The sequence below is a fragment of the Cheilinus undulatus genome, linkage group 7 (assembly GCF_018320785.1).
Source record: "Cheilinus undulatus linkage group 7, ASM1832078v1, whole genome shotgun sequence".
NCBI classification, from domain to species: Eukaryota; Metazoa; Chordata; class Actinopteri; order Labriformes; family Labridae; genus Cheilinus; species Cheilinus undulatus.
Genome location: NC_054871.1, coordinates 36,049,910 through 36,169,275, shown reverse-complemented (window position 1 = coordinate 36,169,275; position 119,366 = coordinate 36,049,910). Strand labels below are relative to the sequence as shown.

Below are 119,366 nucleotides of genomic sequence, written 5' to 3'. Positions count from 1 at the left end.
CAGTAGCAGCTCAATCATTTAAGGTGCGTGTTGAATCAAGTTAATCTGCTGGTTGTGACAGGGTTGTCCTGAAATACTGAAGAATCTGAGAACAGTCATGCAAAAACACAGAATAAAAATAAAAAGCACCATGCAAAATAGTGTGATTATCACGCATTTGCATTTCCCTATTTTTGAAAACAATGTACTAAAGCCATGTTCACCCTCTGCTGAAATTCTTCTGCTATTTCTCACTGTCTTCAATTTAACATTCCAAGTCTATGACTACTACACTGACTACGGTTTTGGTCCCACTTACTTTTCAGCCATTTGAAGCAATGCAAATACAGCGACACAATCTCTCCCTCAGGCCTAGCCTGAATCTACATGAATTGGTAGTACTGTACCCTTTGCAGATGTCATTCTTGCACCTGCAGGCATAAACACCACTCTTTTTAGTCATTCACAGAATGGTTGCATGTACTTGTGGTTTATTACAGCATTTTTAGGATAAACAGCTGATTGGGGCATGTGTAAATCTGTACTCTCAATGAACAAATCCACGCTTATAACATTATCTGTACCCACAGACTCATAATCCGTGTGACAGACAGTTGCAGGATAAAACCAGCAACTGGCACGCCTGGCACTCACTTGAATTACAAAGCTTCATGTCTGTCTGTTGGATCAAATAGGGCTGATGTTGTCCAAGCTTATGAAATTTGAAATTCACCAACATTAAGCCTCACTTTTGCAAACCAAGTCAACCTAAGTGTGTTGCATTTACAAGTTTGGCTTTAGCTGTACACGGGACATTGCACTACTTACATATAACAGTAATATACATGCAAACTCATTGATGTAACTTTATTTTTGTACTGAAAAATATCAAGAATGAAGTCATTTAGATTTGAAGTCCATCTCATGTGTTGGTCTCACAAGTCTGGCTGCACAGGTATGCTTAGGACAGCTATACTTGGACATAGTGTGCTCTGACCTTAATCCTGAAGTCAGCATGATAACAAGGACAAAGATAATTTAGCTATTTTTAAACATTCAGCATTTATTAACAAGCACTGATTCCACCTGAGTCAACCTGAGCATGATGGCATTGACCTTGTATTGTACTTGGCCATAAACCAAGATGTTAAACAAGTGTATTATTTTCCTGATGATTTTTGAAAAGTTACAATGTATCGTAAGGGCAACATGTAGATTAAGACATCTGAACCAAATCTACATCAACCCACTGGCAGTGTCTGATAAACTCATCACAATCCATCCTAAACGCCATCCTCAAAAATCTCTGATTCTGTACATGTAAGCTGCAGGTAGCAACAATGCTGATGCAGCCTACCCCACCACATGGTCCCTTATAGCTCAACTACAAATGTAGACTGTCCCAAACGTGTCCCTCAGCACCTCCAGGATATGGCTTACTCGCCATATCCATCCCTGAAGGCTGGCTCAGACTACATGAATTCAGATGGATTTTGCATGTCCAGCCTTATTATGTGTGTCAGGAATCATAAATGCTCTTGCAGTGGGACATAATTCACAACACGTCCAAGTCGCCCCATGACCACAATTCAAAAACAGTAGCATGTCAGAATTTTTCCTCCTTCGTCATCTAGTTTGACACCTTGACCTGACGTCAGTGATGTAAATCCTGGCACCTACCAATAGGAGAGTATTTACTCTTCTTTGTGTTATCACTTACTGGAGAGACATAAAGCAAGTCTCTACTTTTTCTTCCTCTGGGGATTTATGTGCACATACAGAACATAAATCCTCCTTTTGGTGCATTGAGAAGAGTCTGTAATTGTTTTTTTTTTCTTGTCAGAGTTAAAGACCACTAGCATCACATACAGTAATTCCGTTGTAACTACTATTCACTCTCTTTGACCCCCGCCCCCATGACCTGTGATACTGCACACAGTTTTGGAGACAGTGGTGTCGTCGGCATACGATGAGTGGTCAGGATCACACTTGTAGTGTGACCAGACCGTTGGTCAAGATGAGACAAGAGTCTCATAGCCTAGTTTGACATGGTACCATCCTGAACGACCAAAAAAAAAAAATCATGTGGTCTGCGGTAGCCTTTACTGTGCTCTAGGCATGTTGACTTTACTTTTTTAGCTGATTATTTCCCATACCCCTGATGATATGCAAGGACATCCCAAGCAATACCGGGGGTTGTGTCAGTCCTCCTTCCTGCCAAATGATGCCCCCTGGCGGGCTTACTCGCCACATCTACGCCTTATTTCAGCCTCGATTTTTGGTCCAAACATGCCTGCACAGTACTGAATATTCTCATTCTTATTTGTTGTTGCACCTAGGAAGTATTAAATCTTCAAATAATTGCATACACAAACCTGATCAGCTTCTGCATGGCTTTTCTTTACAGGCACACACATTGGATTGAAGGCTCTAACCAGGCCAAAGTGTGTTTGTGCATGCATGAGAAAACAGATTGAAATGAAGAGCATACTAGCAGTCAGGGCAATAAAAAAGCCCTTTTAAGTATCTTTATTTGATCTCTCTGTTAGCACCACACAAAAAGAACTGCATTGCAGCTGGCTATATTTGATAGGATTTCACCTGTAACCTCTGCAAGGCCTCTTCTCTTGAATAGTTGAGAACAAAGGCTAGTTTCCATATTAAAGGGATTTTATTTGAAACTAAGGAACAGATAAAGGGCCGAGTTAAGGGCAGAGCAATGTAGTAAGCAGTAATCTTCAAAGGGAAAGTTTCCAAGTTGTCAAGACAATCTCAAGACCACTATTACTCTCCAGCTTTGGAAAAATTTGTACCAAACAAGAAAGTAAGTAGTTGAAGGTGAAATATCTGACCACTGATGTCAGTGTTAAATCACTTAGCAGATCACTAAAGTCTGAATTAATGATTGTACAGAAATAAGAAAGAGTGAGCATTAAAACTAACACTTGGCCTTACACCTAAGAGGTCCACAGTAGACCACATCCCAGTACTTCAGGACCTCACTGAGCACTTCCAGTAATGGGTTGCTTGCTGCTTGTGTTGACTTCCAGAAGGCTTTTGACTCGGTGAGCAGAGATGCCCTCTGGAGGATTCTGGAGGTCCCCAGGATCCCACATTTGCTCATCCAGCTGATTGCTGCTACAGAGTGCTCAGAAGTGTGGTGGCACCACCTCTGACTTCTTCCAAGTTGATTCTAGATTGAGGCAGAGGTGCGTCTCAGCCCCTGCGCTCTTCAGTAGTTGTATGGACTCGATAATGAGACGGGTAACAGAACCATGAACCAGTGAACTGTGGAGTATCATTTGGAGATGTCCAGATTGCTGATCTGGACTTTGCTGATGATGCTGTGATCTTTGCAGAGACGGTAGATGTCCTTGTGGCAAAGATCTGTGCATTTGGGAATGCGGCCATCAACTCTGTGTCTGTGAATGGTGAGAGCATGGAAGCTGTAGAGTAGTTCACTTACCTCAGCAGCTTAATCCATTGATCTGCTGACTGTGAGGCTGGGATCAACCGCAGACTTAGACTCGCGCACAAGGTGATTGGTTCGCTGAGCAAGACAGAGTGGCGTTCCAGGTATCTGAGCATGCTGACAAAAGTCAGTCTTTTAGTCCTTGGTCCTACCAGTCTTACTACACTCTTGTGAGGCCTGGATGTTGACTGATGGCCAGAGGCACCAACTGGACCCTTTTGGGACAACCTTTTTTCGGCGCATCTTTGGCAAAACAGTGTCTAATGCTTCTCCAGAGACTGAGGATGGGAAGGGTCAGCTGTCTGATATGGGAACGGCAGATGCACTTTTAGGGGAACCTGGCGCACCTTCCCAGGCCTGATCCAGCTCACCACATACTGGGTGCTTGGGACCTGATGAACTGGTCCAGACACCAGGATTGACCACATGCATTGTGGAGAGGGCAGCTGGGAGAATACCTGGAGAGATGGGGCATGGGCCTGGTGCAGGCCTGGAGGTTGTCTATCGTGAGGCCAGATCAGTTCAGGACCAAGGTTGACGCAGCGAAGTGCCGAATCAACATATGCTCGCATACTTGACCTGACCAGAATATTGTAGACACAGAGCGCTGTGATGAAACAATATATAGTGGCAAGTGTTTTTGCTTAGCTTGGATGCCTGTTCTAAGAAGTCATCTCTCTTTGTGGAACAACTTTTAAACAGATGAGTCTGACTCACAACACAATGACTCACCGCGACCCTCATGATAACCCAATATCTGGCGATTGTTCGCAACTAAACCTTAGATGAGCAGTGACAGGACCTCTGTCCTGCAAACTATTCATCACATTAACTTAAGTCTCTTGTTCCTGTGTGGAAAAAAAAGTGTCAGAGATTTCCTAGAATCACTGGTCTAATCACTAGAGCCTATGTCACAGCCTGACTGTTCAGTCCCTGACCTGAGCAAAATGAGAAAATCAATCTTTTCCAGTACCCTGAAATAAGACATGTGAAGACAAATACATTTTTATTCTGATTAAAAGATTCATAAAATAAAGAAAAAAGTGTTAAGAATACTTTAGCATGCCAGTGGGTTAATCTTACATACTCTTTTAATAATTTCTGTCACGTTGCAACTTTTGAGAAATAACAGACAAGATAAAAATGCAGCATTCTTAAGTATTTATTTATCAATGAGTTTCTGTGCAAGGCCAACAATAAATATATGAATACTTTGGCATGAGTATCTGACCAGTAACACCTGCAGTGTGATGAGCAAACTATGCAGGCCATAGTATATAAAGCAACACAAACACTCACAGACTTCACAGCACAGATGTCTTTAAATAATGTGAAATTTATAAAGCTATAAAGACGTCATGTGTATGATAGTAATACTGAAACATGTCAAGGGGCCTGAGATAGCAGCCTTTAACAGGGCTGAATGAAGTGATTGAGGGGATTGCTTTGGTGTTTGACTCAGACAAACTATCATGAACAAGGCTTCAAATAAAAATAAATAAGGACCAGTGACAAGCTTAAAAAAGAGTTAAAGAGAACTGGGGGAAGGAGGTGGGGTCTTTGTAGCACATAAAAGCACAACCTCGCCAGCACTTTCCATTTACATATGTATAACATAAAACAATCATTCAATAAACCAAAAATACATGTCAGGCATCAAATATGTTAATAGGACTGAACTTTGATTTTCAAGTGTGGCTTAACCTATCTAGGCTTCCTAATGTTAGTAAGTTTAAAGGTGCCAAACAAAGTTTTAAACAGATAAACACAAGTTATGTTCAAATCCACTGGTGCAGAGCGTAACAAAATATTCATCCTTCTTTTAAAATAAACATATCTAACACATTTTCTTGCTCACTAAACATTTGTAAAGCCATTTTAAGTATTGTTGTCACACTGTTTTCATCAGAATTTCTATTTCTGCAAGCTTTCTCACTGTCCTTGATCACTATGTGAAATACAAAAGGATCTCTGTCCCTGTGTTAAGATGTGGGCCATGCAGAAGTAGGGCTGGTAACATTACATAAGCTCAAACTAGAAGTTTATTTGCCTTTTGCAGATTTTTGTTTTTGTCTTCTTGATGTCGGGGAGACTGTCAGACTAATCTGCTGTTTACTTGAAAACAAAATTAACTGTAGCAAAGAGCTGATGAAAGCTGAACAATGCTAGTTGGATGTGGTTTATATGCTCAGCCATCCATACATGAGGAATTGAATACACTGCTGTCTAGTATGATGAAGACAGCAGTCATGCACAGCTGATTTCATGTCACACAGAAACATAGCTACAGATATGATTAACAGGTGTTAGAAGCTCTCCGTACAGTATATGCTCTCATAGCTCAACTTTCTTCCTTATAAAGTAAGAAAACAATGAGGTGCTGCTCTTTGAGTGAAATGAGGATATTATGCAAAAGTTCAATGGACTGAAACACTCACTAATTTTTGACTTTACATCTGTTTTAAGACAGCAGATCTTCCAGTCAGATTTCACTGTCAAATGCAGATTTTTACATCACATTACAGTGAAAAAAAAAAGACTGTAGTATTTTATTTAAACATGTTTTCGTCTACAAACCATGTGTTCTACACAATAGGGAAAGTCAGTATGACCCAACCTGTAGGTCATAATATTAAGACTCAATAAAGTAATCCCAATTGTCACCTGGATGCAGCTGAGCTGCATTCTGACTCCACTTGGTATGTCTTCAAATGAATTTAGATATTCATTAAATTGACTGCTGTAACTTTACCGGTTAAAGTCCCTGTAAAGTGATTAAAAAAATCAGTATTTTAGGTTTGCTGTATGACAGGTCACTGTGTTATGACAAACCAGGCCAAATTTCAGTGATGAAAAATATTCTTAAGTTATAAAATTAAGCTTCAAAGTCATGAAAAATGAGGCAGTAAAATCTGCTCTAGGATGGTGTGGGCGTGTCGGTTGAATGAGTTAAAGCCACGCCCACCCACAAGAAATAGAGTGGTGCAGGAATGAGTCCTAAAATGCAAAAGTGAGCTAGCATTTTACCAATTCTGGTTCCCTCGCCAGGACGTCTTTGAGATATTTGAGTTTTTGGTTAAATGCCTGAAATAAGGTCTGTGGTGAACACAAGCTCAAAAGATTTTAACATTTTTTTGTTGTTTTTTTCTGATGTCTGATGAAGAGCAGCAGTGCTCAAAACGTTACAACTTGGGTGCAATAAGTAAATATATTTTTGGAGCCCTGCAGTGTGCAAGACATTTTTCTGTTAATTCTTTGTCTCATTTATGGCTCAGCACCTGCCCACCTTGGTTGGATGTGCATCTAAAACTTTTTCTATCAACATTTTTTTCTCTATATAAAATACATCTGAAGTGAGTAACCCACTGTTGAATTTTATATCTTCTCACATCTTAATAAAGGCGGTTGCTAGACGGCAGCTAACTAGGACTACAGCATTTGCCGTGACCATTATACTTCATATGTCAAGCGTTGCAACTGAGCCGACTCGTATCCTCACATGATGGCAGATGTTTAATTCAGTCAATGGTGTTGTAGTTCAGTATAGCATGACATTAGCTTTCTATTTTAATCAAATCATATTTCTGCAATGTTCCACAAACCCATTGAAATATCCCATAGGCTCACTGCCACGAGGGAACCCACATGACACTAACTTCCAGGTTTTGTCTACAAAATGACATCAACACTGCACCACTCTTTACGATCCTCTTAAATTTTAAAAAATACTCCTCATCAGAGACAGAAGTTGGGGGTTATATTTACTGTTTTCTGGTACAAATCTCTCTGATATGATAGTTTTAATGACCTGCAGGCCACCACGGCTCATAGATTTAGGAAAAATTACCTCACAATGAACAAAAAACAGCATGTAACTGGCTGTTAAGTTTCAATGAAGGCAGTGACATCAGCTTACAACAGAGTGTATTAAGATGAATTGCTTGGTGATTTTATGTCATTGTAGCATTAGGGGGGCGGGGCTATTCCCCTTCAAGACTGGTGATGTCATGGGCTCCTATTTTTGCCATGCTCAAATAAAACCAAGCCAAGAATTGGTGAACAACTTTCTTGTAGCCTAAATCCAAAATTCAGTCACACAGATCTCAGTGTTTTAACATGTTTACAGCAACCTTATTCCAACATATCTGGTGTGTTAAGACACAAAGTTTGGATTTCACTTTACAGGGACTCAAATTAACTGCACCTGCGCAGCATGCAGACTTAGTTTCACTTTTCATGTTTTCTAGAGAGGAATTTGAAGAAAAAGAAGTTTTCAGAAACATAAAAGAGGCAGCATCAAATGATCCATGCTCTCAACATTTAACAAAGTCAGTAAATAAAGGATCATAGTATCTCTGCTGTACAAGAACCAACATGACAGGACTTCTTAGAATCCATCAAATCAGTGCGGTGAGCTTTATTGTGTATCTAAGTGTGAAATTAAAGGTTATGTTCATGCTTCTGTAGCTCTTTTCTTATATTAATCAAACTTATAGCTTCATATTGACTCTGACACACTCAGCTACACAAGCTGTGATGACTGCCATGTTGCTCTGATAGAAAGATGTAAGAGACTGGTCGGACGGCTGATTTATGTGTGGCCAAAGTTTTCACCCTGTTTAAGACAGACATTTAAAGATATGTCTCCAACAACTTTGAGTATGATGTAGAATACATTCAAATGTGGGAACAGAAGGACACTTATAGAGGTATTCTTGGCACAGGCTCAAAAGTTCGTCCAACATCTACATCAGCTCCTTCTCTCTGCAGTCTACAGCAAGCTGAGTTTTAGGGCAGCCTGCTTTGGGTGCTGGTTTGATCTTCAAAACTGAGTTCACCTAAAAGAAGAAAATATACACGTGACTAGGACAAGCTTAATACTGCAATAGAATGCAGAGGCCATTTGCTTGCAGCATGATAATATGCAACACTAAGGCAGGGTGTCCTTGTCAATAAGCCTCATATGCGCCCAGTCTTAACCCTGACCAACATGTAGCAGCTGCTTCTGTTTGCTGGGACCACGGCCAGCAGAGCCTTCAGTTCCCTCTTCAGATGTTGGAACAGGTAGAGGTAAGCACAAAGCTGCATCCAAGAGCCTTAAAGCTGATTTCAGGCCATCAGCATCCTGCACCACAGATCCCATTGGTCCAGTCCTGGATAACTCCAGCTTTCACCAGCTTCATCAGGAACTCTTTTTCTTTAGATATGTTGTGAGTCCAGGACTAAAGAGAGACAAAGAACACATGATAAGATGATGGAGGTTTAGGTTGGACACAACATGCTACCACTAGACTTTTACATTTTTCACTTTAACTTTAACTAATCCTAACCCTCAACATCATGAAAAAAGGCACAGTATTTGGGAAATGACAAACATTAGTTTTGGTTGGTTAGTGTGTCAGCCTAAATCAGCCAGTTGCAGTGTTGTTTAGACTTTGAGGTGTTGGTTCAGCTTTGTTAACATTCACTACAAACTATATTTAGTGTTATTCTTGTAACAAGGTTTACTTAAGTAAACACAACATTGCAATGTTTCAGCAACTTGCAAGAGTCAATTAATGGATTAAGTAGGTCAGTTAATGTTTATTTGGGCTTTGGGACTAATACCAAAACTTCAGCTGGTTTTCACATTTGCTGTGTTACTGCATACTTTACTAGGATCTGATCACAGGCATTTGCAGCTGGTACAAGTACTATACGACGCTTTTTTCTTGCATTGTAATCTTACTGCAATATTCATGGATTTCCATGACAGCAAGGCACAACTGAAAGCACTCATTATCTATTTGTCTAAAATCTTACTTACCAGGTTAATGATACTTGTTCTTTAGGCAGTGCAATTAAACAAAATTCCAATTGCAGATAAGATTAAAAAAATACATGAATTAAATTGCATGATGTAACTAAAGTATACCAAGATTAAAAAGTAAATAACAAGGGGATGGTCTCATTTTTGAATGTCATCTCTTAGCAAAAAAGTACCTATAAAATAATAGAAAACTTCAAAAATAAGCAATTGCATAGATTGTCTCAACTGTACATGGCAGGAGACAGAGCCAAGAAGCTCTGAGTGTCTCTGAACTGAAATGCAAGTCTATTGCAGTTGGTTAAAAAAGGATGAAGGGGATTGCATGTCTGTCTTGATAACCTGGGCTAAGAGTGATTTATCAGCTGGCTGAAGACTGTGAAGTGGAAGGAACAGCAACTTAAACAGCGCATGGAGTGTGCTGTGACAGTGCTGTTCTCAGAAACATTAGTCCAGGAACATTCCCACACTTAAGATCTCATACACAACCCAGCAGTCAGGTTAAATCCCCCATTGACTCATATGTGGCATTAATCATAGAAAGGTCACAGTAAACTGTTACAGTGAAACATAAACCTGGAAAACTACATAAAAAAGGATGTTAGTTAACAGGTTGGTCAAAATGCTAACAAATACTGGTGTTGTGTGGGGGAATTGTCCATTAAGAGTTTTGTGAAGGAAAAATAATCAGGAAATATTTGGGTCACACACCTGTGATCGGGGATGAATCATGAGCTGGATGACCCAATGAAGGCTACAAGCCAAATTGCATTGGTCCAATAAAGTTGTTATCTAAATTACAAGTGTTGCTGGAGCTTTCTGTTTCCTCCAATGAATCATGAGTTTAAACAGAACTTAAAGTGACCACAGCACAGGCACTTAGTACCAAGGACTTAGGTCACACATGTAGCAGGGCATTCACTTTGAAAATCAGACTTTCAAAAGGCCTGAGGGCCAAAATTGTTCATACAGTGTAATCACCTTATAATTAGGTTCAATGAAAAGTTGTCATCACAATATCTGGAGTTTATATTATGGGAAACTAACATGATTTGACTGTCTGATGGGCAAACCAACATCATTTAATTTTACACTTTAACCTAACCTCCAGTGTTTACTCATTTTAAACCTTTAAGATGGCATTTCCTTGGTGCATACTGGGTACATACATTTTCCTGTTCTACTAGTGTCTTTTATTTATGCATTTTGCCAATACTGTGTATAAATTGCGGGGTGGTTGGGTTAGGGGGTTGAGTGGTTTGGGTCAAATTCCTTTTATCTTCTTTTAATTTTATCCGTCTGTTTGTAAAGCACTTTGTGCTACATTTTCTTGTATTTAAAGTGCTATATAAATAAAGTTTGATTGATTGATTGATCATTAACCTCTTCCAATGCTTAATAACATATCCCAATGTAAGTACTGTTACATTCTCAAGGACGGTGGTCGTCTTTTTCTATGTGCGCATGAATTCTCCTTCACATCTTTCCTTCACCACATGAAGCTGCAACCACAGAACAAACCAGTGAAGATACACAATTGATATGAAATCCTGGCCTCTTTGGGCTGACCTCTTGACCTTTGTCAACCACTGATCATGTGTATAAACACTGCCAGTTTTAGGGCACATATTTAGCCCACACTGACACCGTGATACATCTTAAAAAAAACTTTTTTCTTTTTTTTTCACAGAGAAGACCAGTTGTAATGCAGGTCAAAGGGGGTTACAGCACCACTTCGTACAAGTCTTATACCATAAATCTGTAATTGTTTGGATCAGTTTTGGAACTCTTTCTGGCTTTAGGTCTCTAGTTACCTCTTTAATAGCAGACATCCTGATCTTCTCATAGTAGTGGAGAGGAGCATGGGGAGTGCTCATGTTGTAGCCAAATCCAGCCACAGCTACTTCATCGCAGTTATGAAGAGCCATGGTTATGGCAACTGTCCCCAGGGTTGGAATATTCTGAAAAACAGGAAGAGATATAGAGTTGAAAACAGGTAAAGTAATTATCTGTCTGAAACTGTCATGAGTACAAAAAACAGAGTTTCTTAATTAACACTGAATGATTATATGTGGCTATCTTTAAAGATGTGAAAACCTGAGCATGGTTCTTTTCATGATAGCCTAGTGGTAACACTGTTTGTTTTCAGATTGTTTTTGAGCTCTGTATTGGTGCTTAGCCCCCTGTAGCATCTGCTGTGTGTTCAAAGAGGCCTTCATTATGCAAACAGACAGACAGCCGAGTCAGCTGCCAGAGCTCCTGACCATTAACTCACGGCTGTGTGTGAAACAACTTACTGTTCCTGCATCTTCTCTACTTAGAACAGACACAGACTGCCAGGAAAATAACAGGTCTCTCACCCCTCTGCCCATCTGTCCATTGTTGTGCGGAAGCCCAATCAGCTTGAAAGAGGCCTCCTGGATGAAGTAGGGGTTTAGGATACGCATGTCGCTGGGCTCCCTTGGAACGTACTTGGCCACCGACTTCCAGAATCCATCAGTACCGCGCTGAGAGATTAAGGGTAAGAAAATGAAACTGTGTGGTTAGAGTGGTCTCCATATTAAAATTCATGCACAAATAAACACAAATACTCAGTAAGAATTCCATATCAAGTAGCAGTTTTCTCTGAAAAAATTCTTTGGCACTCTCTAGACAGCACCAGGCTAATATGACTGGCAATCAGCAACCTGTGAGTCAGTTATAATCTGAGGACATGGTGGAGACCAAAACAGAGATAAACGGGAGAAGATACTGACAATCATACTCAGGTAGACACAAGCAAGGCTCCAGTTAGACAATGATGTTGCTATGTGTACAACTCTGGTTCCAAAAAAATTGGGGCACTGTATAAAATTCAAATAAAACAGAATGCACTGATTTGCAAATCTCATAAACCCATTTGTCATTCGCAGTCAAACATAAACCACATATCAGATGTTTGAACTGAGACATTTTTATCATTTACTGAATAACACTAATTCATTATGAGCATAATGGCACCAACATATCTCAAAAAAGCAAAGATGGGGCAACAAAGGCTGGAAATCAAGTGGTACCAATGAAAAACAACTGGAGGACCATTTTACAACTACAAAGTTAATTTGACAGAGACAGACCAAACTGCAAAAACCTCTAAACTCTAAAAAGTCTTAAAAATGGTGTAACAATATCAGAATCAAAATGTTACTCAACTTAAAATTGTAAAGACCTTGAATAGCCTACAATCTACAATAGATAATATCTAAAGGCCAAAAGATGATATTTGATGCTCATGATCTTTTGGCCCTCAGACGGCTATGCATCAACAACAGGCATGATTCTATACTTGAAATCACTACGTGAGCTCAGGAACACTTCCAGAAATCATTTTCTGTCAAAACAGTTTGCAGTGCTATCCACAAATGCAAGTTAAAGCTGTATCATGCTAAAAAGAATCCATATGTGAATATGATCCAGAAAGGTCACTGTCTCCTCTGGACTAAAGCTCATCTAAAATGTGCTAAGGTAAAATGGAAAACTTTTGTGGTCAGCTGAATCAAAATTTGAAGTTCTCTTTGGAAACCCCGGATGCCATGTCCTACGGACCAAAGAGAAGAGGGGCCATCCAGCATGTTATCTTTCCTCAGTTTAAAGGCCTGCATCTCTATTGGTATGGGGTTGCATTAGTGCCTATGGTGTGGGCAGCTTACACATCTGGAAAGGCACTATCAATGCTCCTATCCAGATGTCTCTTTCAGGGAAGGCCTTGCATATTTAAGAAAATAATGCTAAGCCACATCCTGCATCTGGATGCCAAACTGCCCTACCTGCAGTCCAGACCTTTTATAAATAGCAAATATTTTGTGCATCATGAAACCAAAAATCGGCAAAGAAAACCCAAGAGCAGCTAGATTCTTACATCAGACAAGAATGCTACACAATGAAAAACATTGACCTTTGTCAATTTGTCCCATTGCTGTCATCAGATTCAAAATCAGCCAATATTTTAATGAAGTGGTTGAGTGTCTCAGTTTCAACATCTGATAAGTTTTTATGTTCTATTGTACATGAAATATGGGTTTATGAAATCTGCAAACTATTGCTTTCTGTTTTTATTTACACTTTACACAGCACACCAACTTTTTAGGAATTAGGGCTGTAATTTGTTTTTCTGACTAACCCATTACCCATATAATCACAATTTTATTGCAGTATCAGTTATCAGCTAACATCTATGGCTACACATTTTAGTCTGCGATAAGCTTATATTAGCCAATTTGTTGACCTGGACGATTTATTGATCATGCTTCAGTTTTGATATAACAGCACAAAATATTAAGTTGTGTTCCTAATATTATCCATGTATTTCACTTATTTTTACAGATCTCTTTGGGCTGCACTTTTTTCAGGGTTCATGGCATTAAGATTTTAAATACTTATACATTTGCTTTATTTCGCTTTAGTTTCTGATTTGCTCTGCTTCTTCAGGACATGAATACCCTTCATCATACTGGTTATCTGAAAAACTAACACCATTAGTAATCAGTTCTTACAACACTTAGGTGGTGGGATGGGATGCAGAGTAAGCAGGAGTGGAAAATATGATGGTGTTAAAGCAGCCCAGTGAAAGCAATACCCTGAACGGAGACTTGGGGGGAGAGGTCAACACCATTAAAACACTGATGAAAAACAAGTCGAGCAAACAAAGCCAGCCAGAGAAGGAAGCCCCTGTATCAGTGTACCTGGAGCCATTACACTAATTATGAGCTGCCTGCCCAGCAGACCTTACGGCCCTTTATGAACAGTTACTGGGATACCTGCCTTTAAGTTTGCTCAGGTATGTTGGAGTGAGGAGCAGAGAGAAACCCAACAGCAATGAAATGAGCTATTAGTGTACATGCATAGCACTGTTACTGTGTTAGAAAGGATTACCACCTAAACTGTAATGAGGAGCTTATGGTTTAACTAAGACCATTTTGCTCTTCTTTCAGAGCTGGAAACCCAACACCTCCACTCTGCTGGCTGTGGTGAGAGGACACAACAGCTCCTGGGGAATCCATGTGCACAAAACAGATAGGCTCAAATGACGAGCAACAGTCACATTCCTTCAAAAACAGTATCAGTGAATATGTTTATTTACAGATAAATCTACATTCTACATTCTAGCAGCCTTAGAATAAAATTAACCAGCCCAGATCCAGTTTCATTTATTTATAGAACCCTTTTCACATCCAAAACAAACAAAATGCAACCAGGAGCATCCCAGGACCAGAACCAAATAAAGCTTCATTGTATTACTACATTGAGTTCTTTTATGTTTTTGCAGCATGTTTTGCACACTGACACTGCCAGTAACAAGACTGAAATTTACAAGTGTAGGTTGTACACAGGCAGAAGTGATGCCAGGGTCAACTTTGAGACAGTTCATCCAACATATTTTATTTATTTACTTTAAAAACAAAAATCTAAACCTGACAAACTCTACTGATGTATGTAACTGAATGACAATGTCAAACTTCTAAACCTTCCTTCATAGTTTGATTCACTAATTCATGTATCCATCATGTTGAAACTTATTTTGGAGTTTGATCAAACTTTCATCTGCTCACCTGCAGGTCTATTATCCACACAAACATCTCAGCTGGTACTGCCTCTCTCTACTCCAACAAGTGTGATCTTTAACCTTTTCACAGCAAAAGCATGTTTTTTTTATAAATATCTTCATTACAACTCATGAAATGTCTGTCCTGGGCTGTTGTTATCCGTTCGATGCCGAGCTTTGTTCATGTCATACAGCGTATGAAAACCATCTAAACATTGCAGGATGCAGAGCGCATCGGATGATATAACATGTAAAAAGTGCCAAGAAAAGGGAGATTATGGGTGAGTTTATCAATCGCACAACGTGTTTAAGTCAGCAATTGCACCTGGATGGGCCACATAGCGTGGCTTGAGAAATATGACACTGTCAGTCATCCGTTTGATAGCGTTTGAAAATCTAATCTGTCAGTCAAAATACAAGTGGAAGGTGTAGGGAAGTGTGTACACAGGAGAGCTGTGAGTATGCAACAGGGAACAGAGCAGGAGGAGGTTGAAAGAGAAAAAGTGAGCAACAGAGAAAGCTTCAGCTGATGTGATAACAAACATTGACAAGTTAATGGCAATAATAATAAATACCAGTTTTATCAAATAGTCTAACTGTTACTGGTTAAAACTGGATTGGTTTTCATGATTTTGGCTTTAACTAGGCCAAAACGATAGAGGGAAAAATAACTTGTATTCCTAAAAGACTATGTTTCCTTTACATAAAGAGAAGAGGAATTAGATCATATGTGGTTGCTCCAGATGTATGTGGAGACACATTCAAACCAGTGGTGTGAATTATTGATCCTAAAGCTTGGATCATCAAATATGTATATTATTGCCTGCTGTAACAGGCTCTCGTGCCATAAATTGTCAGTAAAATATGAACCTCTTCCCCACAAAATTTAAGGATGCAAAAATACAGCCAATGCAGCATACTGACTGTCTGTGCCTCCACCTGTTAGTAGAGGTGAAATGTGATCCAGGAAAAGGACCACCCTGGTGATAGCTACATGAAGGTCTTGTTTGCTTGGCTGCTTTCTAATGTGCATCAGAGCTGAAGCCTCACACTCTCCAGTCAGCCCCCTCCATGCAGGAATTGCAAAGACATCAGTTAGGCTGCAACCACACTGCAGGTAAACGTGACCTGAATCAGATTTCTGCTGATTTAGGCCACTTTCATGTGTAGATCAACATCAGATACTGGTTACATCTTTTGCAGTGTGACCTTAGTTCCAACAGCCGAGTCTGCAAATAGCAGATCGTCATATTTAATAAACTCAGAGCAAACTATGATAACAGAAAAATATGAAAAAGTTGATTCAAAATGCTTTACTAAAATCAACATGACTACAATGACAAATGCAGGAGGAAGTGACAGAAGACAAACTCAGACCATGAACCAACAAATTAAGGTTCATAATGTAGTCTTTAGTGTACAGTGAATCTGAATTTCATAAATAATAAAACATTATATTAATTCAGCATTTTATCTCAGCATGTCTTACAGTTTAAGATTTTAAGCTGCAGTCGTGTTGGTATATGCAGCAGTATGAGGTTTATAAAAATGAATATGACAACAGAATTGAAGTCAGGTAGAACACTTGAATTCTTTTTCAAAGCATTAAGTACACAGTTTAGTGCATTAGTTTGTCTCAGGTGCAGAATCATTACTTTATGGTTATTATGTCCTTTCTTTTATTTTCAATTTTCAGGCATATTGACACCTAAATGGGTGGTTTCTTTTTGAAGATTTATTGAAGATTTTGACAAAATAAATTTCTCACCAATTATAAAATGCACACACTCTCAAAATTGTGGCAAATCTACTCTGTTTCCTCCATCTGCCCCTTTGTGTTTTGGCTAGAGTACATCCTGTATCGTATTTTACAAGGTAAAATCTATCTTTATCTATCCATCAATCTAGTCATATTTTATTCATCTATCTAATCATATATCTATCTGATCTTGGTCTCTTCCACTGCCCTTTATTCTGGATAGCTTGAGTGTGTTGTTTGCACTCTGCACATGCTCCAGAGAAGATAGGAGGTTTTCAAACCCTGTGGATTTGGAGAATGGGTAGGCTGTGTTTGTTCGTAAATCACTACAGAGTCATACAAAAGCACTCCCTTATATACTGCACTTATTCCCCCCAAAATCTGATCAGGACTCTGCCTTTTACCCTGAGCAGTGCCCTACTCACAGCACTTCACAGTCTCAAACTAGTACCAAACTCACCCAAATATAGCTCTGAGATTTTCTCTTTGGGGTGTACACTATCAATGTACGTTTACAACAATACACAAAGCAGCTTTTCTCTAAAGCAAAGAAGGAGGGAAAGGTGAGACACACCACTGTGTGTATAATGAAAAGAGGGTAAAAGAGGTTTGTGTGGGCCTGAGAATCAACAGACAGAATATTTCAAATAAATCTAAAAAATTAAATATAAGTCATACATACAAGTCATTACAATTAAATTACAGCTTAGTGTTTCATGACTATCAGTCTATCAAAATGTGAGATAAAATGCTCAAGAATCCAGAGAAATAGTCTACACTACCAAAGTAAGTTGTTTTTGATCAAGGTTTCTCATAGTTATGAATATTTACTTTCACTCAGATTTTTGTGGATACTTGATGTTACATCATTTTTTTTTCAAACCAAGATTACAGAAGCATTAAACATAGCTATCTTATAGTAAGACTGTCTACAAGTGTAGTGCCTGAGCTGAAAGTGTCTTATCTTGTTCTATCTCGTAGTCCAGGACAAAAATAAGTCATGTGCACTCTCATAAAAGCTATAATATTTAGAGAAACCCTATGACCATGATAGTGGTATTTTTTGCACAGACAAAAACACATCATTCAAAATACTGTATTATAAAATGAGACTGCTGTCGACTGTCAACAGCAGGCACCTTGCCAGTGTTTCTTTTGGTTGGGTGTTATGTTACTTACAACCTCCAAGAGTGCAGTCATGTCCTTGAGTTAAAGATACTAGTTGTAATAGTACCTGCAGTATGCCACGCAAAGCTTCAAGAATAGATCTGTCACTCACACACATTCACAAATTAACACATCAATAAAGCAGACATTAGGTTCCTGATCCACATATAGCCAGGAAGCAGCTTGTTAAAAGTGCCCTTTGAGGATATTTTTAAATCAATTTACATATTCTGGGTTGTAAATAACTTGAAGGTGGAACTGAAACTGGCCATGTAGATCCCCTCAGCTCTTGGGGAGAGACTTGTCTGTCTATGATTTTTAGAATGCAGTCCTTGCAAGAAATGTTGCTGTACCTGAGAACATGCCGTAGCAGTGCTTGTATTTGTAGTGAACTGGTTCAGTTTATCATTCTTAATGTTTGACAAAACAACCCAACAATTTTTTTTCTGGCTCTGAGTCTGTGTCTTCAACCATCATCATCCTGCAACTACTAACCTGTTCTGATGTTGATGTATGTTTGTCCCATAAAGCCACATACATACAGTACCTGCACACTATGACAGTCTGGACAGACAAATAGTCAGCATTCACCTTGTTAAGCTGAGTGAATAACCAAGTTACTGCTGTCACCAAGTCCCAAGAATTTGCAGATCAAAAACAACATTTTTAGCTGCCTTACCAGTCTCTGGTTGAAGACCATGTATCTGAGCCATTTGAAGTCTAGAGCTTTAAAGGCGGACAGGACAAACAGGGACTCAGCCTCATAGCGTTCTGTCTTCTGGATGGCCCCCTCTGGATAGGTGATCCTCATAGTGGTCTTAGAGCCAACGTCTTTTTCAAAGCCTTTCACTGGGGCCTCGTTTAACCTGCAGCACACAGTGAAACGATCAACTGTCAGAAATGCACGGCCCAACCTTCTATTTAAGTATATGATAGTTATTCTATCTGACTCACTTTTTCTTAGTGTAAGACATTTTCTATCATGTCTGACATGAAAACAGATCGAAATTGGTCTTACTGATCACTTCTTCTCTCCTGTAAACTACTCTTTTTTTAAGCAGGAGCTAGATATACTAGATGCTAGCATTAAATTGATTGGACACAGCAGATTAACATTGGCGATTGATATCTGGTCATGCCACACCATATGGCCAATGGCAGATGTTTGTAAACGGGGCTAATATCAGCCGACACAATGTTAAACTGATGCATTGGTGCATCCCTAGTATGACGATAATGATGATTTTGAAGACCACAGGAAAAATTTACACGGAAGAAGCAAATAATGGTGAAATTTCTTCAATTGATATCGTGCAGCAATTACATTTTTTCTTATTCTTAATCACCAATGAAAGATAGCAGTAAGTGTAACAGAGTGATTCGTGTCACACAGCATCTAAGACCAAGTCCCCTGGACTTCCGCATGTTTTGCTCTGACACTTCAAGAGCAGAGAAAGGCACAACTACATATTCATTCACCAAATGGCGCCGCCTCCTCCTCATGTCAGCGTGGACATCAGCAATAACAGTCTACCGTGAATAGCTGAACAGCAAGCAGGTACACGTGTTCTCTCCTCAAAGTTTGACTTGATCAAATAGCACAATTAAGTGATGTGTGCTCTCTTGTCTGAGGTTTTAACACACGCTGGAGTGTATTTGCACAACAGTTTTACCTGCTTAAAGGTGTGACGACCTGCTTTAATCAGGTTAAATATCATAAAATATGATAAACATATTTCATTTCTGACAAACTCTACACAGTAAAAATCCCTGATTAACACATTTTTGACATGCTTCTATTATGAAGCAGACATATCCGGAAATGTGGTGATTTCAGTAGCAGATTAACACAGTCCTGCAGAGGAGAAACTAAAGTATCAAACCAGACAGTCAGTCAGAAGCAACAACATAACTGAGTCCACAGTGTCTCATAAAACCATCTTTTGCAGGCATTTGAACAGAAGTTCGAGTATCATAGTGCCTGAAGTTGTATTCATGTGTACAATCAATTTTAATTTTGAAATACCGTGATAAAATACAGTTACTGCAAAACAAGCCTAAAACAGACAGTGATAAAATTTTCAGCTTATTTTACTCAGTTTCTCTGAGTAACAGGGGCAGTCAAGAGTGGGGTGTTTGTAGTGCTTTGAGTCCACCATACCTGACCACCACATCAAACTCATCAATTCTCTGTCCCAGGGATTTGTTGGCAAGGATTCCTCCATTCCCTACGATGATGCACGTCTTACAGCTCATACTGTAACACAGAGGAGATACAGTATTGATAGGTACTCCTGCTTTACAGTAGTCCATACATCCTATTTTGTTGTTTAAGAGAAGGAGAGCTTATTGTTATTTTCCTTAAAAACTCTGCATGAAAAAAGCTAAATTGTGTTAACAGTTATGATCATAGCTTCTACCAGATGAGGTATGACCGAAACTGGAAAAAAAACCAATAAATATTGAGAAAATAATCAGAAATTGTGTCAATGAAGTTAACAAACAGACAATATTTTGTTATTTTGAAATTTTCATCTCTGCCTAAGAGACTGATTCATATTTAGTTACATCCCCAATCCTAACATACTGTTTGTTGAACTCCTTCACCGTTTCCTGAAGACATTTTACAGTTTTAGGCTAAAATTAAATTTTTTTGTAATGTTATGTCTATAATATTGTTCTTCTGGAATTATAAACCATTTTGTGCAACTTCTACAGAAAGAACTGTGTGCCTTACTGTTCTATCTGTACAGTCATCTTAAGTCTGTTTTTGTACTTTTGGAATGAGTAATGAGTCATTACATCTATTACATCTACATTCATTCATTTGGTTTGTGAGTCCTGAAAACTTCTAATGCTACATTAGACTGAATTGGGAAAGTTAACACACAACCATGTTTCTTTAACAGTGTTTCTACACGGTTGTATTGTTGGCTCAGTACAACACGTGTCCTGTGCTGAGTGTGCTCTGTTTAACTTGGGGTGGAAAAAAAAAGAAACACTTTCCTAATTGTCTTAGTCTTCTGATGAAAACAGGGTCAGAACTCAGTATCTGTGAAACTGATGAGGTCCATATAAAGACAAAAACTTTCACACTGAGAGGAAACAAACAACACACTAACTTCAATCGTTCTTAAACACCAGAAATCCAGAACAACAGATTTGGTGGGCCAAATTCAAGTTTATAAAAATGCATTAGACCTCAGTTAAACCCCTGTGTGGCCCTAGCATCAGTGGGATTATTTTCAATATACCTTAAGGATGACTGTGCAAACTACGGTTACTGTGGGGTAGCTCATTTTGAAACAAAACCATCTAAAAAGTTACCAGCAAAATCTGCTGGCATGACTGCACAACGTGGTTAAAACGAACTATCACAAATAAATCACAGATACACATATGCCCCCATGATAACATTTAGGGAATGTGTCAGGTCCTACTCTGATGGTGGATGGTGATATAATAGTGACTAAAAACCGAAACATAAAAAAGCTAAGGTGTTGTTTATGGGAAACACTGGTAAACAGGATGTATACATTCAGGCATTGTTACCTGCAAAAGTTGGGGAGCACTACACTGCCTTTTTATGTAGAATCTAAAAAAACAAGAAGCATGTGGAGCTTTATTTGTTGTTGCTGTCAAGCAGCACCTACACATTTTTAATCAGAGATGTCAACAAATTTGAGTAAACTAACCACATTGCTTATACAGTGCAAATGCATTAAAATAGACAATGATCAGAGTAATGGTAAGTGGACTTGAGCTTGTATAACACGAATCTAGTCATCTGATTACTCAAAGTGCTTTTACACTGCAGGTTACACCCATTCACTCCACATTCATGCACTGATGGCAGAGATTGCTAGGGTTGGGTATCACTGAGGTTTCTTCCAATACCGGTGCTAAATTGATACATTTAAAACAGTAATGGTACTTAGACAGTGCCCGAATTGATACTATTAGGTGGGGAAAAAAAACACAAAACAAAAAAACAAAACAGTCAATTGCATTAAAAATACTTTCATAAGTGCAAAGGCATTTGTAATTACAAGATCCACTTTGAAACAATTAATAAAACCCTTACCCAACTCTGATACAGACGACTTTTTACTAGCAAGTAAAGCTCTCAATGCTAATACATCCATATTTTTGATGTGTTGAGACGAAGATTAAAAGAAGCACAAGAGCAGACAAAGACAGATCAAAGATAGTTTTGTTTTTTTTAGTGGACACTATAAGATGAAGAGCATTTCATGAAGAATAAGTTGTGAATGCATTATTCAGGATTATCGTCACAGTTTCTTCATTATTTGCGGTGGCACAGAAGTCAGTAGAATACTTTGAGAAAGAAAGCAAAATTACACTTGAAAATGATGATGGAGGCAAGCCAAAAACCGGTTTGAATAAAATTTGATGTACTCAGTGAGGGATCTAAAGAGCGTTTCATTTTAATTGACACTATGTCACACTGACCTACTGAAGTAGGATCGCATGATTTTGGCCAAAATGACAATCATCATTATTTTGTTTAATATTGAGATCATGATATTAATCACAATTATTTTCTAATTTAAAGGGAATTTATTGTACTGAAAAGCACACAAAGTAGGAATGAATGTCAAAGAATTAGACCTAGTGTTGAGTGTTAAACCTCATCTAAGAATGAATTTTATCAAATGATTAATAGTTTGGCTTATAGGACTGCTTTGGGAAGTAATTTAGCTCATGCTGGTTAAACTTTTTTTTTCTCCAAAACTGTTCTTTCCTGTACTTCTATTTGACATTCATATATAACACATGCCTTTTTAACTGCACTTTACTTCTTGTTTGGAACATGATTTTATTTTGAAAGATTAAAAAAAATCCAGTTTACTGCCAGCTTAGCTGTAACTTTACTACAGCAAAAGAAAGGAAAAAAGTTAAATGTTCAGTCTCATTTGGATCAAATGTTTCTGTGGGATCATGAGTGAAGCTTTTAAACATCAGTTTTGTTTTTTCAGTGTCTATACTGATGAACTGAAACATAACAGTTAACACTTTAGAGTGAAGGAGAGGCAAAGAAGAGACAGATGTATGAGATGCATACACTGTGTGCATCTACGTATGTTACGTATATAAGAGAAGGCATGATCAAAGACAGATTAAAGTCATATAAAATAAACTCCAATACAAAAACTTGGTATATGACCAGCCAAGACTGAAACGGGATAATATATCAAAAAATATATGTTCATAATATACAACCGTGTGGAGTTTTTCATGGGAGGAACATGCATTTACAACACAAGTAATTGCCAACAACTGCGTTTCTTTGATCATGTGTAGGTCAAAATCATGATCATGATTAAAATTCAGTAAATTGTGCAGCTCTAATTTGAATTTAGAAAAAGGATCAAGTGATAACTAATACCATTTATAAGGGGATACTGTGATGATTACTGCACATTTACTTACCTGTCAAGTTCTTCCCCGAGGCCGTAGCTCTTAGTAGCTGATAGAAGAATATCGATGATCTTCTCTGCATATGTAAGAAAGGAAACAAGGCAAAAAAGAGAAAAGATATATATATATAAATATATATATAGATAGATAAATAAAGCTTTCCTCCAAAATGGGACCCAGCCACTGGGTGGGCCAAGGACTCTTCTGGAACAGTTTCATAAGTTATTAAAAATTACCCTGTGAATATCGACACTGTACAGTATAAGAAACTCTACAGGTGGAAAGGGTGCATACAGAAATTGCCAGCTGAGGGAAGAGCATTTTTAAACTTGATGTTCCTTTTCTGACAAGAGTCGACTGTGAACAAGAGGCTATACCAGAGTTATGTCTTTGTTCTGGACGAGGACATGTTATCAGCTCTGACTGATCCGGCTTTGGCTTTTGACAAGTCAGTACAGGGCTTTAAAATACCAAAAAAGACTGCCAACTAGAACGACTACAATGATTTTTTTGGTTACTCCTCAACTTGTTTACAACATGTAAAATGCTACATGATGTAATTTGTGTTTTGGAATCTGTCTGCAGCCCCTCGTACGCCATCATGTTTCCATGCTATACAGGACAGACAACAAGCAAGAACAGACAGATTCTACAAAAAACTAGTACACTTGGATCAAGTCTTTAAGGTTTTATTAACATAAATTGCCAAAATCTTCCAACTTCCCACCAGAACCATCAACCCTTGGTGGCAAATTTAATCAGGTGTAGCTCGTTAATGCTGCAACCTGCTTGGGTTATGAAAAGAAATGCTGCTAACAAAAATCACATAACTTTCTTCACTGTTTTATCTTGAATCCCCAACTTCTGCTTTTGGAAAATGTGTTATCATACCTTGTGATTTTACACCAAATGGAGGTGGATAATCACCGATCTTGTCATACCGCTTGTAATTTGGATCAAGGAACATGGGCTCCAGTTTGGTAAACCTGTTGATATAAAATAAAGCAAGTTTCAACAAGAGAGAATGAAGACCTGGTTTATTATCAATGTGTTATCTGTCCTGGACCCATATGGCCCTGATCTAGATGCACTGATTAATGGGGGAAGACTTAAGAGGATTTAGAGCATCATGTTTCCAGCTAATCCAGTCTGTCTGAACATACCTCCACCAAAACCCAAAACAAACTCAGAGACCAGTAGGATCAACAGGACTGTTCAGACAGTCCTGATATACTAGCCCCTGAAAAACCTCAGGAGAACAGAATTTTGCATGCCTTGTTTAAGGCCACTCAAGGTGGTAGTTGGGATAATATAAATTGACTTAAATTTCTTGAGTAAATTAAGAAAGCCAAGGGGACTCAGCTCAAATGAGGGGTCTCCTAGAAAGAAAGGCTGGGAACCACTGCTTTATAATAAAGATGGGATCAGGTGTACAGTGCCGTGAAAAAGTATTTGCCCCCTTTCTGATTCCTGATGTTTTTGCATATCTATCACACTTAAATGTTTCGGGTCATCAAACCAATTTTTATATTTCACAAAGACAACTCAAGTAAATAAAAAACACAGTGTCTGAATGATTTTTTATTTTTTTTTAAGGGGGAAAAAAATCCAAACCTATCTGGCCCTGTTAAAAAAGTAATTGCCCCCTTGTTAAATCATGAGTTAACTGTGATTAACCACAGTTTTTGGAAAGCTGTGTTCAATTTCACTGGCTACACCCAGGCCTGATTACTGCCAGATTTGTTGAATAAAGAAATCACTTAAATAGAAACTGTTAGACAAAGTGAAGTAGGCTACACAATCTCAAAAATGAAATACATCATGCCATGATCCAAAGAAATTCAAGAACTAACGAGAAACAAAGTGATTGAAAACTATCAGTCTGGAAAAGGTTACAAAGACATTTCCAAGGCTTTGGGACTCCAGTGAACCACGGTCAGAGCCATTATCCACAAATGGAAAAAACTGGGAATAGTGGTGAACCTTCCCAGGAGTGGTCTGCCGACCAAATTTACTCCAAGAGTGCAACGATGACTTACCCAGGAGGCAACAAAAGAACCCAGAACCACTGGCCTCAGTTAAGCTCAGTGTTCATGACTCAACCCTAAGAAAGACACTGGGCAAAAATGGCACCCATGGGAGAGTTCCAAGGCCAAAACCACTGCTGACAAAAAGAACACAAAGGCTCGTCTCACATTTGCCAAGAAACATCTTGATGATCCCCAAGACTTGAAGAAATGTTCTGTGGACTGACAAGACAAAAGTTGAACTTTTTGGAAGGTGTGCGGCAGTTACATCTGGCATAAAAATAACACAGCATTTGATAAAAAGAACATCATGTCAACAGTCAAACATGGTGGTGGCAGTGTGATGGGCTGGGGCTGCTTTGCTGCTTCAGGACCTGGACGACTTGCTGTGATTGATGGAACAATGAATTCTGCTGTCTACCAGAAAATCCTGAAGGCAAACATGAGTTAAAACAATTCTGCGAAGAAGAGTGGGCCAAAATTCCTCCAGAGCAATGCAAAGGACTCATCACCAGTTATCATAAACACTTGATTTCAGTTATTGCTGCCAAGGGAGGCAAAACCAGTAATTAGGTTCAGGGTGGGCAATTACTTTTTCACACAGGGCCAGATAGGTTTGGATTTTTTTTCCCCCTTTAAAAAAAATAAAAAATCATTCAGGCACTGTGTTTTTTATTTACTTGAGTTGTCTTTGTGAAATATAAAAATTGGTTTGATGATCCGAAACATTTAGGTGTGATAGATGTGCAAAAACATCAGGAATCAGAAAGGGGGCAAATACTTTTTCACAGCAGTGTATGTACTTTGACAAACAATTTTATATGATAATGATTTACTTAAAACAAACATTGTCTAAAGGCTGGTTGCCATATGAAGTGCATTTATGGTGAAGACATGCTCAAGATTGCATGCAAACAAAATTACACTTAAGTGCATGCTGCTAAATCAATTTCTTCAGAGCATTAAAGGAGTTATGCTCTATTTAGTTTTAACATCTGTCAGCACTTTGGGGAGTAAAGCCTAATGAATGGTAACACAATTAATCCCAACTGGACATGGATTAATGTATTTGCAAATGCAATTTCCCAAGATCCTGTTAAGTGATGACAAATAAAATTTATTCATAACTTGAAATAAAAATTAAAAGGTGACGTAGCCGGTGACCCAAGATGGTTAACTGACCACCGAGATATCCCATATGACACTCTTGTTGACATAAAATCAGAAAATGGTCATCAACTCATAAAAAAATAAAAAATATATCCTTGGATATTAAAAAAATTGCATTTCAGTGAGCAACCACATTCACAAATACTGAAAAAACTCAATGAAATAAATAAGGAAAATGAATTATGTCATGTCAACAACAGTTAACAGTTTCTCCTTTAAAGGTTGTATCAAAAATAACTTGTGCGGTCTGATATCAGTTAGGAAAAGTTAAACCTTCAAAAGTTAACACTCACATAAATAAAGATTTCCTGTAGAACTGAATCTTTGAAGAAAAAAAAAAATGTTTCCTTAACCGAGTCAGCCCTGCAGCTTCAGCACGGTTCTTTCATGTGTAGTATCACATAATGAACCACAAATTAGCTGGGATTTGGTTAAACAAAACAGCTGCTAATTAGCACATGCTGGAAGGTGTACAAAAAAACTGAAAGAAAAATGTTCCGGAAAACACTAAAACACACTCAAGAAATCAGCTACTAATGATGCATCCTGCCTTTTTACCTCAATTTCGTACAGTAAGTGTCTTCTTGTGTGTTAAGGTAATTATCCAGCTTGAATACAAATGACACAGAGGAAGTACACCTTACTGGCAGGATGGTCCTGTGATTAAAATTTGCTTGAGGAGCAAAATGCAAGTCTGACGGAACAGACTAATGGAAATGCGAAGTGCATATCCTCATTTCAAGCTGATTCAAATGTAGATGGGAGTAAAAGTAGCAGAGTAAAAAACATGTTTTTAAAGAAAAATTTGCTATTATATGCAGGCTTGCCTCACACTTTGTTGTTGGTAACCCTTGCAGTCAGTGTTACAGGAATGATTTCATGTGGATGGGCCAGATGATATCCCTACAGTGTCAGGCAATCATGCCTGTAACATGAGGCAATCACTAATATACACTGCCACCTAATAGTATAATATCCATACTAATACTGTTTATTGATCCCGATCCTTCTTAACAACTATACTAATTGCCCACTCTATAGTTTAGTTAAATAAAGAAAAAGATTTTATCATTTAGTAGGATGTGTGGCTGCTACCTGGTTGACCTTCTCTGCTGATAAGATCAGATGTGTCCCGTGTTACTAAATTAATACATATTAATGAACTATTTTGTTACCTTTGGCAGTGTACACAGAGCATTGCCTGGGTAACTTCTGAGTTTTGATGAGGCTGGGTGAATGAAATCCCCCAATCACAGTCAGTTTTGAAGTACACGGTCATTAGCTTTGTGGCACCTGCTGTAAGCTGCAGCAGAGAAACCAACTGAGTAAAGACAGCGGAGTAAATGGGTCAAGCATGCCCGGGGCATTTCACCACTCTTTCCCTCAGAGGAAACCCTCCTGTGTTATTCTAACAGGTTACAATCTGGACCCTGAGAGCGCACTTCATTAATGATGCTGTCTCAAGGCCCTGGTGGGTTCCAGGGTTGCGTGTCTGTGGCGATGAGTAAGTGGGTAAGTGAATTGGCCTGAGGTTTTCTCACGCACTGGGACAACAGCAGAGCAGAGGAGGACATAAATAGATTTTCACAACACATGGGCCCATTCAGACCATTGCATCCTCTGACTCATTTTATACATCTTTCTAAAAACATAACTAGTGGAGAGCTCTCTCAGTGTGGGAACTACTTTCCTTTTAAATAATGCAGAAACAGAAATGGGATCTTCCCTCTACATGCCACTCCGAGCTCAAAGCGATTTCTATAAAACATGGCTGCTCTACTGAGAATACTTGATTTGTCAAGATTGGAGACAAAGACTGTCAAGATCGATGGTCAAGACTGTCAGCATGTAGTTTGTGCACATCAGCCCCTTACAGTGTTGGTGAAGACATTACAAAATATTTCAACTTACATACAGTGTGATAAAAAACGTGTTGTGCTTCAAAATTACTTTTATGTTAATGAGTGGGGACAGATATGCAACAAATATCCTCGGCATGAAATCAAATAAGTGCGGTTGTCACTGCAGCCTTTCTTTGGTACATCTGAAGATAAGCACAGGACTGCCATAACCTAAATATAAAGTGTAACCCTGGTAAAGGAATATTTTGAATCATGGCCACTTTGTTCAATGAAGTTATACATTTAAGGACAAGTAGCATATGTAAGGCTGTGCCTGCTAGTGATTAAACTAATTTAACAGAATTTTGCAGCTCCCAAATATACTACCGTACATGTAAATGTTAAAACAGACTTTCATAGCTTATGCTTGCCAGTAGGATTATCACATTTTGGACCAATTGCCTGATTAAAGCCCTTCTATGACTTTTAACTTGCCAACCAAAGCTTCAGTGGGATTAACAAGTTGGATTGAAATTGCAGTGTTGCTCCTTTAACTGTACAGGGTTGCTACACCAACAGTGCGGCAGTACAGAGAGGAGAAGCGAGGCATCAGACAGTGAGGGAGAACAAGCTGTACGGAGGCCCAAAGAGGAAAAGGCACTTCAATCACACAGACCCTTACCTCCTACCCATCCTTCACGGTGCTTTAGAGTGACTTCAGTAACTGCCCTGAATCCTAAGTTTTACGACAGGTTTGCTTCATACTTTTAAACATCAAATTTAAGACTTTTTAAGACCTGGACTGGACTTCTTACAATTTTTTCTTGCTGAAAAATGAAAGGCCTGTGAGATTTCTTAAACCAGTATACCAGACCAAGACTGAATAATCTGATTTAATTTTCTGTTTATGAAATGTTAAACAGTATAAGACAAAGAAGTTTTTTTGGTCATAAACACCCAAGTTTGATCAATTACGGCGTATTAGTTTAGTTTAGTTTATTAGGATCCTCATTAGCTGCTGCTTTGCTGTAGCTATTCCTGCCTCTGTTCTATCAATAAACTGTAAACTGGTATCAATCATTAAGTATTTTTAGCAGGTGTGCTGAGGTGATTCTAATTATAATTCCTTACTTTACAGCTGTCACATTGCTGCTACTGTTTTTCCACTGATTTGTGGGGCAGTCTTTAAACAATGAGTTTGTCTGTGTGGGTGAAGACACTTCTTCTTTCTAAAAATTATTTCACTAATATCTCTCTAACACTGAAGACTTCTCTCTGACCCCACCCAAACTGAGGGGGCAGGGCTAAGGCAGACACAGGCTATGTTTAGATGTGCTGGATAAAGACATGTTTTGTTTAAAATTTAAGACCTCTCACTGGTAAAATTAAGACTTTTTGCAGCCTTAAATTTCAGGAGTCCAATATAAGACTTTTTAAGACATTTTGAGAATCCGTAGAAACCTTGTAAAGACATTTTACTGAAATTTAAATTCTGAGACTTTTATCCTAGTTTTAGTAATACAAAAATACCTATTGAAAAAAACAAACTGTTCTTGTTTTTTAGCAAAAATACTTTTTAAGCTGGTAAAATTTAAACCTTGCTCCACCGTGTGTCAAGTGTATTGTTCAACATGTTAAAAATGTTCATGACAGATTTCTTGAGTAGACTCAAACACGTATATATATATATATATATAAATCAACTTCTGCATTGTAAATGCTGCTTTGAACAATCAGACAAAAATAATGTTGGCATTCAGTAATTACACCACACCACAGACTAAATCTGTAACCTTTTCTTACATTGCTAGAGCCACAGATTTGCTGGTACATCTAGTAAACTGACTCAGTGATAAAACCAAAATATGACCACACTCCAGAAGAGAACAAATCACAAAGATAGCATGTATGGACTTAGGATTGAAACAGTTTGCAGTCATTGTTTCATCAGGGCCACAATGACGAAAAACATCTAACAGACATGACTGTCTTATTAAGCTACAAGCTCATTTTACATGTATAGATGCAGAAAATATAAGTATTCTTACTTTGGATAAATGGCAGACATCTTTGCAGCGGCAAAACCAGGCTTGCAGGCTCCTTCACTGAGATTGCCGTATTTGTATACCAGCTCCAAGGGCCTATATACAATGGGAAAATGAAGCATTTTTAAGGATTTACAAACACAAAAGCAATATATATAGCAAAATGGGGAGGGGGATCACCATTGTTGTCACATAAACCTATTATTGTTTCACTGAGATAATAAACTCCAAGTCAACCAAAAAAGTAGCTTCTAAACTCTTAGAATAATGTGAACAATAAAACATACTCACAGACTTCCATCCAGCTTCACAAGGAACCCTTGTTTGTCATACACTAGAGTAAGAAAGAAAAGATGAATGACGAGCCTCAATAACAAATGTTTATGAACTGCAGAATTGTCTAGTACAACACCATTTGGCAAGGGGCCTGACCTTGAAAGCCTAACAACATTTTAATCAGAGAGTGGAAGAAAAGCAACATTTTATGTCCTCAATGGGAGAAAGATGTCAAAGAATTTTGAGTAGATTTTAACCCAGTTATTAATTCATTTGATGTCACCATGATTGGCAGTGTATTTTAGATCACTGAATTGATAAATGGTGTTATCTGATAAGTTCTCTGCGAAGAAACAGAATATTTTTGTTGTAAATCATCTGACTTCTAAGTGATTAAGTATTCTTTCATTTTTTGAAGGGGTAGGATATGGAAATCTGATTTTTTTCTCACTGTTCCATCTGTTTGGTCAACTGATTTATGAGTGTATGTAATGAAAGATATTCGTTTGCATTTCAAACTTTTTACTTTGCTGTAACAACATTTGATAGCAGTGGGAGAGTGAGAAAAGTCATACAGTTTGATATCTATTCAACTGGTCTCAGAGATCAAAAACCTCAAGTCAATATCCTAAACAAAAAGCACTTGGTGAGATGTATTATGTAAAGTAAAACCCATTCTTTCCACACACAGCATCATTTAGCATCACTGCCCCTGCACTGCTTTAACAGTTCACGGTGCATGGGGGACTCATCCACATGTCATGGCACCGGTTTTGGCCTAGGGCCACCTTTTAAACTCTTCCTTATTTTCAAGTCTGCTATAATAAAAAAAAACTGATAAAGATGTTATACCTAGAACATAATGGGTCTTCTACCATATTTATCATTAGACACTGACAGCAAAATAGAAACCACATGTAAAGAGAGCTTAGTTTTACAGAAGATTGTACCCAGATGATGAATTTATTCACACAATCTTTCTCTTTATTTACAGAATTGAAAAATGTTCTGGATAGCAACTGATACTTAGTGTAGAGACTGAACACCTTTAAACCTTCCTGAGCCAGCAATCTGGTAAAGAAAACATAGCTTCTTGCAGTAAATTCCATTTAATCATTTGAAAAATATGAATATTTGACAGTTGTTTATTTTTGTAATCTAACAATGAAAACATTAGTTAATGACTCAGTTTGAAGTACATTAAGACATATCCATGACCATAATGGCACCACTGACTGATAAACAATAAGCCATGCAGCTAACACAGTCAGTACAAGCTGTTACAAGGTTGGTTTGAACAGATAAATCTACTACTAAATGTTTTGGCACATTTTGGTGTCTGACCGCCAGAAGTTTATAGAGTCAGGAAAAGCTCAAGTGTATCAAATAAGCATTTGCTTGGCTTTACTTAACACATCATTTTCTAATCAGGTCCAGACTCAGGTTAGCGGAGACTGAGCAGTCTGCCAGCCCTAATTCTACCAACACTCCTATGAACCTCCAGTGAAGCCTTCATCTTTAAAAGCAAACCAGACATCCAATCCAACCATCACCTAAATTGCTAACAAATGGTGATGTGCCTGAGGCAAAAAGGTAATTTTCTCTGTCTAAACAAGTTTTTCCCTAAAAAAAGAAAAACAAAGAAAATTGATATTTATTTAGAATTATTTTAAAAAGGAGTTTTCTTGCTTGAATATTATTAGATAATAGATCAGGTATGTAGGTGAGGGTGGGTTAAAAAATGAACATAATGTACATATAAGGCCTTGATTTCAATTTCTTGTTATATACTGTATATTGTTTCAAGTATTTATGATGTGTTATTCATTTGACTAACTCTTTAAATGATCATAATCCTGACATCATGATTGCTTGAACTTCTCACTTTCCATTATTCGAAACATAAAGGAATGACTACACTGGTCATGCTGCTTGGCATCAGCAATAAGCCAGTACAAGTATCCAATGATTTTCAATTTTGAAAGCACAAAAGAAGACACCTGGATGTACCTATGAAACGCTCTGGATTCACAATGGACTGGCTCCCCCATCTGGTAAAAAGTTACATGGAGCAGCTTTATTCTGCTGATGAAGACTTTTTTTTCTTTGAGAGTTTTCCCTCTTTAGTCTTTAATGAAAATATAAGAAAACAAAAAGATGTGGATATTAAGATAGCCTATGCAGATTAAATTTCATATCAGCAGAAAGAACTACAGTAGGCATGACAAAACACTATACTACAAGAGCTATGCATAAATGAAAACCTTCAACTAAAGTTAGTACATTTAAATACTTGCTCATATTTTTTTCCCAGTCCTATAAAATTCATTTATTTTCACATATTTAAACACTGATGAGGGAAGATAATATCCTTAAGTTTTTGTTCAGTTTTGAAGTTTGAGTTACAAAAATCAGCTAAGTGTCTTCTTAAGTTCACCATATCAGAGTGCTTTATTTTGAAACATCTACAGCAAGTCTTAAACTTGTAATAAGAGTACAATGCAGTAATTAAGTAGCAGATCAAACAAGAGAAGCACTCGGAGAGTGCAGACCTCTGCCATTAGCCCCATCGGCCAATAGTAAAGAATCCTTTAAAAAATTCCTGGATCCAGACAGTGATCCGGATCACTCCCAAAATCTTATCAGTTCTTCCTTATGCCATTTCTGACATTTCCTCAAGATTTCATCAAAATTCGTCCTTAATTTTGAGTTATGTTGCTAACAAACAAACTAACAAACCCTGCTGATCACATAACCTCCTTGGCGGAGGTAATTAAGTCTTTTTAGTTAAATATGATACAGTTTACAGAAACAGTGGAAATAAGAAGTCCCATTTCTAATTCCCATAGGTGCAGATCATTAGTTACTGAGTTTTAAGAAAAGCTAACTGTGGTAATGATTTAAAGTGATATTGCTCAGCTCCAGAACTTATACTTTTCATGTGGCATCACACACTTATTGGACTGCCCAATTTGGCAAACAAAAAAGGCTTTCTACTGCTGTACACTACAGAGAACTCATTGTTCTGGCTGCCACCCACACCTTTTCATAAGTTTTATTATTCAAATGGAAGAGAGGTGTTTTTTGACAGGATGCATAAACCAGTGAGAAGACAAGCCTGGGTTCTATCTCTATATGTTGTTTGGTTGATACTGAATGCCCTTGGGGGTCAGAGAGTGGAGGACAGGCATTAGGAAAGAATGGGAACAAAAGAAAGTGTGTACTTAAACAGCACTAAATGGACCTCTACGCTGCAATTATCATTAGAAAAATTCTACATACAATAAATACGATCCCTGTACTTACCAAAACAGTGATTTTTACCAGATTTAACAGATTAACCAGGCTTTAGACGGAGGCTTTTTTGATTCCTGCCTGCTGCCATTTCTCCGTGACTTTTTTGAAACTTTTTTTGCCTGAATATTCCTACTTCAAGGACACAAAAGTAGCTTAAAAGTCAAGAATATACATATTTTTACACTATGAAAGCTTAGCATAATCATAAACAGCTGAAAACATAGCCTTTTGGTAGCATTTCTCTATGCAGAATTCACTTCTTGCCCCCCCCCCCCAAGAGGTGTACTGATGTGTGATGTCATCTGCTAAGAAGCTATTAGACCCAATCAGAGAAAGGAAGCCCTGACAGGAGCGAAAGTAATGGCAAAAGAATTCATACTATTAGATGCTCTGCTGTCCCTTTTAGGAGGCAAAATACAGCAGAATCAAACAGACTTCTCCTAATCTGTCCTAAAATATTATGTGAATTTGAGCAAAATATGTCTACCTTTGCAAACATTACTGCCTGAAAGTGACAACAGACAGTTATCCGGATATTATCATTGGGTAATTTTAATAAGCTGAAGTTAGCCGATAAGCACCAATTTTTGCTTTCTGTGATGAAGAATGAAGAATTTCTTGCCCTTCACATCCCAAAAAACAGCATTATTGAGCTGGCCGCATCAAAACTACCTAAAGATGTATTGTTGTAGACTGTCCTGGTGGTGGTGTAAAGGGGAGGGTTCTCCACTAAAATATGTTAACATCGAATGAGTAATGTTCTTTCACAAACTGTAATGTTTTTAGTACCCAAAACTGTACTGTATAAGCTGTATAAAGCTCACAGTGCCTAAACTTTATAGTTAAAATTTGTACTTTGTGAGTTGAAGTTATGAATACATAATCCATTTTTACTTGGATGTTCCTGTTATCTCTGTGATAGACAGCTCATAAATTCTGCTCTGTTGAAACCATCCCATCTGAATTTACTTCTTGTGTTAGAGAGGTGGCCTGTGTCAGTGGCATGTGTTACAGAGGTAATATAATCTTTAACTGTTGACGTAGCTGACACTGGTCAAGTTAGTCCACAAAAACGATTCTTTACATTATTATATAAATTACTGCCCACTTATCAGAGGCATACGCACATGATTTGTGATTCCAGCCTCGTAAACTGATCCTCCCTGAAGAGTAGTAGAGGAAACCCAAGGCCAGCATGGAGCACAAGCCCAGGAGGAAACTGCGACTGGGTTTCATTCTCATCTCCAGCTAGAATACATGGCATTTCCCAGACAAGAGCCTACAGAAGTAAAACAAAATGGGCTGATTAGTACTTCAACATTATTTTAAAAAAAATCAACACAAGGACTAAATAAGGCAAATCAAATATAATGGCGACCAATCCCAAAACAAGACTGTTAATGAAATTGTCAGGGTGAACAGTAGTCATGTGTCAAGTCCATGTTAAATGCTTGAACTAGAGCTTGAATGAGGGCAACATTAATCTCAAGTCCAACACAGAAATAAAACTTTAAATCCTGGTAATAATGCTGCTTATGTTTGTTCTTCTCTCCATTTGGGTTTGATAAAATTTTCCTCCAAGATTTTTTTTGGAAATCATATTTGTTCTTGTCAGGTCTCAGAAGCTTTCTTTATGCCCAATTTTGAAATAATCTAACAAGGTGGCACTACACCAGCATGAAGCATAAACTTCCAACTTAGGTCTTCATAAGATATGGTAAGTTTTAGATACATGAGAGTCCCATTCAACTTTTGTGAAGTAAATGCTCACTCAGTTACAGTCATGGACGAAAGTATTGGCACCCCTGAAATTTTTCCAGAAAATAGACCACTTATCCCAGAAACTGTTGCAGTTACAAATGTTTTTGATATACACATGTTCATTTCCTTTATGTGTGTTGGAACAACACAAAAAATCTGAAGAGAAAAGACAAAACTGGCATAATTTGACACAAAACTCAAAAAATGGGCTGGACAAAATTATTGGCACCCCCAACTTAATCTTTGGTTGCACACCCTGGAAAAAAACAACTGAAACCAATCGCTTCCTATAACCATCTACAAGCTTCTTACACCTCTCAACTGGAATTTTGGACCACTCTTCTTTTGCAAACTGCTCCAGATTTGTCAGATTTGAAGGGTGCTTCTTGCAACAGCAATTTTAAGATCTCTTCATAGGTGTTCAATGGGATTTAGATCTGGACTCATTGCTGGCCACTTCAGAACTCTCCAGCGCTTTGTCTCCAACCATTTCTTGGTGCTTTTTCAGGTACGTTTGGGGTCATTGTCCTGCTGGAACACCCATGACCTCTGATGCAGGCCCAGCTTTCTGACACTAGGCCCTACATTGCAGCCCAAAATCTTTTGATAGTCTCCAGATTTCATGATTCCTTGCACACAGTCAAGGCACCCGGTGCCAGAGGCAGCAAAACAAGACCAAAACATCCTCCACCATGTTTGACTGTAGGCACTGTGTTCTTTTCTTTGTAGGCCTCATTCTGTTTTATGTAAACAGCAGAATGACGTGCTTTTCAGCTCTACAGCTCTACCTTAGTCTCATCTGTCCACAAAATGTTCTTCCAGAAGGATTGAGGCTTACTCAGGTACATTTTTGCAAACTCCAGTCTGGCTTTTTTATGTCTCTTTGTCAGCAGTGGGGTTCTGCTCGGTCTCCTGCCATAGCGCTTCATCTCATTTAAATTACGACGTATGGTCCGAGCTGACACTTTTGCTCCCTGAGTCTGCAGGACAGCCTGAATTTGTGTGGAAGTTGACTGAGGATGTTTATCCACCATTCCAATTATTCTGCATTGCATTCTTTTGTCCATTTTTCTCTTCCGTCCATGTCCAGGGAGATTAGCCACAGTTCTATGGTTGTAAACTTCTTGATTATATTACGCACAGTGGACAAAGGAATTTCAGGATCTTTGGAAATGGCCTTGAAACCTTGAGACTGTTCATACTTTTCCACAATTGTGCTTCCTAAGTCCTCAGACAATTCTCGGCTCTTCTTTCTCTTCTCCATGCTTGGTGTGACACACACAGGCACACAACACAAAGGTTGAGTCAACTTTTATACATTCTAACTGGCTTCAGGTGTGATTTCTAGATTGCCAGCACCTGTTACTACCACAGGTGAGTTTAAATGAGCATCACATGCTTGAAATAAAATGATTTACCCACAGTTTTAAAAGGGTGCCAATAATTTTGTCCGGCCCATTTTTTTGAGTTTTGTGTAAAATTATGTCAATTTTGTCTTTTTTCTTTGATTTTTTTTTGTTGTTCCAATGCACATAAAGGCAATAAACACATGTATACCAAAAACATTTGTAATTGCAACAATTTCTGGGATAAATGGTGTATTTTCTGGAAAGATTCCAGGGGTGCCAATACTTTCATCCATGACCGTATCAGTGATTTGAAACACTGGTTAGCTGTAGTACAAGGGCTCAACCATGACTAATGGTAATGTCCTTCGATTCTAAGGTTGTCCATGTGGTAGTTCAATAATAATGTTGCTTGTATGAGTACAAACTACTGTTTGTAATACTATGTTGTTACTCTCACCTCTTTTGCAGCAATTTTCATAGTCTCTCAAAGCTGGAAAAGTCCATAATTATTAATCTTAAATCAAATTACACTGATCTGATCAGTGGATGTGAGGGTGGCTGATAAATTTCCTAGGTAATCATACCTGTTTAGCAATTGATTCAAGTAAAGTTGCATCTATTTTCAAAGTTTCCTACTCAGAATTCTGTTTTTCAAAGACATAAAAATCAGTGCAATACAAAATTCCACTCCATGTTATTAATTCTGGACATGAAAATTGGAAGCTCTATATGCAAGTGTAAGGAAATTAGGGCTGAACAATTTGGGAAAATAAAATGATTGAGATTTTTTCCCCCCAAATATTGCACAACGATTTAATAAATGATTTTTTTTCAAAGTTCCTCATCTGACATATTTCTCAAAAAAAAAAAAAAAAAAAAAAGCAATTAATCATTCTATAATACAACTCAATAATTGATGGATTAAAGGAAAGCTGAACAATTTGAAAATACCCTTGACCCTTGCAAATGCAATAGGAATTGCTGTATTGAAGGGAATATTATGCCTTTATCAGTTCTGAAAAGGAGCTACTACCTTTGCAAATAATCCTTGAAAAAAAATACATTTGAATGTTTGCATGAAGTGTAGAGCATCATATAAACATGATCTCTGCCTTAAAAAAAACATATTAAATTTGTGTTTTCAGATGCATTTCAGGTTGAAGAAATACTGCACCTTCTGTTATTTGAAAATTGCAGGGACATATTGTGATTTAAGCTAAATTTTGATTAACTGCCCAGCCCTAATGGGTATACCTTAAAAGATATATGTTTTTGCCTGAGATTCAATGTAGTGGATCTTGAAAATCCCACCATGACTGTGCCACACTGCAGGCCTTAAAACTCAAGTTTCCTTTTCTTCCTCCTCAGGTGTGATTAATCTTCTTTTATTTGGCTGATGACATTACTTTTTAAATGTGACTTGTATCAGACTCTGGTTTAAACTGGGCAGATGCTTGAAATGTGTAAAAGAACACCTTCAAAGGTGTCTTTGCTATTACAAGCATGATTCATGGTTCATGGTGTGATGAGAGATTACTTTACAGTTGACAGAGCAAATGATCAAACAACTCTGCAAAAGAACAAAGAACCATTGTTTATAGTTATCAAGATAGCTTCAAGGTTATTTCATTCTCTTTCATCAGTATGAATTCACTTTATATTTGGGGGTTGATTGCAGTGGTAATTTATGCTGAATGTTCAACCTGCTGAACAGTGGATTATGTTCAGGGTTTACATTCAAAACAAAAGAAATAAACCTGTATGAAACTCCATTTACTGACCAAGCAGGTCTCTTGATCACAGAGCTATGTGAGCTGATCATGAGAGGGGAGGAAGGAGAGGGAACAAAAAGCACTGCGTTTCTCATCATTATTATTCACACAACATACGACTGTGAATTACATTAGCAATGCATCTTACAAGAACAGTCAATGTGACTCAAATCTGATTTGAAAAGATCACATTAAATGTAACGCATGCTGTTAAAAGCATTATGAAAATTCTAACCTGAGTGACATAGGAGCAAAAACATTCCCATGCTATCACTTGTCTATGACTCTGCTGCAAAGCATCATTCTCTACAAAGAGTTGTTGGCCAAAAATGGTAAAGAAATACAGTTTGAGAGCTTTAAAGCACATCCCAGTCTTCCTCAGTGAATAGAGATTTAGAAGCATCTTCATGTTGACCAGTGAGCAAACCAATTCAGCTCAAATTCTCTGCAAACTGAAACCCTAACATAATTATACTGTCAAAATAGATTTACTTTCATAGCATCATCTTAATGCCATAGTCTTAATCCAAGAAAACCCGGACCTGGTCACGCCCTCATGATTTCATTCATGTAAGCAGGGTTATGTGTATACCTATGTTCATGGCACCATAGGGTGTATTTGTTATGATCATTTTTCATGATGACTACCAGCCAACTTTCAGAGACAGGAATGTAGACTGAGTGGAGGAATGGGCGTCACGTTAAGGTGCTTAATTTCATTTACTCTGAACTTAAGGTGAGCATTGTTAAGTGACGGGGTTTATGTACTAACTTGTGAATGTGTCAATAGAAACACAGTGGAAATAAAGGACAGTTGTTTGATTGCAGCTAGCAGCTAGCTCATTCACCATGTTTGGCTGTCGCGGCAGTAATGGTAGCGTATTAGCAATAGCATGTATCTTAAGAAACTCCGCTATTTGATAAGGTGGTTTGGACAAAGCGGTCCATAAGCGCACAGAATGGTCATGACAGCACTACTTTTTGCGAAAAATGGCTAACTGTGACTAAAAAAGGAAGCGAAAAAGCACAGCTAGCTTACTGCACTAGCCCGCAAGCCGTTCACAGACTCTTACCAGACGGGGACCGTTAACGTTAATATTCAAGTTGACCTCAAATCCGTTGGTGCTTCCTGCCACCGCGTTGACCACCAAGCACCAGATATGCATTGGTCAACATTACCATTCTGTGTAAACATCCCAAAAGTCACAGGTAGCGCTGGATTTTATCGACCCACTTGAGGGGCAGACTTGGTGTTCCCCCTCCCCTTCATACAGGCTCCAGGCAGGCTACCAAGTTGCTCCTGTCCACCGACAATTGCATGCATCTCGCGGGAACGCGCATGGCTGAAGCGGACACTGCTAGAGCTTAGAACGATTTCTATAAGGAAAGCTACTGTGTTTTCATCAGAGAGTTTATTAAACCTCAGTATTTCATCCCTCTAAGATTAAGAATGTATAAGACTCAAAATTTCTAATATTATAGGTCTGAAATGAAGAATGCCAATCAAATCAGCCCGTTACCTTAATCCAAGAGACGAACTATGATTTTTTATATTTTTTCAATTTAGCAAAATTATAGACTCAGTTTTACAAAATTTGACTCCTGTCTTCTTCTTTATTGACCTGATTATGACACCGTCACAGCAAATATACTCAAAAACTGCTTGATTTATATTACAACGGTTTTTAATTCAACAGATTAAAAACTCTGTGTGTTATATAGGCCTATCTATGGCAATAAGGATGCAACTTCTTAAAGAAGTAACTCAAGATTCTCCATGAGTAGGTTTGCAAGGTGATAAATAATGTCACACTTTGAGCTAAAGGTTAAATGAAGTCAGGACTCAGTTAGGCCTTGCTTGGTTGCATGGGGACTTTCCTAGTGGTCACCTGACCTTCACACAAGAACACGCCTTCATAATCTCCAGCAGAAACATTCAAAGACATGGCTTTTACTTCAAGTGACGCAAAGGAAATGCTGATATCTGGTGGACAAATGACACCATTACAGTTTTTAGGTGCCTATTTTTTTTTTTTTTTTTAGCTCTAGTAGCCTACACTGGTGTCAAATGTGGCTCTCTAAATTCTTCCACCCACACTTGTGACCTGTAATTATAGGTGGAGCCAGGCCTGCCCAAAGAGTTGGCTGGGCCCCCTGAAAAACCTAGAGAATGGGCCCCTCTATACTTGTGATTCTTTGATGACATCAATGCACCACAATTTCTATTGCTACTTTTTTTTTGCCACATTTAACCAGTTTTTGCCCTAAATGCCCATTTATGCTGTTTTTCATCCATCTTTGACACTTTTAACCCACTTTTTCAACTTTTTGTCAATTTTTGCCGCTTTTGACTCTTTTGTTGCTGGTTTTTGCCCAATTTTGCCACTTTTCACCCATGTTTCCCACTTCATTTTGCCAATTGTAACTAATTTTTGCCATTTTCCCTTAATTCTTTCACCATTTTCCTCAGTTATGTAACTATTCTCCATCAAAGTTGTCACAGTTTTTTTTGTGCTTTATTTTCTGGCATCTTGATGTTTGTGATTACGCATCTTGTCTGGTCTGGGAACGCCTCCACAACCCTCAGCAGAGGTTGGAAAGTGTCGCTGGATAAAGGGACACCTGAGTGGGCTTGCTTGGCTTGTTACCCCCACGATCCAGCTCCAGATAAGTGGATAAGGATGGATAGATGGATGGATGGATGGATGGATGGATGAATGGATGGAGACAAGGGTTTACATTTTGAAAAAGGCTTTATTTATAATATAGCATAAATAGATCAAATTCATTGTTTGTTGTTTTGAAAAGAGTGGTTATCACTCAGTTTAAAAATATGGTTTCCACAGCTTAACTTAACAGTGGACCAGAATTTTGCTGACCTCCAGGGGTCCCCAAATTGGCTTGGTCCCAGAGGGCTCTTCCCTTTATCCTCTGTTATGGATGGCCTTGGGCAGAACCAGGGGGTAGTTAATAGGGGGCTTATGCCCAGAATTTTTTAGCTAGGTAAAAAACTAGTTTTTCTGCTGACAGTCATGATAGTTTAATGCAAAATAAATAAAACAAACAAAACAATATGAAAAAGTACCTTTTTAAAGATTATTTTTTGGGCATTTTTGCCTTCATTTGGTTAGGTTGTAGGAAATATGGGGGCAGAGACAAGTGGAAAACCGGGAATTGATCCAGCGACCAGTGCCTTGAGGACTATAGCGTTTGTTTATGGCTGCCTGCTCGAGCAGCTGAGCTACATTTGCACCTGCAAATTACATTCTTGCAACTAAACAAACCAAACCATTATTTTTAACTTAACATTGTAACATAATTAAAAGTTAAAAGGGAAAATTCTTGGTTTTCGGCATGTTGGTTTCATAATGATAAAGGACAAATGGATATCAAAAATGATCTTGGCTGAGGATGTTTTTAGGTGGAACTTGGTGATTTTTTCCAGATTATTGGTTTGATTTATTGGCATTTAAAATCCACATCTGTATTTAAGATGGTGTGAAAACAGTCCATATAACTGCCAGATAAGCAAATCATTTCCAGGGCTGCATGTGTCTGGACCATTCTAAGTTTAGGGTAAGGCCCAGAAGCTCCATAATTTGGTTTTGTTCATGCCTTTAGTTATGTAACAAATTGACTAACAAATCAAAAGCAGTGCTAGTGAGACACACATACGCTCATCTGTGATATAATGTTTGTACATGTCTTTCTTCATCTGTATAGCTATGGAGAAATGTTACTTGAACTGTCGGCAGCATTTTCCACAAGCTCAGCATCTGCTGATCCTCTTCTTGAAATACAGTCTTACTGTCTAACAGATGATGACAAACGTTGCAGATCCTGGTCAAACATAATGAAATAACTTTGGACGATACATTTTACCAAGTCCATAATACATAAGTTAATTTTCATAAAGGAGGAATAGTAAGGTCTACGTGTGATTAAAGGAATATCCACGGAAATTTTATAAAGATTGTGCCATCAATAACAAGGATCAAAAGAATGTTGTATATACAGAAGAATTACACAAAGGAATGTACATCAAAATAACTTTCATGCAAACAAACTGATTCCTACTACATAATGTAGTCATAATACTGCAAAAGGTTGGATTTTGAAAGATAGCTACACTTATTTCATAAATTATTTTTGATAGATGTCTGTATCACTTTGGTTCGATGTAACATGTCTCAGGGAGTTGTTCAGTTCATCGCACCTTTGCATAAACCTTGAAAGGGTGTGGCATGCGTGTAGTTCCAGTTATTCCTTCAGTATTAAGTTGAACTCCATCAGGGACAGAAAAAGAAAACCTTTGCAGTAATCCAACCAAAAACAGGAAAAGCTCCATTTTGGCAAGACTTTCTCCAAGACACACATGTTTCCCTGATATGATCAAAAACAATAACATGTTTGCAGTATTAGCTCAGGAAGACACTATATTTCTGCATCAGGCTAAGCTTAAGGTTTAAAGTATGTGGTGTACCTGCAGAGAAGGGAATGAGAGCTTCTGTCTTCTTAAACTTTCCCTCAGAATCAAGGAAGTGTCCCGGGTTGAAGGTGTCTGGGGTCTCCCACTCACTCTTGTCAAACAGAACAGAGGTCAGGATGGGCATAAGAGTCGTACCCTTAAAAACAAACAATGCATGTATATAGGTCAACATCAGCATTGGCATTTCTGAGATGATCTGTAAAGATAAATGACTTTGACTGTAATGCACCTTTGGGATGAAATAACCACCCAGAGTTGTGTCCTTGGTGGCTCTTTTGAAGCCATTAAGAGGAACAATATTTCCATATCTCTGAATTCCATGAATGACAGCATCAGTGTAAGACAGGTTGGATCTATCAGCCATGGTGGGAAGACGATTTTGTCCAATCACACTGTCTATCTCTGCCTGGACTTTCTCTGAAATACGTTAAAATTGGAGGAACTGACATGTGGCAACAAAGGAAGTCAACAAACCCTGATCTTATTTGTTTTTATGGTTAAATTTGTGAGAAGGTTTTGGTGTTTCAGAAGAACAGAAGTAACACTGCTATTGAATCAGCAAATGACTGAAATGCTTTTTGAAACAAGAGTATCGGCTCAGATTTCAACAATCAGTGTATCATTAAGAAGCATGCTAGCATCCAGTCAGCTAATTGCTTGGCTACACAGTTGCATGGAGTTACTCTTGGTTCTTGGCTGTTTGAGAGTTCAGTGACGGTATTCATTTTCACCTACCCTGGATTTCTGGATTATTGATGAGGAAAACCAAAGCCCACAGCAAAGTGGTGGAGGTTGTATCTGTTCCAGCCAGAAACAGATCCAGAGAGCACATTGCCAGATTTGTCTCGGTAAAACCCCCATTGCTCTCTCTGTGCTTTACTCAGGAATGCAGAAAGGGTACAAGAAAAGAAGATTTAGTTGCATCAGGATAACAGCTCCAGTAAAGTTCACACTGCAGAGCCATTATGATTTTCTTCACTTACTTTTTCCATTTCAATGATGAATGTGTCAATGTAGTCCCGGGGATTGTTGTGGTCCAGGTCTTTCTTGTGCCTTTGTATCTCCTGACTGATGAATTCTTCGAGGATTTTGAAGCTATTGAACATTTTGTTGTGAGGACCTGGCAAGTGCTTCATCATTACAGGGAATGAATCATACAACTACATGGAAGAAATGACATTAAATGAATGATAGCATCTTTTAATGTTTGTGATTCTTCTCAGATTAAAAGATTAACCCACCCAACCCCATATCGAGCCCTGTAGGCGAAAAACCTCTGACAGACATTTCATCATGTTTTGGAGGTTGTGGTTGCTGTAGTCGAACCGTTTCCCCATCAACAGCTGGCAAATGATGTTAGACGTGGCTTTATTGAATGGTTTGCTGGGTTGAAAGGTTCACCTGGAAGAATTTTATACACTTCAATTCACTGCCATACTTCTGAACAGCCAGTACTGTCGATCATGAGCTGGTAGTAGATTTCATTATGAATCACCTCTCTCCTTCTCTGTCTCATCCTTTAGGTGTTGGATCTCCTCACAGATGCTCTGCTCCATGATGTTTTTACCGAAGTCAAAGGTACGTAATGTTGACAAGGCAAAGCAGCGCTGTGTCTTCCATGCTTCACCGTTACTCATGAACAAACCACCTACATGCACACAGAAATATGCAGATGAAACAGGAGTAGGGGCACAGGCAGACGTTTTTGTGATCAGCATAAAATGCTAACAAGAGAGATGTGTAAACCTGAAGTTCCTTTGTAATATCTGTCCTGGACTGCACTGCAAGGTCGATCCGCAAAGTTCTCAGCTTGTCCCAGAATTGCCTCCTTCACTGCCTTGTAGCCAGTCACACACACCATCTTCTCCCTGCCAAGGTGGACACTGAACACATTTCCATAGATGCCAGCCAGCTGTGGATGAACACATTTATGAATTAACACTTACATACTTCTTCATATGTTGATCTCTGCTTCGAGGCCAGGATTAACAGTTACAGGACATGTGAAATAGGACCACCAGAATTCAGTATATGTTTAGTTTTCCACACAGTATGAAAAGCTGAAACTTCAATTAACATTTCCTGAAGCATGTGGAGGAGAAATACATACCACTCACACTACTGCTTACATACTACTGCATTTAACAGCTTGTTCATAGAAAGATAACTAACATACAATGAGAAAGAAATTGTTTCTTTGGTTAGCAGTATGCTTGGAGACAGGCTTGACCACAGAATCAGCATGGTCCCTGAAAAACCTTGTAAATGGGTCCTACCCAGTTGTGATTTATTGGTGAAATCAGTGTTTGTAGCATTGGTGCTAGTGTCTTGGTTAACAGTTACCTGAAAAATGTGTCAAGCTATTATTGGGTACTGGTGTTCAGCTTGTTTGTGCCACTTTTTACCCATTTTTTTTTTATAACTGTTATCACCCATTTTTGCCACATTTAAACCAAAGTTACCCCTTAAAATAATTTTCACCACTTGTTTCCTATTTGTTGCCTGGTTACGACAATTGCTATTGCAGCTGAAAGGGATCAGTATCCCTTGCCTCTGGAGCCTTGGGGCATTGGGTTTGCACCCCAATGCCCCGAGACTAGATCGCACACCTATGAATGAAAGATCCGCACAGGGGTAGCACGCCTGACACTGCTGCCATTAGACAAACTTTACATGAAGGTGGTGAGGCAAAGCCCTTGGCACCCTCGATGTCAGATGAGGAGGAAATTGTTGATCAGGTATGGCTAACGTTGCAGGTGGTGCTGAGGTGTCATCAACCGGTTCTCAAATGTTTCCGCACAATTTGAGGCAGTCCTATGGGGTTGGCACCTGGAAAGTGAATTTTCTTCAGGAGCACTCTCTTGCATACCTGTGATGTCAAGGGAACTGGCTAGGCTCAGGATTGCCCTTGCTGCCATGTCTAAGGTGAGGTGCCCTGGCAAGACTAGTGTTGGTGGATACACGTACTACACTGAATTTTTTTTTTTTTTTTTTTTTGTTGATCCTACTTAATTTTAGCAATTTTAGCAATTGTATGCAATATGTTTATCTAGATCTAAATATAATTTTTTTTGTTGACTAAACTTAATGTTTATAAGTAATCTCAGATGAATAATACAGGTAAGTTTAACTTAATAATTTTGTGTAGCAGGTGTTAAAATCTTTTAAGAAAAGTCAACTAAACCTAGGTTAGAAAGACTCAAATGAATGGAGTTGAATTAACTCAATTTTATCAATTTTAGCAGTTACACAAAAGGAATTTGCCTAGATTCCGCATATGTTTTTTAAGTTGACTCAATTTATTATTTTGAAGTAACTCCAAATTAGAGGTATATTTGCTCAAATAATCCACACTGACAGGGCAGTATGTGGTCCTCATTTGAACACAATTTTTTTATGTTCCTGGCACACACTTAAAATCAACTAGCCTGAACACATTTTTATGATTACTTTTACATAATTAAAATCACTTTAGTTTAACACAACTTTTGGCTACTACCAGTGAATGCATCCCAAAGTTACCAAGATGGAGGGGGGCCTCATCTCTGACGAAACCGTTGATATCATTGAGGCGAGTCACAGGGCAAGACTTGGCAAAACTGAACTGGACAGGGGGCTGAGACGTGAGGCCGCAAGGGTGCTGTGGTCAGATGTCAGGCCGGGGTTTGTAGCCTGTGTGAAATAGTAGAGGGTCACCTGGGCACAAGTAATGTCTGTCTGGTATACAGGGCCATACAGAGCCATACAGAGCATAAAATCAGCTGCTTCCTCGCTGCATTGCTCTGCAGTAAAGGCATCTTCTGGCATAATCATGACAGAGGAGTCACATATCAAGGACCAATGGTCTGGCTACTTTGAGGAGTTGTATCAGGCACATATTCCTAGTCATGTGCAGACACAGTGAGTGCGGACCCATGTGTAAGCTGTGACCCATCAGCTGTCAAGGAGACTAAACAGGCTAAAGGCTAGGAAAGGAAAGGACCAAGTCAATGCAGGATCCAGGCTGAGATCTTCAAGGCAGACCATCTGCTCTGTATGGAGAGTAAGCATCATCCCTGCTGACTGTTTTCCCAGTCTGGAGGGGAAAGGGTGATGTTCGACAGTGAAACAACTACAGGGGAATTACACTTCTCTCAGTGCCAACCAAGGTTCTTCCACTGATACTGCTGAACAGGATTCATGATCTGCTGCTCCAAAACCAGCAGCCTGAACATAAGGGGTTTTACACCTAGGAGGTCTACATTAGATCACATCCTGGCACTTGGGATCTTCATTTAGTGCTTCTGGGAATTCAATAGTGGGTTGCTTGCAACCTATGTAGACCTCCAGAATGTTTTTAACTCAGTGACTAGAGATTCTCTCTTAAGGATTCTGAAGCACCACGTTTGCTCATCCAGCTGATCTCTGCCTAATATTCTGGTACAGAGACTGCTGAGAAGTGTGGTGGCTCTACCTCTGACATCTTCCTAGTTGATTCTGGGGTGAGGCAGGGGTGCATCTTGGCCCCTACGCTCCTCAGTACCTGTATGGGCTGGATAATGGGGTGGGTAACAGGGGCAGTGAACTGTGGAGTATCATTTGGCGATGTACAGATCACTGATCTGGATTTTGCTGATGCTGTGATCCTTGCAGAGACTGCAGACATCCTTGCAGGGGCTCTTGACTTGCTGAGTGAAGAAGCTGAAACGTTGGTAATGCACATCTCTTGGGCCAACACAAAGATCCAGGTATTTGGGGATGCCTTGGATGCTGCCATTGAATCTGTATCTGTGAATGGTGAGAGCATGGAAATTGTAAGGTAGTTCATCTACCTTGGCAGTGTAATCCATTAATCCACTGGCTGCAAGGCTGAGCTCAACTGCAAACTTGGACTCACGCACAGGACTGGACTCCTTTGTGACAGCTTCTCTTCTGTGCTTCCTTGAGTATCATTAGCAAACCCATGTCAAATGCTGATGGGCTCAGGAGAGCAGAGGTGGGAAGAGTCAGCTGCCTGATACGGGAGCAGCAGCTGCACTTCTATGGGCACCTGGCGTGCTTTCCTGGGCCTGACCCTCTTTACTACAACCTGGGTGCCAAGGACCTGGTGGGCTAGTCCAGAATGCCGTGGGCTGCCATATGCCTCATGGAGGGGCAGCAGGGAGGACACCTGGAGAGATGGTGCACGGGCCTGGCACAGGAGGATGGCCATCAGAGCAGAACGAGACAAATATTGATGCGATGGCGTGGCGAAACAGCATATGCTCCCATACCTGACCTAACCTGCTGCCCATTTTTGCCTCTTTTAAGCTATTTTTGCCACTTTAACCCCTTTAAAGCACTTTAGCTGTCAATTTTTGCTACTTTTTTGCCAGTTTTTATCAATTTTTGCCACTTTTTGCTTCATTTCAACACCTTCAACCCATTTTTGTCAGTTTTATAGTGATTTTCACCATTTTGCCACCTAATTTTGACCTTTTTTCCTTTCTTAAGCCATTTTTGCCACTTTTATTCACTCTTTGCTTCCTTGAATCCATTTCAGCACTTGTTACCCATTTATACTATTCTATAACCACTTCTTACCACTTATTTCTGCTGATCTTTTTCCCTCTTGACCAATGTGACTTTTTTTACTTCTTTTATTGAATTATTTTTCCCTTACAGTTGTTTCAGCTCCTTCTACTTTATCCTCTGGCATGATATTTGTGCACATCATGACTTAGCTGTAAAGTCTGACGTTACTTTCTTATGGTTCAGCCCATCCACATTGTAAACATTACAGAAAAAGATGAAATTATGTTTTGAGAAAAGGAGTTTCTAGTTTGAAAAAGGCTATATTTTTCTACAGCATAAATTAAAAAAAAACATGTTTTTGTTTCTTTGATAAGAGTTGTGTTTATTTAGATGAATATAAAATATGCTGATTACCACCTCTATGGGGCCCCCCATTTGGCTTTGCCCCAGAAAGCTCTCCCCTTTATCCCCCCTTTTTTGCAGCCTTGCTTGGAAAGGATTTAGGCTCAAACCTGCCCAGGCACAGAATGTATGGCCTTGTGTGAGTGCGCCCTTACATTTCAGTATACCTAAAACATGGCCATCAGGTATCAGTATGTGCACTCAGTTTTTAATAAAGTATGAAACAAAAACTTAAGTTAACATTTCCTGAAGCGTTTGGAGAAAGAAACATTTTCTTCGATCCTGACTCTATCTTCTAGGTTATTATAGTTATAGAAACCATTAATTCAGCTCACTTTGTTATGGTTAACTGAAACTAAAATTTTTATTGCTTTGCAAAATGGGCAAAATAGGCAATAGGCTACATCAGAGGGAACAATCTTGACCTGTCCTCTTTTTAAAGGTTCCTTAGATCACTTTGATAATGAATTGGCCTGATACAAACAAAGACTGATGACTAATGGTTTAAAAGGACAGCAACTAAGTAATGCTGTGCTTTGTGATTACAAAACTAAATTAGATAAAACTAGACACACAATATCCTTAGTTTCAGTCTTTGACAAAAGCATAGGGACTGACACTATGCTTATAATAGTCTCAGGCACAGTCATTTACATATTGCATGAATGTGTTATGCAGAAGTTTTTAATTTTTATAAAGTAAAAAAATTAGAAACTGTTACAACCTCATCCTAAAAGCAACTGCTCAAAAATGCTTTTCTGAACTGATTATAAATGTCATTAATTCACTCAATGAATGAAACACACCTGACAAATCTTATATTTACTGTCATGATCCACAAAAATATAAACTAAACCTTGACATGTAACCTCAGATCCATAAAATGTGTACAAAAAACTGTTAAATGAAAACTTTGTATTAAACTTTACCTTGGTCAAATACATGTACGGATGTTTGCTGTTCAAACTGAAGAAATTCCCCACAATTGGAAGAGCAAATGGTCCTGGAGGAAAATTTGAAGGACTCCGGTTTTTAAGGAAGTCTGCTAGTATGATGAAAATAATCCAAAAAAATTAAAACCCCCATGAGGTCTACACCCAGTAAAAGATCATAGAGCCACATTGTTGAGCAGCAGGAAGGAAGATTTCCCTCTATCCAACTTGAATCTCCAGTAATGCTGTCTATTAAACCTTAATGTAACACTTAGATGTTCTACTAAGTTAATGACTCAGCGCTACTAGCATTGCAGGGCATGAAACTAACTAACTCACAGAAGACACACCTACTTTCCCAAAGCAAACACGATCTCTGTCATGATACTCATGCCAACACGTTGATACTAAAAAAGTACAAATTTCCAAATGCTCTAATACTGCATGTACTCAGAAGAAACAGCAGTGTGATAATCCATGCTGACAGTCAAGATTTAACAGCATTAAATGACAATACACTTTGATCATGTAAAAAGAATTGATTTTACCAGAATAAAGCAAACAGAATTAGACCAGCAATGCAAAGTGCAGTGTGAATTAAAAAAATGTCAGTCAGAACTTAGAAAATTAAGCCTGGGTATGTTTGGCAACACTAATCAAACATTTAGCCTCATAGGTCATTGGCATAATGCATGCATCTGTACCACTGTGTGAATGGAAATGTTGAAATTCTCTTTGAATACAGTCATGTTATTCAAAGGTGTTATGCAGAACTATTTAAAAAAGTTGCAAAAACACTACAAAATCAATTTCAAATATTAAACTGATGTTACTGTTGTAGCTGATTGAAACTTTGGCACTGGCATGCATTGGGAATTAATCATTAGGAGAGGCAAAGAGGAAGTGAGGCTTTGTACCTGCAACAAACCGGTTACAGACAAGTGACCAAACTTTATTCTTTGCCTGAACCTGGACCAACTGTTTCCTCTCATCTTTATTCGTCATGAGTACAGATTTTAGCCATATTTTTCATGTCATATTTTGTTCATTTACATCACCGTCTCAATGTAGTAATAAAAAGAAAAGAAGGAATAATTAAAAACATTTTATTAACAATGTTGACACTAACTTTTATCTAAAGAAGTTGGTCAGAGCTCTTGGTTTATGTGTCTTTTTGTTATTGGTGGATTTTCCAACCTTCCTGCCAATTTTGGAGATTTTTTATTTTATTATTCATTTATTTATTTATTTATTTTTACTTCTGATCAAACCAAAAGGGAAAAAATTTGAATTCTTCTCAGCAGTCAACATTGTTTCTTCCCACGTCATTGGCGACCGACTGTTTGTTAGATCTTTTATCTTTTCAGTTCTTTTCTTAATCCATCTCCGGCCTGCTCCTGCATGTCTGACGATTACCACCCGCCCCTGCAGCCCCTGCCATCCACTCCTACCTGCACCAGCAACACATGTGACAAATCCCACCTGCATCCCACATGGATTCTGACTTTCCATGTTAAATATTCAGAACAACAGACAGTGTGTTGAATTAAAGGCAATACTGTGTTCACTTCAGCACCACCCTGATCAAGTTTCCTCTCTGAATGAAGAAAACCAACACAAACTTGTCATGTGCAGTGGTGTCACACATGGATAAAAAGTCTCAGACTGATTTGACTCTTGATTATAGCTAAGTAATAACAATGAAGAACCAACCTTATTAATATATCATTAGTTTCAAATCATCCAGAGATAAAATTGGTTCACAACCTCTGGAAAGTTTGTGCGTCATAAAAACTGCAGTGCTTATGCCGTGCTGTTGCCATCCTCATCAATAGTTGCTTAATGCATGAAGTCCAAATTACATGAAAGGAGTGTTTTGAGCTCAGCATCTCTGTGCACTGGTGTGTATTTGCAGTGACAGGACAACAACACCATAGGTAGAGCATTAAACCAGTGCCTTTTGACTTATTTACAAAGTTTTACCACACACACTTTTTATTGGAGCTTTAATAAAGCATCAGACCTCCCACCTGCAGCAGATGTGCAATTTTTAGAACATGTGTGTATGAACAGTTCTTTTACATTTCGTCATAGATAACAAGGGCCAATAGAATGTCTTAGAAGAATTACAAGGAATTTTTGTCAAAATAACTTTCACAGATACTTTAATGAAAACAAACAGATGCCTTGTACATATGCAGTCATAATACTGTCAAAGGTTGAATTTTTAAAGATAGCTCTTAGCTACACTTTAAATTCATAAAGTATTTAGGTGGAACTTGTCTCTGACACTTTGGCTTGACTTAACATGTCTCAGGGAGTTGTTGTTCAGTTCATCGCACCTTTGCATAAACCTTGAATGGGTGCGGCACACGTGTGATTCCAGTTATTCCCTCAGTACTAAGTTTAACTCCATCAGGGACAGAAAAAGAAAACTTCTGTAGTAATCCAACCAAAAACAGGAACAACTCCATCTTGGCGAGACTTTCTCCAAGGCACACACGTTTCCCTGAAATGACCAAAAACAGCGCAACACAAAATGAAGTAAGACCTCAGGGTGAAACTTCATGTCTTCATTGGGATGAGCTGGTGATTCAAGGTAATTGGTGTACCTGCAGAGAAGGGAATGAGAGCTTCTCTCTTCCTAAACTTTCCCTCAGAGTCGAGGAAGTGTCCTGGGTTGAAGGTGTCTGGAGTCTCCCACTCACTCTTGTCAAACAGAACAGAGGTCAGGATGGGCATAAGAGTCGTACCCTAAGAAACAAACAAAAATAGATACAGTGCAGTCAGAAGGTATTCAGACCTCATTCATTATTACCTCCACCAAGGAGGTTATGTGATCGGCAGGGTTTGTTAGTTTGTTAGTTTGTTTGTTAGCAACATAACTCAAAAAGTTATGGGCGGATTTTGATGAAGTTTTCAAGAAATGTCACAAATGGCACAAGGAAGAACTGGTTAGATTTTGGGAGTGATCGGGATCACTGTCTTGATCCAGGAATTTTAAAGGATTCTGTACTATTGGGAGATAGGGCTAATGGCGGGGTCTGCACTCTCTGAGTGGTTTTCTAGTTTTCAATTTTGTTATGTTGCTGCCTGATACTACATTTGTTCAAATGCACCTCCTTCCTTGGTAATCTACACTCAGCACACCATAATGATAAAAGTGGAAACAGAATTTGGGAAATTTTTGCAAATTTATTAAAAATAAAAAACTTGAATATCACATTGACATAAATTAAATTAAATTAATTTGATTTAACACAATTTGGAAAGGTACACACCTTTCTATAGAAGGCCACACTGCTCACAATGCATATCAGAGCAAAAACCAAGCCATGAGGTCAAAGGAACCTCCTGCAGACCATGGTGGTGGCAGCATCATGCTGTTGGGGTGTTTTTCAACAGCATAGACTGGGAGATCAGTCAGGGTTGGGGGAAAAGTTGAATGGATCAAACTACAGAAATATCCTCAATGAAAACTTGTTCTGCAGCACTCAGGACATCAGAGTGGTCTGAATGTTCACTTTACAACAGTGTACAGCCAAGACAACACAGGAGTGGCTTAGAGACAACTCTGTGAATGTCCTAGTGTGGCCCAGCCAGAGCCCTGACTTTAACCCATCAAACATCACTAGAGACGCCTGAAAATGGCTGAAATGTCCACCAACAGTCCCCATCCAACCGTGCTGAGCTTGAGAGGATTTGCAAAGAAGAGTGGTGTGATAATATTAATAGTAATAATCCCCTAATCCAGGTGTGCAAAGATTGTTGCACCATACTCAAAAGACTGAAGGTTGCAATTACTGCCAAAAGGAGTAAAGGAAAGCTCTGTATGGATAAACATCGAGTGAATCTGAAAAAATATTCAAGTGAAAATCAAGTGTAAATGTCTTTGTATGAAATGCACCTTGGGGATGAAGTAACCACCTAGTGTGGTGTCCTTGGTGGCTCTTCTGAATGCATTGAGAGGAACAATATTTCCACATCTCTGGATCTCATGGATGACAGCGTCAGTGTAGGGGAGCTTGGGTCTGTCAGCCATGGTGGGCAGACGGGTTCGTCCAACTACGTCATCTATCTCTCCCTGGACTTTCTCTGAAATACAGTAAAATTGGAGAAACTAACCTTGAGGCCATTTCAATTAGCAAATGGATAGAATGTCTGTTTTTGAAATGATAGTACCGGTCTGATTTTCACAAGCAGGGCATCCCTGGTTAGCATGCTAACATTACCTGATTTTATATCTAGCTGCTTGGATGTACTCTTGGTTCTTGGCTGTTTGAGAGTTCAGTGACGGTATTCATTTTCACCTACCCTGGATTTCTGGATTATTGATGAGGAAAACCAAAGCCCACAGCAAAGTGGTGGAGGTTGTATCTGTTCCAGCCAGAAACAGATCCAAAGAGCACACAGCCAGATTAGTCTCATTAAAGCCCACATTGCTCTCTTTGTGCTATACTCAGGAATGCAAAAAGGGTACAAGAAAAGCAGAATTAGTTGCATCAGGATAACAGCTCCAGTAAAGTCCGCACTGCAAAGCCATTATGAATTTCTACACTTACTTTTTCCATTTCAATGATGAATGTGTCAATGTAGTCCCGGGGATTGTTGTGGTCCAGGTCTTTCTTGTGCCTTTGTATCTCCTGACTGATGAATTCTTTGAGGATTTTGAAGCTATTGAACATTTTGTTGTGAGGACCTGGCAAGTGCTTCATCATTATAGGGAATGACTCATACAACTACATGGAAGAAATGACATTAAATGAATGCTAGCATCTTTTAATGTTTGTGATACTTCTCAGAGTATCAGCTGTGATAATACCACCAACATGCAATGAGATTAGATTAACCCACCCAACCCCATATCGAGCCCTCCAGGTAAAAAACCTCTGACAGACATTTCAGAATGTGCTGGAAGTTGTGGTCACTGTAGTCGAACCGTTTTCTCATCACCAGCTGGCAAATTATGTTAGACACACCTTTGTTAAAGTGGTTTGCTGGGTTGAAAGGTTCACCTGGAAGAATGTCAAACACTTTAATTCACTGCCGTACTGCTGAAGAGCCAATACTGTCGATCATGAGCTGGTAGTAGAATTCATTATGAGTCACCTCTCTCCTTCTCTATCTCATCCTGTAGGTGTCGGATCTCCTCACAGATGCTCTGCTCCATGATGTTTTTGCCAAAGCCAAAGGTACGTAACGTTGACAAGGCAAAGCGGCGCTGTGTCTTCCATGCTTCACCGTTACTCATGAACAAACCACCTACATGCAAACAAACGGGGGCAATGGCTCAGACGGACTATTTTGTGAACAGCATAACATGCTAACAATAGAGATGTTTGAACCTGAAGATCCAGAGTAAAATCTGTCCTCTACTGCACTGTATGGTCGATCCACAAAGTTCTCAGCTTGACCCACAATAGCGTCCTTCACCGCCTTGTAGCCAGTCACACACACCATCTTTTCCCTGCCGAGGCGGACACTGAACACATTTCCATAGATGTCAGCCAGCTGTGGAGGAACACATTCATGAATCGACACTAACATACCACTCACACTACTGTTATAACTTTGATCGGTACCACACTTGGTCAAAAATGCTATTATGACTTGATTATAAATGCAACTAATGCCACACATATCAAATATGATCACTTCTGTCATGATCCACAAAATATAAACATAATCATGACATGTAACCACAGATCCACAAAATGTGTACAAAAAAACTGTTAAGTGAAAACTTTATAAAACTTTATGGAAACCTTACCTTGGTCAAATAAATGTGCGGATGTTTGCTGTCCAAACTGAGGATATTCCCCACAATCGGAAGAGCAAATGGTCCAGGAGGAAAATTTGAAGGACTCCAGTTTTTAAGGAAGTCTGCTAGTATGATGAAAATAATCCAAAAAATTAAGACCCCCATGAGGTCTAGACCCAGTAAAAGATCATAGAGCCACATTGTTGAGCAGCAGGAAGAAAGATATTGCTCTATCCAACTCAAAGCCCGAGTAACGCTGTCTATGAGCCTTAATGTGACACCTAGATGGTCTACTTAGTTCATGATTCAGTGCCATTAGCATTGCAGGGCATGAAACTAAACAGTAATGAAAATGGTAACAAAGTTCATGTGAAGTTTTAGTTACATAACTCACAGAAGACACACCTACTTTCTGAAAGCAAACACGATCTCTGTCATGATACTCATGCCAACACGTTTATATTAAAAAGTACAAATTTCTAAACGCTCTAATACTGCATACACTCAGAAGAAACAGCAGTGTAATAATCCACGCTAACAGTCAAGATTTAACAGCATTAAATGACCATAGACACTGATCATGCCAACAGAATTGACATCAACAGAATCAAGCCAACAGAATTTGACCGGCAGAAAGTGCAGTTTTAATACAAAAAGTGTCTGAATGGTTCCTCTTTAAACGCAGAAATTTAAGACATAAGCCTGGGTATGTTTGGAAACACTATTCAGACATTTTAGTCACATAGGTCATTGTCATAATGCATGCATCCACTATGGCTGTGTGAATAGAGATGTTGAAAATATGTCTTAATACCTTAATGTTATTCATAGATGCTAAGCAGAGCTATTTAAACACGTTGCCAAAACACTGCAAAATTAATTTCAAATATTAAACTGATGCTATTGTTGTAGCTGATTGAAACTTTGGCACTGGCATGCATGGATTTAATTATTAGAAGAGGCATGGAGGCAGTGAGACTTTGTACCTGTTACACACTTGTTACAGCCAAGTGATCTAACTTGGGGTTTTTTACCTAAACCTGGACCAACTGTTTCCTCCCATCTTTATTCATCATGTATACAGAATTAGCCATATTTTTCATCATTTTCATGTTTTTTATTTACTTTGCTGTCTCAATTTAGTCATAAAACAGAAAAATACAGGGCCAGACATACAGGGCCATACTGAGCCTCAGGGGAGCTGCATCCTCTCTGCATTGCATCACAGTAAAGGCACCTAATGGTAAGATCCTGAAAGAGGACATCAACGTATCAAGGGAAGATGATCTGGCTACTTTGGACTTGTGCATTGGGCGATTGGTTTGCTGAGCAAGACAGTGTGATGTTTCTTGTATTTGAGCATACAGACAAAAGTCAGAGTCTTTCAGTCCTTGGTCCTTCCAGTCTTACCATACTCTTGTGAGGCACATTGACTGATGGCCGGAAGCACCGACTGGACTCCTTTGTGTCAACTTCTCTTTGGCAAATTTTTGAGAGTCAGTGGCAAGACAGTGTGTCTGATGCTGATGTGATCAGGAGAGTATGGATGGGAAGGGTCAGCTGCCTGGTCAAGCTCACCTCATACTGGGTGCCTAGGACCTGGTGGGCTGGTCCACCAGCATCATGCAATGTGGAGGTGTCAGCTAGGAGGCTGCTTGGGGAGATGGGCCTGGTGTAGGCCTGGAGGATGGCCATCAGGAAGCAAGAGCAGTACAAGACCAAGGTTGACGTAGCGAAGTGCAGAACCGGCATATGCTCCCATACCTGACCTGACCTACTTATACTTATACAAAAATGATCAGTCCACATGGTTGCTTCTGTAAATACTAAACACACTATTACTGTTATTTTGGATATCAACGGATTAGTGCTATGGACCTGCCTATCTACACTTGCTTCATCTATCGACATCTGATAATTATAATCATTGTTTTAAGTGTTAAAATTAATCAAAGTGCTGCTCATCTTCAACTTCTGGTTGTCCATATTTTGAAATGATGTGAACAACCAGTCAAGAGCACCCTAAGTGGCACTAACCCATCACCTGAGTCTGTCCATTACAATGCTGTGATTTGCAGTGGCAAATGCAAAGCTGAGATCAAGAAATATCAAATCTGATTGCAGCCTTCAGAACCTCTGTATCGGTGAATCTGGTGTCTCTCATCTTCCTCTTGACAATACCCCAGAGATTCTCTATAGAGTTCCAGTAAGGCCAGTTGGCTGGCCAATCCACCACAGTAATAGCATGTTCAAGAAGGAAGGAAATCAGCATCTTCATAGAGCTTCTCAGCAGATGGAAGCATGAAGCCCTCCCTTAACAGCGTTAACTCTGGACTTGATAAAGCACAGTGGACCAACATCAGAAGATGATATGGCAACCATAACCATCACTGACCTAGGAAACTTTCAGTGGAAACAGTCCAGCAGTTCTTTTTACTTCTAGCCCAGCTGAGATTCTTATAATGTCTGTGGTTCAGGAGTGGCTTGACACTTTTCCTTCACCCATCCCTAAGTTCTTGAACCTGCTTTGTTTGACAGTCCTCTGAAGGCTGAGCTCATACTTGTTGCGAGTGGACCTTTTCTTACCACACTTTTCCCTTTCAGTCAACTTTCCATGAGTATGCTTTGATACAACCTATGTGAACAGCCTGCCCTTCCATCGGTGAGAGAATGAAAGCTCAGGAAACCTTTGCAAATTAGACTTTTCCAGCTCTTATGTCTGTTATGACAGACAAGGGTGGTAAAAATTGTTCTGTGACTGAATAGCCTTACAACTGTTTTTTTTTTTTTTTTCAGATTATTACAGCAAAATGATAAAAAGATACCTTTGGTATTTGCTTGTGAGCCTTGATTTCCCTTTCAAGAGTCATAACATACATTTTATTGTATTTTTTCTTGTGGTCCAAAGCTGGCTCTTTCTGTTTTTGTGATAAGATAGAGGCAGTTCTCACACCAAGATGCCAGAGCAAAGACTGCCTCTATTTAGGAAGTCTGGATCACCATTCAGCCCCATTTATTTTGAACATATTTATTTATTTATTGATCTGTTTATTTGTCAGGGACAAATGCAAAATGCATTGCTGCATTTAATTACAGTGCAACAGATGCAATGTAAAAAAGGCATGTAGCCATGGCTAATTTGCAGTCCTTGTCTCTGGTTAGGCTTTTAAGAAATAACATGATACAACAGAAAAAATGGACATAAAAGACTAACAATGGCAGTAGACATGAATAAACAACCACAAAAAAAGCATAATAACTGCAACAGCAAGTAAAACATAAACATACAACACAGATTTTAATTTTGACTCACAGGCACCAGGTTTTTTGATAAAGAAACTGCAAAAAAAAATGTATTCTTCACAATGATTTGATGGTTTTTATTTTGTAAAGCAAGTAGTCCTACGACACAAAAGTACCATAGAAATCATTGGTTAGTCATGAGGTAATACATTTACTTGCTAAATTTCATATTCATGTTATTTACTAGTAAATAACAATACACAACTTAGAAATATTTCCATTAGTACAGTTATTCTGCATTTTTAATAAAATGTCTATGAATTCTTTATACATTTTATCATCAATAACAAAGGCCAATAGATTTTCAGACATACAGAAATGTTAACATGGAGAAATATATGTCAAAGTAACCTTCACACCTGATTAAACACAAATAAAACAGATCTACAGTACATTAGGCAGTCATAATAACATGAAAGATAACCACCCTATTTTTAATCATTTTTAAAGTGCTTGTCTTTAGACGCTGGTTACATGTCTCAGAGAGTTGTTCAGTTCAACGCACCTTTGCATAAACCTTGAATGGTTTTGGCACACGTGTAGCTCCAGTTATCCCTTCAGTACTAAGTTTATTTCCATCAGGACCGGTGAAAGAAAACTTCTGCAGCAATCCAACCAAAAACAGGAACAGCTCCATCTTGGCAAGACTTTCTCCAAGACACACACGTTTCCCTGAAATGACCAAAAACAGCACAACAAAAAATGAACTAAGAGCTCAGGAGGAAATTTGACTTCTGCATCCAGGTATGCTTTTGGTAGAAAATGGTGTACCTGCAGAGAAGGGAATGAGAGCTTCTCTCTTCCTAAACTTTCCCTCAGAATCAAGGAAGTGTCCCGGGTTGAAGGTATCTGGAGTCTCCCACTCACTCTTGTCAAACAGAACAGAGGTCAGGATGGGCATAAGGGTTGTACCCTAAAAAACAAACAAACAAAAATATTTAGGTTGACTTTTGGTTGTTTTGCAATTTAGAGATCTTCCAGTTAAGATTTCAAATGACATTGTATGTAATGCACCTTGGGGATGAAGTAACCTCCCAGTGTGGTGTCCTTGGCAGCCATTCTGGGTCCATTAAGAGGAACAATATTTCCATATCTCTGGATCTCATGGATGACAGCGTCCGTGTAGGGCAGCTTGGGTCTGTCAGCCATGGAGGGCAGACGATTTTGTCCAATCACGCTGTCTATCTCTGCCTGGACTTTCTCTGAAATACAGTAGAATTGGAGGAACTGACATGGGGCAACAAAAGAAGTGAAACTTGAAACAACTTGTATTGATATTTCAATTTCAGTTTGAAGACAGAGAATTCTTTCCCCATCATCTATTACAATGACTGATGTATGGGAACAGAGGAATGGACAATACAGGAATACTTAAAAGAAAATTTACTATGCTATCCTTTAATGACCTGGCAGCAGAGCGTACATCTGTTATGGCCAACAGACTCTTCATCTGAGACAACGTATATCTCAGGAAGGAAGCGCCAAAGTTTGCTGTTATAACAAATTTCCAGTTTGTGGATAAATATAAATCTACTTTTTTCATGAACAAAGTCTGGCAGTTACATTCATAAAACTAGAAAAGCACTCGAAGAGGGCAGACCTCCGCCATTAGCCCTATCTCCCAATAGTCAGGAATCCTTGAAAAAATTCCTGGATCCAGATAGTGATCTGGATCATTCCCAAAACCTAATCAGTTCTTCCTTATGCGATTTACTGAAAATTTCATCGAAATCTGTCCATAACTTCTTGATTTATGTTGCTAACAAACAAACTAACTAACTAACAAACCCTGCTGATTACATAACCTCCTTGGTGGAGGTAATAACCACATTTCAAACATTACAGACTGTGAAACATTTCATAAACAAAACAGACAAAATTGTCAGAATTGTAATCTGGGATTAAATGACGGATGGTTCCATTTAAGACAGTTATACAAATGCTGGCTCACTTTAGCTTTATATCATAGGCTTTAGCTAAGGCTAGCATAGCTACGCAAGTTACATCATAAATGCTACTACATAAGCCAATGTAGCTAAGTTAGCTTTAGCAACATGATCTTTCACAAATGTAGCAACCGCTTACTGAGTTATGGAGATAATCTACCTCTGTAGCTACTTGGTTATGGAAATAATCTACCTTTGTAGCTTTCATAGCTGCTGTGATATTAGCTTTAGTCACATTAGCTATGTAGCTATATTAGCTTTGTGGCTCTATTGGCTTTGTAGCTCTATTAGCTTTGTAGCTCTTTTATCTATTGCCAAGTTAGCTATAGTAATGTCAGCTTTTGCAGTTGTACCGGCAGCTAACTACCCTATTGAAATAATGTACCTGTGTAGCTTACATAGCTGATTTGTGAACTTAGCGTTAGCTACTTTATCTACTTAAGCTTCATATCTAAAGCTAAGTTGGCTTTAGCATATTTAGCTCAAGCTAACTTAGATCAGCACATAATGTAGAGACATAGCTTAACTGACTGCTTTGTGAGCTTAGCTTTAGCTGTTAGAAATGTGCATGGATACTGGGGTTAGCATGGTTATTGTTGGGGAAAATTTTATGAAGACTGCTAGCATGGTCGTCAGATTTTTGGCATGTGCACTGGGTTGTTATTGTGGTTTTTGTCACATATATTAGGTTGCTGTTAGAAATGTGAACACTGGTATGTAACAGCTAATATTTAGGCATACTGGCTGTGTGTTAATAAATGTTATACGCCAGTTAAAGCATATTTTCACCTACCCTGGATTTCTGGATTATTGATGAGGAAAACCAAAGCCCACAGCAAAGTGGTGGATGTTGTCTCTGTTCCAGCCAGAAACAGATCCAAAGAGCACATTGCCAGATTGGTCTCAGTGAAACCCACATTGCTCTCTTTGTGCTACTCAGAAATTCAGGAAAGATACAAGAAAAGCACAATTAGTAGAATAAAGAGGATGTCAGTGTATTTCACATTGCAGAGTGCATGATGAAACTCTTCACTTACTTTTTCCATTTCAATGATGAAACTGTCGATGTAGTCCCGAGGATTGTTGTGGTCCAGGTCCTTCTTGTGCCTTTGTACCTCTTGACTGATGAATTCTTGAAGGATGTTGAAGTTATTGAACATTTTGTTGTGAGGACCTGGCATGTGCTTCATCACTTTGGGGAATGAGTCATACAGCTATGTGAAAGAGAAGATACGAGAAAGCTTCATATTTCAACTACTGAGATCAACTTAGAGTATAAAGATGTGCACTTAGAGTGTCCATGGTCATAAAACCACCAACATGTTGAATAAGCTTGACCCACCCAAGTCCATATCGAGCCCTCCAGATAAAGAAGTTCTGACAGATATTTCAGCATGTTTTGGAAGTTGTGGTCGCTGTAGTCGAACCGTTTCCCCATCACCAGCTGGCAAATGATGTTAGACACAGCTCTATTGAAGTGATTTGCTGGGTTGAATGGTTCACCTGAAAGAACAAAGTCAACTTCTTAGTCAGTGCCATTCTGCTAAAACACCTGAGACAGCCGATGATAAACTAGTGATAGAACATATTATGAATCACCTCTCTCCTTCTCTATCTCTTCCTGTAGGTGTCGGATCTCCTCACAGATGCTCTGCTCCATGATGTTTTTGCCAAAGCCAAAGGTACGAAGTGTTGACAAGGCAAAGCGGCGCTGTGTCTTCCATGCTTCACCATTGCTCACAAACAGACCACCTACATGCAAACAAACAGGCACTCAGGCAGACTATTTTGTGAACAGCATATAATGCTAACAAGAGAGATGTTTGAACCTGAAGATCCAGAGTAAAATCTGTCCTCTACTGCACTGAACGGTCGATCCACAAAGTTCTCAGCTTGACCCACGATAGCGTCCTTCACAGCCTTGTATCCAGAAACACACACCATCTTATCCATGCCGAGGCGGACACTGAACACATTTCCATAGATGTCAGCCAGCTGTGGATGAACACATTCATGAATTACCACTTAGAAGTCAAAACTTGTGGTGCTTTAAGGTGAGAATTTACAAATGTATAAAAATGACCACTAGATATCAGTATGTGCTATTGATTGGAAAAACTTGTGAAGAAACTTGAATGTGAATTCCATTTCCTAACGTTTTGGATGGAAAGAAACCTTCTGGAGGGAAATTCATAAGATAATTGAAATGGGAAAATCACAGAGAATATAAACTTAGCACAAAAAGTAAGGCAATTTGTGTTTGGTAGATTATTTCTTTGTTGAAACAATGCTTCTTGGCAATAAATCTCATACCATTGGAAAGCCTGTTTATTTCCCTCTTAAATGGCACCACATTTGTAAGGAACATGCATTTGTGGGATGAGCAGCAGAGCTGAAAATGTGGGTTACACCCGTGAAAAATTTGCAGAATCTTCTCTGCCAATGCCAAGCAGCTTATTCTGCCATCGACTCTCGTTTGGTGTTTGGTGGATTGGATGGTTGAAGTTTGAAGAATCAAGACATATTGGAAATTTAACAATTTATTCATTTAACAAACAGAAGCTGCAGTAGCTTGTGGAAGAACCAAACACAGCCACAAAAGCCTCCTCCTCATGCTGGTCACCAGCCTGGTCACACTCTGCTGCAACATTAGATAGTTCATGTGGCACTATTTAAAAGGGTAATAAAAGGCTTTCCAACTGTATAAGATTTATTGCCAAGAAGCATTGTTACAACAAAGAAATAATCTACCAAACACAAATTTCCTTACTTTTTGTGTAAAGTTTACATTGCTTCACAAATTTATTAGACCACCCTAACCCTAACTAAAGTAAGGTTTATGCCACAGCAGCCCCAAAATTCACAGCATTGATAATTACCAAAATAATTTTTTATGTTTATGCAATAGTTATTACACCAATATGTAGAAGCTTTTTAACCCAAATGATATTTTTATGTTAAAATATGATCATTATTGTTATCCATGAATTTTCAAATTTACTTATTTTAAAAAAATGAAAAATTAGTAAAGAATATTAATATTTCTTGATTAATGTGTTCAGTTATATTTATTTACTTGCATTCCTGAAAAGAAAAATGTGTTTTAGTGGTTGAATGTTATGCTTGATTAAATTCTGACTTCTCAGAGAAGCCCAGTGAGTCGGCTCAAATTTGGGTACAAAAAGGTGAATTCAGTTTGAAATTCCTCATTCCTGTTCAAAATGGTAAAACGTGGAGTGATCACTGGAAATGAAAGAGTCCGCATTAAAGCACTTAATGAAGCTGGATGGTCTTTGAGACAAATATGACAGGTGGTCTAATAAATTTTTTAAGCACTGTATATAAGTATAAATACATTTAAAGTTCAAAAAGTTATCGATAAGACAAATAATCAGGGATTACATGAGCCATAAAAATGTACACTGACCATTCAAAATGCATTTCAACTTTACCTTATTGAAGTACTTGTCTGGGTGTTCACTGTCCAAACTGAAGACATTCCCCACAATTGGAAAAGCAAACGGTCCTGGGGGATAATTTGACGGACTCCGGGTTTTGAGGTAGTCTGCTATTAGGATGAAAATAAAGCAAAACAGGAAAATCTCTTTGAGGTCTAAACCCAGTAAAATATCATAGAGCCACATATCTACTGATAGAAAGATCCTATCTTCTTTCTAACTTGATGCACTAATGCCTTTAAATCTCAATCTTAACACTATTATCACACTTGAGCAACACTGGATAGGTGACTAAAACTATCTGACTGAACACAAAGGTGCAGGTGTCCGGTTGGTTACATAACTTGCAGCAAACACACCTACTTTCCCTGTTGCATGAGAACATTGCTATGGTACAAATGACAACACCTTAGGTCACAGTTAAGTTTTATTATGTCTAAACACGCTAATAATGTGGAGATCACTAATGAGAAACACCACTTTCACCCCAGTAATATTACATAACACACCTTAAGGGCCCAAACTCAGCTGTATTTGAGTGACCTTAGACACTCATGAGATAATGTCAACAGGATCATGCCAACATTACAAAGTGCAGAATGAATAAAGGGTATCTGATTGGTCCAGTGTGCCCTCTGTTTTTAAGTCATAGGTCAGGTTAAGTTATGCGTAACAGCTCAGAAATAAGTATTGTGACCTCAGTTTTTTAGATTATATTCAATCGTAGTAGTTGATGTGTTCAAGGTTTTTAGTCAATAAAAAACTTGATTTTCAAGGAATAATATTAAATGATTAATATTTTGTAAACAATGTTTTAGTTTTTTCCATAGATATCAGCCAGCTGTGGACAAACACATTTATGAATTAACACTAACATATCACTCACACTACTGTTCCAGCTTTGATCATTACCACATCTGCTCAAAAATGCAACTAATATCACACATGACATGTATAAGAACTGCTGTCATGATTCACAAAATATAAACTGAATCATGACATGAAACCTCAGATCCATAAAATGTGCAAAACATCTGTTGGATAACAATTTTGTATGAAACTTTACCTTAGTCAAATACATGTACGGATGTTTGCTGTCCAAACTGAGGATATTCCCCACAATTGGAAGAGCAAATGGTCCTGGAGGAAAATTTGAAGGACTCCATTTTTTAAGGAAGTCTCCTAGTATGATGAAAATAATCAAAAATAAATAAATAAATAAATAAATTAAGACTCCCTTGAGGTCTACACTCAGTAAAAGATCATAGAGCCACATTGTTGAGCAGCAGGAAGGGAGACTTCCCTCTATCCAACTCGAAGTCCCAGTAATGGTGTCTATGAGCCTTAATGTGACACTTAGATGGTCTACTTAGTTCATGATTCAATGCAACTGGTATCGCAGGGCATGAAACTAAACAGTAAAGAAAATGTTAACAAAGGTTCATGTGATGTTGTAGTTGAATAACTCACAGAAGACATGCCTACTTTCCCAAAGCAAACACGATCTCTGTCATGATACTCATGACAACACTTTGATATAAAAATCAAATGTCTGAATGCTCTGATGTTGTATACACTCAGAACGAACAGTAGTATCAGCTGAACAATCCTGAAAGAGGATATCAAGGGAAGATGATCTGGCTACTTTAGACTTTGGCAGGGGGGATTGGACTGCTGGTTTGTTAGTTTAGTTTAGTTTAGTTTTTATTTTGCAAAAAGGCTTTGTTTTAGTTTAGTTTGTATTAGTTTTAGTTTTTTACAGATTAATGTCAGGGCTGTGAGTGTCATACAGTTTTTAAAACCAGTAAAACAGGCTACTCTTCACTTATCATTTATTTACCTAATGATGATGTTTGAATGGAACTCCAGACATAAAACTACCACTATGTTAAGTCTTAAGACGATCAGATCAGGCCATTTTACACTTCCTAGACTTGTGAGTAGGTGCCAGTCAGTACGGTTGTGTCAAAGACTAAAACTAAAGATACTTTGTTTCCATTTTCATTTTATTTTAGTTAGTTTTGTAAGCGCACAATACAGTTTTAGTTAGTTTTTATTTTTTTGGTAAAGCTTAGTTTATTTTTTAGTTTCAGTTAACTAAAATGATTTTTGAATTTTAATTTTTGTTATTTGGTTAGTTTTAGTTAACTATAACAACCTTGTTCTCTACGGGGTTCCAGTCAGGCCAGTTGGCTGGCAAATCAAACACAGTAATAGCATCAATCAATCAATCAATCAATCAATCAATCAAACTTTATTTATAAAGCGCTTTTCATACATGACATGTAACTCAAAGTGCTGTACATGGACAAATTAAAAACATTCCCTCAAACCCACCCATCCCCACCTTTTGCATAATATAGACAATTAGAGTCATTCCCTCACACCCACACACCCGCAACCACCCTACAGACAACAGTTACATGTGCACCCACTCACACCCACTCACACACACTGTTTCACAAACACACACAAAAATAGTGGACATTAGGCTGAGTACAAGAGGCTGAGTACAGATGAACCAGTTGAGAAAGCGCCATCAGAGGGGCCGTCTGCTCCAGGAGCAGCGAGTCACCCAAAGCTACAGGACACCGACGCAGGACCCAGAGGAGGGATGAGGCAGAGACACCAAACCTCCACCAGGAACCCACGAGACAGACCCCTGCAGCCATAGCCGACCACCGCTCCCGGTGCAGAGGGCTCCCCCAGAGGAAACACTGGAGATCCTAAAAATGATAAAAGGATAAAAATAAGTAAAACCTCAGTACAAATAAAACCTAAGAACTAAAATATAAAATAGCATAACTAAAAAATTAAGGTAGGAGAAGAATAAAATTCATAAATAAATACAGATTGAAGGCCTAAAATAAATAAATATCATAAATAAAATAGATAAATATTAATCAAAAGCTAAGCTAAAAAGGTGTGTCTTGAGCCTGCTCTTAAAAACATGAACGTTCTCTGCGGCCCTGAGGTCCTCTGGCAGGCTGTTCCATAGACGAGGGCCGTAGTGCTGGAAAGACGCCTCGCCATGAGTGTGTGTCCTGACTTTGGGAATGACTAAGAGCCCGCTGCCAGAGGAGCGCAGGGTCCGCGAGGGTTCATAAGGTAAAAGCAGTTCTGAAAGATAAGAAGGCCCAAGACCATTAAGACATTTAAAAACCAGTAAAAGAACTTTAAAATTGATCCTAAAACAAACGGGGAGCCAATGCAGTGATTCTAAAACCGGTGTAATGTGGGCCCGCCCTCTGGTCTTAGTCAGGACACGTGCTGCTGAATTTTGGAGTAACTGTAGACCTGAAATATTCTTTTTGGGAAGACCAGAGAGCAGGGCATTACAGTAGTCTATACGACTGGTGATAAAAGCATGCATCAGCGTCTCCGTGTTTGCTTGAGAGAGAATGGGGCGGACTCTGGCGATGTTCTTTAGATGATAAAAACCTATTTTTGTTACATTCTTAATGTGTGGAATAAAAGTCAGCTCAGAGTCAAAAATTACACCCAGGTTTTTCACTTGTGATGATGGATTAAAAGACAGTGCTTGTAGTTTGGGTAAAATTTTCTCTCTCAAGGCCTCAGGACCAATGACTAAAACCTCAGTTTTGTCCTGGTTAAGCTGGAGAAAGTTTTCTGCCATCCAGGATTTGATATCTAAAATGCAGTTAAAAAGAGCATCCATTGGCCTGGTGTCATCAGGAGACATGGAGATGTAAAGCTGTGTATCATCAGCATAACTGTGGAAGTTGATTCCATGTCTCCTGATGACACCGCCAAGAGGGAGCATGTACAGGTTAAAAAGCACAGGACCTAAAATCGAACCCTGGGGCACACCACATGTGATTTTATGGACTTTGGAGGAGCATGTGTCTACACTTACCATGAATGTTCTGTCTGTGAGGTAGGAAGTAAACCATTTGTGTACAGTACCAGAGAGGCCGACCAGATGTTTGAGTCTATTTAAAAGAATAGTGTGGTCTACTGTATCGAAGGCAGCACTTAGATCCAGCAGAACCAATACTGTCACCTTTTGTGAATCATAATTTAATCTAAAATCATTTAAAATCTTTGTCAAGGCCGTCTCTGTACTGTGGTTTACCCTAAAACCAGACTGACATTCTTCATGAATACCATGTGTGTCTAAAAAATAATTCAGCTGAATAAAAACAAGTTTCTCTAAAATTTTACTTAAAAATGGTAAGTTAGACACTGGTCTGTAATTGTTAAAGTCATTAAAATCTAAATTGCTCTTCTTCAACAGGGGCCTCACCACTGCCGCTTTAAAGGCAGCAGGAAAGACCCCCGTCTGAAGTGAACAGTTCATCATGTTTAAAAGCTCATCTCTAAAAGATCCATAAAATGACTTAAAAAATGAGGTTGGAATTGGATCTAAAAGACATGTGGTGGGCTTCACTGAGGAGAAAACTTCATCAAGCATCTCAGCATTAACCAGGACAAAACTGTCCAGTGTTTCCTCTGGTAAAGATAAAAACTCAGACGTGTTAAAAGCAGAGGTTCGGCTGGATAAAATATCACATCTGATAGTGTCAATCTTTCCCCCGAAGAGGGCTGCAAACTCCTCACAGAGAGTGTTTGTGGGGGTTATTTGAAGTTGAATAAAATCAGGGTTAAAAAGATGGTCAATGGTGGAGAAGAGAACTTTTGGGTTATTTTTATGGTTTGTGATTATTTTAGCAAAGTATGAATTTCTGGCATTTCTGACTGCATAATTGGAGGCTTTTAGATGTTCATTGTATATTTGAAAATTTACTGTTATTTGATTGATTGATTGATTGATTGATTGAGTAATAGCATGGTCAAGAAGGAAGGAAATCAGCATCTTCATATAGCTTCTCAGCAGATGAAGGCATGTCGTGCTCTAAAATCTGCCGGTAGACGGCTGACAGTGTTGACTCTGGACCTGATAAAGCACAGCGGACCAACACCAGGAGATGACATGGCACCCCGAATCATCAATGAAACATGGGACTTCAGGCACCTCGGATTCTGTGCCTCTCTGATCTTTCTCTAGAATCTTTGACCTTGATGAATTTCAAAATGCATTCTCATCTGAAAACAGGACTTTGGACCACAAAGCAACGGTCCAGCGGTTCTTTTCACTCCCAGCCCATGAAACTCTTGTAACGTCTGTGGTTCAGGAGTGGCTTGACACTAAGAACATGACCATTTCCTTCACCCACCCGTGTGGTGGCTCTTGATCCACCAACTCCAGCCTCAGTTAACTCCTAACTTCTTGAACCTGCTTTGTTTGACAGTCCTCTAAAGGCTAAGATCGTCCCTGTAACTTCTGGACCTTTTCTTACCACACTTTTCCCTTCTAGTCAACTTTCCATGAGTATGCTTTGATACAACCTACAGTGCTTAACAAATTAATTAGACCACCCTAACCTTAACCAATGTAAGTTTTATGCCACAGCAGCCCTAAATTAACAGCATTGGTAATTACAAAAATCATTTTTTATGTTTCTGCAATGGTTATTACACCAATATGTAGAAGCTCTTTAATCTAAATGATATTTTTAATGTTAAAATATAATTATTATTGTTATCCATGAATTTTCAAATTTACTGATTTACAAAAAAAACTGAAAAAATAGTAAAGAACATTAATATTTCTTCATTAATATGACGAATTATAGCTATTTACTTGCATTCCTGAGGAGAAAAATGAGTTTTAGTGGTTGAATGTTATGCCTGATTAAATTCTGACTTCTCAGAGGAGCTCATTGAGCCAGCTAAAAATTTGGGTGAATTCAGTTTGAAACTCCTCATTCCTGTTCAAAACGGTAAAACGTGGACAGCTCATTGGAAATGAAAGAGTCCGCATTAAAGCACTTCATGATGCTGGGTGGTCTTTGAGACCAATATGACAGGTGGTCTAATAAATTTTTTAAGCACTGTATGTGAACAGCCTGCCCTTCCATCGGTGACCTTCTGTGGCTTACCCTCCTTTGGAGGGTGTCAGTGATTGTCCTCTTTACAACTGTCAAGTCAGCAGTCTTCCTATGATTGTGGTTGTGTGCTGAATCACAATGAGAGAATGAAAGCTCAGGAAACCTTTGCAAATTAGACTTTTCCAGCTTTTGTGTCTGTTATGACAGACAAGGGTGGTAAATATTGTTCAGTGACTGTATAGCCTTACAACTTTTGTTAAGATTATTACTCTCAAGGGTCATAAGATACATTTTGTTGTTATTTTCTTTGTGGTCTAAAGCTGACTCGTTCTGTTTCTTTGATAAGATGAAGGAAGCTCTCACACTAAGATGCCAGAGCAAAGACTGCCTCTATTTAGGAAGTCTGGATCAGCATTCAGCCCCATTTATTTTGAACATACGTTGATTTTTATTTTGAGTCACAGGCACCAGGTTTTTGATAAAGAAACTGCAAAAAAATGTTTCTTCAGCTGCACTGATTTGATGGTTTTTATTTTGTAAAGGAAGTAGTCCAACGACACAAATGTACCATAGAAATCACTGGTTAGTCATGAGGTAATACATTTACTTGCTAAATTATATTTTCATGTTCTTTACTAGTAAATAGCATTACACAATTAAGGAATATTTCTATTAGTGCAGTCTATATACATTTTTAAGAATATGTCTATGAATTCTTTATACATTTTATCATCAATAACAAAGACCAATAGATTTTCAGATATACAAAAGCGTTAACATGGAGAAATATATGTCAAAGTAACCTTCACACCTGATTACACACAAATGAAACAGATCCACAGTACATAAGGCAGTCATTGTACAGTGAAAGTTTGAATTTTGAAAGATAACCACCCTATTTTTAATTGGTTTTAAAATGCTTGTCTTGAGACGCTGGTTACATGTCTCAGAGAGTTGTCCAGTTCAACGCACCTTTGCATAAACCTTGAATGGTTTTGGCACGCGTGTAACTCCAGTTATCCCTTCAGTACTAAGTTTATTTCCATCAGGACCAGTGAAAGAAAACTTCTGCAGCAATCCAACCAAAAACAGGAACAGCTCCATCTTGGCAAGGCTTTCCCCAAGACACACACGTTTCCCTGAAATGACCAAAAACAGCACAACACAAAATGACCTAAGAGCTCAGGAGGAAATTTGACTTCTGCATCCAGGTATGCTTTTGGTAGAAAATGGTGTACCTGCAGAGAAGGGAATGAGAGCTTCTCTCTTCCTAAACTTTCCCTCAGAATCAAGGAAGTGTCCCGGGTTGAAGGTATCTGGAGTCTCCCACTCACTCTTGTCAAACAGAACAGAGGTCAGGATGGGCATAAGGGTCGTACCCTAAAAAACAAACAAACAAACAAAAATATTTAGGTTAACTTTTGGTTGTCCTGAAATTTAGAGATCTTCCAGTTAAGATTTCAAATGACATTGTATGTAATGCACCTTGGGGATGAAGTAACCTCCCAGTGTGGTGTCCTTGGCAGCCATTCTGAGTCCATTAAGAGGAACAATATTTCCATATCTCTGGATCTCATGGATGACAGCATCAGTGTAGGGCAGCTTAGGTCTGTCAGCCATGGAGGGCAGACGATTTTGTCCAATCACGCTGTCTATCTCTGCCTGGACTTTCTCTGAAACACAGTAAAATTGGAGGAACTGACATGGGGCAACAAAAGAAGTGAAACTTAAAACAACTTGTGTTGATATTTCAATTTCAGTTTGAAGACAGAGAATTCTTTCCCAATGATCTATTAAAATGACTGATGTATGAGAACAGAGGAATGGACAATACAGGAATACTTAAAGGAAAATTTACTATGATATCCTTGAATGATCTGGCAAGCAGAGCGTACATCTGTTATGGCCAACAGACTCTCCATCTGAGACAACGTATATCTCAGGAAGGAAGTGCCAAAGTTTGCTGTTATAACAAATTTCCAGTTTGGGATTTTTATTTTTAATTCTGCAATTTCATGAACAAAGTCTGGCAGTTAAATTCTTAAAATAACCACATTGCAAACATTACAGACCAAGAAACATTTCATAAACAAAACAGAGAAAATGGTCAGAGTACTCAATTATTTACAGATGGTTCCATTTTAATAAAAGTTACACAAATGGTGGCTCACTTTAGCTTTTATCATGGGCTTTAGCTAAGGCAAGCATAGCTACGTAAGTTACGTAATAAATGCTACTACATTAGCCAATGTAGCTAAGTTAGCTATAGCAGTGTGAGCTTTATAAAACGTCACTAACACTAACTTGGGTTCAGAGTTATGTACATAGCCAACATAGCTGTTTATGAACTAAGCTATAGCTATGTTAGCTACATTGGTACATTAGCTATATAGCTATGTTAGCCACATAGCTACATAATCAATAGCTAAGTTCGCTTTAGCAATGTGAGCTTTTACAAATGTAACTACAGCTTACTTCACTTTGGAGATAATGTACCTTTGTAGCTTACATAGCTGCTGTGTGATCTTAGCTTTTGCTATTTTAGCTACGTAGATACATTAGCTTTGTAACTCCATCATCTATAGCCAAGTTAGCTATAGTAATGTCAGCCTCCGCTATTGTAGCAGCAGCTAACTTACCTATTGAAAATGAACCTGCGCAGCTTTCATAGCTGACTTGTGAGCTTGGTGTTAGCTGCTTTATCTATTTAAGCTACATTATCTAAAGCTAAATTGGATTTAGCTTATGTAGATAAAGCTAACTTAGCACATAATGTAGATACATAGCTTAAATATCTGCTTTGTGAGCATAGCTGTAGCTGTTAGAAATGTGCATGGATACTGGGGTTAGGATTGTTACTGTTGGGGAAAACTGTATGTAGAGTGCTATCATGGTTGTCAGATATATTGGTATGTCCATTGGTTTGTTGCATATTTTCACCTACCCTGGATTTCTGGATTATTGATGAGGAAAACCAAAGCCCACAGCAAAGTGGTGGATGTTGTCTCTGTTCCAGCCAGAAACAGATCCAAAGAGCACATTGCCAGATTGGTCTCAGTAAAACCCACATTGCTCTCTTTGTGCTACTCAGAAATTCAGGAAAGATACAAGAAAAGCAGAATTAGTAGACTAAGAAGTGTACTCCCATTGCAGAGTGCATGATGAAACTCTCCACTTACTTTTTCCATTTCAATGATGAAACTGTCGATGTAGTCCCGGGGATTGTTGTGATCCAAGTCTTTCTTGTGCCTTTGTACCTCCTGACTGATGAATTCTTGGAGGACGTTGAAGTTATTGAACATTTTGTTGTGAGGACCTGGCACGTGCTTCATCACTATGGGGAATGACTCATACAGCTATGTGCAAGAAAAGACACGAGAAAGCCTCAACTATTGAGATAAATTTTGAACAAAGATATGTGCATTCAGAGTATTTATGGTTGTAAAACCACCTGTATAAGTTTAACCCACCCAAGTCCATATCGAGCCCTCCAGATAAAGAAGTTCTGACAGACATTTCAGCATGTTTTGGAAGTTGTGGTCGCTGTAGTCGAACCGTTTCCCCATCACCAGCTGGCAAATGATGTTAGACACAGCTCTATTGAAGTGATTTGCTGGGTTGAAAGGTTCACCTTCAAGAAATAAGTCAACTTCTTAGTCAGTGCCATTCTGCTAAAACACCTGAGACAGCTGATGATAAACTAGTTGTAGATCATGAATCACCTTTCTCCTTCTCTATCTCTTCCTGTAGGTGTCGGATCTCCTCACAGATGCTCTGCTCCATGATGTTTTTGCCAAAGCCAAAGTTACGAAGTGTTGACAAGGCAAAGCGGCGCTGTGTCTTCCATGCTTCACCATTGCTCCCAAACAGACCACCTGGACAAAAACATGCAGATGGAACAGGCATAATGGCTCAGAGAGACTATCATGGGAACAGCATAAACTGGGAACAAGAGAAAGTTGTAAACCTGAAGATCCTGTGTAAAATCTGTCCTCTAGGGCACTGTACGGTCGATCCGCAAAGTTCTCAGCTTGACCCACGATAGCGGCCTTCACCGCCTTGTATCCAGAAACACACACCATCTTATCCATGCCAAGGCGGACACTGAACACATTTCCATAGATGCCAGCCAGCTGTGGACGAGCACATTTATGAATTTAAGGTGAGGTTTTAAAAATGTGTAATAAATGACCACTAGATGTCAGTATGTGCTGTAGATTGGAAAAGCTTGTGAAGAAACTTGAATGTGAATTCCATTTCCTGAAGTTTGTGACGGAAAGAAACAAACATTCAGGAGGGGAATTCATAAGATAATTGAAATGGAAAAACCACTGAGAACATAAATATTTGTAAGTTTTACAGGTCAAAAAGGTTATTAATAAGACAAATAACCAGGTACTATTTGAACCTTAAAATGTACACAGACTATTAAGAATGCATTTCAACTTTACCTTATTGAAGTACTTGTCTGGGTGTTCACTGTCCACACTGAAGACATTCCCCACAATTGGAAAAGCAAACGGCCCTGGGGGATAATTCGACGGACTCCGGGTTTTGAGGTAGTCTGCTATTAGGATGAAAATAAAGCAAAACAGGAAAATCCCTTTGAGGTCTAAACCCAGTAAAATATCATAGAGCCACATATCTACTGATAGAAAGATCCTATCTTCTTTCTAACTTGAAGCACTAATGCCTTTAAATCTTAACCTTAACACTATTCCCACACTTGAGCAACACTGGATAGGTGACTGTGAAACTATCTGACTGAACACAAAAGTGCAGGAGTCCGGTTTGTTACATAACTTGCAACAACCACACCTACTTTGCATGAGAACATTGCTATGGTACAAATGACAACACCTTAGGTCACAGTTAAGTTTGATCATGTCTAAACACACTAACAATGTGGAGATCACTAATGAGAAACACCAATTTCACCCCATTAATATTACATAACACACCTTAAGGGCCCAAACTCAGCTGTATTTGAGTGACCTTAGACACTCATGAGATAATGTAAACAGGATCATGCCAACATTACAAAGTGCAGAATGAATAAAGGGTATCTGATTGGTCCAGTGTGCCCTCTGTTTTTAAGTCATAGGTCAGGTTAAGTTATGCGTAACAGCTCAGAAATAAGTATTGTGACCTCAGTTTTTTAGATTATATTCAGTCGTAGTAGTTGATGTGTTTGAGGTTTTTAATCAATAAGAATTTTGATTTTTAGGGAATAACATTAAATGATTAATACTTTGCAAACAATGTTTTAGTTGGGGTTTTGAAGATCTCAGCTTAGAATAAACTTTTTTTAAGTGTGAGTTTAAAAAGGTCTTTCTGGAGAAATAGTGTTTTTATACAAAATACCATTAAAAGCTGACTGAAAATGCATTTATAAATGGTATGTTATTGAGGATGCACAAGATCTCAAAACATGATTCTGAAAACTCTCCTATATGTAAAAGGAATGGAGCATGTATCCATCTGTGAAATCAATGTTTATTTTGCTTTCAATGCATCAGTGTAATTCTAAATGATAGACTTGAGATTGTATAGTGCTTTTCTACTTATCAGATGACTCAAGCACTTTCACACCACAAGTAACACGAGCACTAGCAGAAATGCAAATGCTGTATCAGACCGTTGCGATGAAGAGGGAGCTGAGTCAGAAGGCAAAGCTCTCACTGAGTATTAAATAATATTATAAAAGTATGATAAGTCTGTATACCCCCTCCCCTCACTGTCAGCAATTGGAACATACTGACTCACTTACACTCACAGGGGCTTAAAGTTAGCTGGAATACCAAAACACACTATTACACATTTACTGTTACGGACAACATTTAGGCTTTTTAATGCTAGACTAGCATTTCTAGACTAGATTAGTAATTCAAGTGTTAAAGTTTACAGCATATGGACTAGCCTATAGAAGAGGTGATTAGGAAAGAGCTGCTTTATGTTATGAAGTATAGATACATTTACCTTTTACCAAAGTATAAAGCAATAAAACAACGAAGAGATAAGGAAATGTGCATTTGAACTCATGGTTTCATATCCATGCATAGAGGACCATCGATAAGATGATGCGTTTTAAAGATTTTGTCCATAACTAAAAAGCACATAAATAAGATAATGCGTTTCGAGAACCTTTCACTACTTTTTGCAGTTTTCCAGTATAGACAATTTTACATAGTAAAAAGTATTTATCATGTTGTAGCAGACTAATCTTTTCACTGTGTTTCTTTACCTCGTTGTTAAAGTCACTGAAATAACCTAATCAGCTGAAGGGTGAACGTGCGTCCATTTCTTCCGGTTTGTGCTTTAATTTGAAGTGCGTGCAGACCGGAAATTCTTGCTTAAGTTAATATTAAACAGAATTAATTTCTTGACTGAACACTAGTCCGTGCATTTAACCCTCTACAGCACAGTTAACAAGTAGAATAGATGAGCGGACACGTAAAAGATTAAAAAAATAATAAAATAAAAAATATGGAGGCATTAATAAATTCCATCGGGTTCGAGTGGATGGACATCAGGAGTGTCTTCATATTTCTGTGTGTTTTTGTGTTGTTGGCTGATATTTTGAAGAACAGAGTTCCGTCAAACTTTCCTCCCGGACCGTGGGCTCTTCCAATAATCGGTGATCTTCATCGCATCAGCAGCAGCAGGATCCACCTGCAGTTCACAGAGGTGAGCCGAGGTTATACTTTCACTGATTCTCTTAGGGATGAATTACTGGATTTTGGGGGCTGGAAACATCTCTTATTGTCAGTAATACATTTATACACTATCCCCCAAAAAGAAATACTCGTCTTTTACTAGCGAACATTCTATTTGATGTAGTGCTTTCTGTAGGCTATGTTTAATAGTATTTTAAAAGTAGGGGAGAGTGGGGTGAGTTGTGCCAGTTTTCACTCACAGTGACTTTAAAGTGAGGCCATGACAGTAATGCCTCCAACTTAAGTATGTACATATACAGTGCTTAACAAATTTATTAGATCACCACCCAAAGTAAGGTTTATGCCACAGCTGCCCTAAATTAACAGCATTGATAATTACCAAAATCATTTTTTATGTTTCTGCAATGGTTCATACACCAATTATTTACTGTCATTCCTGAACAGAAAAATTAGTTTTAGTGGTTGAATGTTATGCTTGATTAATTTATTACTTCTCAGAGAAGCCCAGTGAGCCGGCTCAAAATTTGGGTATAAAAAGGTGAATTCAGTTTGAAATTCCTCATTCCTGTTCAAAATGGTAAAACGTGGAGAGCTCACTGAAAATGAAAGAGTCCACATTAAAGCACTTCATGATGCTGGATTGTCTCTGAGACAAATATGACAGGTGGTCTAATAAATTTGTTAAGCACTGTAACTACACAGGTTTACCGCTAATCATCAGATTATAATCAGGGAAGTACTAAATTAAACAAAAATAAAGTTTATCAGCTGTCTTTATGTGACGACAGACAGGAAGTTGAGACTCCGGTGTTTGTTTTTCAAAATTAAGTTACAGAGCAGTGTCACATTTCATGATTACAATTTCAAACTCTTATTATGGTTTGTAAATGTGCGCAAATATAGACTATATGTTTATATGGATCTATTCATACAATATAATTTACATTTTAACATCTGAAAAAAAAGATCATAATTCTGAAAGCATGGCGGCTTTTATTTTGGCGTGGCGGTGCGCCACGATCAATTACATGTAGTGGAAACCCTGCACACTGAACCAGGAAGTCCTCTACAATCATGTTTAGTGTACCATCCATTATGTATGGTGATTGTACCCCACAGGTGGGACTTACTTAACTAACTGAGTCAGTAACTTCACTCATAGTGCAAAATTAACTTGTGCCTCATGCATCCTGAAAAAAACTGCAGATTAAGTGATGACTGCCAAATAGTTTGAGTACAGTTACAAGAAATACTTGAAGTGGTTGAGAACTGCTCACTTAAAACCAAAACTTTGTTTTGTAACCTCAGAAAAATAAAGCTGAGATGGCTCATTTGAATTCTGATGTTATTTCAGTAACTTTGAGCTGTTCAGTTTTACACTGAAAGACTGAAAGGTGCATTTGATAAAGAAAGTAAACTTCTAGAGACTTCAGTACATCCACCTCATAATGTTTTGGTTAGTCCCCACAGCTTGTAGTTTCCTAACTAAGTCAGTAACTTTCCTCATGGGGCAAAAGAGTCAAATGCCTAAAGGCACTGTGGGAAAACTCTGCAGATTAAGCCAATATCCTGATGCTCTTTACCTAAACTCTATGTTAAAGGATAACTCGCAATTTCAAGCTGAAATAGCCCACAAAAGTACACTACTGCCACTACAGCACAAAATTGGATTGGATTCATGTAATATATTACATAATTGCAGCAAACACTCAAATACACTTTATTAAGTGTACCATTTCAAATTTGCCCCCCAACAATTCAGTTAGCTTGTAAATGAAAATGTAATCTTAAATCAATACTGATGGCTATAACTATGATAAAACATATCACACATCTGTCTATTATTATCCAAAGCATTATACTTAAGCAATACTACCCAGTGAGTATTTGTATTGTGATGGTCACACCTGTGCATGTCTCCTCTTCATCTTGAGTTTGCAGAGAAATATGGAAACATTTTCAGCCTGCGGCTCTTTGGTGGACGAGTGGTGGTTCTTAATGGCTACAAGCTCATGAGGGAGGCCCTGGTCCAAAAAGGAGAGGACTATGTAGATCGCCCAGTTATACCACTTTTTGATGATATGGTTGGGAATAAAGGTACAGGATTTTTATTTTGAAAGCTAGTTAGTTGTAACTTAGAGTGGTATCCTCCACTGGTAGTTCTTCTGAGTTGAACCATTGAGCTAGTTGTGACAGTCTTCTATATCATTAATTTCATAACAAGGCTTTTCTATATTTCTTAAAGGTTTGTTGGTAACGAATGGCAATCTGTGGAAGCAACAGAGGAGATTTGCTCTTCATACACTCAGAAACTTTGGAGTGGGCAAGAAATCCCTGGAGCCATCCATCCAACAGGAGTGTCATTATCTCATTGATGCTTTTGCCAGCCATCAAGGTGCTAAAAATGTGTTTATTAATATGTAGCAACTGAAAGACTCAAAATACCGAAGTGCTTGCCTTTGGCCCCTTTTTCTTTTTTTGTGTGTTTTATTTTATTGCATTAATATGTCATTATCCTCAGTTTACAGCTTTTGCACATGAAGAATTCACAAATTCACAGGGCCATCTATCTGTCTGATCAAATTTTAATGTTTTTAATTCCACTTAAAATCTTTGTGTCTTATTTCTATTTTCTCTTCTCTTTAAAGGTCAGCCTTTTAATGCTCAGCCAGTGATAAACAATGCTGTGTCCAACATCATCAGCTGCCTGGTGTTTGGAGATCGATTTGAATACAATGACAAGCAGTTCAAGGCTATTCTTGAATATTTCAAAGAGACTATATACTTAGAGGGAAGCATATGGGCACAGGTATGTCTATTTTGTAAAGTTGATGTATGCTATCATAATGCATCCAGTGTCTAAAGAAAAGTAGAGCATACATTTTCTTTCTTTCTTCCTCACCAACATTCAAATTATGCTCAGAAACTAAATAAGTAATTTAAAAAAGATGCTGTTTAAATTCTTTGTATTGTTCCTTCCAAGCATTTTATCCCAACACTAAGTAACATCATCAAAGCTACACTGGTTAAGAAAAACTGAGCAACAACAATCACTACAACATTTAAGATATAAACCTACAATGCCAGTAAAATATGTTAACAGGATGTGTAGTTTTAGCAGGAACAATAATGTATGACAATAGACTGGTCATTCTCATATTAACATGAGTAACAAATATGATAATGAAATGACAGTAGGAATAACTGCAGTTGAATATGAGCAGCCCTAAGCTTTAGCCACCATGTTTGTTGAACTTTATAAACTCTGATTTATTCTTGATCTTGTAACTCTCTTATTTCTCTGTAGACGTACAACATGCTGCCCTGGCTGATGAAGTGGATGCCTGGACCTCATCAGAGGATTTTCATTATGTTAAAAAAGATAAATGACTTTGTAGAAACCAAGGTAAAAGAACACAGGGAAAGCTTTGACCCATCCTCACCAAGAGACTACATTGACTGCTTCCTCGTAGAGATGGGAGAGGTAAAAAATTGTATCTGTATCTCTGTTTTTTTCTGATTTAATGTATTAACTGATGTTAGCATCTGTCTTTGTGTGACTGATAGAGGGAGGACAAAGAGTCTGGCTTTGATATTGAGAATCTGTGTGCTTGCACTCTGGACCTGTTTGTTGCTGGAACTGAAACGACAACAACCACATTACACTGGGGACTGCTCTACATGATCTACTACCCTCAAATACAAGGTGTGTGAGTGTGGGTGTGTGTCATAGCTGCCCCATACATGTATTTATGCAAAGTTTTTTGTGTAACTATGTATAAGCATAATTTTCTAACAGGTAAAGTTGATCTAAGTTTCATGGATGGTTTTCAAATGCAGGGGGTGCTCTTCACATGAGAGCCCTGTGGTCAGAGAGTGGAAAGCACAGGATTGAATATAAATTCTTAAGAGATCAGATAGATGTGCATGGGCATGACCATGTAAAGTCAGTGAGAGGGAAGCATTAATTCATTTTCCGTCATGTTTAAGTCAAGATGTTGCAGCAACATTTTGAACTGTGTGAAGAAAGGTCAGCCTCACACTGGGACAGCATGGTGCACAAAGCTTTTGGAAGCTTACTTGGGATGTCCTTTTCATGCGCTTATCATTCCCTGGCTGTTTTGTTCGATTTCTGTTGTTTCCTTGGTGTATGAATTAAATAAATGAGGTAAATGAGTTTAATCACAGATATCTTCCTGTCCTAATGATGCTGGTAACACAATTGTTTTCACATTTTTTCCCCTCTGTACAGAGAGAGTCAAGGCTGAGATAGATGCCGTCATTGGTTCATCCAGAGTGCCCTCCATAAATGACAGAGAAAACATGCCCTATACTAACGCTGTCATTCATGAAATCCAAAGAATGGCTGACATCATCCCACTAAATGTATTCCGCATGACATCCAAGGACACCACACTGGACAAGTACTCAATCCCAAAGGTACTTAATGCAACTCAACATATGCTTTATTTTATAGCACTTTTCATGCATGCATATATGCAGTCAAAAGTGCTTAAGAAAGAACTGACATACAGAAAATGACATTAGAAGAAGAAAAATGACAATAAAATAACTGAAAATTGGTCGATTATGAATTACAATAATTAAATAAATACAGTAAATACACTAAAGCTGCAAAAAAAAGCTGTTAAGAGGTTTTTGATTGAAGTAGCTTTTGATTTCAGTGAATATGACCTCCTAATGCTGCAAATTCAACAAATGACCATTTTCAGTTCTTTACAAAATATAAAATGTTTTGAAACTCTGTTGTGCATTATAATTTGAAACTGTGCATTTTGAGTTTTTTTTTTTTATTTTTGGGAAAAAAACTTACCATCGTGAGGTTTGTTCCATTAAATCTGAATTATGCTCTAATAGTTGATGACATAAAAAATTATACTGACTGTCATTTGCATCGACTATTTAGGAAAATAAGATAAAAGTATCATTTGCATAATAATTTGGAACGTGGAATAATGTTAATTACCTCAAACTGAGAATTGAGAATTTGCGAATCAAACTTGATGCTTTTATTTGCTATATATTTATTTTAACTTGGTTAATTTCTGTTTTTAAAATATGTTAACGTAAGACAGACTGGATGCAGACTGTACATCTCTTAAGGCCACTCTCCCAGACGCCTTCTCTGTTTAGGGTTAGGATAATGGTTAAGTTAATGGTATTACAGACAGTTTATTAAAGCTGCTGCGTAGATTACAAAGCTATGTAGCTAACCTAGCTAAAGCTAAACTCACAAAGCAGCTTCATAAGCAACATAGCTACATTCTCTACATAGCTGCATTTGTTTTTGCTATGTTTGCTTAAGCTCACTTTGCTAAAGCTAACATAGCTACACTGACTTATGTAGCCACATTTATTATGTAGCTTGCATAGCAATGTTTGCTTTAGCTAAAGCTAACATTGCTACATCGCTAGCATAGCAATGTTAGCTTTAGCTAAAGCAAACATTGCTATGCAAGCTACATAGCATATGGTTGTGGTTCATTAATGTAACTGCCAGACTTTGTTAATGAATAATGTTGAATTTTGAAAAATACTCTAAAATGTTGTACCAGCGAATTATGGCACTTTGGTTCAGATGAGAGTCAGAGATGTACAGTCTGCAGCCAGACTGTTTTGAAAGTAACTGGTCTGATGAGAGTTTTTCATGATTACCACTGTCCTCAGGGCACCATTATCCTGTCCACCCTAAATTCAGTTCTTCATGATGAGACCATGTGGGAAACTCCACACTCCTTCAACCCTCAACACTTCCTGGATCAAGATGGCCAGTTTAGGAAGAGAGATGCTTTTCTTCCTTTTTCAGCAGGTTGGTCAGCTATTACATCTACATCAATACAGTTAGTTTAACTCAATTTGCTCCGCAACAAAGGCTGCACAGAAGGGAAGAAAATTTAAGAAATGCATGACATTGTTTGCCTGTGATTGCATGTGTCTACATATAGACAGTTATTGCTGATTCTGAGCCTCAGTAGATACAAAAATAATTCTGTGTTTAAATGTAGTAAAACAACTCGTCTGTTGATCTGTGTTTCATCAGGGAAGCGTTTGTGCCTCGGGGAGCAGCTGGCCAAGATGGAATTATTCCTCTTTTTTACTTCACTTCTTCAGAGGTTTTCTCTCACTGTGCCTGATGGAGAACAGCCCAGTCTGGATTATGTTTTAGGATTTAGTCGCACTCCCAAACCTTACCGCCTCTGTGCTGTACCACGATAAAATGCTGAGAGTCCTGATCTCAATCATGTCTCTGTTGAGGAAATTACATAGGTAATGATATGTTGCTTAGCATGACTCGGGAAATTAGCATAATTGGTCCTTGGACGGGAAGTTTCTCAGATTGTCAAAATGGTATTCATGGTTTATGTTTGTTTAAGGTTTTTAAAGTTCAAATCTGGAATATATTTGGACATTACTCAATTCTAAGTATGAACAATACAAGCACTCTATGTTGAGGTTTTGATGCTTCATAGTTTTTTGTCTTCACCTTAAAATCAATCCCTAAATTCTCTTAAAAATAGTCATTTAGGTTTGAAGGAAATGCAAAAATACAATAGTAATAATACATGTGCTGGAAATACATTGTTAAATTTGAGACATTTTCGTAAAATGTACAAATATGATGAAAACTGCATTTTCTTGAGGGAGATGGCAAGTGACCCAGACTTCCTCCCTAATGAAACAGACAAACTTCTGGAAGAATGGGCATGTAAAGGATTGCAAGTTTACTCACAAATGATAGCAAATAATACAATTGTTACATTTGAGTCACTAGTGACTAAATTCAACATATCTCTGTAACTCCTTTTAGCATTTACAAATTAGAAGCTACTTCATGAAACAACTGAGAGTGGAACAGAACCAGAGACTACATGGGTTAATAGAATTTATAAACAAAAATAAAGACAGTAAAAATCTCAAAACTATATTGATTTTACTAGAAACATAGACAAATGCAGACAATACCAAAGAAAAATGGGAAACAGAAATGGCAGTATCAATTGCAGAAGAAGACTGGGAAGAAGTATGTGAAAGAGCCTTCAAGACATGTTCCAAATATTGGAAAGAATTCGCCTGGAAAATCAATACAAGGATTTTCACAACACCAAAAATCACATCAAATATAATCCATCAGGTACTTCTGCTTGTTAGAGGGATTGTGGGGAACAAGAAGCAAATCATTCACATATTTTCTATATTCTTTCAGGGGAAAGCTTCACATATTCTTCATCTACAGAAACAGTTACAACCAACTAACATCATTAGGTATCCTTCCATCAGAATAGGAAAAGAAGAAGATAAGTACCTGTACATAATAATATGCATAGCAGCATTAAAGCAGATCACAAGGTACTGGATGGATGTTAAACCACCATCAGTTAATGCTTGGAAATTAACAATGGAAAGCATAAAAGAAATGGAAGAAATCACCTATAGGCTGAGAACCGAGAAGAGGAATTCATAAGGACCTGGAGTAAAGGGGTCAGAGAATTAGATGGAATTGAGAGGATAGAAAAAAATGTGATTAAATGGATTAAAATTTAGAGGGTTTTTTTCTTCTTTCACTTTTTCTTTTTCAAATTTGTTTGTTGTGTGTATCCTCTATTTACTTCTGATTTTCCCCTGCTTTGACTTTAATATCTAAAAAATTTTTATAAATATGACAGGATGAAAGAAATGAGTGATGAAACTTAATAACACATATGTTAAAGCCTGCAATAAAATATTTTTAAAAATAGTCATATCTTTGGTGTTTAGTGCAGTCCCTGAAATGATGGTTTCACAGTATTAAAGGCTTGAAATAATTATTGTATTACATTTGCTTGCTTAGCTTGATTTTAATACAATTTGTAAATGCTTATAAAGTGTTTTTTTTTATTTGTATGTAAATGCAAAATGGTAAGATAAACATTAAATAGATAACTAAGTATCCATGTGCCAATCATTTATGTATCTGCAGTCCCCATAATATTTTAGGTGACTTTTGAAGAAAATGTGTTTTCCAAAAACCCTGAGCTCTTCGGGAATGATTGGTAGGAAGTACACACTATAGGCTAGTCTGTTCCAGATAAAGAAGAGGAATGAGTCTGATCTTGTCTGATGTTAAAGCAAGCAGGCAGGCAGGCAGGTAATACTAGTAGGTATGTATAACTACGGAGAAAACAGAGCAATTTAGGTGAGCTGATTTTTAAATAGTACAATAGTGACCTTTAGTTATAAATCCAGTAAGCTTGATAATGTTATTGAGGGCAAAGCAGGTAAAGAAGCCCTGTCAAAACACACCATTATTTTCTAGAATAGTTTCTCTAAATTTAAAGACAGTAACAAAAAGAAAGGACAAAAGATCTTGATTTTAGCCTTACAAATAACAAAGCCTGCCTGTTTTAAGATAAATGAGAAAATGATACTGTACATCCGATGAATAAGAAGAATAATCCTAGGATATTTTCATGCCATTCATTTATGATTAGATGGACTACAGCCTGTGGGCACGTCCAATTCAGGCAAAAGGTAATCCTAGTTAATGTTAGACTAGTTATTTATCATTAATCCCTCAGCTGCCTAAAGCAACAGTGTTTCTGGTAACCATGTTTACTCTAAGGCCTAATTTAAATTTATAGGACGTTCTACAATGTATAGTTCATGGATAAGTCTATTACGAAGATACTTTTACGAAACAGCTGCTTTGAAAAAACTGAGTTCAGCTATAATGACTTTTAATCAAAGTACTGAGCGATTAAACAAAGTAGAGATAAAGGTGACTCTGGCATTGCAGTTTTACATCAGTGTTTGAGAAGACGGTAAATGTCGAGCTTTTACTTTAGCTCCTTATGACATCTGGAAAGTAACTAATCACAGTTACTCAGATTACTGTCGTAGTAGTAGAATAGTTTTTTTTGTTTCGAACTGTAACATTTTTGCACCAGATTTTCCAGAATAATAAGTAAAAATAGAGATTTTTCCCCAAATAAAACACGTGTGTGCTGTTAATCCTTTTAAACTCCCATTAAAACTGAACGTATGTGAAGATAAAAATGTTGATTGAAATAAATTTACTAACATTTTTGTCAATAATTATTATATGGAAGACCTCGGTCTTTAAAAAAGTTCTGAAAACTAAGTTTAATGATTAAAATACTAAGAGTGAAATCCTTGGGACAGAAAATCCACCAAAAGGAATGACCCGAAAACGTTGCACTTTTCTCCCACTATATTTATTAAGCATGCTGCCATTTAATTGTTTCTATTGGAGTTCATCAGGCTACAGAGAAGTACAATCATGATAGATTATGTTTTTACAGCCTGATACTTTATAGCTGTACATTAGAACATCTTTACGTTCACAATACATCTTCTTTTTAGCCGATCATTCCTTTGCTGCAGTACTTTCAACTCTCTTATACACTAATAATCTTCATTCCTTCCTGAAGGGTGTCAGCGCACTCGCTTTCCTGTTGAGCTCTTATTTTGAAGGGAACGTGCATAAACCGGAAATATTAACTTAATATTAAACTAGCTTCTGGCAGCTGTCAATTATGCTTTTTCTTTGACGGATCTGGGTCTGTGGGGTTCACTTTCTCCAGTCCTAGAAGCGGAGTGAGCACCGTCAAAATAAACAGCCGATAAAATGGAGGCACTTAAAATGTTTCCCGGGTTTGAGTGGATGGACGGCGGAACTATTTTGATATTTCTGTGTGTTTTTGTGTTGTTGGCTGATATTTTGAAGAACAGAGTACCGTCAAACTTTCCTCCTGGACCGATGGCTCTTCCTATAATCGGTGATCTTCATCGTATCAGGCCTAGCAGGATCCACCTGCAGTTCAAAGAGGTGAGTCGATGCTGTAGGCTTTTCTACCGTTATGAAAACAATAATGGAAAATGAAAAAAGTCTTAGTAAGGCATTTTAAAACTGTCTAAAATGTGAATACTTTTTATTTGAAAATTAACTTCTGCATGTGAAATTTTGTGAACAAGAAAACACTGATAACTGTACATATGGATAATAATAACGTTTTTCTGGTTAATCATTAGCTTATAGGGCTGATTTTTCCTTTAAGTAGTGCAAAGAGCACATGGGTTGTGTGTGCAGGGGTTGAGGGGAGGGGATTGGGATCCTCCCCTTGGAAATAAAGAGATTCCTCCTAAAAAAAAAATCTTGTTTTTTGGTTAAAGGAAGCTCAATATAAAAATGTTTTGAAAATATAAATCACAAGTGGCTACCTATTAGATGAGTGGACTGGGTATTTGATTAAAAATGTCTATAATTATTTATATTCAGATGTTACTGTGGAAAGAGAGAGCGTGCTGTTACATAACTCTCAGGTCCATTGACAAAGTGTGGGGAATCCACTGCAGTCTGGAGTCTCTGTTAGCAGAGATAAACAGTGACGGTGGCGAAAAAAATCCATCCCTCTGAAAGGTTGAATGTGCAAAAGTTGATCAAAGGGGTAGGCTTGACTGAGGCTCAATCCCAATACAGCCCTTGCCCCTACCACTAAGCCATACCTCTCAGGCATGGAGAGCAACTCATTAGGAAACTAATGAGTAGTTTTTTTGTGTACCTGTACTTTTTGAGAATCAATAATTTTACTTCTGCTTATATGTTTTAACCAGAGCAACTGTACTTTTACTTGAGTAGTACAATACTCTTGCACTTTTTCCACCTGTGTTGACTACACAGTAGTACAAAGCTGTAGCTGTAGGAAGGATCCTCTGGAGTCAGGTCCCTCTGTGAGGCCAGAGTCTTCCCTGGTAACTCTTGAACACACATTTGGAAACAGGCGAGTGTGCAGCGGCAGAAATCAAAATGGGAGGGGCACTGACAATAACTTTTACAACTTTTATCCAGCGCTGACTAATATGCTATCAAATCATCATATAATCATTATATAATAATATTATCATAGAATTATATTAATCATACAATATAATCATATAATACTATTATATAAACATATTCTATGGTGCTATTTTTCCCATCCAGCTCTGGTGGAAACAGGATATTTAAAAGTGTATTGACCGCTCGAAGACCCGGTTTCCCTCTGGTATTGCACAGTTTATTAATTTTTTGAGGAGAAGGAAAACGGTGCGCATTGGATTTTGGGTAATTCCTACGAGCAGAGGATACATACATGCCTCCTTGGAAATTCTTTGTTTGAAGGACTCATTCCCTGGAAAAAAATTTTTGAGGAAAAATCGGAGGACAGTCCTCTGACAGCAGTCAATGACTGAGTATCCTTCGAAAGCATTAGTTCAAGGATCCTTCCTTGGCTTTGAGAAACAGCTAATGAATTCACATCACACCCCAAAACAGCAAAAGCTGGTGTACTGATATCACAGTTGATTTTAACTCCATTCTGAGTGAAATGGTCTTCATTGTTGAAGTTATCTGACAGTGATGACCCACCAGCATTAGTTCATCTCGGTAAAGACACAGCTGATCTAAGCTCTGTCCACTTCCATTTCATATGCTCTTGGGCAGAGTGTAGAAGCTTGACTTAACTCAGGTCTGCTCTTTGTGTTCAGTTTGCAGAGAAGTATGGGAAAATTTTCAGCCTGCGGCTTTTTGGTGGACGAGTTGTGGTCATCAATGGCTACAAGTTTATGAGGGAGGCCCTGGTTGAAAAAGGGGAGGACTTCATTGATCGCCCCGTCATACCACTTTTTGAAGCAATGATGGGTGATAAGGGTACTGGTCTTGCATTGTGTTGAAAATTTGTGGAAATTATTGATATTGACATTGACAGACATTGATCTTGTAGTAAAATTATCAATCTAACTGTTCTGGGTTCTTGTTTTTGCGTCTCAAAGGTCTGGTATTAACAAATGGCAATGTTTGGAAGCAACAGAGGAGATTTGCTCTCCATACGCTCAGAAACTTTGGAGTGGGCAAGAAAACCTTGGAGCCATCCATCCAGCATGAGTGTCATTATCTCACTGAGGCTTTTGCTGATCATCAAAGTAAGAAAAGCTTTTTTCAGCATCAATGTCTTTTTAATTTCTCATTTTGTTACTTAAATGTGTACTCTTCTTGACATTTTTACTTTGATGCACAAAAGAATTCACAAACACAAGTCAGGTTTTAATGATAAGATATAAAGTGAGTACATCTGTTTCTGTCTGCCTGCTTTATTGTGGCAATGGCTTTATCTGATTGAAGGTTATTTTCACTACTCATCATATATTTTGTCAGTTTTTCACTGCACCTACTTCTTTACATATTTTATTAGATAACCCTGTGTCTACTTTTCCCCACTATGATTCTTTGCTTCTTATTTATATACTCTTAAAGGCCAGCCTTTTTATGCTTATTCACTGATCACCGGTGCTGTGTCCAACGTCATCAACTGCCTGGTGTTTGGAGAACGCTACGAGTACAGTGACAAACAGTACCAGATTATCCTTCAGCACTTCAAACAGGTTCTCTTCTTACAGGGAACTTCAAGTGTGCAGGTAAGTCACTTTTAAAGCAGAAAGAGTAGCATTTTAGAGAATACTAAACTTATAGATTCAAGAAATGACCACCAAAGAACTAAGACAGACTGCAATGTCCACAAGGGCTGATTAAAGTAAAACCATTCAAAACTTGGCACACAAGCAGCACTGGCCTGGCTTTCAGACCTCTTCCCAAGTAAGGTTGTGGTTCATGTTGGTATGTGGCATATGTGCTGCAGTGGTAGTATGACAGAACTGTCATAAGGTTGCAAATTCCCATTTATTTCAGACAAAATAAACCAACTGAGGCACATCTTACAAGACTTACTGTTTCTTGTCAATGGTTGGCACTAAGACAAAATTGCAACTCAATCATGTAGATAGAAAAGTTGGTAACTTTCATCAAATACAGTGCCTATGAAAAGTATCTACCTGCCTTGGATGTTTTACCCTTTTATTGATGCTATAAATAAATCATGGTCAATATAATTTGGCTTATTTGACAAAAATTATGAAAAAAACTCCTTCAAGTCAGTATTTACTAGATGCACCTTTTGCTGCAATCACAGCACTGAGTCTGTGTGAATACATCTCAATCAGTCTTACAGATCTGGACTGAAATTTTACTCCATTCCTTCTTTTCAAAATTCCTCAAGTTCTGTCAGGTTGCACAGGGATCAGACGTAAACAGCCCTTTTCAAATGCAGCCAAAAATTCTCTTATTAGACTGAGGTCTGGACTTTGATGCTGCCTCTCCAGAACATTCACCTTATTGTATTTAAACACTTTCTGTGTAGCTTTTGCTGTGTGTTTCCAGTCATTGTCTTACTGGAAAATAAATCTTCTCCCAAGTCGTAGTTGTTTTGCAAACTAAATAAGATTGTCCTCCAGGATTTTCCTATATTTTACCATCTACTTTTTTAAGCCTTCCAGGGCAGTCTGCCAAGAAGCATCCCCACAGCATGATGCTGCCACCACTGTGCTTCACATGGTGTGTTTGTGGCAATGTGCATCTTGTCTGATAGCCACAAAGGACAGTTCTGGTCTCTTTGGACCAAATAACTTTCTCCCACTTGACTATGGAGTCTCCCACATGCCTTTTGCCAAACTCTAATCCAGATTTAATCTGAATTTTTTTTTAACAGTGGCTTGCTCTTTGCCACTCTCCCCTAAAGCTTAGTTGCTGCATTCAGAGTCTCTTCCATCTCAGCTGCTGAAGTTTGCTACTTCTTCAAAGTAGTCATAGGTATCTTGTCTCACTAGTCTCTTCTTGCACAGTCTCTCATTTTGTGGGGACGGCCGGATCCAGGCAGGATTACACATGTGCTTTATTCTTTCCATTTCTTGATGATGGATTTAACTAAACTCCAAGGGATGTTCAGTAGCCATGAATCCTGATTAACCAGTGACTGGACCTCCCAGACACAGGTGTCTTTATACTTCAATCACCTGAGTCACATTCACTGCCCTCAGGTAATCCCGATTTCACTAATTGTGAGACTGCTCGCACCAGTTGGCAGGACCACTGCTGAATTAGGTAATTCACTTTCAGGGGGGTGAATATTTATTCAATCACCTGTTTTTCATTACAGAATTTTATTTCATTGACATTACTTTGTAGAAATCCATTTTCACATTGACATTTAAGAGTTTTCATTGTATTTGTTGTCAAAAAGCCAAATTATATCGACTATGATTTATCAAATCAATAAAAGGGTAAAACATTCAAGGGGGTGAACACTTTTTTTTTAATTGGTGCTGTATATAAAGATTTTTTTTGGGTTGAACTGCTATGGCCACACTGTTTTAGTTCTGCATATACGTTTGATATCATTTCATCATTAGGATGTCCCCTGCCTGTACAGCAAAACTGAGGTGAATCTGGTTACCTCCATAGAGTTTTTGATTCAAATCTTTATCCTCAAAATGGCAAAAAAAGAGTTGGCTCTGTGGTTCCAAGAGGCAAACTCTTGGAAAGTGGGTGATTTTTGTAGTTTTTCATAGGAGGAGCTCAGTTTACAAGACCCATACTTCAGTTTTAAATTCTTTACTGAGCTCATATCTATCATTGAGAGAAATACATATAACCACACAATAATTTAATTGTTATAGTAATTTTACTTTTCTAAGTGGTGAAAATCCTCAGCATTACTGAAAACAATGTCTCTGTTGGTTTTAGGTATTCCTTTATTATGTGAAATTAAACAGATGACACAATATCACAAATCTTGAATCTGAAGCATTTAAATGTAGCAATCCTTGTTTCATGATATAAACCTGTGCTGTCCTTCTATGATATTTGCATTTTGCATCTTGTTAAGAGGAAAAAGATCAGGGTGATATAATGGCATCAGTACTAGCTGTTTAGAGTTGGTCAAAATGTTTTGAAACAAGGTGTAACGGGATGTTTATGAGCATTCAAATTTTACAGTAAACTAATATCTGATTATGACATTGCTGTGTTATTGCTCTGTAGATTTATAACTCACTACCCTGGCTGATGAAGTGGCTGCCTGGATCTCACCAAACAATTATAACTGTGTTCAAAAAGATTGCTGACTTTGTAGAAATCAAAATCAAAGAACACAGAGAAACTTTTAACCCCTCCTCACCAAGAGACTACATCGACTGCTTCCTTGCAGAGATGGGTGAGGTAGGTGTCTATGGTTTTGTGTTGTGTGTATTGTGTTTGTTCTTTTTATGTTTTATGGAATTTGCAACCTGATATTTGACATGTTTTATTGATAGAGGGAGGACAAAGATTCTGGTTTTGATATTGAGGGTTTGTGTGCTTGCGCTCTGGACCTGTTTGGTGCTGGAACTGAAACGACTACAACCACTTTAAATTGGGGACTGCTTTACATGATCTACTACCCTCAGATACAAGGTGTGTGTACACAAGTGTGTTTAAGTTATATGCAGTGGTGTCGTGGGGTCTGGAGAAGTCGTTATACTTTCTTAAGCAGCCCAGCCAACAGCTCACACCACCCTCATGCCGTGTGTCACAAACAAAGACGTGGAAGGCCAACTTATGTATTACAACTAGCATTGCATTGTTAAATATTCCATATTCTATAGCAGAGTTGAGAAAATATGTTACAAAGTAGTGTACTAGACAAAGCATTAACCCAGAGAATGGGCCCTAACTAGTTTTGATTTATATGTGATATACATCTATGTGTGTTAGATTAGTAGCATTGGTGCTAGCATCCTGGCTAACAGTTTTAACCCATATTGAAGATGAAAAATGTGTCAAACTGTAATTGTGTTACGACGTTGAAATTATCTAACCTGGAAAACCACTCACAGACAGTGTTTGGGAAAGGGCAGAGCCTTTGAAAAAAAACTCGGAGGGTGATTGGATGAACGTTCTGTCTGTCACACCTTTACAGGCCAATCAGAGCAACAAAACATGACGTAGCCTAACGAAAGAGTAAACTCCATAGAGAACTGCATAATGCGAACCGTGGCGACTGTAGACATGTCAGTACACGACTTTTGTCATGTTTGAAAAGAAAACAAATCACTGCTGTTCTTTGTTCTTTGAATGAAGAAATGTTGTCAAGTTCTGATAAAACTGGCGCTTTAGCAGCATCCACACTAATGTCTTCCGCCATATCTGCACCTCTTGTTGCTGCTTCCTTACGTCACCCAGTCTTTCAATTTATTGCCAAATTTACTGGGTTTTTTTTAATCCATTTTCCCAATTTTTTGGCACGTATTGCTACTACCTTAATCCCAATTGTAGCCCAATTTTTACTGCCAAGTTTTGACACTTTTAATCCATTTTTGCCAATTTGTTTGCCATTCCTTTACACCCATTCAAACCCATTTTAGCTGCTTTTCCTCCATTATTGCAACTTTTTTGCAGCTTTTAAACCATTAGTGCCACCATTCACCATTTTTACCACTTTTGAATCTGTTCATCCACTTTTCTATTTTTTTTTTCCATTTTTTAATCCATTTGCCACTTTCTGCTCTTTTTTTCCCAATTCACAATTATTTAATTATTTTCCACTAAAGTTGTCTCTGTTTTGTCTACTTTACTTTCTGGCACCCTGATGTTCATACACATCAGGTTGAGCTCTGAAGTTTGACATTACTTTCCTAATGGTTTATTTCAGTGTGCCCATCAAACTGTTGGCATTACCAATAAAATGCTTTTTTTGTTTATTTTGGGGTTTTTTGCTTTGATGAGAATATGTGTTATTCAGGTGAAAAAAATAAGAGATGGTTATCACAGCTTATCTTTACAATTGACCGTGATTTTGCAAACCTCCTACTTGGCTGGGCCCAAGAAGGTTTTCCCCTTTATCCCCCCTCATGGGGGACCTTGGGTGTGCTCTATGGAGATTTAAAAAAAAAAGTTTGTGTACTTTTTATACCTGCGTTTACCCTGCACCACACCACTGGTTATATGACCTGTCTGATCTCTTGCCAATCTATAGCAAGACTTTACTATATCATAATCCTCTAACAGGTAAAGTCATTCACGTTATGGAATTAGTGTTCAAAAGTAATTAAAGAGCATGCATACTTGTGGGGTTCAGAGGTAAGTTAATAGTTGACGTATTGACAGAGGTTAGTTTTATCTCAGCCATCTTCACAATGAAATTAATCATGTTGTTTTCTCTCTGTACAGAGAAAGTCCAGGCTGAGATAGATGCTGTCATTGGTTCATCCAGAGGACCTTCACTGAATGACAGGGAAAACATGCCATATACTAACGCTGTCGTCCATGAAATCCAAAGAATGGCGGATATCGTTCCCCTTAATGTGGTCCGCATGGCATCCAAGGACACCACACTGGACAAGTACTCGATCCCAAAGGTACATGATGCATTTATTGCATAAAGCATGTTGCTAACAATCAATCATGTTGTCATGTAATTGTCAGAAGTAAGGATATACATTTTCAAAATCCTTTCTTTTTTTAATAGACATTTACAATTCTGGTCCATGTTGCTTAATTATTAAAATTCAAAGTTCATTTCTGACCTTAAAAACAACACTTGGTAGAGTCTTTTGTAATATTTTTAATACGTATTGAATTTATGTGTATTAATCTGTAACTGTTTCCAAGATTAAGAATCAACCATAAAACTCAAATTGTAAAGGTTTTGATTAGCCTGTTTAATTTGTATTCATAAATGAATAACTTAAGAAACTACACTGAAAGGATTTTGGTTTGATTTGCTTTTTTCATGATTACCATTGTCCTCAGGGCACCATTATCATGCCCACCCTGAACTCAGTTCTACATGATGAGACCATGTGGGAAACTCCACACACCTTCAACCCTCAACACTTCCTGGATCAAGATGGCAAATTTAGGAAGAGGGATGCCTTCCTTCCTTTTTCAACAGGTTGGCCTGTTGTTACAACGCCATCAAACTTTGCTTAAACTTACAACAGGGAATTAAAAAAATGCATTGCATTATGGATTAAAGTATTTATCAAATAAGTGTCTTAAAACAATTCTGTTGATCTGTGTTTACACAGGGAAGCGTGTTTGCCTCGGGGAGCCGCTGGCCAAGATGGAAATATTCCTCTTTTTCACTTCACTTCTTCAGAGGTTTTCTTTCTGTGCTGCTGATGGAGAACAGCCCAGTCTGGATTACGATTTAGGTTTCACTCGCAAAACCAAACCTTACCGTCTCTGTGCTTTGGCAAGATAAGCCGTAAATGGTTCCAAACCTGATAAGATTTCTGTAAAATAAAACGTCATCATGCTTTAAATGATCTGTCTTATATAGAAATTTTTGGATCTGATTTTCATTGTCACTTTGCAGGATGAAAAACAGATCCAACAATTAATATTGATAAACTTTGGGTTCTTTAAAAATCTGCAACCGTCATAGTAAATATCTAAACCGTCATATCTAAAAACTATTATTTTTAAAATATTTAAAGATTGATTTTCTGTAATAAATCTTCTAAGTTCACAGACAACAGTAACCAGGAATGTTTATATGTTTTGAGCTCCATTGTAACAAGTTTATTAATAGAATTAGCTTTTACCTAAATGTAAAAAAATGATGTCTGCATAAGTCTAACAAAAAATCACAATTGCAAATATAAAAATACATTAAGAAAATAGAAGTTTCTAATACACCAATGCATGTCTATGTATGAAATGAACACTTGATTCAGACGGTTTTCTATATAAGTTTCAGATATTGACAGTTAATTATATGAACCAAGCTGTACAAGTAGAGTAAAAATGAGAGCAAAGAATGGCTGTAGTGCAAAGAGACGTGCAAACCGGAAGACAAAGTGGTTGTTGTGCAATAAAATGAAATGTGAATTTGTCAAATGCTGAAATAAAAATGCAAATGCTGAAAATACAAATGTTCATCTCAATTATTCAGTTGGACTATGGATTAATGGAAAATCTACGGTCTCTGTGCAAGTGTCTACGAGTTATAAATGTTAAAAGGAGTCAAAGGGTGTTCCTGTGTAGCACTAGGATTTTTTTTTATGCTTTATTTATACAAACATTGTCAAACAATAATAAATAACAACAAAAGGAATATACACTGAGAGCTATGACACATATAAAGAAACCAATATCAAATATACAGTAAGGCAATATAAACTAGGATTTATTTTGAAGTCAGTACATGCTAACCGGAAGTCATGTCTTAATAGAAAAGCATTAACAATGCTTTGCTGCTTGTCAAACTGAGACCTGTTCAGCTAATGTGATGAAGTTAAAAATCAAGCTAGCACAAATAAACTTACTGATGGAGATAATTAAAAGGTTACTCGTGTTTGAGTGGATGGACTACTTTAGTATTTTGATATTTTTATTTGTTTTCGTGTTATTGACCGATGTTTTGAAGAACAGAGTGCCGAAGAACTTTCCTCCTGGACCGTGGGCTCTTCCACTGATCGGTGATCTTCATCGCATCGACCCAGGCAAGATTCATCTGCAGTTCACTAAGGTGAGTGGAGACCGAACATCACCAGTGATAACTGGAGCTTAAATGTTTGAAACATGTCTCAAAACAGCCTCTGTAGTCACTTTTCTGACATATTATGACTTTTTCTTACTAAAAACACTGAATTGCAATGCCTCTGTTTCGATAAAATTAAAAAAAAAAAAAAACAGAAAGGGAAATAGGGCCAATCGAGCCAAGAATGACAGGGGGTACAAAATATTGCTGCGCCTTTCTCACTTATATTTGCGCCTCTACTGCACGTTGTACGGTAAAGTGTATGCTATGGGAGCCTCAGTGCAGTCAAGGATACCATCAGTGCATTTGAGGACACCGTTTAACCCTTTATAGGACACGCATTGAAATGCTTATAAATTAAGAATTTAAGCCCTAGAATATTATTGGTGCACATCCCAGTATTTTTTTCGTACTTTTGTCACTTTCTAAGTGTCACTTTGTGTGTCACTTTCTACATTTTTATCAATTCTTATTTTACATTATTATGGTGAAAATGAAGGTAAACAAAGTTATATGGTTCCTTTCTTGTTTATGGTTAAAAAAATCCATTAAGTTTATCTGTATTAAAATGCCAATAACGGAAAATAAACCCATAAAGAGTCTTAATACGTATTTACGTGCACATTGAAAAAAGTTATTTGAATATAAAATGTTAATTTTATAGGACATAATGAGGCTGCCTTTAGATTCTGACCTCTTATAAAGGAAGGACATGTTTGGTTTTGAGAATACTGTATAGCCTATGTAATGGTGGTATCACCAGTTTTATCTTGTAATTCCAGCAGGAGACTTCTAATAAACACAAATATTTACTCACTGAGTGAATTTTAGCAGTGATGAGACTCACAATAAAAAAAAGAACTGATTTATGCCATTTATGTTTAATAAACTGTTATAATGTTGTAAACCTGACTAGAATCACATATATTTTATTATTTATATAACTTATTTTTCGCTATAATTTGACCCGAAAACGTTCATTTATGAGTAACCTGTTATGTATTTAAGAACATTTTTAAGAAGTAGAATTTTTAACAATATTGGTGTGTCAGCAAATTCTAATTCAACATTTCATTTTGTGGCTTGAAATGTAAAGTATGACACACTGGAACTGTTAAACTGACAGTTTTAATCACAAGAATTAAGAAATGTAAACTTTACACACAGGAAAACACTGTGAGAAAAAGCAGTATACATTCAATGAGTCTCCTTCTGAATTGTGCTGTAAGAATGCTGAAAGATGCTGCCATTCTTGGGCTCTTTTACTGACCATCTTTTAGTGTCTCTTGCAAAGCAAAGAGGTAACAGTCTCCATTTGACTTCCTGGCCTGCTCAGTCTTCTCCCACAGGGAGTTATACAAATGGGAAGAGGGTGGGACAAAAGGGAAATCTCCAAAAAAAACTGCAGAAGAAAAAAGCAAAGGGTGGAGGGTCTGTAAACTAAACACAAGTACAATATGAAGTCCTCTCAGGCTGACAGAACAAAAGATTGCTGTATAATTTTGTGTTTATAACAAACAAACAGAAGTGAAAGTCACCGTTCTAAACCTCACCCTGATAAATGCAGATAGTGAAAACTACTGTGAGTCGCCATCTTGACTGTTTCTTCATGGTAGACACAAACAGACATGAGGGTTCCAAATCTGTTAAGAGGCTGAGCAATCTGACAGGTTATTTCAGCCCAATTCTTAATGATTGGTACTTTTAATAATTACTGTAGTTGCAAAACAGCACTGAAATAACAGGTGAAATGATATCCTGCACTTTGATATTTTCAGCATTACAACATAAAGCTGCAGCGAGACTAAATCCAGATTAGAGGTCAGCTCCTTTTCAGACAATCCATCATCCCTCACTCTCAGTCCTCTTTCCCGTTCTTATTCAGTGTTTGTGTAAAGACATTAATCTCTGTTGTTGCTCTGATATTTCGTGGTATATTTGACATGAAAAGAGAGGGACTGGTTGACACATGCACTGAATAAAGAAGGCAGTTCACTGAGAGTAACCCCTGTACATACTCCTTTACTGAGAGCTCAAGCTGTAAAGACTTGTTCGACTTGTGTTTATTGACCTTTCTTCAGCTTTTCATTGTATACAGCTTCAAATCTGAGCTGGCAGGCTGGAGGGCATCCACAACGTTAATCCTGGTTTGTGTCCAGTTTGCAGAGAAATATGGAAACATTTTCAGCCTGCGGCTCTTTGGTGGACGAGTGGTAATCCTTAACGGCTACAAGCAGCATGAGGGAGGCCCTGGTCCTAAAAGGGGAGGACTATGTAGATCGCCCACTTGTACCACTTTTTGAAGCAATGAATGAGAATAGAGGTAATAGGGCCACCTGCTATTCAAATGGATTAAACCACTGAACTAGTTGTAAAATTTTTCCTTATTAAATTCTTAATAATGCTTTTGTTGGTGTCTCTTGAAGGTCTCTTGTTAACAAATGGCAATCTGTGGAGGCAACAGAGGAGATTTGCTCTTCATACTCTCAAAAACTTTGGAGCAGGCAAGAAAACCCTGGAGCCATCCATCCAACTGGAGTGTCAATATCTCATTGATGCTTTTGCGGATCAGCAAGGTACTAAAAATGTTTTATCATTCACGTACACTCCTGATCAAAATTTTTAGACCACTTGAAAAATTGCAAGAATTTACATTTTGCACTGTTGGATCTTAAGAAGATTCTAAGTAGAGCTTCAAAATGCAAAAAGAAGAAATGGGGTTAGGAGAAAAAAAATTAAGTAAGCAATTTATTGAAAACAACAATTAAAATGATACAGGCTGTTCATCAGCAAATGTGAAGTTCTTGCAAGATGCAAATTCTTGCAATTTTTCAAGTGGTCTTAACATTTTGATCAGGAGTGTATCAGCATGACAGGCTCAGAATTTTCAAATACTTCTTTTGATGTGATTTTCCCCACTTTTTTACTTGACAGACAAAAAAGTTGAACCATTCTCGATGCCCTATCTGATCAATCCCTTGCTATCATGACTCTATGTAGACTCTATGTATCTTACAATTTCATTTTGCTTCACAGGCCAGCCTTTTAATGCCCAGGACCTAATAAATAATGCTGTATCCAACATCATCTGCTGCCTGGTGTTTGGAGATCGCTTTGAATACACTGATGAGCAGTTCCAGAGTATTCTTGAAGATTTCAAAGAGACTATGTACTTACAAGGAGGTTTTTGGGCACAGGTTTGTTTGTTTATTATCTTACTAAATACCCTGTCATTACAGAATAAGCATCCAATACAAAGACCCAGAATTAACCTAAGCCTTATCTTTGAACATGAAGTATTTTCACAAAAATGTCTGTATATGAGGATAATAGGCAATCTTACTTTACAGCATATACAAAATAGTATTCTTTTACTTGTAGAAAGTATTTTTTCTGATGGACCACAGGAACTTGTTGTGGCCAAATATGACCTAAATTTCCACAAAAAATCCTGAAGGCATTGTCTCTGTAAGGTCTCATTCATCCAGGTCATGGTTATCCAATTCTTAGTCAAGTTTGATTGCTTTTTTGACAAAGAATCTCATTCTGGAAGCATTGGAATATTTACCTTGAAATTATTTGAGATTTCTTAAAAAACTAAAAATTTCATTAGATTTCCAGGACATTCCAAAAAGATGTATATGAATTTACTTTAAAAAATCACCAAATATCTTGAAAACTTAACAGCAAATTCCTGAAAATTTCAAAGCAAATTATACCCATAATTTCCCCCCAAAAATCCCAAAGATAAATTTTCTTAAAGTTCTATGGAAATGTATGGAAAATTTGCAAAATCACCCAATCACAGTTTATTCAAAGATTATATAAAATCCTTAATACAAAGATCTTAATATACCCCCTTTGAAATAAACTTTTGAGAATAAAAATCCAAAATGCCTTTCTCTTTTTCCTAATAATGCTCTGTAGATGTTTAATATGTTACCCTGGCTGATGAAGTGGCTGCCTGGACCTCATCAGAAGATTTTCATCATGTATCGAAGGATTAGTGACTTTGTGAAAGTTAAAATCAAAGAACACCAAGAAAGCTTTGACCCATCCTCACCAAGAGACTACATCGACTGCTTCCTCACAGAGATGGGAGAGGTGAAGACTTTCTGTTTATATTGTGTTTGTTCCTGATTTTCTGAGTTTCATCTCAGATATCTATCTTGTACAATGGCTCATATTGTTTTCTGTTTTCACTTTACACAGAGAAAGTCCATGCTGAGATTGACACTGTCATTGGCTCATCCAGACTACCCTCACTAAATGACAGGGAAGACATGCACTATACTAACGCTGTGGTTCATGAAATCCAAAGAATGGCGGACATCCTTCCAATAAATGTGGTCCGCATGACATCCAAGGACACTACACTGGACAAGTACTCGATCCCAAAGGTACATTATAGCATATGGAAGCATTTTGCTTCTAATCAGAATTGGTAGTGAAACAAATTTGATTCTGTTTTGTAGTTCAATTGTCCATGTTTGCTTAAGTATCCTTCAAGTCCAAAACACTAAAAAAGCTTTGTAAATGCAACACACAATATCATACAATTAATACAAGTTGAATTTCACATTTTGACATGTATTCTCTTATATTATTGATACTGCTAGATCATTATGTGTTTTTTGTGAGTCATTTCTTGTGCTTTTACTGTTATGTCAAACCCTGTAAAGCACTTTGGTCAACTAAGGTTGTTTTTAAATGTGCTATATAAATAAACTTTGACTTGACTTGACTTGACAATATCTAGTTTACTTTACTAAAGTCATTAAGTTATTTCAATTAGTTTGTAAGGCAATCGTTTTAAATTTTCTAGGTTTACTAACTGGGTTTTATAGTGCAGCTGTTATATGTTAGATATTTATTTGGGATTTTTTTTTTTGCTGTTAATATATTTTTTTTAAATCTGATGCTGTTTCTAAGGTTATTAACCATGATGCTCCAATTTGTATTTTGCTTATTTTCTCCTGTTTTTTTTTTTTTTGTTTTTTTTTTTTTGTTTTTTTTTGTAAGTTGGCAGAAAACTAACTTAAAAATAGAACATATTTTGAAAATATTGGTCTGATGTACTTTTTCATGATTGCCATTGTCCTCAGGGCACCATTATCCTTTCCACCCTGAGCTCAGTTCTACATGATGAGACCATGTGGGAAACTCCACACACCTTCAACCCTCAACACTTCCTGGATCAAGATGGCCAGTTTAGGAAGAGAGATGCCTTCCTTCCTTTTTCAGCAGGTTGGTCTGATGTTACATCTACATCAAATACAGCTAGATTAACCCAATGTATTGTACAACAAGAGTTTTACAGAAGAGAATGTTAAAAATGCACTGCATTTCATGCTAGTGAGGACTTGCCTGTTTAACAGTTTGCCATAATTGGAACATGACCGGTGTCCATGTCTTAATATAAACTATGACTGTTTCAGATTCTGAGTTGCAGTAGTATCTAAATAACTCTATGTTCAACCAACTCATCCATTGATCTGTGTTTCATCAGGGAAGCGTTTGTGCCTTGGGGAGCAGCTGGCCAAGATGGAAATATTCCTCTTTTTCACTTCACTTCTTCAGAGGTTTTCTCTCTCTGCGCCTGATGGAGAACAGCCCAGCCTGGATTACGTTTTAGGATTCAGTCGCACTCCCAAACCTTACCACCTCTGTGCTGTACCACATTAGCACGCAAAATCACGTGTCTGTTGAGGGGATTTCATTGTCAATGTTGCATAAGGTGGGCACAGTTAACCACATTAATTGACATTAAACTTGCTGACAGTTGACAGTGTGCCTCCAGACCATCAGTGCTTTTGCTTCTGATTATTGTATTTTTATTTACACTGCTTCTTTAAGTATTAATCATGCTATGCGTGATATATATTTTGACCATGTAAAACTGTATCGAGATCCAGCTGCAATCTTCACATCCTTCAGACCACCAACAAAAAAGTAATGATTTGTAGAGTCATTTAACTTTGCATTTACATATATTGACTTTAAAACAATGTTAGCATCAACTGATTAATTTCAAGTTTTGATGCCTAATACTTTTTGCCCTCTCATTGAAAAAAATGACTTTTCCTCACTCATGCCAATTGATTAAAATGGTCAGTTCTAAAAAATAACTATATTCATCACGCATTAAAGAACAGGGAAGATGTTTTTTAAAAGCTGATTAAGAGATATTTAGATCTTTTGTGTTTAGTACAATGGTCCTGGTTGAGGGTTCAATTCCTGGTCCTGGTACTGTGTGATGCATGTCTTCCCCCCTCTCTTTCATGTTTCTTCAGCTTTCCTGTTAAAGGGAAAAAGCCTCAATGGAACCTTAAAAAAGAAGAAAAAAAATGATCTTGTTGCTCTTGCATCCCTATTTTCATTTTCCTTTGAAAACATCGAAAGGCTCATGATAAGATTTTAACTTTTATATTACTATAGTGAATATATGCATAAGATCTCACAAGATGATACTGCAAACTGCCCAAGAGGCAAAAGCAAAGCAATGTGTATGAATTTGTTTTGGCTACGTAAATGTAGATTTTGCAAAACTTGCTTTTAATACATAAATGAATATGTCTTTATGCTTGGCTTTTTTTTTTACTTGTGCGTAAGGGCAACATGCTGATACCATTAAATGCATAACCATGTGTGTCCATTTGTCTTTTATATACTGTTAGTCTAAGGCTGAATATCTGAGGGATTTTAGGAACTTTGCATCTTAGAGATGCTTAATGCCCTAGCTCTGGAGCTTGCTCAGGGATACTTGTAAACCAGTTACCCGTTGCAGGCTAATGTGTAGTGATTTGTGTAATCAGTTGTTGGTATTTGAATCCAGGAGCAGAGTCGGAGACAGATGAAGCAGCGAGGGAGGAGGGAGTGAGCGAGGGATCCAGGGAAACGTGAGGGCTTGAGGAGTGAGGAGTGAGGAGGAGTGATTGAGGCTTGAGAGTGAGACTTCTATACCTGTAGACAAGTGAAAACAGTATAGAGTTACTTGATTTCCAAATCTAACAAAGTGCAAAAATAAGGATAGGATTGATAAAATCCCACACCAATTATGATTAAACTGTCTCCTCTCCCTCTGTCAGTGTGTGAATTCAACAAGGTATTCCATATTAATGTTGGATAAGGAATTTGAGCCTTGTTAAAAATGCAATTATCTAGATGAAATAAGAAACAGCTGCTTAATGATGTGAACATAAGTATTTGTACAGAGAAGTGACCTCTTATGTGTTTAATATATATACGTATATATATCATCAGCTCACACAGGGCTCACATTGTTTTCACCATACACTTAGAGTCCAGGCTGAGAGAGATACTGTCATTGGTTCATTCAGAATGTCCTCCCTAATGACAGAGCCAACATTCAACAGCAGCCCTGTCATACATGAAATCCAAAGATCGGCCACTATATTTCACAAAATGTGACCTGCATGGCATCGAAGAATGCTAAACTGTGCATAACACCAAAGGTAAATGATACCACTTTCCCCCAATTTTTGCCACTTCTTTGCCCCTTCCAACTCATTTGATGCCTTTCCTCCCTTTATTGCCACTTTTAACCCATTAGGTCTGGCTTTCCCCATTTTTTCTGACCTCTTTTAACTCTTTTTTTTTCCAATTCTTCATCCATTGTTGCTATTTTTCATCAATTTTTTTCTTTATTTTTGCTTTTTGCCCTTATAACCAGTTTTGCCAATTCTTGCTACTTCTTGTTGTAACTTTAATCAGTTTTGCCACTTATTGCCCTTATAACCAGTTTTGCCAATTCTTGCTACTTCTTGTTGTAACTTTAATCAGTTTTGCCACTTATTGCCCGCTTTCGCAGCTTTTCACCCAGTTTTGCCATTTTTTGAAACTTAACCAATTTTTTCACATTTTACCCATTTTTGCCTTTTCTGCATGCCTTCGAACCCATTTTTGATGCTTCTTTCTCATTATTGCAACTTTTAACCCATTAGTGCCACCTTTCACCATTTCTTACTACTTTTAACCCACTTTTGCAACTCTTCACCCATTTTTGCCATTCGTTATCCATTTTTCCTCTTTTTGCCATTCTTTGCCTCTTTTCACAATTATTTAATGCTCTTCCATTGAAGTTGTCTCTGTTTCTTCTGATTTACTTTCTGGTTTCCTGATGTTTGTGCAGGAGTAGGAGTAGCTTTGAAGTCTGACATTACTTTCCTAACGGTTTTTCAGTGTTCCCGTCCACATTTGTTTCAAGAAAAGAGCTTTACATTTGGGATAAAAGGTTATATTGTACTACAGCATGAATGGATAAAATTCTTTTTGTGAGAATGGTTATAATTAAAGTTCAAAAAAAATGTGATTATCACAGTTTAACTTTACAGTGGATCATGATTTTGCAAACCTCCAGGGGACCCCAATTTGGTTGGGCCCCAGAAAGCTCTCTTCTTTATACCACCTTATGGGCGGCCTTGGATAATGTTACAAGCTTTGAGTTTTATTTTAACACATCTAAAAACCAAATCAGGTATTTCGCAGAAATCAAAAAGTTCACTTCTTTAGTTGGCCTACGTCATTATATAAAAACACGTCTCTCTACCCATCAGTCTCAAGGCTGCAAATATTATTGGTAAAGTAACAGGCACACACGCATTGAAATACTTTTTCCTGTTTGCACAATATCATTTATTTTGAAGGGTTCGGGCGTTAACCGGAAGACATGTTTTAAGAAGTATTAACTTTGCTTTCTTCCTTGCAAACTGTTGAACTGTTGACCTGCTGATGTTGCGCAGTGAATATTTACGCTAGCACAGATAAACTTTCTAATGGAGACAATTACAAGTTTACTCGGGATTGAGTGGCTGGACTGGAAAAGTATTTTGATATTTTCCCTTGTTTTCTTGTTATTAGCTGATGTTTTGAACAACAGAGTGCCCACAAACTTTCCCCCGGGACCGTGGGCTCTTCCTCTGATCGGTAACCTTCATCAGATCCAGCCAAGAAGGATTCACCTGCAGTTCACCGAGGTGAGTGGAGGCCATACAGCGGCTTTTTGTGGGAGGTGTCATCGTATAGTCTACACATATCAAACTTGATGCATGAGTTACTAAAAGCACAGTAGAGCATGCTAGAAACTTATAATACTGCAAAAAACGCAGTCAGTAGGAGGCAGTTAGTAAAAAAAATGGGCACAAGTGGTGAAAAGTTCTTAAAATGAATTGCACATCCACTGCGTTTAGTGCGGTGAAGGGTATTCAAGGACACCAGTACACTAATGAGAAAGTTTCAGTGGTTGATCACAGCAGGAAAGTTATTTTCTGATATTTATTTTTCAGAAGTAAATGTTAGATTTTATACTAAAATTCATACTAAACATCTGTTCTGATAAATGTTCAGATGTTTAGATTTCCACCAACAGTAGTTTTACATCTGCACTGATTTTCCAGTTATTGAATGCTGCAGTTTTAATTGTTAAATGAGCATTTCTTGCCAAGTCAACCCACATCTCTGTTCAAGGCCGTCCATAAGGGGGGGTAAAGGGGAGAGCCTTCTGCGGCCCATGGAGTCAGCAAAATCATGGTCCATTGTAAAGTTAAGATATGATAAACATATTTAATTTTTTACCAATCATTTGGAAAGTAAAGTCAGACTTTATACCTTAGCTATGATGTTCACAAATGTCAGGATGCCATAAAATATAGAAGAAACTGAGACACCTTTAAGGCAAGAAATATTAAATAATTGTGACAAAAGGCAAAAATGGGCCAAAAGTGGCTAAAATAGGTCTAAAGTAGCAAAAATTGACACAAGATATGAAATGCAGTTAAAAGTGGCAAAAATCCACCAAAAAATGTGTGGGTTCACAAATTCAAAAATAGGTGGAAGGTGGCAAAATGATTTAAAGTTGGCCAGAATGGGTAGAAAATGTAGTGAAAAGGGTTTATAAAGTGGCCAAAAATTAGATAGAATTGGCAAAAACTAGTGGAAATAGTGGTGAGAAGTGGTTTAAAAAGTGGCAAAAATTTGTTTAAAGTGGCATGGTTGGGTAAACAAGGCTGAAATGGGTAAAAAGTGCCAAAAATTGGCAAATAAAAGTGCCGTAAATGGGTTGAAAGAGTGGTTGAATGGGGTTAAAGGGCGGCACTAATAAAAAATTTCAACATCAGGGCCCAATAAATGGGTGGCACACTTTTAAGCTCCAAAATGAGGTAACTGTTAGTCAGGTCACATGCTAGCACCAATGCTACTGATCCAAGACTCAGACATCGATACTACCAATAAATCTCAACTGGTTAGGGTCTATTCTCTGGGTTTGTCAGGGGCCCAAGCCAGTTCTGTGTCCAGGCCTGTCTCCGTTTTTTAGAAAAGGTCCTTAAGAAAGCTATCCAAAATTCGCCTTAGTAAATTCCTGCCTGTTTGTCTTAGCATTTAAGCTTAGGAAATGTATTTACGGGAATTTTAGGTGATCATCACCGTGAAGGCAAAAACCTACTGAAAGATGAAATTCACACATACACTCACAGTAGTCATGAAAGTAGAAAAAGTGGTCCCATCCAGACAGAGATTAGACATGAAACAGTTACCTAAATCAGCCAGGTGAGTTGTTTTTATGTTGAGATGTTCTTAAGCTGTATGGATTCCTTCATTTTTTCCATCTTAAGAAGGAGTCAAGTCACACTTTGACCTGAACCACTCTGTTCTTTATGTTCAGTTTGCAGGGAAGTATGGGAACATTTTCAGTGTTCGACTCTTTGGTGGAAGGATTGTGGTCCTTAATGGCTACAACCTTCTGAGGGAGGCCCTGGTTCAAAGAGGAGAGGACTACGTGGATCGCCCCATAATACCACTTTTTACAGACATTGCTGGCAATAAAGGTAGTGTACACTGTATTGTTCGGGTGTAAGTTGTACTGTTTTTATCCAATTGCATTCAACAGTACCTTGTTTGGTATTTCTCAAAGGTCTGGTGGCATCGAATGGCAATCCATGGAAGCAACAGAGGAGATTTGCTCTTCATACGCTCAGAAACTTTGGAGTGGGCAAGAAATCCTTGGAGCCATCCATCCAGCAGGAGTGCCAATATCTCACTGAGGCTTTTGCCAGTCATCAAGGCAAGAATAAATTTTCATTTTTCAACAAGCACCAAGCTTTAGGTTTTTAAACTCATAAACTGGATAGTAGGCATTCCACCATGACACTTATAAATTGCCAATTATACAAGCATACAATTTTTCTTACACTTTAACTTTGGCACACAAAAGCATATCCACACCTTGTAGGGTTGGACTATAAACCCAGGACCATGGCATGGACATGTGACTGTTTCCCTGCTTCACTATCTAAGCAATGACATCTGTTCACTTAATTTTAGCAGTGGCTGGCACAGGTATAAAGAATTTGATTCCAACTTGTTAATGAGTCATCGTAACAATTATATAAACCAAATTAAGTCTTATCTACTTTTTTTTTGGCTGACCACTGAGGTCAGCCTGTAACACTTAACCTTTCTCAAGTTAGCATTAAACACACACAAGGGGGAACTTTTCAGGAAAATAGAAAACCTTTATATGTAAAGAATATTTGACAATGAAATGAACAACAACTCTGAATAAATGCAATCAATAAAACACTCCGCAGAATCGAATAAATTCAAAGCGTCTCACATTTAATTAATCCCTCCCCCAAAACATAAGCGCACGTCGTGCATAAAATTAAATGAAAAGTAGATCACAACAAAAATAATGATTTATCTTTATAACTTCAAGATAAACTAAAAGTCCCAATCTAACGAAAAACGCAAAAATGTCCACATCCAAGTACTTGAAAGTGTCTTTTGTGAATCCACTGAAACACAAAGGCAATATCAATCTTAATCCAATTCTCTCCAATGGAAAAAACACAATAGATCCTCACTGAAAAAAACGGTTAAAAAACAAAAATATGCGATCGATTGCTATGAACTGGTATACCAGACAAAAAAGTTACAAAAGAAGCGATTTCACCCAGATCCAAGAAGATTAATCCGAAAGGGAAAGACTGCTTTGTCCTCTCTTCGCCCAGCATCTGCATCAAGACCAGCCGGGATACTCCTTGATGGCTTGATTTGTAATCTGCTATACGGTTTATTGTTTTCTACTTTTTATTTATTTTACTGGACAGCTTGTTACTTTTTGCTCCGTCAGGCCCTAATCCATAGGTGCACCTGCTCCTTTGTCTCTTTCCCGGTCCTCCGCCTCTTCCCCCACATCATATCCTCCTTTTATCATTTCGTCTGTTTTTCTTTTATTATTTTAACCATATATCAATATAAAGAATGACAGCAGGCACGCACATACAATACAAATGAATATACAGGGAAGATTTTATTTTAAATGAACAAAGAAAACCTGCTGTTTCCCTTATATCATCCATTACCATACGTTAAGATGAACTAATTTCATGTATTTTTTTAGGTGACACTGTTACAAGCCCTACACATGACTCTGTATGTGTCTGACTGAGTGACTGACTGACTGACTATACTTTCAGAGCCATACCACACTAAGTTGTGCTATGGGCGGGGTTTTGCTTTGCAGAAAGCCATTGATAATGGCAGACTCCACTGCGGTGATTACCTTAGATATGGCTTTAGCACTTCATCCATTTTACTAAAACTGGATCAATTTTCTTCATGAAATAAAAGATAAAAACAACCTTAAAATCACCTTCTGATTTTCTGAAAAGTCCTGCCCTTCCAAATTGCTTTCTATGGATGCATTCCCAGATGAGTGTGAGATATGTTCAGTCAATACTGCATGTCAGGTTAGCTGTTTCCTGCTGACAGGGCTTTATGTTTTAAATGTTGAGGTTTCTTCAATTCCCAACCCACAGAGATTAGGGACAGCACAATTACAAACCCCAAAAACTAATCATTCAGTCAGAACACAAAATTCAGTCTGGAATTTAAACAGGCATCCCAGATTGCAGTCAGTTATATACTAGGTTTTTACCCCATCTTGTTCTTTGCTTCATAGGCCAACCTTTTAATGCCCAGCAACTGCTAAACAATGCTGTGTCCAATGTCATCTGCTGCCTGGTGTTTGGCGAGCGTTATGAGTACACTGACAAGCAGTTCCAGAGTATTCTTCAAGACTTCCATGAGATGGTGTATTTAGAAGGAACTCTAGGTGCACAGGTGAGCTTCATATGTTAACACTCCACAATAACCTGCTATGAATCCAGTTTTACCCAGCCAGACCCCAGAAGTCAAAGGCTAATTGTGAAAGTATTAGTAAAAATGTGATTTAGATACCAGAAAAACATATTTCAGTAGTTATCCGCCATCTGACAGATATAACATTAAACTTCATTTAAAGCAGTGCTTGAATCTGTAAATGGCTTACCTTTGTCCAAACTGCAGTCATTTTGCACATCACTGTTGCTAACTACAGTAGTCACATTACAGTTATCAGTCAAACTATTGTGTTGTTACCTGTGTTACTTAAAGTTCTTTAACTTCCTATATAATAGGATGACAGACAACAAATCAAATCTCTCTCTGTATGATGAAGTTGGCTCAAGCCAGTGGTGGAGGAAAACAAAAATAGAACTGTAAATTCAATAGCTATTTTAATAGCTTAAGATCCCCAATGCCCTGAGTGACACTAAAGATTGGAGTATGATGCCAACACCACAAGCAGCTGAGGCCTGATGTTCAAAAACAAGTATCTACAAAAGCTCAGTGTTGACTTTTCTATATAAGAGAGAATAAAAAGAGAGATTTTATCCTATTTGTCTTGTTTCTTATCCCCCTTTATTATAGTAGGGATTTGTTCTAATGCTAGAATATCAGGAGGGAAGAAATTAACAATACCCTAACACTGACACCATTCCTCTCATGAGAAAGTGGATGTTGTTTTTTTTTTGTTGTTGTTTGTTTGTGTTTTTGTTTATTTTGTTTTGCTTATCTGGCCAAAGATGTTAGGAAACACAACAATATGGACACAGACATATTGACGTGGTTATGACATTTGGAGTCAGGACATACGCAAAAGGAATCTGGCTGACCAAGACATTCTATTACACCTGCATAGACTCCTCAATCCCAGCTATGGTTGAGTGGAGTATGGTATACCTTGGACTAGTCATTCACAAAATGCTGGTGTCAAATGGCATGTAGAGACAAACACAGAGGCATGCTCATACTCACGCCTATGGCCAGTGTAGAATCACTATTTAACAAGTTGAGCAAAAACCTTTGAAAAATGGTGAGAGAGACCCTCTGGAGGATTCTGGAGTTCTGCAGGATCCCTTGTTTGCTCATCCAGCCCAATATTCTGGTACAGAGAGTGCTGAGAAGTGTGGTGGCTCCACCTCTGATGTCTTCCCAGATGATTCTGGGGTGAGGCAGGGGTGCGTTTTAGCTCCTACGCTCTTCAGAACCTGTGTGAACTGGATAGTGGGGCGGGTACCAGGGGCAGTGAGCTGTGGGGTGTCAATTGGCGATGTCCAGATCACTGACCTGAGCTTTCATGATGATGCTGTGGACACTGTAGATGTCCTTGTGGGGGCTCTTAACTTGCTGAGTGAGGAGGCTGAAGTGTTGTGAATGCACGACTCCTGGGCCAAAACAGAGATCCAGGCATTTGGGAATGCCTTGGATGCTGTCGTCTAACATGGGTCTGTGAGTGGAGAGAGCATGGTTGAAGAGCAGTTCACCTACCTTGGCAGTGTAATCCATTGATTCAGTCACTGGACTGCAAGCCTGAGATCAACCCAAGACATGGACTTGTGCATGGGGTGATGGGTTTGCTGAACAAGACAGTATGGCATACCCGGTATTTGTAACCTGACACGCCAGATGGATTTGTTTCAAACATCCATCTGAAAACCTCCCATAGACAATGTTTCAGAAAAGGCCAAGCCTTAGAAAAACAACTCAGATGGATACGGTATTTGAGCTTGTGGATGAAAGTCAGAATCTTTTGGTCCTTGGTCTTCCCAGTCTTACTGTACTGAGACCTGAGGCCACTTGACTGATGACCAGAGCCACCAACAAGATGCCTTTGTGACAACTTCTCTTCTTCTTGGTATCATTGGCAAGACTGTGCATCTAATGCTGACATGCTCAGGTGAGTAAGGATGGGAAGGGTCAGCTGGAAATACAGAAGTGGCAGCTGCTCTTTTATGGGGCACCTGGCACATTTCCCAGGTCTGATCCATCTCACCACATACTACCCAGTGGGCTGGTCCAGATGCTGGGGCGATATTCCATGATGTGTAGGTATATCTGTCAAAATACAATGCATCTGTAGCTATTTTGTCTCTCAACTATAGAAAACAGGGGCCCCAGGTCTGGCATGGTGCGTAAAACACACTATCATGACTTAGTACCAGATTTAGGCAAGAGAATAAATCCTTGACCTAAAAGTAAAGACTAAAATGTGAGGACATTTTCTGGACTAAAACTGGACTCAAATGTTTTGGAGTTTTCATCAACTAAAACTAGACTAAAACTATAAAGGGTAAATATGACTACAATGTGACTAAAACTAAAATGCATTTCAACTTAAGAATGAGACTAAAATTCCAAATAGCTGTCAAAATTAACACTGATTAGGAGCCCAGAGCAGTACAGGACCAAGGTTGATGGGGCAAAGTACCGAACCAGCATTAGCTCCCATACCTGACCTGAATTTAGAAGTAAATCTTTGTATTGTGTGAGGAAGCCTGACAACCCAAAGTGAGCCCATGCTTGCACAGAGAGACAAAACCCACACAGCAAGGCCCTGTCCAACCAGAATTCAACCAGGAACCTCAATGTGAGGCAACCGTGCCTAACCCATGCATCACTGTAGTGGCAACAAAAAAACAAAAAACCTCCTTTGCCACTTCCTGCAGGACATGAAATTTTCTGACTCGTGCATTCCATGTATAATCCAAAAGAAGAAAAAAGGCAGGAGTAAAATAAAGCAATCCGTAATCTTTATTCCAAATAAGTAAACGACAACTACTAAAACGACATAGCGACGGTCAGAAATACTGTTGCTCCCTATCCTGCTTAGTTGAAAGACCCTCCCCTTAGAGCATGTGTTTTGCAGGTATCCTGACATCACTTTACTACACTTGGCTGCACTTTACGGCAGAGGGTAAATTTGCGGTAGCAGGACAAACCAATCGAGCACAGATATCCTGATTAGATACAAATACTACAATAAACTAATATTAGCAAAAGACTGCATGCAAGACTATCTTACAATCCTAACATAAAAATCAAAAAATAAATTAACGACTATCTAAATTAGGCAAAATATGCAAAACTATACCTAAATTACGTTATGGCTCTAACAATCACCATGCAAGCAAAATGTTACTGATGTGTATTTTAAATTTATAGTTTGATCTGTGGAAGATGCAGAGCCTTGACCTATATTGAAGCCAGTCAAGGAAAAGGGGTGGATGATTTAAGAGTACAATACATTTAAAATATTCAATATCCAAAAATAGTGCTGTAGTACACTCAGTACTACTCCTTACTAGGCCTGAAGGCTTGTTTTATATTCTGCCAGTAGATGGTGATATTTTGCTTGCTACAACACCTCCTATTAGAGAAGTTGCATACAGTCCTATGAAGCTGTTTGGAAGTCTAATGTAGAGTAATGATGACCTTTAACTAGACAGAGAAAATGAACACGAATCGCCGACCAGGGTGATCTTGGTCAAACAGAAGTTTTCCGTCCAAACAATCGACCAATGGAATGGAAGCTGTTGGCCCTAAACCCTAGACACCTTTCCAGCACTGTAGCCAGGCTGACAGACGGTCATAGCTTTACTGAGTCCTGCATTCATTCCTAAGCTGATGATTATATGGGTTTTTCGAATGATGATCAAATGATCAAATTATAAACTAGAAAAGCACTCGGAAAGCACAGACCTCCACCATTAGCCCTATCTCCCAACAGTACAGAATCCTTAAAAAAAATCCAGATCCAGATGGTGATCTGGATGACTCCCAAAATCTGGTCAGTTCTTCCTTGTGCCATTTTTGACATTTCCTGAAAACTTCATCAAAATCCGTCCATAACTTCTTTAGTTATGTTGCTAACTAACAAACCCTGCCAATCACATAACCTCCTTGGCGGAGGTAAAAATAGAGACAAAATTAGGAGCTTCTTATCCAAACCAGATGTTGATTCATCCTTGATCTCTGGTACTGAAACCTCAGCCTTAGAACCAGATATCCACCTAGAACTCAAGAACTCAGGTCAATTATCTCTTTGGAGCTAACGTCAAGTTGCAATGCAAAGAACAGCTTGCATTATTTTCTTAAATAGCATGTTCACGTGTGATTTAACCTGTGTCAAGTCTCCATATGAAATAAAAAAAACAATGCTTATAAAAATTGCTTCACTGCTCCTTACAAGCCTTCAACCTATGCCTGTTTTTGATAACTTGGAGTCATACTTGATCTTGTAACTGTCTTATTGTTTTGTAGATGTATAACATGGTGCCATGGCTGATGAAGTGGCTGCCTGGATCCCACCAGAGGATTTTTTCACTGGTGCGAAAGGTCATTAACTTCATTGAAATTAAAATCAGAGAACACAAGGAAAGCTTTGATCCCTCCTCATCAAGAGACTACATTGACTGCTTCCTCGCAGAGATGGGAGAGGTAAAAGCTTTAATCTGTGTGTTTTGTGTTCCTCTTTGTAATTTCTTTTAACGTGTATTAACTAAAACTTTTGTCTGTCTTTTGTGGTATTAATAGAAGGAGGATAAAGAGTCTGGTTTTGATATTGAGAATTTGTGTTTTTGCGCTCTTGACCTGTTTGGTGCTGGAACTGAAACCACTGCCACTACTTTAAACTGGGGACTGCTTTACATGATCTACTACCCTCAAATACAAGGTGTGTGTGTTTGTGTATGTGTCATAGTTGCCTGCGTTTTTTTAAAGGTCTTAGCGATTTTGTATTTTTATTCTCTTAATATAGGCGTGTATAAATAAGGCATTTCACATCCCTTGCCTGGTTAGTTTTGTATTTGTCTCTATTTTGTTGTGATATCCTCACAGGCTAAGTCAGTGGAAGCTATGCATTATGAAGTCCTTTTCAAACAAGGATTCTGTGATTAAGAAATCCATATTTACACCGGTGTTGCTTTGAGTGACCGTTAAAATATTCTTTACTTGGTACTCGGCAAAAGTACAGTGCTCTGTTAAAGCTTTTTGATGGGTTAGGACTGGGTCCATCCTTGGAAGATGGTGCCCACCAGTTTGTGGATCCCCCACTATTTTCTTCATTGGACAGGATTGGACTTTTTTTTCTACCAAGTTCTGCCTCAAAAAAGCTGAATAAAATCTTTTGAGGCTGGAGAAGAGGAATTGAAAAAGAAAGATTAAGGAGTTCAGTAAGATAGAAAAAGGGCCAGGCAGTGTTTAATTCACAAGAAAAAGATTAAATACTTAATGCAAAATTTTTTTTATACTTTATTGTGTCAATTAGTAGTGTTAGTTACATAGAAGCACATTTTGTTGTCACAGATATACATTGACACATTTTCACATTTTGACATTTTAACCCTTGTTCCCTAACCCCTTGTTCACCCTCACCCATACAGATTAAACAGTAAAATAAAATAAAATTAGACTGTACTGAGTTTAACTGCTCTGTGATTTTATATTGTAGTGTTAGAGGGGCAGGGTCATTCCCTACTGTGGGCTCGTGACATCATGAGCTCACATATTGGCCCCGCCTAACCTGACACGCCAGATTGATTTGTTTCACACATCCATCTGAAAAACCTGTAATACTAAGCATTTGGGAAAGGGCAGAGCCTTTGAAATAAAGCTCAGAGGGTGATTGGATGAACGTTCTGTCTGTCACATCTTTGTGGGCCAATCAGAGCAACAAAACGTGACGTAGCCACTAACGCATGCACAGCTACCGAGGAATAACATGAACCGTGAATCATTTTGAAAAGAAAACAACCCACTGCTGTTCTTTTTCTTCTTTTAACGAAAAAATGTAGTTATATTCTGATAAAACTTACTTTAAGTTGCCATATTTGCACCAGCCTCTTGTTGCCACTTGCTTACGTCACGACTCTGCTGCGCCTGAAAGTACTGCCCCTCATCACTGATTGGTCCTGTCAATTTCTAACTGGCCCAAACAGTTCAGACGGGAGCTTTGCAAGATGGATTCGTCAGTGAATAACTCAGAAATGGGCGTATCCATCTGCTTTGCAAGGTTAGGCCCCGCCCAGATTAAACCAAGACAGGAAAAAGGTAAAAAACTTACTAACAGTCTCAAGCCAAAATTCAGTCACATGTAGATCTCTGTATCACATGTTTACAGCAGCTATATTCCGACATATCTAGCGTGTTAAGACAAAAACTTCGGATTTCACTTTACAGGGTCTTAAAGGTCCTAGCGCCTGTATTTTGGCCCAGTTCAGTTGTCAGCATTGTACAGTGACTCACTTATTTTTTTTCTGTTTTCATTGTGTGCAGAGAAAGTCCACGCTGAGATTGATGCTGTCATTGGTTCATCCAGAGTACCCTCACTAAATGACAGAGAAAACATGCCCTATACAAATGCCGTCATCCATGAAATCCAGAGAATGGGCGACATCGCACCACTAAATCTGTTTCGCATGGCAACCAAGGACACCACACTGGACAAGTACACGGTCCCAAAGGTACATGACAACACGTATTTAAAATATTTGTCTTTGCAGTGCTGTGAAAAGGTATTTTCCCCCCTTTCTGATTCCCAACTCTCACATTTAAATATTTCAGATCATTAAACCATTTTTAATATTCACAAAGACAACCCAAGTAAATACAAAATGCAGTTTCTAAATGCTTTTTTTTTTTGTTTTGTTTTTTTTTTTTTTTATTAAGGGAAAAAAAATCCAAACCTATCTGGCCCTATGTGAAAAGTAATTGCGCCCTGAACCTAATCACTTGTTGTGCCACTCTTGGCAGCAATAACTGAAATCAAGCATTTGTGATAACTTGTGATGAGTCTTTCTCATCGATGTGGAACTTTGGCCCGCTCTTCTTCTCAGAATTGTTTTAACTCAGCCATATTGGAGGGTTTTTGAGCATGAACTCCCTGTTTAAGGTCACACCACAGCATCTTAATTGGACTTAAGTCTGGACTTTGACTGGGCCACTCCAAAACCTTCTTTTTTTTTTTTGTTTCTTTTTTTTTTTGAGCCATTCAGAGGTGGACTTGCTGGTACTTTTCAGGTTGTTGTCCTACTGCATAACCCAAGAGTGCTTGAGCTTGAGGGCACGAACTGATGGCCGGACGTTTGCCTTCAGGATTTTCTGGCGTTCCTCTTTTAGATCTTGTAGCCTACTTACTTTGTCTGACAGCTTCTATTTAAGTGATTTCTTCATTCAACAAATCCAGCAGTAATCAGGCCTGGGTGTGGCCAGTGAAACTTAACCCAACTTTCCAAGAACGATGGTCAATCACAGTGAACTCATGATTTAATAAGGGGGGAAATTACTTTTTCACATAGGGCCAGATAGGTTTAGATTTTTTCCCCCCTTTTGAAAAATTAAGTAATCATTCAGACACTGCATTTTGTATTTACTTGGGATGTGATTGTGAAATATGAAAATTGGTTTGATGATCCGAACCATTTAAGAAGGGCTGGGGTGGTTTTTGATGTCGTGTGATTGGTAGAATTCTTCTTCTCTTCTGGTGTGAGTGCATGCAGGAATCAACATTGGGCCCAAAAATCCCAACCTTTGACCTCCAAAATCATTTCAGTTCATCCAAATGGAAACTTGTTCAAAGTTTAAAGAAAAATCTCTCAAACTATTGTTAAGAATTTACTTTCACAATAATGTCCTAACAAATTCATTGATTTATTATTTTGATTAATACCATTTTCCTCAGGGCACCATTATCCTGTCCACCCTGAACTCAGTTCTACATGATGAGACCATGTGGGAAACTCCACATTCCTTCAACCCTCAACACTTCCTGGATCAAGATGGCCAGTTTAGGAAGAGAGATGCCTTCCTTCCCTTTTCAGCAGGTACAGCTGTGTAATACAAGAAGATAAACATTGCCAGAGCTGGTTTTTGAGGCCCTATGGTTGTATACTTAATTTTCCACAACTCCTGGCTTCATAATTATTTAGTAAAAAATTAACCCTGGTACATTTTTTCCCCGAAATTATGGAGTCAATGTGGACATCTGTGTGAAGTTTGAAGAAAATCCCTCAAAGCTGTCCATAGATACTGGCTCACAGGCAACAGATGTACATGAACCCCACAACCCTTTGACCAATAACTTCCAAAATCCAATCACTACATCCTGGGTTCACAATGGACACTAAAGTGCTAAAGTTAAGGAAAATCCCTCAAAGCATTCTTGAGGTATCACGTTCACAAGTAGAGATGCAATCAAGCCCCATGACCTTGACCTTTGACTAATAGCCTCCAAAATCTATTAACTTCATCCTTGAGTCAGGATGAATATGTGTGCAAAGTTTGAAGAAAATATTTTAAAGCCTTCTCAAGGACTGCCGAAGCAGTGCGCCAGTTTCACACACAGCTGGAGGATTTAGAGTAACAAGATTATTTTACAGTGACAGTAATGCATTACACTACTGTGTTACAGACAAATGTAATGTGATTACAGTAATGCAGTACTTTGTACCATGTTATACCCAACAAGAAAGAAAATCTGTCATAGTATTTTCATTCAATCTACCCATCAGTCTTTGCTGATTCATTACCAAAGTTATCTTAAGAATATTCAACTTTTGCATTTTGAGCTGGCTGGACAGACAGATGGGTACGTATACATGCAAATAGACAGGCAACCCACAAACTTTATGCTTCTGTCCTTGGCTAATTCCAGTGCAGAGGCAATAAAGTAGGCATTTTAACATGAGGGTTCTTTGGCTTTTGGATTCAGCTTCAAGCAGGCACTGCATTGTTTTGCATTAATTCATTTAATTCCTCTTTAAAGTTTGACTCTGTTGTATTGAGCCTTTGTGAAGACTCTGAAATGCAGCAGTGTAACCAAACATACCCCTTGTGTTAAAATAACTCATCCTTTTATCCTTAGGGAAGCGTGTGTGTCTTGGGGAGCAGCTGGCCCGGATGGAATTATTCCTCTTTTTCACTTCCCTTCTTCAGAGGTTTTCTTTCACTGCACCTGAAGGAGAGCAGCCCAGTCTGGAGTTCAATCTGGGAGGCACTCGCTGTCCCAAACCTTACCGCCTCTGTGCTGTATTAAAATAAACTGACGACTGTCTGAGAGTAACAATCTTTGGTTCACATGCAGACAACACTGTTCTGGCAATACCTTGTGTCATTTTTTTTAATGTAATATGCAACAAACTGGATCTGTTAGTCAAGTTAAGTTTCTAAATTAAAATGTAAATGGTAAATTTCACCTTTGTTTGGTTTCTTAAGCATGAGTCAACACAATTAATAATAATGATTTTATTTGTACAACACCAGGGGTGTAGTTAGGGATTTTGGATACCAAGAAAGAAAAATACAACTGTTGGAGAAACAGTCTATCCCAAAAGCCTGCTGTTAAGCAGTGGGAATCCTGATTACCAAGGAGAAGGAGTCCTCTGATCTGAGCCAGTTTGGCACCATCTCACTCCTGAATGTGGAAGGGAAGATTTTCTTTAGTATCATGGCACAGAGGTGAATCAGTTATTTGGAACCAAATAGATTCAGAGATACAACAGTGCAGAAAGAAGGGATCCAAGGTTTTGCAGGGTGCATAGAACACAGGCATGATTTGGCGTCAGATTCAGGCAGCTGGTGGAAGGTGGAGGTGGAAAATAGGGAGTTGCACATTGTATTTTTAGATCTAGCAATGCATTTAGGTTAGTACCTCACAGTC

The 119,366-nt window shown here is 38.1% G+C and overlaps 6 protein-coding genes and 1 pseudogene across 6 annotated transcripts; 3 read left to right on the top strand and 4 right to left on the bottom strand.

Moving 5' to 3' along the window:
* Positions 1–4,597: 4,597 nt before the first annotated feature.
* Positions 4,598–40,056, bottom strand: st3gal3a (ST3 beta-galactoside alpha-2,3-sialyltransferase 3a). Its single transcript, XM_041790898.1, has 11 exons — positions 39,818–40,056; positions 34,990–35,141; positions 30,581–30,623; positions 30,293–30,385; positions 24,098–24,192; positions 23,219–23,282; positions 19,926–20,021; positions 18,444–18,630; positions 11,618–11,764; positions 11,072–11,218; positions 4,598–8,673 (listed from the first exon to the last, which is right to left on the bottom strand). The coding sequence occupies exons 2-11, from the start codon at positions 35,102–35,104 to the stop codon at positions 8,569–8,571; spliced, it is 1,092 nt and encodes a 363-aa protein (XP_041646832.1). The 5' UTR covers positions 35,105–35,141; positions 39,818–40,056; the 3' UTR covers positions 4,598–8,568.
* A 2,895-nt stretch (positions 40,057–42,951) lies between these two features.
* Positions 42,952–50,250, bottom strand: LOC121511987 (annotated as a pseudogene).
* A 1,806-nt stretch (positions 50,251–52,056) lies between these two features.
* LOC121511986 (cytochrome P450 2J6-like) lies at positions 52,057–56,142 on the bottom strand. The gene is made up of 9 exons (XM_041790892.1): positions 55,831–56,142; positions 55,406–55,571; positions 55,170–55,322; positions 54,915–55,075; positions 54,623–54,799; positions 54,375–54,513; positions 53,968–54,155; positions 52,673–52,814; positions 52,057–52,569 (listed from the first exon to the last, which is right to left on the bottom strand). The coding sequence occupies exons 1-9, from the start codon at positions 56,020–56,022 to the stop codon at positions 52,394–52,396; spliced, it is 1,494 nt and encodes a 497-aa protein (XP_041646826.1). The 5' UTR covers positions 56,023–56,142; the 3' UTR covers positions 52,057–52,393.
* Positions 56,143–58,967: 2,825 nt separating this feature from the next.
* Positions 58,968–75,225, bottom strand: LOC121511702. Its single transcript, XM_041790463.1, has 21 exons — positions 74,892–75,225; positions 74,408–74,573; positions 74,163–74,315; positions 73,911–74,071; positions 73,620–73,796; positions 73,385–73,523; positions 71,926–72,113; positions 71,679–71,820; positions 71,405–71,579; positions 71,244–71,251; positions 67,485–67,648; positions 67,051–67,254; positions 64,523–64,744; positions 62,900–63,065; positions 62,670–62,822; positions 62,413–62,573; positions 62,108–62,284; positions 61,864–62,002; positions 60,139–60,326; positions 59,896–60,037; positions 58,968–59,796 (listed from the first exon to the last, which is right to left on the bottom strand). Exons 1-21 carry the CDS (start codon positions 75,081–75,083, stop codon positions 59,621–59,623), a joined length of 3,393 nt encoding a protein of 1,130 aa, XP_041646397.1. The 5' UTR covers positions 75,084–75,225; the 3' UTR covers positions 58,968–59,620.
* Positions 75,226–76,865: 1,640 nt separating this feature from the next.
* Positions 76,866–84,890, top strand: LOC121511985 (cytochrome P450 2J4-like). The gene is made up of 9 exons (XM_041790891.1): positions 76,866–77,127; positions 79,052–79,214; positions 79,363–79,512; positions 79,766–79,926; positions 80,425–80,601; positions 80,685–80,823; positions 81,370–81,557; positions 82,806–82,947; positions 83,179–84,890. The coding sequence occupies exons 1-9, from the start codon at positions 76,927–76,929 to the stop codon at positions 83,352–83,354; spliced, it is 1,497 nt and encodes a 498-aa protein (XP_041646825.1). The 5' UTR covers positions 76,866–76,926; the 3' UTR covers positions 83,355–84,890.
* A 1,785-nt stretch (positions 84,891–86,675) lies between these two features.
* Positions 86,676–102,827, top strand: LOC121511701 (cytochrome P450 daf-9-like). The gene is given in 18 exon segments (XM_041790462.1): positions 86,676–86,964; positions 88,662–88,824; positions 88,947–89,096; positions 89,428–89,588; positions 92,047–92,223; positions 92,319–92,457; positions 94,213–94,400; positions 94,795–94,936; positions 95,073–95,246; positions 96,270–96,517; positions 98,689–98,763; positions 98,765–98,852; positions 98,956–99,105; positions 99,566–99,726; positions 100,457–100,649; positions 100,652–100,929; positions 101,635–101,776; positions 102,039–102,827. Coding segments are annotated over 18 exon segments (3,006 nt in total). The 5' UTR covers positions 86,676–86,763; the 3' UTR covers positions 102,215–102,827.
* Positions 102,828–105,256: 2,429 nt separating this feature from the next.
* Positions 105,257–118,994, top strand: LOC121511984 (cytochrome P450 2J4-like). Its single transcript, XM_041790890.1, has 9 exons — positions 105,257–105,525; positions 107,211–107,373; positions 107,460–107,609; positions 109,512–109,672; positions 113,972–114,148; positions 114,245–114,383; positions 115,985–116,172; positions 117,390–117,531; positions 118,572–118,994. Exons 1-9 carry the CDS (start codon positions 105,325–105,327, stop codon positions 118,745–118,747), a joined length of 1,497 nt encoding a protein of 498 aa, XP_041646824.1. The 5' UTR covers positions 105,257–105,324; the 3' UTR covers positions 118,748–118,994.
* The last annotated feature ends 372 nt before the right edge of the window (positions 118,995–119,366 follow it).

What these genes read in the sequence shown, in the direction of transcription:
- LOC121511985 (XM_041790891.1), top strand. Translation starts at nt 76,927, where the DNA reads ATGGAGGCATTAATAAATTCCATCGGGTTCGAGTGGATGGACATCAGG. An exon ending in TCCACCTGCAGTTCACAGAG is followed by an intron (nt 77,128 to 79,051) that starts GTGAGCCGAGGT and finishes CTTCATCTTGAG; the next exon opens with TTTGCAGAGAAATATGGAAA. An exon ending in TTTTCTTCCTTTTTCAGCAG is followed by an intron (nt 82,948 to 83,178) that starts GTTGGTCAGCTA and finishes GTGTTTCATCAG; the next exon opens with GGAAGCGTTTGTGCCTCGGG.
- st3gal3a (XM_041790898.1), bottom strand. Translation starts at nt 35,104, where the DNA reads ATGAGAATGAAACCCAGTCGCAGTTTCCTCCTGGGCTTGTGCTCCATG. An exon ending in CTCGGGGAAGAACTTGACAG is followed by an intron (nt 20,022 to 23,218) that starts GTAAGTAAATGT and finishes TCTGTGTTACAG; the next exon opens with TATGAGCTGTAAGACGTGCA. An exon ending in TGGTCTTCAACCAGAGACTG is followed by an intron (nt 11,765 to 18,443) that starts GTAAGGCAGCTA and finishes TTAATCTCTCAG; the next exon opens with CGCGGTACTGATGGATTCTG.
- LOC121511986 (XM_041790892.1), bottom strand. Translation starts at nt 56,022, where the DNA reads ATGTGGCTCTATGATCTTTTACTGGGTCTAGACCTCATGGGGGTCTTA. An exon ending in ATTTTACTCTGGATCTTCAG is followed by an intron (nt 55,323 to 55,405) that starts GTTCAAACATCT and finishes GTTTGCATGTAG; the next exon opens with GTGGTTTGTTCATGAGTAAC. An exon ending in TCTCATTCCCTTCTCTGCAG is followed by an intron (nt 52,570 to 52,672) that starts GTACACCAATTA and finishes TGGTCATTTCAG; the next exon opens with GGAAACGTGTGTGCCTTGGA.
- LOC121511702 (XM_041790463.1), bottom strand. Translation starts at nt 75,083, where the DNA reads ATGTGGCTCTATGATATTTTACTGGGTTTAGACCTCAAAGGGATTTTC. An exon ending in AGAGATAGAGAAGGAGAAAG is followed by an intron (nt 74,072 to 74,162) that starts GTGATTCATGAT and finishes TATTTCTTGAAG; the next exon opens with GTGAACCTTTCAACCCAGCA. An exon ending in TCTCATTCCCTTCTCTGCAG is followed by an intron (nt 71,580 to 71,678) that starts GTACACCATTTT and finishes TGGTCATTTCAG; the next exon opens with GGAAACGTGTGTGTCTTGGG.
- LOC121511984 (XM_041790890.1), top strand. Translation starts at nt 105,325, where the DNA reads ATGGAGACAATTACAAGTTTACTCGGGATTGAGTGGCTGGACTGGAAA. An exon ending in CTACTACCCTCAAATACAAG is followed by an intron (nt 114,384 to 115,984) that starts GTGTGTGTGTTT and finishes CATTGTGTGCAG; the next exon opens with AGAAAGTCCACGCTGAGATT. An exon ending in ACAAGTACACGGTCCCAAAG is followed by an intron (nt 116,173 to 117,389) that starts GTACATGACAAC and finishes CATTTTCCTCAG; the next exon opens with GGCACCATTATCCTGTCCAC.